Genomic DNA, 141320 nt, shown 5'->3' with positions numbered 1-141320 from the left:
GTGGTGTGTTAAAGCTGAAGAAAATGAAAACAAATTCATAAGAGCTAAAGTACCACCTTAATTAAGTATTGTTGGTGTTGTTCGGTGCTGTTGAGTCAACTGCAATGCACAGCGACCCTATAAACAATTGTCTGAACCTTGCCCTATCCCGTGCCATCCTCATCACCTCTGATGGAGTCGAGTCCATTGTTACAGTCCCTGTGTCAATCCATCTTGTTAAGGGTCATTCTTTCTCTCTTTTACTAACCCTCCACCTTTCCAAGCATGATGTCCCTCACCAAAGCCTGGCCCCTCCTGACAATATATTAACAATCTGTGAGATGAAACGTCACTATTCTTGTCTCTAAGGAGCATGCTGGTTGCACTTTCTCCAAAACAGGTTTGTTTGTTCTTTTGGCAGCCCATGGGCTATTCAGTATCTTCTCTAACACCATAGCTCAAAGGCATCAAATCTTCTGACATCCATATTCATTGACCAACTTTCAGAGCATAAGGAATACTGAAATGAGCATGGCCTGGATCAGGTGCAGCTTAGCCTTTGAGCTGACACTGGTGCTCTTCAGCACTTTGGAGAGGTCCTTGACAGCAGAATTTTCCCCAGCGCAACATCTCTTTTGATTTCTTGACTGCTGATACCAGGGATGTAGATTTTGGATCTTAGTAAGATGAAATCATTGATCATGTCAATCTTTTCTCTGTCATGATGTTGCCTATTGGTCCAGTGGTGAGGATTTTTGTTTCCCTGATATTGAGATGTAATCCATATTGTAGTCTTTGATCCTCTACAGCAAATGTTTCAAGTCCTTCTCACTTTCAGCAAGTTAAGGTTGTGCCATTTGCAGAACATAGACTGTTGTCTTCTTCTGATCCTGAAGCCACATTCTTCTTCATAAAGTCTAGCTTCTCAAATAATTTACTCAGTATAAAGGTAGTATGGGTATGGAGAAAGGATACAGCCCTGATACATACCTTTCTTGATTTTAAACCCTGCAGTGTCTGTCCCCTTGCTCTTTCTGAACAACAGCCTCTTGGTCTAGGTATAGGTTTTGCATGAACACAACTAATAGTCTGAGATTCTAATTCTTCTCAATTTTAGCCATAATTTCTTACGATCCATAGAGTCAAATGCCTTTCCATAGTCAATAAAACCCAAATAGACATCCTTTCAGTGTTCTCTGCTTTCAGCCAAGGTCCATTTGACATCAGCAATGACATCCCTGGTGCCACTGTCTTTTCTAAATGCAACATGAACTTCTGCCAGTTCTAGCCATTATTTTGTACTGTTCTAGCCGTTTTTAAATGATCTTCAGCAATATTTTGCTTGCATGTGATATTAATGATATTGTTTGATAATTTCTCTTTCTGCTGGATCATCTTTCTTGGGAATGGAAACAAATATGGATTTCTTCCAGCCAGTTAGTTGGTGGTTGTCTTCCAAATTTTTCTGCAAAGCCCGGTGAGCATGTCTATTGGTAACCTACCAATTCCTGGAGTCTTTTTTTTTCTTTTATTTTCTTGCATACTGTCAAATGAGATCTGACTGGCACAGGAGATGATTGCCCCTTCTTCTCCAGCAGAGGATCTGGTGGATTCAAACCATGTACCTTCAGGAGTGCAGCTTCTTGCCACTAGGGCCCCCAGAGCTCCCCACTCCCCACCACCCACCACCCATGCCTTCAGGGCAACTTTAATGTCTTTCTTCATTACCATTGTTTCTTACTCATATGCTACTTCCTGAAATGATTCCACGTCAGCCCGTTCAATATAGTAACTCTGTGTATTCCTTTCATCTTCTTTTGATGCTTCCTGGATCATTCCAGATGCAATACCGAACATCCTTCATACTGCAACTTAAGGCTTGAATTTGTTTTCCAGTTCTAGCAGCTTGAGAAACACTGCGCGAGTTCTTCCCTTTTTATTTTCTAACTCCAGCTCTTTCACATTTTATTACAATACTTTGCTTTGTCTTTTCAAACTGCCCTTTGAAATCTTGTATTTATCTTCTTCACTTTGGCATTTCTTCCCTTTGTTTTGGTTTCTTTTTTTTTCTTCTGAGTTACGATTTATTATTGATTATATGTATATATAATGTAGGTGTTCAAATGTTTTGGTTTCTTGACATGCTAGTACAATTTTCAGAGTCTATTCTATCCATCTAGATTTTTTTTCTCCCCCTCCTTGTCTTTATAATGACCTTTGGCTTGAGTATATCCCACCTGACATAATTTGATGCACTGATCACTAATGACTTGGGATGACAAAGATATCATACATGAGAAAAGGAAAAACGTCATTAAAAAGACAGGAAGGACCAAAATGGATATCAAAAGAGACTCTAAAACCTTCACTACATAGAGAAGGTTAAGTGAAAGGAAGAAACGATGATGTAAACAAGGTGACAGAGGATTTAAAAGGGCAGCATGAGAAAACAAAGAAAAGTGCAGAAACCTGGAATTAAAAACCAAAAGGAAAGAGAACATGTTTGGCAATTCTTAAGATGAAAGAACTAAAGAAAGAAAGAAAAAAACAAAACCTCAAGACTTGAATTCCAATATGGAAGGATTCTATGGGCAAAAATCCTGAATGATGCAAGAAACTTCTAGAGAAGATGGGAGGAATACAGAGTCACTGTAGCAGGAAGAGCTGATGGACACCAAACCGTCTGAAGAAGTCATATGTGACCGAGAACCAATGGTATCGAGAGAGGAAGTCTAGTGTAGGCCAGGCTATACTGAAGGCATTAGCAGAAAATAAGGCTTCAAGAATTGATCTGTTGTTAATTGCCATCGAGTCGAGCACAACTTATTATAACCCTATGAACAAAAGACCTGAAGCCTTTCTATAACTATCATCATTTATCAGCGTTCAGAGAGTTTACAGCGGCATGCTTTTTAGGATGTGGATGCCACTCCTGCTTTCAAAACAATTGATCTAGCACCATAAGTATTCTAAGGAACCCTGGTAGCAAAGGGATTAACCACCGGCTACTAACTGAAAAGTGAGTTGTTCATTGGCTGCTCAGCAAGAGAAAGAAGATTTCAACCACAGACGGGCAGCCTGAGCAGCACTCGGGTTCGAGGCAGAATGGATTCGCTGGTGGTGGGTTTTGCTTTGCATTGGAAATAGTTTAATTTTGAGATTCTGGTAACACATATGTGTTCACTTTGTAAAAATTAATTGAGCTGAGCATAATCTTGTCTATATATCACACTTCAATAAAACGTTCTTATAGAACAAAATGATGCCTCCGAGAGACTCATTAACTTGTGCACTGAGTCACACAGCTACTCATGGGAAGTTAAATCTTAGATTGCTATTTCTGCTTTATTCTTTACTCTGTTAAGCTCTGGACAAGGGCCTTTGCTTTCTGGGTCTCAGCTTCCCCATCTTCATGGAGTGGGGAGGAGGCCAGGGCAGGAGGAGGCACGGAGATCCCTTTGTTATAAAAGCTGGCAGGGAGGGAGCTCTGTCTGAAGTGTGAAAGGGAACAGGAAATGGAAGTGCTCTAGTTAAGAGCCTGGAGAAATCTGGGTTTCTGGAGACCACTCAGGAGAGAATCCCTGAGGAGATACAGGAACAAGGAGAGAGAGAGAGAGATAATGAGATAACAAGATGGCAGGAGGCCAGAGGCAGGTGAAAACAAGGCCGCGGGAAGGCAGCGCAACCAGGGGCGGTAAGGCCAGTGGTGTCTCAGGGCAACCAGGAGACAAAGATGGCGAAACCTCACCTCACATACTTTGGCCCATTTATCAGGGGGAGGCAGTCCTTTAAAAAGGTTTTTGGTTGTTTACTTGTGACTTAGACTTAACATGTTTCAGCAGTAGTCTCTATTAAAGGAGCTCTGCCTGTGCTGTGGTTAAGGCCTGAGTTATAACTGAAAGGTTAGTGGTTTGCGAATGACCTGGTGACCTGATCTCGTAAAGACTGCAGCTCTGAAACCCAAGGCAGTTCTACTCCATCCTACAGAGCCACTCTGAGTCAGTATCTGCCTGACGGCATTCAACACCACTCTTTACAGAAGCAGCGTGCCGGGCCAGCCTTCTCTGCTGTATTGCTGTGTGGCTTGGAACCATCAACCTTTTGTTTACCAATAAGTGCAAATCATTTGCACCACCAAGGAACCTCAAGCCCAGTGGTGTCTGATAATCAGTGATGAGTCGTTCACCTTTCTGAGGAGTTGAGTAGGCCTCCTTCATCACCTTTTCTCCTCAGGAATGATCCCCTACTCTCCCTGCCCTGGGAAAAGAGTATTTAGGAAGAAAGGAAAGGGGGGGGGGAGGGCTGTATTCCACACCTGATGTTTCCACTTCCTAGAACCACCTTAACAAAGTATCACAGACTGGCTGGCTTACAACGAAAGCTTATTCTCTCAGACTTCAGTTTGAAGCCTAAAGTGTGCCTGACCCAAGCCATGGTACCTTCCACCGCTTGCAGTGAATAAGATGATGAAGAATTGATGCCTCTGAGCTGTGATGGGGCAAAGAGTACTGAGTATCCCCCAGACTTCCAAAAGGGTAAACAAGTCTGCCATGGAGGAAGAGCAGGGAGGAGAGAGAGATGATCAAACTCGATCTCACATCCTTTGGCCAGAGGTGTTATGCTGAGAATGGTGGAGGGTCAGAGACTGAGAGGAAGATTCTCAGCAAGAGATTGGCACAGTCACTGTAACAATGGGCTTAGGCATCTCAGAGATGAGGAGGATGGTCCAGGACAAGATAAGGTGCAGATCTGTTGTTCCTAAGGTAGCTGTGAGCTGTAGTCAACCCAGCACCTACCAACAACAGAGTTCAGGAGGTTAGAAATCTCACCCAGAGAGTGTCAGGAAGACCAGACTGTTCTCTGAAGGTTCAAGGGAAAATCTCTCTGAGGCATCTAGTTCCTGATAGCCCAGGCGCTCTCTGCCTCTGTCTTCACAGGACCATCTGCATCTGCCTCACTCTCTTCTCTTTTTTTAAGCTCATTGGTCATATTGGATTAGTGCCCATCCTACTCCCGTATGACCTCATATGACCTGATAACGTCTTCACAGGTCCTATTTCCACACAAGCTCGTGTTCACAGGTCCCGAGGGTCAGGGCTCGACAGGTCATTCTGGGGATACATTAGATGCACAGCACCTGGGCTCACGGGCTGTTGAGAAAGCTCCACAGGTGAGATGCAGAGAGGAAGCAGAGCATTCTAAAAAAGCAGCAACTGGGGCGAGAGGAAAGAGAGCTGGAGAAGGACAATGTGCCCGGGACTTCAGCACTATGGGGAGGGGGACATGCTTCCCGCATGGGTGGGGCAGGGATCAAGCTGCTCTAGTATCTTGGGTTTTGTTTTCCTCCTAATTTGAAAGAAAGCCTGGAAATCTGGAGAAGTTAAGGCCCCAGGCGAATGGCCCTTAGGAGTCATGTAAAATGAGTAGAGGAATTGGATATTCAGCACTGGGAGGTGCTAATGGTTAATTGCTGGTCTGCTACTAAGAAAGGTTAGTCTGTGGAGTCTATTGTGAGGTACCCCAGAAGAATGGCCTGGTTATCTATTTCCCCAAGAAAACTGTTGTTGTTGTTGCTAGGTGCCTTAGTGTTGAACAGGCCTCACAGCACCCAGTGAACATCAGCTCTGAGCCTTGCCCTACCCTGTGCCCTCCTCGCGGGCCCTCCATGCAGACCCTCTTCACGGGCCCTCATCGCTGGCCCTCCTCACGGGCCCTCCACACCAGCCATCTTCACGATCTCTAAGATATTCCAGCCCACTGTTAGTCACTGTGCAGCAGCTCCACCTTCCTGTTTCCTCCTTAGCCGGCGACAACCCTGTGCAGCATGTACTCTGACACGTACGAGGCTGCTACAATGTGGAGTTGAATCAACTGCCACTAGTATATATAAGGACAGACTGGTTTGCTGGCCTTTCTCCAAGCCCCTTTTGTGCTGACCTTCCAGCCAGACCCCCCAGCACAGAAGCAAGGAGAATGTTAACTGACCAAATACTACAATGGATTGAAGAGGTCTCAGAGGTCCACTTCCCTAGCCTCTGGATTATCCTCTGTCCAATGTGTCTCCTTGAACGGAATAACACTGACCTGCAAGGAAACGATGGATATAAGGCAGGCGTCAGGTTCAGGAAGAAAGAGTCAGCCATCCTGAAGGGCTGAGAACCAAAGGTCCTTTTGTCTTGTAACTGGGGACAGCATAGTGGACTGGAGAGTGTAGGGCAGAGCGCTTCAGGTCCCGCAGGGCAAGTGGGAGGGAAGGGGACTTGGCCTCATGCGTCATTTATCCTCACGTTTGGAGACTGCCTCTCCCAAGCTCTGATTTCTGCTGAGCCGCCTCCTGCCCCAGGTGCCGGCCATCACACATTGCTCATCATGTCCCCTCTCACCGAGCTGTCCCTAGCATGATCCTGACTCATCTGCAGGACACCACTGCCTGTCACCATGAGATGAAGGATTTACATTTGCCCAGAGAAATGTGCCTGTGTCCTTAATTCCCTTAGTTCCTGAGAGATAGTCTCTAAAATGTTGGAATCTTCCCAATGGTCGAAACATCTTCAATGAGGACTCCAGACCTGAGGGCTTATGACTCATGTTGGTTGAGGGTTGACTATGTCAGAGAGACTCATCTACTGATATCAGCTGGTGCTACCAACCAAACTCATGGGAGAAGGTCTGGAGTTTGAATTATGTAAAGAGAGACCCATCAATAAAGACCTGGACATGGAACCTCCATGAGCTTTCTGGTTGGTGAAGGACGTCAATGTATGTGGGAAGGAAGTGAGTCCCTTTTGGGGACATGTTGCTATTATTAAGTGCAGTCAAGTCAACTACGACTCATAGCTACTCAGTAGACAACAGAGCCGAGGCGCATTGCCCTCTCCTGAGCTGTCCTCACCATCTCTGTTATTTGCTCCAGTCCGTTGTGTCCTTCTGTCTTGTTGAGGGTCTTCCTCTTTGTCTCTGAGCCTCCACCTTTCCTAGCATATCTTTTTCCAAGGACTGGCCTCTCTTGACAACATGCCCAAAGGATGTGACATGAAGTTTCACCGTCCTTGCCTTTAAGGAACAAGCTGGCCGCACTTCCTCCAAGATAAGACTTGTTTGTGATTTCAGCAGCCCATGGGGTATAGCATCTCTATACTGAGAAACTTTCTAGACTGCATCTTATTCATCTCATTTTCCTTTCTTCTTAACATAAAATTCTAATTGCAAGCATAGCACTTTATGTGAGTTCTGTGACTTGTTCTGGGGAATTATGGAACCTAAGAGATTAGTGGAAGCCAGCAGGTCAGATGGAAGGGTGCCTTTGGGATTCTCCAGGTGGTAGCTGACATCTGAGCCCTTGGGAAGACCTGACAGTCTGGAAGATTGTGACTTTTAATGTGTGATATCCGACCTCGCTCTGGGAGGTTAGCATCAGAGGAAGACACGCTGCATGGATCACTGGTGTTAGAAGACAGAACAGAATGGAGAGGAGATTGCACTAATTTCATCTTTGAGAACAAGGGTTTGAGATTCTCTAGAAGTAATGTTTTACTATCTCTACTTCACAAATACAGACATGGAGACTTTGAGAAGGCTCCAATACACATCTCAGATGCTCAGCTGGGAAGTCATAGTAGTGGTGATGCTTTGGGTAGGGGCCATGGAGAGCAGGCTGGCAGCTGGGTGACTGACAGGAAGACCAGGGGTGTGAGCTTTGCTGCTGATGCCCCAGGAGGCTCCAGGTCCAAACGACAGTGAGTGGTGGCAGGAGTGGAAAGAGATGGAAACTCTGAAGGAAGCTTCCACATCAATACCATTTCTCAATACCATCTCTTCCAGAGAGCCCTCCCAGATGCCCACCTCAAAGAAGCTTTCCCCACCCCCACCTCGTCAGCTACCTAGATTGTTAACTCACCCAGTACCCCACCCCCGATGTGGTACTTGCTCTGCTTGTTTGCCCACCTAAGGCAGACTAACATCTGGAGCGCTAGAGGCCCCGTGGGCTCCTCGGCGTTGCCCAGTGTCCAAGGTGCCTGGCATGGGCTTTGCACAGACTAGAGTCTCATCAGTACTTTTTTTGAGTCTGACAGTCTGGAGGGCTTTCAGAGAGAGGGTCCATAAAGAGGTGGGAGGGCCGTCCAGAAGGTGAAGTGAGAGAAAAGGGGGCTTTAGGCTTGGGAGGGTTGTTCAGCTCTCTGAATGTCAGATTTCCCTCAGCTACCCTGACTCAAGGGGGAACTCACTCTAGATAGTTTTCTGGGAACCCCCCAAAAGTACAAAAGAACTACCCTGATGGACACGAATAGGGGACCCTTCTCATCCTCCCTGCTCCCACACCCACCCTTGTCTGGCTACCGCCAGGGAAGCCTAGAGCCTGTGGTGGAATGGGGGCTTCTCAGGAGGGGGATGGGACAGCTTTCCTCACTGTCTGGGGGGCATTTGTGGGGAAGAGAGCGGCCAGCCATGTGGGGAAGGGAAGCAAGTGTTTACCTGTTTGGGAGGACCTTGGCTGCCATCTAAGTTTAGCTACTAAAACTATATTAGAGGAGGAAACGGGGTGGGGGGATGTTTAACCCCATGTTTCTGCCTGCAGGGGAAGGACAGAGGGCTCAGAGAAGGCCAAGGCCCCAGGCCCTAAACAATCTTGAAGAATCAACCAGTTCTCCTTGGCCGAGCACCCCTCCTCCTTCCAAGCCTTCCTCAGGTGGGTGGGTGCTTGGATTCCTGTCTTAACCTGCCTATGCAGAGATGACAGAGGAGGAGAGAAGGAGGCTGAGAGACAGAGGAGAGGCAGGAGCTGGGGGCATGAGTAGGATACTGAAATAGAAGAGAGGAACAGGAAGGCTGTTCCAGAAGGGACTCAAGAAAGGCCTGAAGAGGGGTGAACAAGGGCCTTCCAGCGGGCGGAGGGAGATTGAAGCAAAGAGCTGGGCCTCTGGACACCATGCAGAGAGAGGACTCTAGCTGCCTAGGGGGCCACCCCTGGCTCTCCAAGTGTCTCCATGAGTGATATGAGGGTGCTGCTCACCAGGGTTGACAAGGCCAGGGCAGCACCCCTACACTGTCAGGCTCTTTGATTATTTTTTCCTGTCGGCTTTGCCTCTAGGAATGGCCTCCCGCCCAGGATGTGAGGCAGGCAGCAGCTCGTCTGACCCAGCCTGGCCCTAGGGGAGCCCTGTTCTTGGGGGGCTGGATGATCTGCACTAGAGACACAAGAGAGGCTGCTCCCACCTCTGACCTGGGATCTAAGAGGCCTCCCCGCCCCCCAGCCTCCCCACCTCCTCTGAGACCCGAGGCAGGAGAGAAGCCCAGCCCGTTTGGGAGGCAGCCAGATTCTGGCCAGGAGCAGTGGGTGTGACTGCTACTGTTCTGCATCCCCACCCCGACCCTGGACAGCCAGCTCCTGCCTCCTCCAACTGTGTCCAGCGTCTGTCCATCCCAGTGTCACCAGAGTAATGCACACAGTGCAGGGCCTGACCCGAGGGCCCTGGCTCGGGGCCCAGCACAGGAACGTTGTCGTAAATATTTGGGGAGTGAAGGCTGCTCGCCTCTCCCCACACAGCCAGCGTTTTCCTGCAGTCCCTGGAAGCCTGCAGGAGAAGGGGGGCATGGTGACCACCCTCCTCCTTCTGGGTCACGCACATCAAGAATTTGGGGTCCAGACTACTGGGGTGTCAGTCAGGTTTGGCCACAGACATTTCCACACCCTCCCCGCCTCTCTGCCAGGCAGTATTTCCTCCCTGAGACCCAGGGCTTCTCTCCTGGATTCCTGGAGGATGGAATTTCTTAAATCTGACCTTTACCTTCCCGGGTCCCCCTTACTTCTTACTGGGAAGGACATGAACCCCACAGAAGGTGAACCGTGGTCCTCACTCTGCTCTACTGTGCCCTGTCCTTGAGAACAGGCCACTGTGTTTACACTGTTTCCAAGTGCTCAGCCACTCATCCAGCTGGCCATTCTGGGTTCCCCCCCCCCCACCCCGCTTCACCAGATAGAAGCTTTCTCCTCTTTACTGGTCCTTCTACCCTCCCCACCCCTTCCCAGATTAAGGCACAAATGATGGCTTTGAAGTAAATATCTGGATAATTTCCACCCCAGGCGGCTGGGAATTTGAGGTGACAAGCAGCTACCTGCCACAGGGAGGTGGCTGCAGTGGTCTCAAGGGGGCTCCCCCTCCTAGAGCCTTCAAGAGGCTGGACAGGCAGAGGGAGGACTGAGCCCAGCTGACTGTGGGTCAGGAGGGAGTCCCCCCAAGGGCTAGGGAGGACAGGCATTGTGCACTATCCAACCTGCCCCTTTGTTTAGATTTCTAACCTTATTTCCCTGAGCCCCACTTAATCGTTGCATATACTGGGCAAGGTATGGAAATGCCCCCCCTCCCATCCCCAGTGCCCACTCTTCCTCATCTGTAAAGCTGGGATGATAGTACCTACCTCACAGCATTGTTTAACAGATCAGAGCGGGTTAGGCATGCAAAGCACTTAACACAGGATAAAGACCATCTAAATCATTCAGACCACCTAGTGAGCGCACACCAAGTGCTAATCACCAGGACTGTCTGAGACACCAGTTTCCCTTCTTCAAGTTATCTCTCTCCAGAGCCCTGGCTGTGCTTCTCCTGAGCAAAAGAGGGGTGTTAGGAAGGGAATAATGTACCTGCAAAGCAGGCATGGGAGTCCTTAGTACTGCAAATAGTTAAATGCTTGGCTCCTGACTGAATGAGTTGGTGGTTTAAATCCATCCAGAGATGCCTCAGAAGAAACTCCTGGCAATCTACTACCTCCAAAAAAGTAAAAGTTAAAACCACTTATACCCTATGAAGCACACTTTTATTCTGCAGTACATAGGGTTGATCCAACAGAGTGTGGAAATTATCAAACAACATCATTAATATCACATGCAGGCAAGATTCGGCTGAAGATTATCCCAAAACGACTGCAACAGTACATCAACAGAGAAGTGCCAGAAATGCAGGCTGGGTTTAGAAGAGGCCGTGGTACTAGGGATATTGTAGCTATTGTTAGATGGATCTTGCCTGAAAGCAGGGAGTACCAGAGGAATGCCTATTTGTGTTTCATTGACTATGCAAAGGCGTTTGACTGTGTGGATCATAACAAACTGCAGCTAACTCTGGACTCCTGAGAACACTTGATCATGCTTATGCAAAACCTATACTTGGACCAGGAGGCAGCTGTCAGAATAGAGCAAGGAAACACTGCATGGTTCAAAATTGGGAAGGGTGTACAGCAGGGACGTGTCCAATCTCCAAACCTTTTCAATCTATATGCAGAATAGATTATTCAGGAGGCTGGGCTCTATTAGGAGAAATGTGACATCAGGATTGGAGGAAGACTCATCAACAATCTGCATTATGCAGATGACACAACCCTGCTTGCCGAAATTGAGACGGACCTGAAGAGCTTGCTGCAGAAGGTCAAGGACTGTAGCCTTCAATATGGATTGAAGCTCAGTATAAAAAAATAACGATTCTCACCACTGGGCTGATTGGCAGCATCCTGATAGATGGTGAAGAGATTGAGATTGTTAATAGCTTTCATTTTCTTGGCTCTACAATCAACACTCTTGGCACCAGCAGCCAGGAAATTAAAAGACATATTACAATGGGAAACTCTGCTGTCAGAGACCTCTCCAAAGTACTGAAAAGCAATAATGTCAGTCTGGAAACTAAGGTGTGCCATGGTCTTTGCAATCACCTGCTATGCATCAGAGAGCTGGACAATGACTAGGGGTGACAGAAGGAGAATTGTGATGCCTTTGAGCTGTGGCATTGGAGAAGAGTATTGCATTTATCATGGAATGCTAAGAGAATAAGTAGTTTTGTCCCCAAGAGGGTGAAACCAGGCTGCTCTTGGAGGCAAGGATTCTGAAGCTTTGTCTGACATACTTTGGACATGTTGTAAGGAGGAGAGACGTCATGCTTGGGAGGGTGGAGGGACAGTGCAGGAGAGCAAAACCCTCGATGAGATGGACTGATTCAGTGACTGGGGTAATGGGGGGCTGTTGAAGACAGTGAGATTGGCTCAGGCTGGGGCAGGGTTTGGGGCTATTGTACATAGGGGTGCTATGAGTTCCAGACAACTTGATGGCACATAAGAACAACAGCATATAAGGTTGAAATGAGTTAGACTCGACTCAATGGCAAATGGCCAGGGGGGGGTGTGTGTGTGTGTGTGCGCGCGCGCGCGCGTGCACGCGCGTTGGTGTTTGTTTTCTTTTCTTTTTAGACTTATTTTTAGAACTATTCCTAACTCCAGGCTGCCTGGGCCCTGAGCAGATCTTTGTGTTCCCAATCTACTGCCGACCTACCACCCCAGGTTCTCACGGGTCCAGATACTGTGCCTTGCTGCCCCCCCCCAGGTTTGCCAGGCTGGTGCCCATCCCACATCCCGGAAAAAGAACATAAATACAGCTGGAATTAGTGAGCGTCCCCAGCATCCTCTCCGGAAGTACCAAGACAGAGAGTTCCTGTCTTGGTCATGGAGAGTCTAGAAATTCCTAGGGCTTGAGTCAGGGAGCTGCGGGGTATGACCCCCTCCCCAGAGCCCAGGTCAGACCCATGACGACCTATTCGTCCCCACCACACCCATGACCTTGGCCTAACCCCCCCTCAGCTTCCCTCTGTCTGCCCTAGACTAGCCACCTTACTAGTACTCCTGACATTAGGCTCCCCTCCTCCCTTCCTTCTTTCCACCACATCTTCTCTAAGTACAGGCTGCTCCCTGGCTTAAACCTTCAATAGCTTCCCGCCGATTGCAGCCAAACTGTGATGTTTGAAAGATGTCTTGTTAGAGAGAGTTCTCTGAAGAAGATGGTACCAAGAACAATCAAGTTTGAGGAAATGCTTCCTACTCTAACCTCCTTCAGAAATTTGGAAACGCATGTTAGCATAGAAAATGTTCATGGTTTGTCTTGGGCTAGTAACCAAAAGGTAGCAACACCAGCTGAAGGAACAGGCCTGCACATCTTCTGTACAGATTGTTGTTGTCATGTACCATCATAACTGACTTTGCTATGTACTGTCAAGTCAGAAGTGACTGGAAATCACACAGGAGGAGACTGCTGCCCATTTGTCACCTCCGAGCAGCTGATGGATTTTTGAACCAAGTGCTTTAAGGTTGGTAGCCTAACTCCTTACCCCCAGAGCTCCCTTCGGAAAGGCTTACAGCTGAGAAAACCCTATGGAGCAGTTCTGTAATATATGGGATCTAGTCACACACCAAAAACCAAGTCATCAAAAAGCAATACAAAAAGCTCAGCAAGCAATGATTTTCACCGCCTTACTTGGGAGGGACTGGAGAGCAATTATGCTAAGTGAACTAACTCAATCCCATAAGGACAAATACTGTATAAGACCACTAGTATAGAAATAGAGAACTAGTAAAACGTGTATGAGGATCAAAGCGGGGAAAGGTGGGAGCAGAGGGGTGAGGACGGGTGGTGGGCATAGGGGTAATCATAGGGTCACACAATTTGATGGGTGGAGGGCGAGGCGGGTTAAGGGAATAGGAAAGAACTAGTGTGAAAAACAATGTATACAAACTATTGTAAGTGAAACCAGTATAAAATTTTTTAAAAAGTAAATAAAAAAGATTATACGAGGAAAAAACAGCTAATTTCAGAAAATTTTTGGTATTAAGCATCTTTGGTTAGTTACGTATGTTGATAAACAAAATAACAATTTAAAAAAAAGGCTAAAAAAAGGGGGCTCAGCCAAGTGCCAACGTATTTTAATCTAGCCTTTCTCAAACATATTTTTATTATATCTATATTTTATTATATTTTTATTTTGCTTATTTTCATTTTGGGGGTCAAAATATGCACAGCACAGATAGACCACCACAATGCCCAATATTTAGATTGGTGACATTTATGATAATCTTCTAAATTGTGCACTCATTCTCCTTTTTCAAAGTATTCCACAACCATTTTCATACTTCCTGCTCCCTCAGCTTCTCATCTACCCTTCTGAGGGACTGTTGTCCGTTTGATCCAACATAAAGAATTCTCTAGCAGAACATAATGCTCAAAGCTGGCTACTTTACTCAGTAGAAGAAACCTGTTTGGTTCAAAGATGAAGACAGAGAAAATTTTTTATTTGAGGTTAAAGGCTTAAAGCAAGCTGCTCGGATCCACAATCAACACTCTTAACACCAGCAGTCAGGAAATCAAAAGACACATTTCATTGGGAAAATCTGCTGTCATGGACCTCTCCATAGTGCTGAAAATCAACGATATCAGCCTGGATACAAAGGTGTGCCTAATCCAGGCCATGGTCTTCTCAATTACATTATGCTTCAGAGAGTTGAACAATGACTAGGGATGACAGAAGAAGAATAGATGCCTTCAAGTTGTGGTGCTAGAGAAGAGTCTTGACCGTAACATGGACTGCCAAGAAAACAAATAGGCCTGTCTTGGAGAGGGTGAAGCCAAGTCTTTCCTTGCAGGCTAGGATTTTGAAGCTCTTTGGAGCACTTACTTTGGGCACGTGGCCAGGAGAGATCAGTCCTTGGAGAAGGACATCATGCTCAGAAAGGTGGACGGACAGCGCAGAAGAGGGAGATCCAGGATAAGATGGATTGATACAGTAACTGGGGCGATGGGGGTTGGTGTGTAGGAGCAAGTGAGACTGGCTCAGGACAGGGAAGGGATTAGAGCTGCTGTGTATAGGGTCACTATACATCATAAGTGACTTAATGACATATAAAAATAATAACATACTATGACATGTTTGGAAGCAGGAGTGGCATCCACTTCCTAAATAACATGCCTCCAGAAACCCTATGAAATTTGATGTGTCGATAGTTGTAGATGGGCTTCAAGCCTTTTGTTCGGTGTCCCTATGAGTCATGCTTGACTCAAAGACAATCAACAACAACAAAGGCTCAAAGATTACCACAGGTAATAGTCTTGAGGGTTCATCCAGCCTCACTGTTCCATAGTCTGAATTCCAATGTGAATTTTAATGCTCTCTTACATTTCCCCCCTTTTGATAGATTCTGCCATAGAATCTTTAATTAGCAATTTGAGTAAAGAGAGTTGACACAATCCATTTCTTCTGCTCATGATAAAGAAGGCAGTTGTTGAAGGAGGAAACAAGACAAATATTCTATTTCCTCCTCTGATTCATGACTCTTTTCTTCTCTGCTGCTCTGGGTGGATAAAGATGAATGGTTGTATTGGGGATGGTTACTTGTAAGCTTTTAATATCTGAGTCACTGCATGCCAAACTGAGAGGTAGAGCAGAGGGAATGGAAAACAATACTAGGGCAACTGGCCTTGTTTTTTTCTGCCCCCTCCGCATTTATTAAGATGTAATCCACATGCATCTTAAAGGAAAAGGTGCCTCTTAAAAGTAGAATCTGCCTTCAAGTCCCAGATGGAGTAAGACTTTCACCCAGCAAAGGATCTTCCTAGCTGAGGTAGAAAGGTGCAAAATGAGGAGAAACAGCTATGAACATCTATTAATAAGTGGAATACAGAATGTACCTAGGTATATTGGAAGTTGTAAAAAAAATGAAACACATTAAAAATATTGACATTCTAAGCATCGGTGACCTGAGATTAATTATATTTACCACTTTTAATTATATGATCTGCTGGGCCAGTAATGGCAAATTGAAGAGGAATGGTGTTGCATTCATCATCAAAAAGAATACTTCAAGATCTGTCCTGAAGTACAATGGCTGTGAGCGACAGGTTGCTATCCATGTTTACCTATACTATGTATACAACAAGGAATATCTGCTAATATAACTATTACTCAAATATATATAACAATTCTAAAGCCAAAAAAAAAGAATGAAATTGAGGATTTCTACCAACTTTTGTAATCTGACATCGATTGAACACACAAATTAGTAGTGATTTGTGATTGGAAAGCAAAAGTTGGAAGCAAAGAAGAAGGATTGGGAGTTGGAAAATATGGCCTTGGTGAGAGAAATGAGGCCAGTCATCACATGATAGAATGTTGTACAATCAGTGATTTATCCTTCAGAAATACTTTTCTAACCTATAAATGGTAGTTACAGACATGGACTTTACATGATGAATGCACAGGAATCAGACCGATTATATCTGTGGAAAGACATAGTGGAGAGCTCAGAATTGGCACTCCAAACAAGGCCAGGCCTCTCCTCCACATATTCTTTCAAGGAAGAGGTCCATACATTTAGGGATGTAACTTTTTAATAAGAATACCTTTATTATCATACCTTAAAAAAGACAATAAAAATAAGGCCAGGGGCTCACTGTAGAACAGACCATCAATTACACACATGCAAGTTCAAATTAAAACAGAAGGAAATGAAAAAAATTCCATGAGAGTCAAAATATGATCTTGACTTTCTCTCACCTGAATTTAAAAGAAAAATCTCAAGAACAGATTTGTTGCACTGAACACTAGTGAATGAAGACTAGATGAACTGTGAGATGACATTAAGGACGTCATTCATAAAGAAATCAAAAGGTCATTAAGACAGAAAAGACTAAAGAGGAGACTCTGAAACTTGTTCTTCAATGTAAAAAAGCCAAATTAGATGGGGGAAAAAAATGATGAAGAGAGCTGAACAGATTTCAAAGGTCAGCCCAAAAAGACAAAGCAAAGTATTACAATGAAATGTGCAAAGACTTGGAGTTAGAAAACCAAAAAGAAAAAATATGCTCAGTATTTCTCAAGGTGAAAGAACTGAAGAACAAATTCAAGCCTTTAGCTGTAATATGAAAGGATTTTATGGGTAAAGTATTGAAGGATGCAGGAAGCATCCAAACCACAATCATTGTCATGAAAAGGATTGTTTGACGCAGAACCATTTCAGGAAATAGGATATTATCAAAACCCATTAATTTTGAAGGAAGAAGTCCAAGCTGAAGGCATTGGCAAAAAAATAACCCAAGAAATTCAGTCCATGACTGTTGAGTCAGAACTGACTCACAGCTCTAGTGGGTTTTCAAAAGCTGTAAGTTACACAAGAGGAGATTGTCCATCTTTCTCTCAAGGAAGAGCTGGTGAATTTGAACTGCTTGCCTTTGGGTTAGTGCAACTCATTACTCACCAGGATATCAGAGCTCCCTAGCGAAAAGAAAAATAAAAATAAGGCCCCAGAGAATGGCAGACCAATTGAGGTGTTTTAGCAAACAGATACAGCCCTAGATATGTGTACTAGTTTATGTCAAGAAATTTGGGAAATAGTTATCTGGCTAACCACTTAGAAGAGATCCATATGTGTTCCCATTTATTAAAGAAAAAAGTGATCCAAAAGAGTGAAGAAATTATCAAACAATATAATTAACATCACACACAAGTAAAATCCTGATGAAGATTGTCCCAAATTCAAGCTAGATTCAGAAGAGGCCATGGAATGAAGGATATCATTGCTGATGTCAGATGGATCTTGGCTGAAAGCAGAAAACATTAGAAAAATGTTTAGTTGCATTTTATTGACTGTTCAAAGGCAATGGACCGTCTGGATCATAATAAATAACAAATACTATTGAGAAGAATGGAAATCCCAAAAACATTTAATTGTGCTCATGTGAAACCTGTACATAAAATAAGAAGCAGTTATTCAAGTGGAACAAGGGAACACTGGATGGTTTAAAATCAGGAAAAGTATGTGCCAGAGTTGTATCCTGTTTCCAAACCTATTCAATTGGTACACTGAGTAAAGTCATTCAAGAAGCTGCAGTCTATGGAGACAAGGGCAGCAGGACTGGAGGAGGACTCATCAACAAGCTGTGTTATTCAGCTGACACAACTGTGCTTGCAGAAAGTGATGACTTGAAGCATTTACTAAAAAAGATAAAAAACTATGCAGGCATTACATCTCAACATTAAGGGGGGAAAATTTCCTCACCACAAAATCAGTTATGATAGATGGAGAAATGATTGAAGTTGGCAAGGTTTTTCTTTTACTTGGATCCACAATCAATACCCGTAGTACTAACAGTCAAGAAATCGAATGTGTATTGCACTAAGTAAGTCTGTTGTCACAATCTCTTTAAAGTGCTAGAGAGCAAAATATGCCAGTTTAAGTGTGCCAAGCCATGGTATTTTCAATTGTTTCTTTCGCATCTGAAAGTTGGACAATGAGTAAGGAAGGCTAAAGAGAATTGCTGCCTTTGGATTGTTGAACTGGAGAAGAGTACTGAATATACTACAGGCCCCCAAAGAATAAATAACTCTCTTTTGGAGGAAGTACATTCATGGAGGTTCTTAGTGGCAAGGACGGTGAAACCTGGTTTCCCATACTGTGAGCATGTTTTCACGAGAGGTCAGTGCTTCGAAAAATAGATCATGCTGAGAGAGGTAGAGAGTCAGCAAAGAGAAGACTCCCATTGAGACAGATCGACACAGAGACTACAACATTGGCCTTGAACATGACAGAGACCACAAGGACGATTCCAGTCTGTTGTTCATAAAGTGGTTGTGAGTCATAGTGGACTCTACAGCACATAACAATAGCAACAATCTGAATACCATACAACTCTCCCATTTAAAGTGTGTAACTCAGTTAAAAGGCGTATTGACATGGGAAAGTTTGCTGTTAGGAACCTCTCCAAAGTACTGAAGAGCAATGGTGTCTCTCTGGAGACTAAGGTGCGTCTGATACAGGCCATGGTCTTTGCAATCACTTGTTATGCATCAGAGTTGGACAATGACTAGAGAGGATAGAAGGAGAATTGATGCCTTTGAGCTGTGGTGCTGGTGAAGAGTATTGAGGGTACCCTGGACTGCTAGCAAAACAGATTTCATCCTGGAGAGGGTCAAACAGGGCTGCTCCTTGGAGGCAAGGACTCTGAGGCTCCGTCTAACATACTTTGGACATGTAAGGAGAGACCGGTCCTTGGAGAAGGACATCATGCTGGGGAGGGTGGAGGGACAGCACAGGAGGGGAAGGCCCTGTATGAGGTTGATTGATTCAGTGACTGAGATAATTGTGATGGGTGTGTCATTGGCACAGGACAGAGCAGTTTAGGGCTGTTGTACATAGGGTCGCTATGAGTCTCAATTGACTTGACGGCACATAACAACAACAACAACAACAACTCAGTGATTGCTTAGTATATTCACAGATTTGTGCAAGCATTACTACAATTAAAACCCTTCTATCAGCCCTGAAGAAACACTTAAGCATGCCTTAGTTGGGGCTGTCTTCACTATCTTCCCATACTCCTGTTACACGTACACAAAATGTACCCAGCTTTGCCTACTGAAATTCACTCATCCTCCCAAAGAATAAATACAATTTTTAATTTTTTTGAGATTTTGATGAAAGTTTATAAAGAACACGGATTTCCATTCATTCATTGTTGCACATTTTCCTCTCTTCCCACCCCTCCCTCCCCAGTTTCTTTCTTTTTGAAAAAAAAAATAATTCTTTCATTGTTATGTAGCTCTTATTCTAGACTGTTGTCATGCAAATAATATCTAATCATATATTCTGTTTAAGGAGTTCTCTCCCTCATCTGTTTCAATGAAGTGTGCATTATTTATCCCCTCTTCTATTAGTTTTTGCCCAACTCCAATGCCAGTCCTGTTTTATGAAAGTGGTATTATGCAGTATTTGTCCTTTTGTGACCGAAATATTTCCCTCAGCATAATGTCCTCCAGGGTCACTCAATTTGTATAATATTTCATGAGTTCTTTGTTTTTTGATGCAGCATAGTATTCCATTGTGTGAATACCATAGCTTCTCTATCCACTCATTTGTTGATGGGCACTTGGGTTGTTTCCAGCTCTTTGCTATTGTGAACAACACAGCAATAAACGTGGGTGTGCATATATCTGCTTGGGTGGCAGTTCTGGTTTCTTTAGGGTATATACGCAGTAGTGGAGTTGCTGGGTCAAATGGGATTTCTATTTCCAACTTTTTTTTTTATTTCCAACTTTTTAAGAAAGCACCATATTGCTTTCCAGAGTGGTTTCATTGTTTTACACTCCCACCAACAGTGGATAAGTGTCCCAGTTTCTCCACAACCTCGTCAGCATTTGTTGATTGCTGCTTTGCTGAATTTTGCCACTCTTACTGAGATGAGATGATATCTCATAGTTGTTTTGACAATTTTTAATCTTTTAATGTGAATTGAGCAATGACATCAAGCAACATGATGATGATGATGTTGACGATGAGGAGGAGGAAGAGGAGTAGGTGGTGGTGGTGGTGGTGGTAGTGCTGGTTATGTGCAGTTACACTGACTCACAGAGACTCCATGAGCAATAGCTCTGATCCTTGCCCTATCCTGAGCCAACCTCACTCTAACACGCTCAACCCTGTTGTCACAGTCACTGTGTCAGTCCATTTCATTCAGGGTCTATCTATCTTTCACTGACCTTCCCCCCTTCCAGGAATGATGTCCTTCTCCAAAGACTGGTCCCTCCTGACAACATGCCCAAAGTATGTGAGACAGAGCTTCAAAATCCAAATTCAACTTGGAGTTGTGATAGTAACAGATACAATGGGAAAAGTCTTGAATGATCCATGCAACATCAAAAGAAGATGGAGGGAGTACACAGAGTCATTGAAACAAAAAGAACTGTTAGACACTGAAATATTTTGGGAAGTAGCATATGATAAAGAGCCAGTGGTGATGAGGGGAAGAAATTCAAGATGAATTGAAGGAATTGGCAAAAATACAAGGCCCCAGGAATTGATGGGTACCAACTGACAAGTTTAAATTAATAGATGCATCTATGGACACGTTCACCAGTCTATGCCAGGAAATTTGAAGGACAGTTGTCTGGCAGCTCACTAGATGAGATCCATTCCCAAGAAAGGTGATCCAACAGAATGTGGAAATTATCAAACCATATCATTTATATCACATGTAAGCAAAATACTGTTGAAGATCACCTAAAAATGGTTAAAACAGTTCATTGACAGCAAACTGCCAGAAGGTCAAACTGTGTAAATAAGCCATGGCACCAGGGATGTCACTGTTGGGATCAGGTGGATCTTGGCTGACAAAGAATACCAAGAAAAGTCTATATTTTATTGACTACACAAAGGTATTTGACTCTATGATCCATAACTGTAGCTAACATTGAAAAGAAGGAATTCCAGAATATCTGTACGCTTTATGCTTATTTGAAATCTATACCTAGACCAAGAGGCTGGTGTTCGAACAGAAAAAGGTAACACTGCATGGTTTAAAATCAAGAAAGGAGTGCAACAGGCCTGTATCCTTTCTCCATTCCTATTCAATTTGTATGCTGGACAAATAACTTAAGAAACTGGACTTTAAGAAGAATATAGCAACAAAAATGGAGGAAGACTCATCAACAACCTGTGTTCTTCAAAGAACACAATCTTGCTTGCTGGAAGCAAGGTGAACTTCAGGCACTTGCTGCAGAAGGCCAAGGCCAATAGCCTTCAATATGGAGTGCATCTCAACATCAAGAAGACAAAATTCCTTATCACTGGGCCAATAGGCAACATCACGACAAATGGAGAAAAGAGTGGAATTGTCAATGATTTCATTTTACCTGGATCCATAATCAACAACACTCTTGGTACCAGCAGTAGGAGATTAGGAGACTTGCTGCACTGGAGAAAGTCCGTTGTCACGGATCTCTCAATAGAGTCCTGAAGAACAGTGATGTCAGTTTAAAGACTAAGGTATGCCTGATTCAAGCAATGGTTTTTTCAATCACTTGCTATCCATCTGCAATCTGGACGATGAATAAGGATGATAAAAGAAGAATCCTTGCCTTTGAGTTGTGGTTTTGGAGGAAAAAACTGAATATCCCATAGACTTCCAAAAGAACAAGGATGGTGCAGGATAGAGCAAAGTTCAGATCTGTCGTTCATGGGGTCGCTATGCCGTATGGAACTCCATGGCACATGATAATACGTGCCACTCAGTGCTACGGACTTCATTTGCATTATCTCATTTAATTCTTCCATTGACTTTGTGAGGCACACACTCCTATTATCCCCATTTTACAGATGAGAATGTCAGGGCTTAACAAGGTTAAGTTAACTTGCTCAAGGTTCCAGTTAGCAAAAGACAGAGAGAGAATTTGCCCTCAGGCCATCTGCCTCCAGAATCCCTGCTTTTGGCAAATCCTACTTCTCCTTCACCCTCTGCATACTTCTCACTGGCACTTTATCCAACCACTTCTGGACCAAAATGTATTTACTGAGCTCTACTATGTTTTTCACTGAAAAAAAAACCCAAGCTAGCAAGTGAGTTAAAGAGTTTATGGAACTGCACTGTCAGAGCTGGAAAGGACCCAAGCAGTAGTGTACATTCCAGAATCGCTCCTTGGTTTGATGGATGAGGAAAGGAGCCGCTTCCAGCTTATCCAGAGTCGCAAAGCATGGGATGAGGAGGTCTGTAGAGACCTGCTCTCTTCTCTCCTGCTCAGCTGTTTTGATGCCTCACTTCACTGCACCTCCACTGACCTCCTCCTCTGTGTCAGACCTCAAGCTGGGCTCTGACCCAAGACCCTATGAGGGTAATCACATTGTCCTCCTATTAGAGGATCCCTAGTGGTGCAGTGGCTAAAAGGCTCATCTGCAATCCAAAAGGTGATGGGTTCTAACCCACCAGCTGTTGTGAGGAACAAAGATTTATAGTCTTTGAAGCCCTAACAGTTGATTCTACTCTGTTGATTCTGATGAGTCAGAATTGAGTCAATGACAATGAGTTTAGGGTCCCCTTCCTGCCACCCTCCCCGTCCAGAGAATACAGGCAGAGGGGTTTGGCCATGGCAGGGCTCCCAGGCTAAGACCCTCAGGGAATTTCCCTCATGCATGGCCATCCCCTGGGCTTGGGCCCAGCTTTCTCTGTTCTTTGGAGGAAGCACCGGGAATAGGAGGTGGCAGCAGGCCCAGGGCACAGGGTGGGCCGGGAGGAAGGGCTCCAGGTCCGGTTCACTTCCTGGCACCCTTGTTTGCGCGTGCCCCTGGCTTCTGGTGGCTGTTTCCGCCCCACCCACAGCCTCCCTGGCCGAGTGGGCAGCTGGTCTGGAACTGGGATTCTCCCACCATCCTCTGCCCCAGCTGCCTCTCTGCAAAGCCCCCTCCTCTCAGCGAAGCCCCCTCCTCTCAGCAAAGCCCTCTTCTCTCAGCAAAGTCCCCTTCTGTCAGCGAAGCCCTCTTCCCTGAGCGAGGCACCCCTCTCAGTGACACCCCCCACTGACATCCTCCTCTTGTTGACAATCCCCTCATCGAAACTTCCTCTCAGCAAGAATCCCCCCTCCCAGGGAGGACCCCTTTCAATGAGGCCCCCTCACTTCAATGTCCTCCTCTCCTTGAGGTCTTTTTCTAAGAGCCCAGCAGACTTGGGTGAGAATCCTGATCCACCCATGAGCTAAGTGACCTTGAACATAGCACTTTTACTGTCTGAACCTTGTTTCCTCTTCTGTAAAAGGGACCAACATGACAGTCTTCACAGGTCACAAAGAATAAAGAGCAAAATGTCTATCTGGGGCCTGGCACAGTAAGACTCCTAATAAAACTTGTCCCCAGGAAGCCTGGGGGAAGGTGGATGCCATAGTCATGAAGGGAGGGAAGCTATCAATAAGCAGAGAGGAAGCCGGAGTGTTGTCAGAAGGAACAGACTGAGCCAAGACCTCGAGAAGGCCCAGCATCTGCAGATGGAGAGCAGCCTCGAGGCCTGGGGCTGCTGGGGAGGGTGGAGGCCAAGGGCCAGCAGGTGTTTGCAGGACCTCAAGCTCCAGGCAGAGGAGCTCGCTGTGGGCTTGGCTTAACCACCTCACGACTGGTTTCGAGGGGAAGCCAGGCAGGGGAAGAGGCCTGTCAGGGTCAGGTGAGGGGAAGGCAAGGGAAGGGCACAGCTGCTGGCCCGTTGCCAGGTGTTTCCCACTATGATGTCAGTGGACCTCTCAATAGTCCTGTGATCCGAGAATGGTCATTGCTTCATTGCAAATAAAGAAACTGAGGCTCAGAGATGACCAAAGTGACAGAAGGCTAGGTGGAGGACCTTACGCCCAGGCTGTTTTGCACATGGTGGCAAAAATCTTTGCACAAAGCTCAAGTCCTGTGTGGGGTCTGTGGAAACATATAGGAAGGAAGAATCAGCATGGGAAGAATGAAGTGGGGGACCAAGGAAGAAGAGGGAGCAAGGGTCACCTAAACAGATGGAATAAAAGGGGTTCAGAAGAAAGGAAAGACAAGCTGAGGGGCTGGAGTTCAGAACACAGATGAGGAGAAATCTGTGAGCTTTGCAGTTCCAGTGGACACAGAGCAAGTGATAGTGGCTTCCTGCATCGTGGCCTCAGCAAAGGAGCCAGGGCAGTGTGGCCCGAACACCATCAACGCCCAAGCTGATGCCCTGGGGGAAAAGGTTTCTAAGAATTCCCCTCTGCTGGTTGCTTTGTGGCCAGTACACACCATTTTTGGGTGCCCCCTGAGTTCTGGTCTCCCTGCTGGCCTCAGATTGCCAGGCAGGCCTGCCCTCTACTCCAGGAGGGCCCGAGGTCCCACTGCCTTACCAGTCACTCTTGCCCCTGCCTACACCCCTCCATTATCTCTGCATCCCATCTAGACTTTCTACAGGCCCATGCCCTGCACAGGGTGGCTGGCACAGGGTCGTCTCTATGAATGGGAGCAGATTCAAAGTCCCCTAACAAGAAGAGCATGAAGATTTCGGGATTGTTGTTTCACACAGGATCGTTCCCATGACATTCTTTTAGTGTTACTCTTTCACAATAGAATTTCTTTTTAAGCTCACAGAATTTGAACACCTGAAAAACAGCTACATAATACCACAAAGCTAAACACATTTCCTTTAGAACACTTAAATATAGTTCTATTTCAAGTATTGTGTCACCTCCATCTCTGTGCTGGTCTCGAAAAAAATCTCCTTGATCCTCAACCAGAGGAAGCCATGGAATCCACAGAGGGTGGCCACTCCCCGCCTCGCGTGAATCTCTCAGTGAAATTCCATGGGCGGCACACCCACCCAATTTCCCTGAGTGTGCCCCGTACCGCTAGCTGGACTGTTACAGCTGGACTCCCTTGGGATCTCACTGCTTCTCGTCCTTTCTCATGTGTCTGGCTGTCCCCATAGTTCCCTTCTCTGTAGTCAAGGTGGGCTATGTCCCAGCCCAGCCTGAGTTGTTCTTTCAAGACTGCTGTCCTGAGCAGTTCTGACATTCCACTCAGAGGAGTTCCTGGTACCTGGGGACAAGGTGGGAAAAGTGACCCTGGGGGAACTGTTTAAGTGGAAAGTGACTAACAGTACTGAGAGTTAGTCAGACAGTGCAGGCCTCTGTGTGAAAAGCCTGGAAACCTTCCCAGGCCTCCTGTACCGTAGGAATTATCTTGTGTCCAAGTCCACCCCCCAGCACCCCTGCTCTGGCCCTCTTGTACCTCTGCCCTCCTGGCTGGCTGACTCATTCATACCCTGGGGCCCTGAGCTCTGTGGGTGATGCTGTCACATCCTGCCAGGTCCCTCACAAGTGAGCCCACAGCTACTCTGCCAGGTAGGGCTGCCTGTACTTTCACCAAGGGACAAGGTCTCTGCCCCATGCAATGCTGCAAATCCTGTTCCATCTCCAGCATGGGCTGCACACCCTTGTGATCCACAGAGTTTTTATTACTGATATTTGAAAGGAAATTGCCAGACCTGTCTTCCTAGTCTTAGCCAAAAAGCTAAATCTTGTTCATCATCATAGCAACCCAACAAGCCTCCTCCACTGACAGACCAGTAGTAGTCGTGCATGAAGTGCACTGGCTCCCACATGGAAGGTGAGACTTCCACCACTGAGCCACCACTGCCCCCTTAAACCCATTCAAAGGTTGTCTGATGGTAAGAATTGCTAGGTTCATGGCAGGAATGGAGAGAGACACAGTGAAGAGAGGGAACTTGTGCAGTCTCTCAGATCAAACCCCATTAGGTACTGCCTGTCTTGATCATTAGACTGGGGGTGTCCTGAGGTCACAGACAGTGCCCTCTCCCCTGACTGATGGCACACTGAAGGTAGGAACAGCACTTCACTTAGGCTTGGGGTCCTGAAAGAAAAATGTGTGCCCCCCCCCTATTCCCTTAACCTGCCTCGCCCTCCACCCATCAATCTTTACCTCCAAAGAGCACTCTGACTACACTTTTTCAAGACAAACTGGTTTGTTCTTTTGACAGTCCTTGGGATATTCCGTACTCTTCTCTAGCACCACAACTCAAAGGCATCAATTCTTCTTCTGTCATTCTTATTCATATTCCAGCTCTCTGACGGAGATTCGTTGTCTCAAGTGATTGAGAAAATTATGACCTGAATCAGGTGCACCTTAATCTTCAAACTGACATCATTGCTCTTCAGCATTTTGAAGAGGTCCCTGACAGCAGACTTGTCAATATAATATGTCTCCTGATTTCCTGACTGCTGGTACTTGTAGGTAGGTGAGGCTATTGTGCTTGGAAACAGGGACATTGTGCTCGGAAAGATGGAGGGTCAGTGAAGGAGAGAAAAACCTCCAATGAGATGGATTGACACAGTGACTTCAGCAATGGGCTCTAGTGTATCAGGGATGCTGAGGACGGCACAGGAGAGGGCAGGGTTCAGGCTGGTACTTCATAGGGTTGCTATGAGTTGTTCGTACTCAACTCTACTGCACTTCAAACAACAATCCCTCCATCTACTCTGTGATGGCTAACTCCACAGCGTTGCTGAAACCTACTTGTAAACCTGGAAACGTTCCTAATTTCTCAATCCACAGACTGGCCAGGCCAGGCCCGAGGCGAGCAGTACTGCAGACAGCCACAGCGCAGGGCGGGAAGAGGCTGGTAGCTGTTTATCAGATTTGTTCACATACTCGTGAGGGGAAGCTTGTGACCACCCTGATCTGCCAGCTTCCCAAAGCAGCTCCACTGCCCTTCTGCTCTGACACCCCAGTAGGGGCTGGGGTCGGGGAGGCAGCTGGAATGGGGGCTAGGTCTGGGAGGGGTGTAACACAACCTGTGTTAGTCAGGACTTGCCCCATCTATCCCCATCCGGAGCAGGCGGGACCAGGAAGTGAGTCAGTGGGCACAGACGCTCATGCCTCTGACTTTCCTTTTCAACCCACTGAGCCAAGACGTTTGTCCCAACAGGATCCCGGGTGGGGGAGGGTACGGGGAGTGCGGATGTTAAAGGAACAGAGCTGGCCTCCTCCTTGCTTCCACTGGGGGGGGCATTTATGAGATCAGGTGGCCCATTGTATTTGGCTGGCCACGCAGAAGGGACTACGTGAGAAAGCCAGACATGATCAAAGTGACGTTACAACCATTACTCAATGGGCAACTCCTAGGTCCTAGTTGTGTTATTTTCCAACAAACCTGAGCTTGAGATATTTTGTCATTCTACAGGGGGGCAAAAAGACACCATGCTTGGAAAAGCAGAGGGTCAATGAACAAAAAGAAGACCCGTAACGAGAAGGACTGACCCAGTGATGACAACAACAGACCCGAGTGTGGTGGCTCTTGTGAGGATGGCGTGGGATAAGGCCTGCTGTGTCAGCCTGTTGTTCATAGGGTTGTTATGAACTGTGGTCAAGTCAAGGGCATCTAACAACATAGATGGTAGAACACAGGCTAGGAGAGGTGAAAGGACTTGTCATCATTCTTTCAGTCATAGTCCCGCCGGTCTGTAATCACACTGCAAGCCCAGGCTAGACATGGGTGCCAGGCCCAGGAAATCTGAGACTCCATGTGTGAAAAGACGTGTGTAAGTTCACAGGTGAAGGGGGAGAGGAGGTTTTACTCAGAAAGTGAAACTCAAAGAACGAGCGAGTTTCCAAATGAACAAGAGAAGTAAGGGGCCATCCAGGAAGAGGATCCGCATGTGAAAAGGCCCACAGGTAGGAATGGCTGGTGTGGTCATGGAATCCACTGGGAGTGGAGAAAAGGCACTGAGACAAGATGCTAAAGAACAGATCGTGGGACTAAAGGCTGCTGTGTGAGTTCATTCTGACCATGTACAGCCTGAGGAATCTGTGGATATCCATTTGGAGGTGGCCAGAGCCTGGACGAACCTGGGCAGGTGTCATTAGCCTGTTCTGTTGTATACCATCCAATCCACTCCAACTCCAGCAACCCTGTGCTTCCAAGGAGCACCCTGGCTGCATCTCTTCCAAGACAAACTGGATTGTTCTTTTGGCAGTCCACGGGATGTTCAGAGCTCTTCTCCAGCAGCACGACTCAAAAGCATCAATTCTCCTTCTGTCAGCCTTATTCACTGTCCAGATAGAACTGTCCTGAGGATTTCCCAGGCTCTAATCCTTACAGGTGCAGATCAGCTGGTCTTTTCTCCTTTGAAGCAGCTAGTGAGCTTGAGCCTCTAACCTTGTGGTTAGCAGCCAAGTGTTCCCTTCATCAAGTTGTTGTTGCTGCTGTGTAAGCTGTAGGGGAACATTAAAGCATAAGGGGTTTCCTGGGGGCACTGGGGAGGAAGAAGAGGAACAAGGGCTGTGCATAGTGGGCAGGGGAGTCTCAAAAGGGGAGAACAGGCTGGGAAGGGGCAGCCAGAGAGGAAGACCGGAAGGGGGGGAGGAGTTGTCATATAGGTGGAGAGGTCAACAGTCACTGCTGCCACTCTAGGGAGCTCAATGGGCAAAGGACCATATGACTATATTTGTCCATCAGAGGACACCAGTAGCCAAGGGGAGAGGAGATGAGGGGGCTGGAAGCAGGCGAGATGGTCATGGTGGAAGATAGGATGTGAGTCTGGAGTCAGACAGGCCCTGTGGGCTGGGGAGCGAGTCCATCCACAACAGGGGCCACATGACTTGCACCTTTTTCATCTTGGACTCTCAGTATGTTCTGTTTTAAGTAGAAGGGGCTTCATCTCATGTAACTAATAGAAGGTAACAAAATAAGGGCTAGGCACATAGTAGGTGCTCAATCAACTGTCTTTCCACATTCAAATATACATGTGAGTGCACAGAAAACATTGAGAGGTATGTAGTCATGTAGGCAACACGTATGAATGCATAAAGGGTCATATGTGCAGACACGTTTCTATCCATATCCATAAAGCAGTGCCACACAGCACCCCCAATCAACCTTGAAGTTTGTCTGGCAGCTAGTAAGAGCTGGGAGGGTAGAAGAGCCCTCTCACCCCATCCCACCCTCATCCAGATTTCTCGCAGGAGCACAGAATGCTGCCAGTCAAAAGGCATCTTCCTGTAAAAGGCCAGGCCCCTGGGGAAGGGTGACTCACTCCCTGATCCCCATAGCCAGAGCTGCCCCCACTCTTACAGGCCCCACGGCCTCCCAACTTCCAAGGCGCCCCAGGCTAGAGGTAGAGAATGTTTGTCTGCCAGAGCCCGTGTGTCAAAGCCAGAAGGGTGGGCATTCCAGGAGTGGGGCAGGCCTTGTCTTTTTTTTTTTTCTTTTTTTTTTTATATGGAACGCTTCACGAATTTGCGTATCATCCTTGCGCAGGGGCCATGCTAATCTTCTCTGTATCGTTCCAATTTTAGTATATGTGCTGCCGAAGCGAGCACGCAGGCCTTGTCTTGGGTGGCAGTGAGGGCACATGAGAGGCCGGGGGAAGCTGGGAGAGGTAGGCAGGGCAGTCCCTTGTGTGTGGAACCGGCTCACCACAACTGGTGGGCTGTCTGTCATTGTCCATTTATCCCCAGAAATCCCATTCATCTCCAACCGCCAGCATCTCTCGCTCCCATCCTGCGAGTCCAGGTCAAATGAGTGTCTGGACTTTTCTCCCTCCCTCCTCCTGCCTCTGCTCAGCTCACTTCATCCCAAGCCCAAATGATTATAATAGCTGCCTCCGCCTGAGCCACCCAGCCCTCAGACTTTCCTGGCAATGCCAATTCCATACTGCAGCCAGAGTGGTCTTCCTAACGTCCCCTCATCCCCAAAGCACCACACCTCAGACATAGTGCAGTATGGGCTTGTTGTATGCTGTCCAGTTGATTCTGACACACAGTGACACTGCAGGACAAAGTAGAACTGCTCCATATTCCTAAACTGAAATCTTTAGTGAGATCATCACATCCTTTGTCCCCAGGAGACACAGGTGGGTTCCAACTGCTGACCATTTGCATTCACTGGAAGATTCCTGGGCATACAGGAGATTGTCAGTGAATGTTTGAGGCTGACAGAGAGATCTCAAGCCAGTGGGCCAAGCTCTCTGGCCCCGCCCCTGCGGCTCTCTTCCACCCACATCTGGGTCACTGAAGAAAGGAAATCTGATAAACCCATTCACACTTCACCATTCCTCCTGCCCCTCCCAGAAATTTGCATTTTCAATTCAAAGATAGACTAGAGTCTTGGGACACACAATGCTGGAGCCAGTGAGAGAATGAAGGGCTTTTCTCTAGCCCTTTTCTTTCGCAGTTGGGGAAACCATGGTCCACAGCAGGAAAAATCTGTTGCCCAAGGTGAGAATCCAGAAGAGCTGTGCTCCATCCACATGGCACAATTCCACCCCATGGCTATTTCTACAGTTGGCCGGATGCTCACTGCTATGCTACCCCCAGTTGACCTTGCTGTGAAAGGTGAGAGGGAGCCAAGTGGTCCAGTCCAAGGCTCAGGGAAAGAAAGTAAGCTGGGGTTGGGGTGGAGGGCAGGCAACGGAAGGCCAGTTCGAACACAGCAAGCTCTAAATAAACAGAAAACTGCTGCTCTGGAACACTGATGTTGTTCTTCCCACTGGGAAAACTTCCCTCCAAACCCCACCACCCCTGACTTTCATCTTTCTTCTTTCAGGAGGGTCTGGCTTGCTAATCCTTCCTTTCTCCATCCTTTATCCACATATGACTCCTCAGAAAGCTGTGGTGACCTTCCTCAGACCTACACCAGCGTCCACAGCTTGCACGTTTTCCGGTGCCCTTTCTCTGTCTCTATTCCTGGTTGGACCCCTTCTCTATGAGGAAGAACAGGCAGATAAAGTCAATTGAGGGATGAGATGAGGCTGTGGGTGAGAAGGTCACCAAAGCCAGTGGTATTCAGACTTTTGTCGTGAACTTGGGATTTCTCTTTGTGCAGCTCTCTCAGCATCTCCCTCCACCCTCCAGCCAGCCCCCACATCTGCTTGCCACTCCTCCACATTCCTCACTCCTCATCCTCCCCCTCCCAGTCATTCCTGCTCCCACCCCCACATTCTCTCTGGCTACTCCAATGCATGGAAAAAGCAGTCCTCAACCCTTTCCTGCTCCCAGTCCTGAGATCGGACATTCCTGTATGGGATGGTCAAAGAGATAACACCTGGCACGGTGTCAGCCTAATGCCCCACGGCTCTCAGAGCTGCTGCAGGTGGGACTTCTGCTTACTTCTGGCCCTGGCTGCTCCTCTTTTCCAGGAAAGAGGTGGAAGACCAGCAACCTACCAGGAGGAGCGCAAAACGTACAGTTGGACTTCCATCCAGATCCACTTCCTGTCGCTTGAACTCAGATGTCCCCTAACCCCTGGAAGCCCTGAGGAACCCAAGGGAGACCATAAACGTGGCTGGGTGGCTCTGAAAAGCACAGCTTGGGAACCAAAGCTATCCAAAGGGCAGACAGGGACAAATGTCCTCTCCCCAAACATCACCCCAAAAACTGTTATCACAGCTGTTTTGGTTTAGGTGCATCTGGTCATCTGACCAACATCTGCCTACAGCTTGTCTCTTAAAGACACAGCTGTGCTTAGCAGCTTCTAGTCCCAGCTTTCTCTCCCGCGAGCTTCGTGAACTTGGCCATCCAGGTAAATTTCTTCACAAGTCCAGTGAGGACTCCTAACCTCATCCTTAGGAGGAGTCCAGTCCTAGCCTCACAGGGACGCTGGGATGCAGGTCAGAACATGATTCATAAACTGTCAAACTGGACTCTAGGCTTCATATCTAAGTTTGCATTTGTGATATATTTTTATCCTCTTCCTTAGAGCCTTTTGATTGTACAAGTTTCAGGCCTCACCAAACATGGATCTGCCCTAAGTGTTGCACAAATGTTAATTATTAGCATAAGTGGTTAAGAAGGAGGAACCGCATTCCTCCACATTTTCCTTCCAAGGTAGAAGGTCCGTCCCATCTTTGGAAAGTAACTTTCTAATAAATCTATTTTTACATTTTACAGTAAAAAAAGAGAGAGAGAGACAAGAAGAGCACAGGATTAGAACCCTAGTTCCACAGCCTTCACTGAGTTGCTTAACAGCTCTTGAAGGAAGTGCAACCAGGGTGCGCACCTTAGAGGCAAGGACTGTGGAATTTCATCTCATGTTTTGAGTATGTTGTCAGGAGGGACCTATCCTTGGAAAAAGACATCACGCTGGGAAAGGTAGAGGTTTAGACAAAGCCAGAAAGACCCTCCCTGAGCTGCACTGACACAGGGACCGTAACAATGGACTGGAGCCCATCAGAGATGCTGAGGATGGCATAGGATAGGACAAGGTTCAGATCTGTGGGTCATAGGGTCACCATGAGTCTAGTTCGCTCAACTGCATCCAACAAGAACGACAATGACATGTTTTCACAAGGAACTAATCCCTAATGAATGACTGTAGAATATCAGTAAAATTGAGGAAAATTCTCAGTAAGATTGACACAATGAGGGGAGCTCTGGTGACCTAGTGGCAAGAAGCTGCATTGCAATCCTGAAGGCATGTGGTTTGAACCCACCAGATGCTCTGGCTGGAGAAGGAGGGGCAATCTCCTCCTGTGCCAGTCGGATCTGATTTGATGAAGGTACACAAGGGGGGGGGATTGATACAGTGCCTGCAATAATGGACTCAAACGAAGCAAGGGCTGTAAGGATGCAGGACAGAGTGCTGTTTTGTTCTGTTGTACATGCTGGGCCACTATGAATTGAAAGTATTTGACAGCACCTAACATCACAAATGGAGATAACTTCAAGTGAGTTTGGGAAACTCAAGAGTCGTCGAGCCTGTGTTATGATCTGGGTCTAAAGGGGCCATCAGATTTCCTGTCTATCAGCCCAGAGCTTCTGCCACCACTGAAGGAAGTATTAGGAGGGAACTGACAAATTTATTTCTCTGGATTAATGATCTTGTTCTATGCAGTAGAAACTTTTTGATTGTCTTCTACAGATTATGGGTTATGCTCTGCAACTGGTTATATTTCCCAGCCTTTCTCCACATAGGTATGGTCACGTGATTCATCTGGCCAACCAGGTATAAGAGGAAGTGCAATTTCTGAATCACATCTTTTAAAAAGAAGCCGGTTGCCCTCCACCTCTCTTTCCCTCTTTTGCTGGCAGAAGAAATGACAATACTCCTGAGACTGGAGTGGTAGTTCAGGCAATGCTGCAATCCTGCAACTATCTAGGAGAAAACGAAAATCCTTTTTTTTAAAAAAATGGAGATAGCATTTCAAGGATCACTGTAAACCTTTAATTTCCTAACATTAAGTGAAAGCCCTTGACCTAGTCCCTTACTGCATAATCACTAATGAATAGTGTTTTTTTAATTATTGTAAACTTGGGGCTGGAAGCTGAACTTCCAGGGAGTGAGTCCTGAGGTCTGAGGTCCTGGACCAAAGTAAGATAGCACATTCAGCCAAGAGAAAAGTACGCTGTGAGAGATATGAGTCTTTGTTCCACAATAAGGGAAATCTGAGTTAGAGTCAAAAGTACACAATGTCCTACCGACGTTCCTTTCCGTTTGATCTAAGGGCGGATAACCAGACTTTTGGGTTACATCCATTTTTGCCTACCGAGCACCAACCATTACACACCTGTAGGGGCTCAGAGTCCCTGTCCAGCTTCCAGGGACTCGGCACAAGGTGGGATGGGAGGAGGGGATGCTGACGGGAGGTTGGGCGACGCAGGCGAACCAGAAATGGTGCAGTCTAGGCCAGGCTCCACGCCACACGAAGGAGAAAGAGCCGACAGCTTTACACGGAACATTAGGACGCAGCCTACTGGAGGCAATGCTATCTGGTTGCTAATTGGAATCTGGCAATTCGTGATGCTTGGTTGTCACTGTGGCTAGATATTTGTTTAGCTTTGCCGAAGGTCTTTTCCAGGTCGGATGAGGGTGAAGGGGTGAGCAGGAGAAAGAAATCTTCACACAGCGGGCGGGCCAGAGGCTAAGCGCGAGATGGAAAGCCAAGGGTCTGCCGGCCACCTCTCAGGCACTCCCGGCCACCTCTCAGGCACTCCCGGCCACCTCTCAGGCACTCCCGGCGCCCGCCGCTGTAGAGGAGTCCAGCCTCGAGGCAGGTACTCGCTGTTAGTTTCCAGCTGGGCTCACCCGCGGGTCCGCTAAAGGTGGCTGCGACAGAAATGACCTTTACAGCAGTTTTCCACAGCAAAGCCGCTGCACAAATCCCAACCCTCGCCCCGCCCGTCCAATCCTGCTAGCTCCAGAGGCGACGCTTCCCCCCCCACCTCCCGGCGCAGCAAAGGGCGGGGAGAGGAAATCCAAGCCTTTGGGGGCCCCTGGACAGGTGTTTGGAGGAGAAGGCGGAGTCAGGAAAGGGAGGATGAGGAGGGAGGGGCGGTGCTGCCCCTTTAAGAGGCGGTGGCCGAGCCGGGCCCTTTTCTCTTTCCCCGGAAGGAAAGCCGATCTGGGCTGGGCGCGCAAGGTGGGGAGGTGCAGGGTTGGGCGTGGGGAGGCGGGGCACACGCGGGGGTAGACCCCCTCCTTCGCGTCCTCCTTGCGGTTGGTCTACCAGTCCGCCAGCCCAGGATCTGCCGCCTGTAGGGATCGAAAGGGACCGCAAGGCCAAGGGGGCGCGGCTGAGAAAAGCTGAGGGCCAGGGAGCCAGGGGCCAGTAGTGACCTGATTTTGGGGGAGGTGAGAGACAGTACTGGTAGGTGGAGCAGGGAGACAGAGCCAGAGCTGGCGTGAAACTAACCAGGGCTGGGATCGAGAAAGAGATCAGCACTGCAGGACGCGACCGCGGAGGGCCAGAGTGCCCCGGGCTGCAGGTGGAACAGGTCCTCCCACCCAGCTCCGCGCTCTGCACTCTCACCCGGCCCCGTCTCCCGCTCGCAGCCATGGGCCCTGGCCCCAGCCACGCGCCGGGCACCCCACGCCCAGTGCTCTGTGCGCTGGCCTTGATGGTGGCCATAGGCAGCCGCATCGCCTCCGCCTTCAACCTGGACACCCGATTCCTGGTGGTGAAGGAGGCCGAGAACCCCGGCAGCCTCTTCGGTTACTCTGTCGCCCTCCATCGGCAGACAGAGGGGCAGAGGCGCTACCTGTAAGTGAGGTTGGGATGGGAGGCGGGTGAGTGGGAGGGTAAATGGCAATGTTGTGGGTGATGATTTGGAGCCGCGGCGCAGTCCTGGGCCCGCGGACTTCCAGACTTGTTACCACTGGCCTTTGGCAACAGAGGATTCAGGGACAAGGTAGCTACCGGGTAGCAGTCCTTGGTTGCTGGGGTTGAGCAGGGGGTAAATTGAGGGAGAACAGTAGTCACTGGCAAGTGTTGGCCCAACCAGAACATGCCTAGGTGAAGTCTCTCTGATTTTTAGACTTCTTCTGAGAGAAAAAGTGGGGTCTTGGTTGCTGAGTGCCCTCCAGTTTTGTGAATCAAGTGCACCAAGCACTAGCGTCTTTTTAGGCTGCTAGCAGAGCAAAGGTATGCTGAGCACCTGGTGTCACATGCCCTCCGCCCACCACACCTGGAGAGAACCTATAGACATATATTTAAGCCCGCCTCCCTTCTCCTGATACCTCCAATTTAGTCCGTGGCCACGCTGGCCACACCCTCTGCAGAGCCAGACTGGACAGTCGGCCTCCTCCTGGCGGTTGGAGGGTGAGTCTGGGCAGTTGCAACTGTCAAAGCGCTCATGCTGACCCCTTGAGGATGCGGAGAGTAGGAGAGAGGAGGGGCTGCCCACCTCTTCTCTTCAGTCTCCTAACCCCCTCCCCTCCTCAGCAGGGGCTGCCCTCCCCACCAGCTATCTTCCCCACATTCCACAGATTCATGTTGAATCTTCAACCCTGAGTGTGTTTGTTTTGGTTTGAAGAGGGAAATGGTGTTTTTCTTCTGGTCTCCTTCCCCAGCAAGAGGGAGAGGGAGGATCGGGGGCATAGGGAAGGAGGAGGAAAAGGACTGCCTGCCTCCAAGTGTTTGTCCCTTTCCCGGTTCCCAACACTTGTGCCTAGTAAGTGTCAAGGGCTTAGCGCACACTAAGGTTAGCAGATGGAGAAGAGGGAAATGAGATAGCCAGGGAGGGACAGTCCAGGCAGACCCCATCCATTTCTGTGAGCTGGTGGCCTAACAGGAATCTGCCCTTATCAGTATAAGCCTCAGACCTGACCCAGCTACAAGATGTGGTCAGATCTAGGATGCCTTGAAATAAATCCCTTCCAGTTTTGTTTGGAGCCTGCAGAAACTTGAAGAAGCTTGGAAATGTCCAAAGTCCAAGCTTTACCACAGCTTTCCCTCTGCCCTATAGGCCCAGCCCCTGCCCAGCCTGCTCCATCTAATTTCTGCAGGAGCTGTGGCCACCACACCCTTCCTAATTGGCCCCAGCAGCTGTGGTCTGGCCTTGACCACCACTTCATCTTTTGGAGACCCTAAGCTAACATCAGCAGAAGTTCTGTACCAGGGACTCTCTTTACTGTGGCCCAGAAAATGATTTGATTTGAATTAATGCTGAGAATCTGCATGATATTAAGGCCACACAGTGCAAAGAGATCGGACTAGGAAGCAAGACATGAGTGTGAATGCTTCTGTGCCCACCTGCCTTGAACAAGGTACTTCTCTTCTGGTTAGTCTTCTCCAAACAGGGCCTGGGCCTGGCTCAATAAGCTTCTTCCTACCTCTATTGTCTCAGGAGAGGCAATTTGGCTTTGTGGATGGAGAAGAGGTTCGGGGGTTCCACTGCCAGTGGCCTGTCTAGGGTCTATCACTGATAACCTAGCCTTAGTTTCCTTGTGTGTGTGTGTATGTGGAGGGGAGAGGGGCCATGCACCTCTCTCATGGGGTGATACCCACTGCCCTCAAGTTAGTTCTGACTCCTGACAACTCCAAGTTTGTTTAAAAGGTTTTCTTTTTATTATGATTTGAGAGATTTGCAAAGTAAAAAGCTCTTTCATTCAGCCATTCATATGCATTTTGTTTCCTAACATTATGATACTCATGGTGTAACCACACTCTTCCCACTTCCAAATCCTCCTGTCCATTACTCATTCTATCCTGCGCCTTTTTGCCTGCTGAGTTTATGCCTGGACAAACACTACCGTTTTAATCCTAGATGGCTGATTATTCTAAGGAGTGAGTGCCTCCCTGATATTATTGCTTACCTTATGTTGTCCAGAGGGTTTTTGGAGATTGTAAATAGAATGGGAGGAAATTGCTCATCTTTCTCTCACAGAGTGGCTGATGGATTCAAACCAGGTGCCTTTGGGTTGGCAGTACAATTAACTCTTTACCACTAGTCCACAGAGCTCCCTGTTTACCATATAGACCTGGCTGTTTGGATGCAAGTTTTTTTTTTTTTTTTTGGATGCAAGTTAAACCATCGAGATGAGTTTTGTTCTAAGTGATGGGGACAAAGGCCCACAGGCTTGGGGGCTATGTCTCTATAAGACCAGTAAAAGCCTGGCCACTTTTATGTTTTGGAGTTTTGTTCCATATTGGTATAGGGTTTTCAATGGCTGATATTTTGGAAATGGCTTGCCTGACTTTCATTCCAAAGAACCTATGGTTGGGTTGGAACTGCTAACCTTTCAGCCCAACACTTACTGTTCTTATGAGGTGATGTTATTTGTTGTTACCTGCCATCAAGTCAGTTGCAACTCACAACCACCTCATGTGACAAATTAGAGCTGCCCATGGGATTTTCTAGGCTGTAACCTTTATAGGAACAGACTGCTAAGTATTTCTTCCTCAGAGCCTCTGGGCAAGTTTGATCCACCAACCTCTCAGTCAGTAGCTAGAGGAGTAGTAGGTTTTCATGAGAAAAATAGGTGTAAAAGACTCCCATTCCAAAGGAGCAGCTGAAGGTTCTTTTGTCACAGCCAAGACCCTAATGTACTGCCACTGCTCATGGACCTCACCCAAGATGACTGAGCAGAGTTCTGCTTTCTTCTTGGAGGGCTAGATGGCTAGAGATGCCAAGCCCAGAAGGTTCTAAAGCGAATAGGTGGGACCTTCTGGCCCTCTGAGAGGCAGCCAGGCAGGTCTAGGGAGAGCTCTGACCACCTTGCCTTGGGTATCCTCAGGGTCTCCCAGGAGTGGTTCTATCTCTTGGCCCATCTCACTGAATTCTGCAGTGTATATAGCCTCTCGGGAGAGCCAGCTGGGCAGAGCTGGATTAATCTGCTGTCAGCTGTGTGGCCAGATGTGAGCAGCTGCTCAGAGGAACTAGTGACCCAGGCTGCGGCCTCGTCTTCTGACAGCCTCAAGCTTGGGGATGGGGTGGGGGGAGGGCTCCCTCAGGGTCCTGAGTAGGCTCTAGCCTGAGGCTCATAGGCCATTTTCTGGAGAGGCAAGGACACCTGAAAGTAGGTGCAAAGTCACACGTGTTGGTGTGTTCTTCCTGCAGTGGAGCGAGCCGAACTTTCCTCATCTCCTCTAAGACGGGCTCATTCCAGAAATAACTGGAACCTTTGTGTGGACCCTGTTTGCTGCCGACACCTTCACCTCTGACAAGGACTCCTTGCCTGTGACAGGGGAGGCTCTCCTCCACCCAGGCCTTATCCCAGGTCTCTGGGATTAAGGGGTGAGGTGCAGGGCTGATGACTAAGATGCTGTCATAGTGGGCTTCTGGGGGAAGAGATTGGAGGTCTCTGGGGAAGGAGCAGCACTGTGTCTCAGGACAGTGGTTACTGACCCCATCGCCAGCAGCTGCTTTGGGAATCCAGGTGTCCTGGTCTGACCTGGCCTTGTGGACTATGGGGGGGGGGGGGTACCTCTGCATGCATCTCCCTTTCTTTTTCTCTCCCTGTCTTCTTTGCCTGGAGTTCAAGGTGTCTTGAAAGCTTAGGGGTGGGGGTGGGGGTGGCTATAGCTTCTGTAAGATGAGGTCATTCCTGTGCTAGGCAGAAGCCAGGATTACTCGCTCGACTAAAACATGTTTCCCTAGGCAGGGCAGGCACCTGGCATCCTCCAAGGCTCGTGCCAGGCAGAAGCGGGCCCTGCAGTGATGACTGCCAGTCAGAGGCCTCCGTGTCCTGCTAACCCCTCTGACAAGTCCAGGCCATGGGTCTTAAATATGAGGTTTGGGAAATCGAAACTTTTAGAAAACAGTATGAGCGGATTTGGTCAAAACTCAACAAAACCAGAAGAGAAATGTCCATTGCAGCATGTGAGATTTAGGTTAGAAGACGAGAAATACTTTCTAAGTGTCAAGCTTGAGGGGTGGGGGAAAATAGGAACAATCTAATGAGAGAGAAAAATGAAAAGCACAGCCCTGTTCTGTTTTATGTTGGAGTCTCTCGGGTCGAGGCCTCGCTCCCGTTCTCTCTCATGGGCTCACTCCCTCCAGCTTGTTGAGGGCTGAGTCACCCTGGGGAGAGGGGGCTGGGTGGGCAAAGGAGCTGCATTGGGAGGACTGAGAAGGCAGTAGTTAGTCTCTCTCAGCTACCATAGGAGCAGTCCCTGGGGAGATGGCTAATTTGGGAAGCCGGATTTAGCTGGGATCTGGGCATTTGAGTGAAGACCTGGCCTCACTCCCTTGCAGCTCAGGGCTGGAGCAGATCCCCTCCCCCACCTGTTTTGACCTGGGTGGGAGGGGAACTTGGGGGGGGGGGGCTCAGGCAGGACCTGAGGAGTAAGGCTTGGACCGAACCCCAGGTTCTCTTTGGCCATCACCTTTACTTAAGCTGAGTTAATAGAAGTTCCTAGTTGGAACCACCCTAGTGCCTTGTCTTTGGGGTAAACCCACCCCGGGCCCTGAGCTCTCCTGGGCCCCATTCCTCAGCCTTCTCTAGATTTGGCTTATTTTTATTATGCTGTTCCATCAGTTTTTAACTGCCCTGGGAGGAGTGATCGCGCAGGGGTGAGGGCGGCTTTTCCGGAATCTGGAACTCTGAGGGCTCCCCAGGGGCCAGGAGTGGCTGTCTGGCCAGAGGAGAGGGTGAAGAGGCCACTTTTTGAAAGCCCTGGAAAGGTCATTTCACCCATCCCCTTGCCTCCAGGGGGGCTCCATGCTGTCAGCCCTGTGTCTCCCAACACAGGAGAAGGGTGACCCGTGACTTCACATCCTTGCACTCAGACCCAGCAAGCATCCGTCCCTCCAGCCTCACTGCACCTGGCAGAGGGCAGGGTAGGGCAGGGCAGGGCAGACTCAGTGGTCTGAGAAGGGTCAGCTTCTGTCTTTGATCTGAACCAGATCCCACAGCAGGCTGAAGAGGTATTTCTTCACATATTCTTTTACATGGTATTTGCACGGCAGTAGGGTCTCTCTCACACCTGACACCCTCTCCACACCCGCTTTCTCCCATCCACGCACAGTCCTCTGGCTGTAGACCCATTGGATGCCGGGATGGGAGCCAGAGGGCCTCAAAGGGCCTCTAAGCGGGCCAAGTTAGAGCTAAAAATACTCTAAGGGGGATGGAGGGGGGCTCCCTGTGGAATCTCTGGGGAGGGAGGAGTCTAGGATGGAGGATGGCAGGTCTTGCCCCACTCCCACCCCACTGCTCTAAGCAAAGCTAGTTTGGGGCTTAGGGAGGGTATAGGTAATGAGTTCCCACTTGCATCCAGCTCTGTCTGCTCCAGAAGGCTTATGGGGTAGGTGGGCAGGGAATTAGCCTTCTCCTGCCCCACAGCGGGAAGGTCTGCAGGCAGAGGGGCAGATGTATCCAGTGTCCTTAAATACAACATGGGTTCAAGTGCTTGGTCTAGACCCCTTCAACGTCACTGTAACAGCTCCCACCAGATATGAGAACTCCCCAAAACTAACCCTAAGTGGCAGTGGCCCCCAGTGCCAATCTCAGTGATAGCTTAGCTTTAGGGCAGGGAGCACCCTCCGCTCCCTGTAAACTTCCGAACTCATTTGTTCTGCTTCAGATTCTCTAACCTGGTGGGCAGGGGTTCCTGGGAGGGGTCAGGGACCTTGCTAGGGTTGGTGTTGGTCCCACAGGACAGCAGAGCCATGGTGCTCACGTTGGCCATGGGTGTGCAGCCCCCTTCATAATAAGATGGATTCATCTCCCAGCAGCCCCGGAAGTTGGTGGGAGGGCTGCCGTTCCATTTCATAGAGGAGGCACTCAAGGATCAGAGAGAAAAGGAAATTGCTTCTTGATGCAGAACAAAGCCTAGTGTGAGGTGTCCTTTTCCCATGCGCCCATGCTTCCTTCTTAGGAGTGTCGGGCGCACCAGGGGCCAATGTCCATAGGTGGCCAGTCACTCTCCACAGCCTAGATGGAGGGTGACTAAGTGGGCTCGGCTATTTGATGGCCTCCAGCCAGCCAGCCTACCTGAACAACACTCCTAACACTGCTCTGTTTGGAGAAGCTGCATGCTGCACCCAGAAACACTTCCCCCAGGCGGAGGACAGAGGTGCAGGCCGGGGCCCCGCCCCTTCCCAGCACCCCCAGGCAGTACATTCCTGACACCCAGTAGGTGGAGGCAGCTCAGGCCCCAGCATGCCCAGGTCCTGTCCTACCCACTCCCAGCAACCCTCACTCCCAGGGCCCAGGCGGGAGCTGCAGGCAGGCTGTGGCTGGGCCCTGCCCCCACTCTGGGAACAGGTCCAGAGGCCTTGATTCTGAACTGGGAGTCTCAGCATAATGGGGTTGCTGCAGCCAGGTAGAGGGACACCTGTAACAGGCTCCCAGGGTTACTGATCGGAGTGGGGTGGGGTTCCGAGGAGAGCCCTGAGAGGCTGCCAGGACGGCATAGGATGGTTAGTAAGTCCGGAGTCTTAAATTATGAGAGCACAGTATTTGGGAGGCTGTTAAATATACAGTTCCTAGTCAGTTCTGACTCAATGGCACACAACAACAGGTGATGGAAAGAGAGTTCTGGCAGCCTAGTGAATAGGGAATTGCACTGCCAATGCAAAGGTTCAAGGTTTGGATCCACCAGCTGCTCCTCTGAAGAAAGATCTCATGCTGTATGATTTACAGCCTCTGAAAACTTGCTGGAGGGTCAAGTCATGAGTCAAGTCCAACTCGATGGCAATGAGTTGAATGGGTGACGGAAAATGTGGCAAGTGGATGAGGTTGTATCATTGAATGGTGTATGTGAAAATGGTTGAAATGACAATGCTTCGTGACATATGTAATGACTAAATTTTTTTTTTAATTTTTATTTATTATTTGTGTGTGTGTGTGTGTGTGTGTACCATCAAATTGGATCTGACTGGTACAGGAGGAGATTGCCCCTCCTTCTCCAGCAGAGCATCTTGTGGATTCAATCTGCGTACCTCTGGGATTGCAGTGAAGCTAATTATTATAATTTTTAAAGAACACCTTAAAATATGTAGATCTCAAGGCTCTGCTCCCAGAACTCATCTATGGGCCGAGAAACTTGCCTTTTTAGCAAATATCCCAAGGATGTCTGATGCTGACAGTGCATCTTTTGAAATATTACTTCAAGGCTAGTCTTCTGCTTCTCCTCTTCATCTCTGGGATGAGATGGGTTGCCAGGGCAGTGAGGCTGCCTTCTGGAGCCAGAGCCCTTCGCATCCTTGTAGGGATCTGCCATCACTGTCCCCAGTGATGGGCACTGGGCCTTGTCCATCCCACCCTGTACCTGTGGTCCTGTCTCAAGGTTAAGGAGGAGAGTTAGCCATCACCCTGTACTGGGATTTGAACTCTATGCCAGAAGTCCTCCAAGCTTGCTCTCTCCCGGTCTACCTTCATCTCAGAGGCCAATGCATTCTTTCTCAAACCCAAATATGACCACGTCACTCTCTTGCTTAAAATTCCACTGTGGTTCCCCCAAGGCCCGCCCCCCATCCTGGCCTCTGTCCCTCCCTGATGTTCCCAGCTTCCAGCTATCCCCAGCACCTCGCTTCTCCATGAATCACCCTGCTTGCTCATGCTTCCTGGCTCCTGAATGTGCTGTACCATTGCCTTAAATGCCCTGCCTCACCTGGAGAGTCCTGTTTATCACCCTCAGACCAAGTCATCTCTTCTAGAGGTTTGCGCCCTGGCTGCTCCCCACTCCTGGTGCACATCTTGTGGTGCCTGTGTCTTTACCTGCCTCCCCCTCTACTGCACCCTGAGGTCCATCCATCCCCTCCATCGCCTCACCTCCAGAGCCTGACATGGAGCCAGGCGCAGAGCTGAAGCTCAGAAACACACACTGAACAGCACTTGTTTAGAAGGGACCATCCAGAGTCTGAACCCAGCCTTCCTGCCTCCCCACCACCCCCTCAGGCTCCTGGCTGGTGCCCCCCAGGACCTCGCTGTGCCTGATGGCTACACCAATCGGACGGGTGCCGTGTACCTGTGCCCACTCAGTGGCAACAAGGACGACTGTGAACGAATGAACATCAAGGAGAGAAGTGAGGGGAAGGGGCAGGGATCCGGGGTGGGTCAGGAGTAGGAGTTGGGGATGTGGGGGTATCACAGGCATAAAGACCAGAAGAGAGATCGGAGTGCCTCTCCAGTTTCTAGTCACCTTTTGTCCAACTAGGAAGGCGAGCCTGAGAGAAGAGTGGAACTGAGTGGCATTTATGGGATTTGTCGGACTTGGATGAATGTTGGGGCTGGGAAGGCGGGCAGGGAGGTCTGCTCTGCTTCAGTAAAAGGCCCTGCCCCTTAGTCCTTAGGGCACAGGGAGCTGGAGCAAGCTGCCCTAGCTCACGATTCCTTCCATGCACAGGTGACCCCAATCGTCACATCATTGAAGACATGTGGCTCGGGGTGACTGTGGCCAGCCAGGGCCCGGCAGGAAGAGTCCTGGTAAGTGGCTAGTGACTAATGGCTCCCCACTCCCACCCCCCCTTTCTCCTCTCCCAGGGGACAGTCAGGGTAGCAGAGGACCAGAGAAGAGACCTTGGTATGCGTGCTAGGCCTTGGTGGGTGTCCCTAGCTCCCTGTACTAGGAGTTGGGGAAGGGTGGGAGGCTGGCACTGTCACAGGGTGGGCCTGGCCTGGCTTCTATCTGAATCACCCACTTCCTCTCCACCCCCACCCTGGATGCTTACCCATCGTGGGAACAAACTGAGGGATCTGGGAGGAGGAAAGGGCAGAGAGAGCCTCAGGCACTCAGCTCTGGCCGGCTCTCCTTCCTGGGAGGCGGGCACGCGGGTGGGCAGACGGAAGAGACGCAGCCCTGCTGACCGTGGCTCACCCAGGTCTGCTGTGGAGGCCACTTCCTTGATGTCACTTGTCATCTCCTGCCCAAATCCTTCCATGCAGGCCCCAGGGCTCTCGATTTGAGTCCCAGAGAGACAATATGTAATCATTGATGTAAAATTTACTTATAGTAAAAATGCAGATTTTGTGTTAGTAAATGTTGAAAAATACATACGCCTATGTAAGCAACACTCGTTACAGACATGACACATCCACGTAGCTCTAGAACGCTCTCTTCCCCTTGATCACCCATCCCAGCAGCCCCCGCAGCTTTTAGGTCCAGATTCACATTGGCTCAACAACACCTTTTCTCACTCATTTCCAGGAAGTCAGAACCGACTCATAGCTGACCCTCTAGGGGGTTTGTCAGAGGTTATAAATTGCATGGGAAAAAGAAAATTGTAATAATAATTGCAAAGGAGGAGACTATCCATCTTTCTCCTGTGAAGCATAGTGGATTTGAACCACCTGCCTTTTCATTGCTAGTGTAATTTATCCACTAGGCCACCATAGCTCCTGATACCTTTCCTCGATCTCTGTTGTAGTCGATTGTGGGATAGCTGTGGATGCCATCTGAAGCTGGTTCCAGATCCTGGGCTCTTTAGGCAGCTCTCTGCTCATCCGTCCATTCCCTCACTCAACCAATACTTAGTGAGCCCCTACAGTGACCAAGCACTATGCTTGCTCTGGAGATAGCACAGTGGCTCAAGACAGGCTCAAAAAAGCAAGTAAGCCCGGCTCTGGGTTTTGCCTCAGCCTAGGTGGCCTAGAGGTAAGAAGCTGTGCTGCAATCCCAGAGGCATGCGGTTCAATTCCACCAGTTTCTCCAAAGGAAAAGGATGGGCAGTGTCCTCCCAGGTGATTTACTGCCTCTGAAAACCTGCTGGAAGCGGATTCCAACTTGATGGGAAACAATAACAGGCTATTTCCAAGTTAGTACAGCAGTTAAGGGCTGGGCTACTTACAGAATGATTCAAACTCATCAAGGGGAGAAGGAACGGCTGATCTGTTCCTGCACAGCTGACAGCGTGGGAAACTATGGGCAGTTCTGCTCTGTTCTGGGGGACTGTTGTGAGTGGGAAGCAACGCCATGGCACACAACCACAGGCAGGTACAGCTCTCGGTACTTATCTTTCCTTATCTCTTTCCTTGTCTGTTGAAAACAAACAGTTGCCATGGACTGGATTCTGACTCATGACCACCCACCCCATTGAGAGAGTATACCTATGCGCCACGGGGCTACCTAGAGTGGATTTTTTTTTTTTGACTCAGCTGCTAAAGCCTGAAGGCTAAGTGGTTTGAACCCACCCAGTGGCTCTGTGGAAAAAAAAGTTCTGAAAAACTGCTTCTGTGAAGATTGTTATTGTGGGTAGTGGAGTCAGAACTGACCCTCCAGCAGCTTTTCAGAGGCAGTAAATTGCACAGAAGGAGATTACCCATCTTTTTCCCACAGAGCAGCTGGTGGATTCAAACTGTGTGCCTTTGGGATTGTAGTGCAGCTTCCTACCACTAGGCCATCCAAGCTGTGAAGATTACAGCCAGGAAATCCTATGGAGCAGTTCCACTCGATCACACAGGGGAATGGGGGCCCACTCAAGGACAGCTAATGGCAACAGATTACCAGGCCATTCTTCCGAGGTGCCTTTGGATGTACTTAACCTTTGGGCTAACAGCTGATTGCATTTGCACCACCCAGAGCCTCCTCAAGCACAGAGGGGAGTGGAGTTCAGTAGTAGAGTTTCCCCCGTCCTGTGCTGGAGAACCAGGCCCATTCCTCAGTGCTGCACCCTACTGCCTCCCTACCAACCATGGGGGTGTCTCAAATCCAGGAGTCAGAGACGGCTGGGTGGCTGCTAACTACAGATGTGAGATGTTGGCCAGGCTCCTTGGTCACTGTGCCCTATAGCCTTTAAATGATAAAAATACTCCATCGGGTTGTTAGGAAGCTTGAGAGCCAACATGTGAAAAGAGCTTAGAGTTGTGCCTGGCATACTCCGTATCCTAATGCAGATAACATGCATATGTGTACCCCCACAGTGCACTTATTTCCTATACATGCTCTGCATGTTGTATGCATGTGCCCATTATTTACATGGGTGCACTGTTTGTGAAAATGCACTCAGGAGCACTCAGTAGATGTTAGCTGCTAGGACTATCATTATTATCACTATTCCTGATTCTTAATAGTCTTTTCATTAAGAAGACAAGAACATTAGGGAACAGAGAAGGTAATGCTCTGATCTGCTCTGTAACCAGTTCCTTTCAGATCCAATGAGCCTGAACCTTCATTCATTGCCAAAGTCTCTAAGCCACTCTCAATCCAATACTTCTTGACTTTCCAAAAGGTGTTTCCAACCTTCAGAACAAGTTTCTGAATTCTCATCACTGTGAGAAGGAGAAGCCAGCATCTTCTGACTGCTGTCCCGTGAAGCCAGAGGTGTACAAGGCAGAGGAGACAGCTGGCCCTGCTGCAGGCTCAGGCGGTGTCTTTTTTGGGGGTTCCCCAGGTCTGCGCTCACCGATACACCCAGGTGCTGTGGTCGGGGGTAGAAGACCAGCGGCGCATGGTGGGCAAGTGCTACATGCGAGGCAATGACCTTGAGCTGGACACCACGGATGACTGGCAGACCTACCACTACGAGATATGCAACAGCAACACTGACTACCTGCAGACGGGCATGTGCCAGATGGGCACCAGTGGTGGCTTCGCCCAGAACACTGTGTTCTTAGGGGCCCCTGGTGCCTACAACTGGAAAGGTAAGGGCCTTGGGGTGCAGGTGGGGAGAGGAGCAGAGAACACTCAGCTGTTGGGACAGCCAACCCACACCCTATACACTAAGAGGCAAAAGAGGCCGTTGATATAAAAATGAGGCCAATATACAAACTGCTACTACTATTTTAAAACACCTACTATGTGCCATGTCATTCCATGTATTACATTAATTCATCTTTATGGGGCAACTATTATTGTACCCACTTTACAGAAAAGAAAATTGAGTCTTTAACACATTGCCACACACTTTTAAATTGACGATCGTATTTTTTTTTTTTTGACGATCGTATTTAGAAACACATTTTTTTCCCGAAGTATTACCATCATTTGCGGCAATGTGTTAATGATAGAAATAGCAGTAAGTTATGAAACTTGAATTAAAAGTCCAGGTCCAACTGAATCCAGTTTAAACATTTAAGAATAGTTTATAAAATAAAAACATGTTACTGGTTTAACAACATATTGGTTCCCAGCGTTGTCATAACAAATGACCAAAAACTGGGTAACTTCAAACAACAGAAATGTATTCTTGTACAGTTCAGGAGGCCAGAAGTCCATAACCAGAGTATCAGCAGGCTCTCTCAGAACGCTCTAAGGCAGATTCTATTCCACGCCTCCCCCCTATCTGCCGGTGGTTGCAGGCAATCCTTGGCATTACCTGGCTTATAGCTGCATCATTCTAATCTCAGTCTCCATCATCACCTGGCCTTTTCTGCATGTCTCTGCCTTCTCTGTGTGTCTAAATCAATCTCCCTCTCTCTTCTCTTAGAAAGACACCAACCATTTCAGGGCCCAACTTACTCTAGTATGACCTCATTTTAATTTTATTACATCTGCAAATTATTTCCAAATAAGGTAGTATTTTGAGTTTCTACATGAACATGAAGGATTTTTTGGGGAGGAGGTGGACACTATTCAATAGACAACTAAATAATATAATAGGATTTGGTAAAATAAAAGTACCCCTCTTCTACCCATCCTCTTAGTTCCATTTCTCAATGAGTCCCTTCAGACATTTTTTAAAAGAATATGTAGTTATTTAGGTTTTACATCTAATATAAGCAGAATCATACTCAATATGCTATTCTGTTACTTTCTCTTTTCAATTATTATTATTAAGTCTTAGTCATATTTCATAACAATACATATATGGTGATCTTTTTAGGGTTTGCAATTATTTTGAAACCCATGCTTAGAGTTACCACACTGTACACTGGCCTGCAGGTGTCAGATGGCCCATGTACCATGGTATATGTGTCTCTGCCACACAGGTTGTAGCAACAAGGACCCTTAGCCCACAATTCTCCTCTTGACCAAAAAGTCAAGATCCTGGGTTCAGATACAGCCAAGTCTAACCATCTCTTCTGATCCTGCTCCCACCCCTAGTCTTTTAGATGTTTGAGGCGGCCACAGTCCTTCCTCAACTCTAGCCCTTGGAAGCAGGGGCCAGGTCGGCAACCCATTGTTCGAGGTAGGACCAAAAGGAGATGATGTAGAGTCTGACGCTAGTATCTCGAGAGTGGGGGGAATATCATCAAGTATAGAAAGTAGCTGGCTAGGAGGCTACACCACTGAGTCCACTCATAACTCCACAGTTAGCTTATGGGCAAGTCAGTTTCCCTCCCTGAACCTCAATTTCCTCATCTACAAAATGGGGATTATTCTATATCATAAATTGTTAAATTACTTGCACATGGCAAAATGCTCTCAAATAAAAAAGGGTCAGTAATATCCTCATCTGGGGGCATGGACTGGACATGGTGGAGGAAAGGGGTGGTGAGCTCAGTGGGCCTTTTCCTCTCTTTCTGCATCCTTGTGAAGGAAACAGCTACATAATTCAGCGGACAGATTGGGATTTATCAGATTACAGTTACAAGGAACCTGAAGACAAAGGAAACCGGTATATTGGTGAGTCAGGTTGGGGTGGCCATTTCCTAGCAGAGGGAAAAGAGGGGCTTATAATCCCTGGTACAGTGAGCCCCCTGCCTTCTGTGCCTGGTGCAAGACCAGTAGGTGAGGAGTGACTTAGGGACATTCAGATTAACAAGCACACATTGACTGAGCACCAGCTGTATACCAAGGCCTACCTGTCCTCAGCACCCAAAATGCAAAGTCTCTTCTCTCATGGAGCTCACAGTCCAGTGTGCAGATAAGACTCGAGATTGAGATGGAGTGATGGTACTGAGCACTCGGGGCCAAGACCTAGAAGAATAAAGGGCATTAGGGGAGAGGCCCAGGGGATTGGGATCCAGAGTAAAGAGGAACGACGTTTACTAGGTTCTTGACTGTCCTCCTTCTCCACACCCAGGGTACACAATGCAGGTGGGCAGTGCTATCCTGCACCCAACAGACATCACCATTGTGTCAGGTGCCCCTCGGCACGAACATGTGGGCGCCGTCTTCTTGTTGAGCCAGGAGGCAGGCGGAGACCTGCAGAAGAGGCAGGTGCTGGAGGGCACGCAGGTGGGCGCCTACTTTGGCAGCACCATTGCCCTGGCAGACCTGAACAATGATGGGTGAGAGTCCGGGAGGCCCTCTAGGGCCAGGGAGAGAGGTGGAGTGGTGGGACACTCACCCAGTCTGGGGCATAGACATTTACAAGCGTGCATTTGTTTACTTGCTGTTTGCAGGGATTGGCAAGTAAGTAAGCTTTGCATATTGACTTATAGTCAGATTTTATAGGATATTGGGTATTTGCATATAATTTGCATGACACTTGCGTTTGCTTGATTTTGTTCACCTTGGGCCTGGATAGAATGGATATAAGCTGTCTGGGTGTGATCTATGCTTACATGGCTTCCCATGATATGTGTTTTCTATACAATGGATCATCCATTTGGCACATCCATGTCCTTCTCATGACCAAGGGCCAAGGTGACATTTGCACAGCTGTGTGCCTGGCACAATCATGACTATTATTCAGAAGTTATGCTCTGTGTCAGGGGCCAACTTCACACTTTGATCCCCCTCTTCCTCCTCTCCTCTACAGGTGGCAGGACATTGTGGTCGGTGCTCCCTACTACTTCGAACGTAAAGAAGAGGTAGGGGGTGCCATCTACGTTTTCATGAACCAGGCAGGCACATCTTTCCCTGACCAGCCTTCTCTCCTTCTTCATGGCCCCAGTCACTCCACCTTTGGCTTTTCAGTGGCCAGCATCGGTGACATCAACCAGGATGGGTTCCAGGGTATGAACACCTCCCCCAGAATGCCTGCTGACTAGTGACAGCTGTGTGTCAGGCTTGATGACTCACAAAAGACACAGGATGGGGTCTCAGCCCTGAGATCCCACAGACATACCAGAGAGAGGACATGCAGAGAGAGTAAACAAAGGCAAACTTGGTGGACCTGAATGGACAGGCTGCTGGGCCTCAAAGACTGGGCTGAGTTTACACCGGAGAGGGACAGCAGGGTAACAGATTAGTGTGGATACAGACTGGTATGCTCAAATCTAGTGGCTGTAGTGTTCTCCTTGGAGATGAAGCTGGAAACATAATGTGGAGTGGAGGAGATAGAAGCTATGAAAGCCAAGCAGAAACAGGCTTTGTATTTTGGTAATGGAGGGGATGGTCCAGTAAATGTATTGGTACCGTGAAAGAAGATTCTAGAGAGTATGAGTCAGAGGTAAAGCCAGAGGCACTGAGGTCAAAAAGGCAATGCATCAGAACCGAGACAAGGTAGGAACCTGATACAGAGAATATCATCAGGACTCTGCAGGACGTGGGGAACAGCCAGGCCTGCAGTGTCAAGGAGACATATAGGTTAAGGGCTTGAGAATGGTAGTTATTAGTAGAGCACCTGACTTACAATTCACCTCACTGACAACCCTAGTTGACCAGCACACAGCCGAGAACTGAAAGGAAGGGAGAAGAGCCTCTGATGAACCAGTATAGGTGGCAGGGAGTTTACTTAACTGAGCCCAAGCACCTAATGATGGAAGAATCATTTGGCTTCTCCTCAAGACCTACTTATTCTATCTTTAGGGACTTTTCTAACAAGTGTGACCGTTCTGGTTACCTAGACCTTTTCTGATCCAAAGGCAGCTAACTAGCAGTTCAGTAAAGTGTAAGAAGATAGCAAAACATCTTGTGGAAATAATGCTTAGGAGAGAAAAATGTCTGATATTTGAACAAGCAAAGTTCACTATAGTGTTGTGATTAAAATCCCAGGTCATCATGTTTGACAGACATGGTCTCAAATAACCTTTCCTCTTTAGCTGTGTGATGCTGGGCTTTCTGATAGTTTTATCTTTAAAGTGGAGGCAACAGTACCCACAGTACTCTTTTTTTAAAAAAAAATTTTTATTTTATTATTTTCTCTGTGTGTGTACCGTCAAATTGGATCTGACTGGTACAGGAGGAGATTGCCCCTCCTTCTCCAGCACAGCATCTGGTGGATTTGAACCATGTACTTCTGGGATTGCAGTGCTTCTTGCCACTAGGCCACCAGAGCTCCCTTAGTACTCTTTCTAAGATGGAGTAAGATGCATGTTTGGTAATCACGAGGCACAGAGTGAGGACTCTCCTTTCCTGACCTGGCTGCTAAAGGAGACTTTAGCACTAGAAGAGCCAGAGATGTTTGGGCAAGGTTGATGGGAAGATGGAAGACACCATGATAAAATGCCAGGCTAGTGGTCAAGGGTCAGGGATTTAGCCTGGCATTAATATGTGACTTTGACTGGCTGCTTCCCTGCTCTAGGATCTCTTCCCCACCTAGAGAAGGAAGCAGTGGGGGCCCGATGGACCTGGTTTAATGCTGTGCCGAGAAGCACTGGTCCTCCCGTGCTCTCAGCACTGCCTCGCTCTGTTGCCATGCTGCACACTGGCTGGAACACAGGGCTGGGGAGGTGTGGACACAAGGTGACCCTGTCCCCCTCTCTTCCCCAGACATTGCTGTGGGGGCCCCATTTGAGGGCTTGGGCAAAGTGTACATCTACCACAGCAGCTCCAGGGGGCTCATCAAACAGCCCAAGCAGGTATGGATGGGGTGTGCATCAGTCCCCACCCACGAGGTGGACCTGCCTTTCTTACCTATGTGTCCTCCTTCTCTATTGTGCCTCGCTCCTTGGGCCCCACCCAGAGCCTTCCAGCACCACTCCCCTCTCTCTCCAGGTAATTGATGGAGAGAAGTTGGGGCTTCCTGGCTTGAATACCTTTGGCTACTCCCTCAGTGGGAAGATGGACGTGGATGAGAACCTCTACCCAGACCTGCTAGTGGGCAGCCTGTCAGACCGCATCGTGCTGCTGCGGTGAGCTGGGACCTGGTGGGCAGGGACTGTCTTACCTCCAGCCTCTTCTGGGTGGTTCCTCCTTTCTGTCTGTGCCTGGGCTGGGTTAGCCAGAAAGTACTGACAGCCGCTTGGCCTCTATTTTTGTGTGTGCAGAGCCCGGCCTGTCATCAACATCCTCCACAAGACAGTGGTGGCCCACCCATCTGAGCTGGACCCTGCAAAATGCACAAATGACTCTTGGTGAGCCTCAGCTCCACGCTGCCCTGTGCAGCCTCATGTATGGGGTGCAAACACAGGCTGCTAAATACCCTGCCACAACTCCGGAGAGCCCACCATTAGGGGTTTGCATCTTGGAGTAAGCTCCGCCTCCCTACCTGACCTCATTAACAAGCAGAATTCCTGGGGGTAGGTAATGTGTAAAGTAGTAGGGAAGTAGTTAAGGCAAGTGATTGACAGCAGAAGTTCTGGACTGCTGGGTTCAAATCCCAGCTCAGCCAGGGGAGCAGCAGGACAGAGTGCTGAGGAGTCTGGAGGAATAGGAAAAGGAATAGAAAAAGGGGAATAGGATGTGGGGAAAGAGAAGGGTCATCTTGGGCAAATTATTACTGTCTCTGAGGCTCAGATTCCTTACCTCTAAAGCCAAGCTAATAGTGTAACCAATTCAAAGGATCCTTGTGATAATTAAATGAGATAATGTAAAAACCCACTGGAGGGTCAGTTCCAACTCTGTGGTACATGGCAATAACAATGTTAAAAACTCCCTAGCAGTTCCCTGTGCCCTGTAAGTGCTCAATTGCTAATGTGGTGATAATAATGATAGTGATGTCCCCTTGGTGTGAGAGAGGAAACCAGGTCAGAAAGCAAAGGTAGACAGAGCTAGGAAGCAGGGGTCGGGGAGGCAGGAGATCTGGGTTGGGGGTTGGTAGACCCAGGTTCAAGAATGGACTTATCCACCAACTGATTGATGATATGAGGCAAATCTTTCTACTTTCGGGGTTTCCGTTTCTCCATTGGTGAAATGAGGGGCTGATCTCTAACCCAGTTTTCTATACTTCTTATAGGGACAGGGATGGATGGGATCGGGGTGCCGCAGATCAGTTGTGTGGACTCCTCTGTTTTAACCCTACCTTTCTCCTGAGACATCCTGCTTTCCCGTTATCTAGTCCAGGGGGCTGAAAGCTAGGGCCTGGATACCTGAATCTCCTGTAACCTCCCCTCTGTAAACTTCCCCAACAGTATGTATGTGGAGCTGTGCTTTGCTTACAACCAGAGTGCTGGGAACCCCAACTACAGGCGAAACATAAGTGAGTTCTGGGGTGCAGGGAGAGCAGGGTGGAGAGGCGGCTTATCTGGCCACTGGCTGACTACCCTGCCCACCTGCAGCCCTTGCCTACACCGTGGAGGTCGACAGGGACCGGCGGCCACCCCGGCTCCGCTTTGTTCAAAGCCAGTCAGCCACCTTCAATGGCTTCTTCTTCATGCCAGAGATGCGCTGTCAGAAGCTGGAGCTGCGTCTGATGGTGAGGGAAGGTCAGGGGCCAGGCAGGAGCTCCATCATCCCCCAGGGAAGGGGTCAGATACCCCAGGTCGAAGGTGAAGGACTGGGGTGTCCCAAGAGACAGAGGTGGGAAGTTGCAAGTGGTACAGGAGAGAGTGAGGACCTGGAGGGGGATAGAGCCAAGGGACCCATCACCTGAGACTGGGAGGTGGGGGACCTTTGTCTCTGCTCACTTCTAGGGGAGAAGGGCTCCTGAGTGGGAAGCAGGTTCAGCTCCTCTTGGAGCACAGGGTGGAAGGGAGAGCTTAATTCAGAAAGCCTAGGGTGAAGGGAGGAGGCTCAGCCTCCGTGGAGGGAACTCTGGGGATTTGGAGGTGCCAAAAAGCCTCGTGGGCTAGAGAGGAGGCAGCCAGACTGAAGGTTCTTTGACGTGGAGCCCCCTAAGCGCCAACCCGTGGGGATTCAACCTCGTGGGGTGTTGGAGCAGGCCGGGTTCAGCACGCCCTCCCTCCCCAGGACAACGTTCGCGACAAGCTCCGCCCCATCGTCATCTCCATGAACTACTCTTTATACCTGCGGATGCCCGATCGCCCCCGGCTGGGGCTGCGGTCTCTGGATGCTTACCCGGTTCTCAACGAGGCGCAGAGTGCGGAGAACCACACCGAGGTGGGGACAGCGGACAGCGGCGGCCCGCAGACGCTGTGGGGCGGAAGGGCGCTGGGGGTGGGCGGCCGCTCACGCCTCCAACCAATGGCCCCCAGGTCCACTTCAAGAAGGACTGCGGGCGCGACGGCAAGTGTGAGAGCAACTTGAAGATGCAGGCCGACTTCGTCACTGAGCAGATGGAGCCGCTGAAAAGGTGGACTCTGCCCCGGGTTGATTGGCCAAGGGGTGGAATTTTATTGGCCAAAGGTGTTTGAGAGGCGGGGCCCTGTTAGTTTGAGGGATCAGAGGGGCGGGGTAAAGTCTGAGGGGTGGGGCCTCACTGCCTAGGGGCGGAGCCTTAAAAGGCCTAATCTGAGAGACTCACTGGGTTTGGAGTTAGCCGTTCAACTAACGATCTGCAGACTAGGCCACTAGAGTTTCCTTAATCTGAGTGAAAGAGTTTAAAAAGTCAGCTATTGACGTGGAATCAGAAACAACTCATAGCTGACCTTCCAGCGAGTTTTCAGAGGAGATTGCCCATTGTTCTCCGACGGAGCAACTGATGGATTTGAATACCAGGTCTTTGTGTTGGCAGTGCAACTTCTTTCTCACCAAGCCACCAGAGCCCCCAAATAGCCAGGTAGGAGGTAGGTTGCCCTTCACAGAACAGAAAAGTATATATTATATACTTATACTGGGAGGTTTGGAAGCAGGAGTGGCATCCACTTCCCAAAAAGCTTGCCTCTGGAAACTATGAACTTGGAGAAAAGATGCAAGTTTTGTGTTCAAGACTTTCGTTCATAGGGTCGCTATGGGTCAGCTACAACTCTACGGCGCTTAACAACAACAACAACATTGGGGGTGTGTAAGAGAGGTGGTTCTGATAGCCTAAAGCTAAGGAGTTGTGCTGCCAAACAGAAGGCATGTGTTTCGAATCCACTAGCTGCATCGTGGGAGAAAGATGGGCAATCTCCTCCCATGGGACTTTCTACCTATGAGAACCTGCTGGAGAGTCAGTTATTGGTTGGTTCCACCCGGGTGGTACATAACAGCTGGTGTTGTAGACGAGGGGGAATTGTGCTGCTGACCCCAAAGTGGTAGCTCTCTGTTGGTTCGAATCCACCAAGTCCTCCAGAGAAAGACGGGCATTCTCCTCCAGTGTTTTTACAGACCCCCAAAACCTGTCGGACAGTCAACTAAGAGTTGATTCCAACTCAACAGCAATGAGTTTTGGGTTGTTTCTTCCACTAGTGAGACTTGAGGGCAGGATCTTGCTGCCAAAAAGAGAGTTTACTAATCCACTTAGACCCTAGGGCAAAGCCTCATGGATCTGCAGTATGTACTGGGGGCAGGGCTTCTGTCTTTTTTTTTTTTTTTTTCAAATTTTTTAATTTTATTTTATTATTTTTGTGTGTGTTTGTGTGTGTACCGTCAAATCAGATCTGACTGGTACAGGAGGAGATTGTCCCTCCTTCCCCGGCAGAGCATCTGGTGGATTCGAACCATTCACCTCTAGGACTACAGTGCAGCCTCTTGGCCGCTAGGCCACCAGAGCTCACCTAGGGCTTCTGTCTTAACCTTGCACTCCCCCCACCCCCAGGCTCAAGTACAGCCAGGACATCCGGAAACTGTTCCTGAGCATCAACGTGACCAATTTCCCCGGCTCAAAGCGAGCTGGGGAAGATGCCCATGAGACGCTGCTCACCATAGAGATGTCTCCCCGCATGCTGCTGTCCTCAGTGCGTCCGGTCAGTGCTCATTTGCAGGGCTCCCCGCTAACCAGGGTTCTGCAGGGCATTTGCATCAGTATGCATATATCATGTGTTGTCATCAAGGCGTACCCATATCCTCCCATGACCCTTCATCCTGCCCATCCCCTTCTTTGCAGAGGCCTGCATCAACTCTGCTGCTTGGGGAATGGGATTCTCAAACTTCCAGGGCTTCTGACCCTGTACTGCAGGGACAGAACTGGACATGCCAAGACCCTGACCTCATTTGTTTTCCTTTTTCAGCTCGGGGCCTGTCAAGCCAATGACACCATCCTTTGTGAGCTGGGCAACCCTTTCAAAAAGAACCAGCGGGTGAGCACCAGCCAGACACCTCTCCACACTCCATCCCACCTCTATCCCAGCTCTCCAGGGTCCCAGGCTGTTTCTCTGATGAGCTCCAAGTTCACCTTGCTTTAGCTGCCTGTTTGCTGAACACAGCCAGAGCAGGCAGGGGAACTATCATAGTAGAGGATGAGGAGAAGCCCAGAGACTGGGATTGGGGTGGAGAGGGGGCTGTGGACAAAGCTGGAACAGGTGAGGTAGAGACTAGTCAAGGCTGGAACCTGCTGTGTGCCAGGCCCTGAGTTCAACGCTTTGCTTCTTTCCTATAAGATAATTCTTAGGACTTTTTTTTTTTTAATTTATTAATGTTAATGAACATTTACAGAGATTTTGGATTTCCATTCATTCACTGTTGTTCTTAGGACTTTTAAGGAGATAGATGCTATTTTCCAGAAAAGAAAAGAAGATTTTAGTAAATTTTAGTAATGTGTTCGTTCATAGCTTAATGGTAGCAGAGTAGCCACCTGGTGGAGAAAACAGGGAGGGAAGGAGGGAGGGAGAGATGAATCTAAGAGGGTGAAACCGTGGAGATGAGTGGAGAGGTGGAGACTCCACACCAGAGTGGGAGGAAGAGGAAGCTGTGGGACCAACTCGCTAGCCTGGGGTCCAGCCCCACTTCACCTCAGCATCACCCCTGCCAGACCCCAAACCTCCCTCTCTCTTCCCCAACCCTCGTGGCAGATGGAGCTGCTTATTGTCTTCGAGGTCAGTCCACTGGCCCTGCAGACACGGGAACTCCAGGCGCAGCTACAACTGTCCACGTGAGTCACTTCCTGAGGCCAGGCCGGGACCAGGCTGAGGTGTCAGCCCCAGCTGACCACCGCATCTCCCCCCTGCATGCCCTCTCCAGGTCCAGTCACCAGGACAATCTACATGCAGTGGTCCTGCCTCTGCCATTGGACTACCTGCTCCAGACCTCATTCAGCCTGTGAGTCCTGCTCCGCCCCAGCCCCACAGCCTGACTGTCCCCGTTGTTGGCTCACCTACCTCCCTAGCACATCTCCCCTTTCCTTAACAACCATCATCGCTATTATCATGGCTATTGTTACTTCTCTTATAAAGGAAACTCTAGTGGCCTAGTGGTAAGAAACTGTGCACATGGTTCAAATCCACCAGCTGCTCCATGGGAGAAGGATGGACAGTCTCCTCTCATGTGGTTTACTGTCTCTGAAAACCAACTTGAGGGTCAGCTCTGGGTCAGTTCTGACTTGACAGCACACAGCAACAATAAAGCAAGTAGGAGTGGAGTTAGTCACCCTGTGGCTAAAGCTTTGGAGAGCTGCTTATGCTCCAGCCCTGTGGTGTAGCAATGATTATTAATCCCCTATTACAGATAAGAACACTGAGACTCAGAGAAGATAAAAAGTTTGCTTGAGGCTAGAGAGCTAGTAAGTGGCAGAGCTGGGCTTACACCAGGCCTGCCTGATGTCAAGGAGCTATGGTTAACTAGCTTCGTTTCCTTGGCACCTGTTCCCTATACCAGGGCCTGTGCCTCCCTTTCTCCCTGTGACTCCAGCGTCTTTCTTACCCCCAGGGTGAAAGGCCGACTACAGAGCTACTTTGGGGGCACGGTGATGGGTGAAGCTGGCATGAAAACTGTGGAAGATGTGGGAAGCCCCCTCAAGTATGAGTTTCAGGTAAGGGGACATTCAGGTTCCAAGAAGGGATGATCTTGATCTTCAGACCAGAAACCTCTGGAGGCAGTGGAATCAGGGTTTCTTTCTGGGTCTGATGTCAAGAGTAGGAGGGTCAGGCCTGGGGAGTTGGCACCGGTTCCAGGAGGCAGTGCTCACAATACCCCTTTCACCCACAGGTGGGCCCAATGAAGAGGCTGGAAACACTTGGGACCTTGGTCCTGGGACTGGAGTGGCCCTATGAAGTCGCCAATGGCAAGTGGCTGCTGTACCCCACGGAGATCACAGTTCGAGGCAATGAGTCCTGGCTCTGCCAGCCACCAGGAGACCTGGTCAACCCTCTCAACCTCACTTTCCCTGTGAAGACACCTCCGGAGGTATTTCATTTGCATTTCCTTTCCATTGCATGCTGCAGAACGGAAATGCCGGTGTCCCCTCATCCCGCCCTGTCTTCCTCTCTCCTCTGCTCCCACTTCTTCCTCCTCTGTCCTCAGGTCCCAGGGGATGGCCCACCATCTCAGCGCAGGCGACGAAGAGAGCTGGACCAGGAAAGAAACCAGGACTCTTTGCTTGCCCCTGTGATATCTCTGAACAGGGCCAAGCCTGTGACCACACTGGTGAGTGGGCAGGGGCAGTGAGGGTAGGACGGTACCCACCCAGTCAAGAATGTGTTGGCAGAAAAGAGCCCACAAAACAAGGTCTAATTCACCAGGAGATGCTAGTCAGCTGAGGTGATGTAGTCAGAGGGCGGAGGCCCAGCACCTGCCCTCAGAGGGTACTCTACTCTGACAGAGGAGGCACAGCCCTTGTTCTTGGGGGTATCTAATACCGGACGAGAAGGCATGAGCTCTATTCCAAAGAGCCTCAGCCTGTTGGGGTGATACCGCTGCTCAAAACCTTGGACATTAGGGATGAGGAATAGAGAAGGACAGAGGAAGTGCAGACCTCAGGAAGGAGGGAGCGATACAGGGCCTCCTTTGTTGGGAAGGGGAGAGGAACAGGCAAGTTGAAACCTGGCTGGGAGGAGAGGTGAGCAGTATTCTTCCGGGGCAGGAGCTGGTGAGGCAGGTGCTCGGGAGTGGTCTCCGTTTGCCTGAGCAGGGGCCTGACTTCACATTATCCATGTCACTGGCATCTCTACATGCTTGGCCAGAAGGGTGCATCTTAAAAACATGGGGATCAGGGAAATCTGTGTGAGTTATGGGGTAAGCCAGCCCCTTCAGTTCAGCCATGCTTGAGACACAGTGTGGGAAGGGTTTACGGTGAGGAGCAAATCACGCAGATCTGGAGACTTAGACTCTGTCTGTCCTGTATGTTCCCTGTGCATCCCAGAGCTGTAACAATGGTGGCGCCCGCTGTGTGTGGCTGGAGTGCCCCATTCCTGACACTCAGGTCATCACCAACGTGACCGTGCAGGCCCGGGTGTGGAACAGCACCTTCATTGAGGTCAGTGTCCACGTCTGGGGGTCTCTGTTACCCCTCACTGCATGGGAGAGCACCAGGGAGAGGTCAGGGTCACACTAGAGCCACTAGGATGCGAGTATGACAGTGACAGCAACTTGTTCTGCGCACAGTGGTGCAACTGTCACTGTGTGCACATCAGTGTGATGTCTGTGTAGATGTGGCCATCAAGCTTGTTTCTGGCCAGACTGGCCTTCTGTCATGTGTCCGTTACTTTGCCACATGTCTGTTACTCTGTCATGTGTCTGTCATCTGTCATGTACCTGTTACTTTATCCTGTGTCTGTTATTTTCCCACCTCTGTTCTTTCTCTTATGTTATTTCTTCCCCTTGAAGCATCTACTTCTCTCGCTGTTACCTCTGTCTATAATCTCCTATCAAGATTTCATGGTCTCCCTCAAATGCTTTACTCACAGAGCTTGCTCAAAAACTCCTTATGCAGGGAGCTCTGGTGGCCTAGTGACAAGAAGCTACACTGCAATCCCAGAGATACATGGTTCGAATCCACCAGATGCTTTGCTGGAGAAGGAGGGACAATCTCTACCTGTACCAGTCAGATCTGATTTGATGGTACACACAAAAAATAATAAGATAAAAATTTAAAACAAACAAACAAACAAAAACTCCTTATGCACTTGCCCTTTTTACTCTGGAGTGTAGTGACCGTACTGTGCCAGCTTCCCCCCGCTAGACCAGGGGCGGTGCATTTTTGTTTGTAAAGGGCCAGATAATAAATTTTTCCAGCATTACAGACCGCACAGTCTCTGTCACAGCTCCATAGCTCCGCCCTGTGTAGCATGAGCACAGCTGGGCAATATGTATGTCAGTGGGCACGGCCGTGTGCCAAAAAACTTGACAGAGTAGGCGGCAGGCCTGACCTAGCCCACGTGTGACCTTCGACTCTGCTCTCCCCAGCATCCAGCACAAGACCTGACACATAAATGAAAGAACAAATGAGTTAATGATGTGTATTTTTATGTGGAGAAGCAGCCTGGCTGTCTGAAACTTTGGGGTGTTATTTAAGGATGTGGCCTGGCAGGAGGGGACACAGGGGGCTTAAGGCCAGGAGGGAGAGCCAGAGATGCTAATGTTACTGCTTTTAACTTGCTTGTACTCCCCACCTCTAGGATTATAGGGACTTTGACCGAGTCACGGTACATAGTGAGGCCACGCTGTTCCTTCGAACCAGTGTTCCAACCATCAGTATGGAGAATAAAACCATACAGGTGAGTGAATGCTTACTTAATGCTAACTAACGAAGGCAGCAGTCTCTGGGCAAGGCACTAGTCCACAGTCAGTCATGACAACACATTAGAATCATCTGGAGAAATCCTGGTCTCTGGACCATAATACCCTAGAGTAATTATACTTGACTCTCCGAGGGCAGGACTTCTGTATTTGTATATTTAAAGGTTCCCCAGACATAGGCAAATTGAAATAAAGGTAGATACAGATGCATAGATAGGTGAGAACAGAGAGCTGTATGTGTGAATACAAATACATGGGCACATGCACATGTATTTACTAAAGACACAGATGTAGATATTCCTCAGACATAACTAAAGACCTTCTCACACTGATTTCTGGATCATACTCTTATGAAACAATTTAGTCAGCTGCATTACATAGTTCACAAAAGTCACCATCATAAAGAAATGATTAGTGTGTGGCTTCTTTAAAACTTGCAAGCTGTGAGCTCAGCACTCCTGGAACTGAACAGTAAGGAGGTAACCAGAAACTCAGGAAGAACAAAGTTACAAGAGCCACAATCTCATCTTCCCTGAGACCAGAAGAACTAGGCAGTACCCAGCTACCACCACTAACTGCTCTGACTGGCACCAGAATAGGGGATCTTTGACAGAATGGGGGGAAAAGAAACATGTGGAGAACTCAAATTCTTCTTATTTAAAAAAGAGGGGAACGGCAGACAAATTGGAATGGGGGGAGGGGGTTAGAGAACTCCCCTGAGACTATCACCCTGAAAAAGTCTTTAATCCTAGAACTGAGCCTAGCCTCTTGTGGTGAAATAGGACAGTGGCTCGCAAAGTTAAAGATATTATCCTAAAGGTTAGTGTTCTTTTTAAAAACCAGAAAATACAAGACCAGATGTCCAAGAATTTCTTAACTGCAAGGATGAGACAATAAAGTGTCAGAAAACAAGAGTGCTGAAAAGGAAACAGAGCACAGTTAAAGAGAACGTCAGCTCACTGCGTTAAATTGTAACTGGGGTCACTGAGCTCTTGTAGCTTAGCAGTAAGGAGTTGTGCTGTCAACCCAAAGGCATGTGGTTCGAGTCCACCAGCTGCTCTGTGGTAGAAAGATGGCCACTCTTCCCTGTGCCGTTTACTGCCTTTGAAAACCTACTGGAGGATCAGCTATGAGTTGACAGTACATAAAAACACTGCATAACTGGGGAGAGCTTGAGTAGCTTACCCTGTAGCAGCTTGCTCTTCTAACCCAAACGCTGATTATCTCTCATGGTTCAAATCCACTAGTAACTCTGAGAAAGAAAGATGGGCAGTCACCGTCTACCACAATTTATATCCTTAACCCGCTGGATGGTTGAATTGAAACAACCAGACAGCAGTGAGTTTTTTAATTAGTTAATGCCACCAAACAACTTGTGTACAAATTGGCAAGTGAGAATCTAGCTTGCTGGGTAGACTTTCATCAAAAGCTCAGTAAAACATTATTTAAAAATATAAAGTTCTTCAAATGATTCAAATGTGTAGTCAAGGTTGGGAGCCATTACTTTTGCTGATTTGAGCCACTCAACATCTCTAAGAGCAGGCCTGAGATTGTTGTATCTATTTTATGGCCCAAAGGCAGAGGCCCAGGGACACTGAGTGACCTGCCCAAAGTGACACAACTTACAGTGGGCTGGACCTGGACATCGGGCTGTCTCACCCGTTGTCATATGTACATGTGAACTGCTGGTCACAAGAAATAGAGAAACAGAATAATACACTGAAATAGAAGGTCTATCATGGGAACATGATTCTTATTTGCAGATGACACTCTTATCTACATATCAAAAAGGAGAAGCAACTAAAAACCTATTGGACCCAATAAAAAAAAATTCAGGAAGTTCATCAGCTCAAAAGGAAAACAAAAAATAGAAAAGCTCATTGTTTTCGCAATGGCTAATAAATATAGCACAGAGAACTGGGTGCTGGAGAGAAATATATATATTTGCCTATATTTGGGGAAGATAGATAAATATGAATGTAATATATACTGTTGTTGTTATGTGCCTGCAACTCATAGCGACCCTATGTACAACAGCCTTAAACTCTGTTCTATCCTGTGCCAATCTCACTGTCTCTGACACACCTACCCTGATTACCCCAGTTACTGAATCAGTCCACCTCATAGAGGGTTTCATCTCCTTCGCTGTCCCTCTACCCTCCTTGCAACATGTCCACAGTATGTCAGACAAAGTTTTGGTATCCTTGCCTCCAGTGAGCATTCTGATTTAACCTTCTCCAGGATGAACCTGTTCATTTTCTTAGCACTATGGTATATTCCATACTCTTCTCCAGCACCACAGCTCAAAGGCATCAATTCTCCTTGTATCCTTCCTAGTCATTGTCCTGCTCTCTGACACATAGCAAAGACTATTGTCTGTATCAGGTGCACCTTAGTCTCCAGAGTAACACCATTGCTCTTCAGTACTTTGGAGAGGTCCCTAAGAGCAGACTTTCCCATCAAAATATGTATTTTCATTTCCTGGCTGCTGATGCCAAGAGGGCTGACTGTGGAGCCAAGCAAACTAAAGCTGTTAACAATCTCAATCTGCCAATTGGTCCAGTGTTGAGAATCTTTGTCTTCTTGATATTGAGACTCAATCCATATTGAAGGCTGCAGTCCTTGACCCTCTGCAGCAAGTGCTTCGGGTCCTCCTCAGTTTCAGAAAGCATGGTTATGTCATCTGCATAATGCAGATTGTTGATGAATCTTCCACCAATCTTGATGCCACACTTCTCCTCATACAGCCCAGCCACCTGGATAATCTGTTCTGCATATAGGTTGAAAAGGTATGGACATAGGATACATCTTTGGCGTACACCCTTCCCGATTTTAAACCATGCAGTGTTTCCTTGTTCTGTTCTGACGACTGCCTCCTGGTCCAAGTATAGGTTTCGCCTTAGCACGATCAAGAGTTCTAGGATTCCCATTTTTCTCAGAGTCAGCCATAGTTTGTTATGATCCACACAACCAAACGCCTTTGCATAATCAATGAAACATAGACAGACATTCCTCTAGTACTCCCTGCTTTCAGCCAAGATCCATCTAACATTAGCTACAACATCCCTAGTACCACGACCCCTTCTAGCCTGCACTTCTGGCAGTCTCTGTTGATGTGCTGTTCTAGTCGTTTTTGGATAATCTTCAGCAAAATCTTGCTTGCATGTGATATCAATGATATTGTTCGATAATTTCCACACTATTGGATCACCTTTCTTTGGAATGGGAACACATATAGATCTCTTCCAGTCAGTTGGCCAAGTGGTTGTCCTCCAGATTTCTTGACACAACTTGGTGAACACATCTAGGGCAGCATCTGTTAGTTTAAATACATCGGTTGGTATACCATCAATTCCTGGGGCCTTATTTTTTTTTTGCCAATTCCTTCAAAGCAGCTTGAACTTCTTCCTTCATCACCATAGGCTCTTGCTTATATGTTGTTTCATCAAATTCTTCTGTGTCTGCCAATTCCTTTTGGTTCAGTGACTCAGTATATTCTTTCCATCTTCTTTTAATACTTCCTGGATCATTTCATATTCTGCCCAAAGCATCCTTAAACATAGCAACTTGAGGTTTGAATTTGATGACATTAATTGAAAAAAGAAGCAAGTTTCAAGATAGTTTGTGTAGTATGATCCTGTTTATATGGAAGGGAAAAAATATGAAGTTGAGCTCTGGTGGCCTAGAGGCAAGAAGTGGCACTGTAATCCCTAAGGTACATGGTTTGAGGCCATTAGCCACTCCACAGGAGAACAATGGGCAAACTCCTCCCATGCAATTAACTACCTCTAAAAATGCACTGGAGAGTTACCTGTGGGTCAGTTTCAGCTCTTGGTACACAACAACAACAATATATAAGCTAAATATTTTGGAAAGAGGTTTACCAAAACATTTTAGATAGTGCTTTTTAGGTAGCAAAGCTGCCGATTGTCTTTTATTTTCTTTATATCCCCTGAATTGTTTTTTTAAAACATTAATAGTCACATATACTAACTCATTGCCACGGAATTGGAACTAACTCAGAGCTGACCCTCCAGTGGGATTTGATTGCCCATCCTTCTCTCGTGGTTGTATCACCTGGACTTTAAAAAAATTAATAGTCACTGATTCTAACTAACTCGTTGCCATGGAGCTGGACCTGACTCGTAGCTGACCCTCCAGTGGGTTGTCAGGAGCTGGAAGTCACACAGGAGGCCACTGCCCATCTTTCTCCTTCGGAACAGCTAGTGGATTCAAACTGCCTGCTTTGGGGTTGGCAGTCCAGCTCTTACCCACTATGAGACACATGTAGTCAGGAAAAATGCTATCTATCAATTTAGATATATAAATATATATAATTTTTTTCAAGGGAAGAAAAAGAATGGTCCCATGTAACATGAATTCTTTATTTCTTGGTTAATAGCTATGACACGATGCTTGCTTTCTGTCCGTTTACCCATCCTCTTAAGCACATTTAATTCATCCCAACAACTTTTGAGGTGGGTTTTTTTTTACCATAATACCCATGTTACAGGGACTACAGTCTGCAGTATGGATTGAGACTCAATATCAAGAAAACAAAGATTCTCACCACTGGGCCAATGAACAACATCATAATGGATGGTGAAGAGACTGAGATTGTTCACAGTTTTGGTGTGCTTGGATCCACAGTCAACACTCTTGGCACCAGCAGCCAGGAAATTAAAAGATGAATTACGATGGGAAATTCTGTGGTTAGAGACCTCTCTAAAATGCTGAAGTGCAAAGATGTCAGTCTGGAAACTAATGTGTGCCTGATAGAGGCCATGGTCTTTGCAATCACTTACTTTGCATCAGAGAGCTGGACAATGACTAGGGAGGACCGAAGGAGAATTGATGCCTTTTAGCTGTGGTGTTGGAGAGGAGTATTGAATATACCATGGACTGCTAGGAAAACGAACAGGTTCGTCCTGGAGAGAGTAAAGCCGGGCTGCTCCTTGGAGGCAAGGATTCTGAAGCTTCATCTGACATACTTTGGGCATGTTGCAAAGAGGGACCAGCCCTTGGAAAAGGACATCATACTTGGGAGGGTGGAGGGATAGTGCAGGAGAGGAAGACCCTAGATGAGATGGATTGATTTGGTTTCTGGGATAATGGGTGTAGGTGTGTTGGAGATGGTGAGATTGGCACAGGATAGGGCAGAGTTTAGGGCTGTCATACGGTCAATATGAGTCACAGGCAACTTGAAGGCACATAACAACAACAGCAACAACAACCCATGTTACAGAAGAACAGCAGAAAGGTCGAGTAACTTACATCACCCAGCAAGCGAGTATATCGCTGGGACTCCAGCTCAGGCAGTGGCGCTCCAGAAGCCAGGCTCTCCACCCTGGTGGAGTCCAGCATGTGGGACTCCAGAAGTGGGATTACTTGTCCAGGGTCACACAGATCGTGAGGGTAGAGCTGTGTCCAAGCCGAGATCGTCAATCACATTCAGACTCCAGCCGCCTCTGAGGTCTGAGGCTGCTCCTCCGGGACCCAGTTTGCATGTTAAGAAGCAGGAGCCCCTGCTGATGTCAAACCTCATTTCTGTCTGGTTGGGACTGACTCGTAGCTGACCCGCCACTGGGGTTCCGAGCTGTAAACTGGATGGGAGGATGCTGTTCATCTTTCTCCGGAGGAGCTGACGGGAGATTCGAACTTTGGGAGACGCGTGGCATTTGGGTTAGCAGAGGCAGCTAGCTGCTCGTGGACCAGGCCCCCCAAGGTCACTCAATGGGGCAGGCAGGCAGGCACTTTTCCAGTTCCCCTTCGCCCCCTACTGGCAGCAAGTCAGATAGCAGGACCCAGAGCTCTGCAGAGAGGGGATCAGGTGAAGATGGAATGAGGAGGGCAGTCACCCACAGGGCTGAACCACCTCTGTCCCCCTCCAGTTCTTTGTGGACGTTGACTCTGACCTGGTGGAGGAGCTGCCGGCTGAGATCGAGCTGTGGATGGTGCTCGTGGCCGTGAGCGCCGGGCTTCTGCTGCTGGGGCTGATCATCCTTTTGTTGTGGAAGGTTAGGTGGCACCCCCTCCAGGATCCCCTCCCTAAACTCCTGCCAGCAGACTCCCCACCCGCTCTCCCTTCATGCCATGTCCCCCCATCTCATTCCTCATTTCCATCTCACCCTCACCCTTTCCCTATGCCCTCCCCTCCCTCGCCCCAGCCTCCAGTCCCACCCCTGCCCGGTCCTCAGTTTACCCGGGAGAGATGCTCCTGCCTCAGCCAACAGGGCTTGCTGCAGCTCGGAAAAGGGAATCCACCCCGGAGCTCTGGCTGCAGGGCACAGTGCCATGCTGGGGTCAAGACCCCAGCCCTAACGCCCAGTCCATAGCGCTGCTGGCAGGGACACCCCAGGCTCCCCCTGATGCCCCTCCCCACCTGCTCCCCTCCCGCAGTGTGGCTTCTTCAAGCGAGCCCGCACTCGGGCCCTGTACGAAGCCAAGAGGCAGAAGGCGGAGATGAAGAGCCAGCCGTCAGAGACAGAGAGGCTGACCGACGACTACTGAGGGGGGCTGTCCCCCACCCCCGGCCCACCTGGGTAACACGGCCTCAGGGCCCTCTTCCCCCAGCCCACAGCTGGCCGGGGCTCTGACTCTGTCCTGTCTGCTCCTCTTCCTTTTTGAGCCCACTCTGTACCCCACCCTGTCCCCAACAGCACCCTTCTACTGCCCTGGGGGAGCCTGGCTCTCGAACCAGCTCCTCAGAGACTTGCTACCCCATGAAGGAGCCATAATAAAACCTTCTCTTTGCTCTTTGGAAATTGAAAAGGGCGAGACTGCAGGTCATAAGGCGTCCCCACTGCAGGGAAGGTGGAGTCCCTCCCGCTGACCCAGGACACCCTTCCCAGAGTCCACCTCAGTGCCAACGTCAAGTCCAAGGAGGCACTCACCCTTCTGGTCATTCCCTTACCATGGCTGTCCGTCTGTCTCCATCTGCCTCTGCCTCTCCTCTCTACTTTCCTCAACACCTCTGGGGCCTGAGGGGTTGGATGTGTCTGAGTCAAAGGTGTGATTTTGAGGACCTCTGGGTAGGATGGAAGAAGACGGTGGGCACAAGGCCCCCCGCTGCCTGGAAAGCTGGTCTCTCATACTCTCTTTTTCCCCAACCACAGTGTGACTTCTTTAAGCGGACCCGCTATTACCAGATCATGCCCAAGTACCACGCAGTTCGGATCCGTGAAGAGGAGCGCTACCCGCCCCCCGGGAGCACTGTGTCCACCAAGAAGCACTGGGTGACCAGCTGGCAGACTTGGGACCGATACTACTGACGTGCTCCCTGGTCCCGACCCCCTCCCCCAGTGCCCTTTCCTTCCTATTTATCATAAATGATGCCCCCGAGAATCCATAGGGCCCACGGCTCAGGCACATGCACTTGCTGGCTGCACTCTCCCCTGCAGGAGGGGGGCTGGGGACTGGACATGCCAGTGCTGTGCCCCAGAGCCCTCTGCCCTGGACACCCGTGGGGCCTACTGCACTGTGACTTACACCCCAGGGGCTGGAGTGCCCCCTGACTCAGCCTGTGACAAAGCCAGGCCAGAGGGCCTCGTCAGAGCCAGGAGCAGGAGGCCCCCAACGCAGTGACACTGCTCCCCGTTCACACTGGATCCACCTTGAGCCATAGACACTGGATTGCTGCTTGTCCAGAAATTAAAACTACTGACCGGGAGAACCCACTGAGGCCCCAGAGACAGCTCCCTGGCACCAGGCCAGAGAACTGGGGGTCCTGCCTAAGGTTGTCCAGGGGACCGTTTGCTGGACCAGGGGAGCATTTGCTGGACCCAGCATTCTCAGACCCGAGAGCAAAATGAACTAGAAACAGGGTGTCTGGAATGGCTTTCAATCCTGAGTCTCTGTGAAAGCTCTCCTTTTGGCCATTGACTGAGTTAACATGTATACAGGCTGAAGAACTGGGCATGGAACCCTGGGCATCTGGACCAGCTGTGCCCGGGCCTCCCCAGGAGCACAGTGGAATCCTCGACAGAGAGGCTGGGACCAGCCCCAGCCCCAGGAGACAATGGAAGGCTACGGAAGACCTACTCCTGACCATCCTGGCCTCCTTAGGGCCTGGAGGGACGCCTCCAAGGTCACAGAGGGAGCGACACGTGAATGTAGAACAAGGAGGGAGCCCTGTCCCTGCCCCAAGCGGTCAGACCCATTCTGTCCCCACTGACCACGACCACGGCTGGGCGCCTAGAGGTGTTCTTGACTTTCAGAGCCAACATGGCTCTGCCCACCTCCCCCAGCCTATCTACCAAGGCCTGTTCTAGAGGTTGAGGTTGGTTCCGGAAAACCTCTGCCAATGCCCAGGCCCCTGGCCTGCCCCCACCCCCTCCCACGGTACTGTAGCAGGGACCTCCCTCCTCCTCGTGCCTTCTTTGTAGTTAGGCTTCTCACAGCAACCAATAAACAGCTCCATTTTGTACATGCTGCATCCGCTGCCTCCCCTCTCCGCCCGTCTCAGAACTAACTGTATTTGAATAGTTGGATAGATCCAGGTATCACCCAGGCCACTCCAGGTAAAAAAGTGTTACAAGGGGGACTTGCAAGATGTGGTGTGAGGAGACACGAGCTCTGCCTTCAGGGATACCCCAATATAAGGCAGAGTCACAGATAAGGGCAAAAGACTTAATTGGACTGAATGGAGTCAAGAATGGCTTCCTGGAGGAGGCTAACCGCACGCAGGCAGAGCAGAGAGGGATAGAGGTGTGCAGGGTGGAGTTCTCCGCTGCCATTGGTGGAAAATGCTGGGTGGGAAGGTAGAAGAGAATTCTTTCAGGATGAGTTGAGTAGAAGAGACTGAATTCAGGTAAGAATCTGCTTTCTGATTTCTCTTTCCCCATGTTCCTATCTGTGTGTGCTCAGTGATAAGTTAATAAGAGCCAAGGCTGGAAAAGCTGGCAGGTGGAGATATCCATGCCCCAGCCTCTGGAAGGGAGAACTTGGGACCTCAGCTCCTCTGAGTGTACAGTATAGCTTCACAATTCGGTGTTGCTAACACAGAGCTATCTCAAGTTGTTGTTAGGTGCCATTGAGTCAAGTACGACTCATAGCGACCCTGTGAACAAAAGAGCTGAACCCTGTTCTATCCTGTGTCCTCCTCACACTTCCTGACACACATGAGCTCAGTGCAGCAGTCACTGCAATCCACCTGGTTGAGGGTCTTCCTCTCTTTCACCGACCCTCAACCCTTCCCAGAATCATGTCCTTCTACAAGGAACAGTATCTTCTAGCAACATGCCCAAAGCAAGTGAGGTGAAGCCTCATCATTCTTGCCTCCAAAGAGCACTTCAGCTGCTCCCTGTCCAAGACATGTCTGCTTGTTCTCTTGGCCGTCTGTGGGATGTTCGGTGCTCTTCTCCAACACCACACACAGCTCACTCAAGTAGATGACTTTAGCAACAGAAACCTAGCCTCTATGCCCAGCTCTAGGAGATGTCGGTTCTGTCTGTGGGTTGTGGAGGAAAATCCTTGTTTTCCTCCTTGTCTGAAGGTGCAGTGTTCGCTGGGTCCCCATGGGCCTTGGCTTTCCCTGGCATCAAGGCACTTCCTCTTGGAGAGATCTGAGTCCAGAAGGATGTGCTCCACTCCTGGCAATTCTTTCTTGGTGGTACTGAGGTCCCCACTCTTGGCTCCTTTTCTCCCTCTTTAACTTTGTGAGATAAAAGGTATTAATAGGTCATCCTAGGGAAACTCCTCATATAGGATTAGGGCTGGCAATAGGATTAAAGGATGTCGCATTCTACTCTTAATCCTTTTATAACTACTTGGTTTATCAGATTAAGGGGGACTGTTACACAGCTTCCATAGTCTATCTTCACACACACACACACCACACCCCACAGGTATATTTGGAGGGCACAAGCACCCTGAGGCATCATCCACGTCACAGCAGGATGGGCCCCTCCCCACAGCACCTTTCCCTACAGGCTCTTGTCTTAGCTGGACAGCCCATAGCTTGGGGCTTGGATCAGGCCTTGCTTTGCTCTGGCCACTTCTGGGGTTCCTGTGGCTGCTTCCTCAGAATTAGCCAGGCTGCTCATCTGGTCACCTCCTTCCTGGTCCTGCATTCTTCCTGTGCCACAGCCCTTCTGTTTGACGCGCTGACTTTTGGGAAGACTTGGCTGAGGTCTGGAAATACCCTGGTTTCAGCCACTCTCAAGCCTCTCTTGGGGCCCCTGTTGGTAGAAGTATCCCTGTGCTGCCCAGCCTGCTTCTCAGCAAGGCCTACCTCCTGACAGAGCCCTTAGTCCAGTGCTCAGAACTCTCCCTCCCCATCTGCCCTCATTTTCTGTGCCCTTTCCCAGAACATCTGACCACTTTCTTCAGAAAAACCCCTGCTGAGTGGTCGGGAACCCAACGATGGGTGGACAGCCTTCCCAGAACTTAGGTGATTGATTCACTCCCTCAGACACACTTCATATCTCATATCCGAGTCCTCTAAGTACAATTTGGCCCTGCTCGTCCTTTTGCTTATAAATGTGGTAATACACACAAAACATTTGTCATTTCAACTTACTTGTACATGTATAATTTAGTGACAACTCGTTAAAAACACAACTATATATTTCCAAATTTTTCCATCATGCTTAACAAAATTAAATGTCCCCTAAGGAATAAGTCCTCCCTCTTGCTCCTTCCCACCTCTGGGATCCACTAGTAAGCTTTAATCACTATACCTTTGCCTATTCTAGATTATTTTATGGTTGTTGTTCTAGATTTTTTATGTACATGCAACCATGAACTATTTGTGGTTTTGTGCTGGCTTACTTCATGTAGCCTAATGTTTTCAAGGTATGATACATGCTGTGTAGCATGTATCAAGATTTTATTTCCTTTTATGGTTAAGTAATAATAGCGGGAGAGTTGATGACTTTGAGCTGTGGTGCTGGAGAAGAGTGTTGACTATACCATGGACTGCAAAGAGAACAAACAGGTTCATCCTGGAGAGGGTGAAACCAGGCTGCTCCTTGGTGGCAAGGATTCTGAAGCTTCATCTGACATACTTTGGACATGTTGCATGGAGGGACCAGTTCTTGGAGAAGGACGTCATGCTTGGGATGATAGAGGGACAGCGCAGGAGAGGAAGACTCTCCATGAGATGGATTGCTTCAGTGACTGTAGGTGTGTCAGAGACAATAAGATAGGCACCAGATAAAGCAGGGTTTAGGGCTGTTGTACATAGGGTCGTTATGAGTCACAGGTGACTGAGGGCACATAACAATAACAACATTTCATTGTTTGTATACACCACATTCTGATTATCTGTTCATTTTCTGATGAATATTTAGATTGTTTCCATCCTTAGGCTATTGTGAATAGTACTGCAGTGAACACTGGTGTATATAAATCCCTGCTTTCAATTCTTTGAATACTTAGAATTGAGATTGCTGGATCATAAGTAAATTCTATGTTTAACTTCTTGAGAAACTGCCAAGTTGTTAAGTGGTTATTCACAGATACTACTGAATGAAGCCTAAACCTGAGTTTTCTCATCTGTAAAATGAGCACAGCAGCAATGGGCTTGAGTGTGTCAGAGACTGTGATGGTATAGAATAGGACAAGGTTCAGATCTGTTGTCCATAGGCCATGATGGGTCCTAGTCACAGGACCTAACAACAACAGTACAATGGCAATGTCTTGAAAAATGAAATGAGACAGTGCTTGCAAACAGTGCCTGGAACACAGGTTATTATCTATTCAGCTAGGAGTGTCCTGTGAGGCTTTGTACACAGCTTTATGTTAGCTCTCAATACATTAGGTTGCAACTAGTCATTATGCAGCTTGAAAGAACATATAGTCTTTTTAAAACTTTTTATTTTGCTTTGAGTGAAAGTTTACAGAGAAAATGGATTTTTTCCCCCATTCAACAATTCATACATATTTTATCTTATGACATACCAGACCATGTGGCCAGTCCTTGTAGAAGGACATCATGCTTGGAAAAGTGAAGAATTAGGATTAAGAGGGGAAAACCCTCAAGAAGATGGATTCTAATAATAAGGCAGAGTTTCTAAGGATCATGTCTGCGAGTCAGGATTCCCGGTCCAGAGACAATGGCCCCTATGGAATGGAGCCAGAAGGTGTCATCGAGAGTAATTGGAATGAAATTGTTGACAGCTTTGATGACATGAACCTCTCCGAGTCCCTTCTCCGAGGCATCTATGCCTATGGTTTTGAAAAGCCTTCTGCCATACAGCAGCGAGCCATTCTTCCTTGTATCAAGGGTTATGATGTGATTGCTCAAGCCCAGTCTGGGACTGGGAAAACAGCCACTTTTGCCATATCAATTCTACAGCAGATAGAATTGGATCTGAAGGCCACCCAGGCTTTGGTCCTGGCTCCCACTCGAGAATTGGCCCAGCAGATACAGAAGGTGGTAATGGCATTAGGAGATTACATGGGTGCCTCCTGCCATGCCTGCATTGGGGGCACCAATGTACGTGCTGAAGTACAGAAACTGCAGATGGAGGCTCCGCACACCATCGTTGGTACCCCAGGCCGTGTATTTGATATGCTTAATCGAAGATACCTTTCTCCCAAATACATAAAAATGTTTGTGCTGGATGAAGCTGACGAAATGTTAAGCCGTGGGTTCAAGGACCAGATCTATGACATATTCCAGAAGCTCAACAGCAAAACCCAGGTAGTTTTGTTATCAGCTACAATGCCTTCTGATGTGCTTGAAGTGACCAAGAAGTTCATGAGGGACCCCATTCGGATTCTTGTCAAGAAGGAAGAACTGACCCTGGAGGGTATCTGCCAATTCTACATCAATGTGGAACGTGAGGAGTGGAAGCTGAACACACTGTGTGATTTGTACGAAACATTAACGATCACCCAGGCTGTCATCTTCATTAACACCCGAAGGAAGGTTGACTGGCTCACTGAAAAAATGCATGCCCGGGATTTCACCGTCTCTGCCATGCATGGAGATATGGACCAAAAGGAATGAGACATGATCATGAGGGAGTTCTGTTCTGGCTCCAGCAGAGTTCTCATCACTACTAACCTACTGGCCAGAGGCATTGATGTACATCAAGTTTCTTTAGTCATAAACTATGACTTTCTCACCAACAGGGAAAATTACATTCACAGAATTGGACGTGGTGGGCGCTTTGGCCGTAAGGGTGTGGCTATTAACATGGTGACAGAAGAAGACAAGAGGACCCTTCGAGACATTGAGACCTTCTATAACACCTCCAGGATTGAGGAAATGCCCCTCAATGTTGCTGACCTCATCTGAAAGGGGCCATCTGTCCTGCTATATAGCCCTGGCCCAGGGTTCAATCCTGGAGGGCTGGAGCAGGAGGGGGGAGGGAAGGGAGCCAAGGGATGGACATCTTGTCTTTTTTTTCCCCTCCCCCCCCCACTCTTTTGAATAAATGTCACGTTTTGAGGCAAAAGAAGGAACCGTGAACATTTTAGACACCTTTTTCTTTGGGGTAGGTTCTTGCCCCAGTCGCCGACTTTTCTTCCCCTCTTAAAAAAAAAAAGCAACAACAAGAAAAGAAATACTAATCCATTTCTCTAACCTAGTCACCTGCAGATCCATGAGGCTCTTCCCACCCCAGCCAGACTCCTTCAATACTCAAGGGGCTATGATGTCATTCAACCCCGTATGCTGGACCAAATCTGAAGGGACAGTGCTAGAGTGAGGTGGCCCAGGGTATTGTTCCTAGGTGGGGGGAGCAAGGGAGAGAAAATGGTAGCCATTGTTACATTGTTTTGTATAGTATTTATTGATTCAGGAAGCAAATTCAAAATTCTGAATAAAATTACTTGGAAACTGCCAAAAAAAAAAAGATAAGGCAATGTTCACATCCTTTGTTCTTAAGGTCCCTATGAGTTAGAGTCAACTGGAGGCCACAAATAACAACATTGTAACAACATGCTTACTGTTTCCTCCAGGTGATTCTCATTTGCTTCCATCCTTTAATCCTAGTCCTTCCTGCCTTCTGACCTTTATTTTAGGGTCAAGGCTATGTGGCTTATGTTATGGTTGGTTGAGAGCTCTGGTGGTCTAGCAAGTAAGCAGTTAGTTGCATTGCCAACTCTAAGGCCAGCTGTTTGAATCCTCCAGCTACTATGCAGAAGGAAGATGGGAAACTTCCTTTTGTACAATTTACAGTCCGAAAACCCTGCTGGAGGATCAGCTATGTGGAGGTGCCAACTCCACAGCAACTCACTGCATTGCATTTGCGTGCTTCCTCGACTGCAGGGAGCTCTCTATTCCACCAAGGCTTCCCAAGATAAAAATGAACCATCTCCTCTCATGTGATTTATAGCGTCTGAAAACCTGACTGAGAGTCAGGTGTGAGTTGATTCCAACTCAAGGTCAATTGGCTTGAGTTTTTTGATGGTTGGTTATTCCAAGGAATGGGTATCTTCACCTTACAGACCTGCCTATTGTTCGGCTGAAAATTGAGCCAAGGGGGTGAGTTCCAGGATTAAAGGGTAACTCAAGAGTCCTCCATAGTCTTGGGAATTCCGTCAGTTTTTATTAGACCAGTAAATCAGGCCTTTCCCCCTGCTTGTTAGTTTTGTTACATTTTTATCCCTGCCCAGGAACCTTTACTGTGACTTCTTTTAAAGCAAGAAATACAATCTGCGTTTCTTGTTCCAAGAAGAAAAAAAAAACCAGGCTGAGGGATCTATTCTGAATCATGACCACCTAGGAACGTCAGAATGGGAGTGTGCTCAGTAGGATTTTCAGTAGTTCCTGATAATAGATCGCCAGGCCATGTTTATCAAAGGATATACCAGGTTCGACCACAAGAGGGCGACGCACGTTCCTCACAGAGAGGCCCGAACGGCTCCCCGCCGCCCCCAGCACCCATTCCTTCCGGGGGCCTCTCCCTAAAAAACCCCGGAACGAGGAGAGTTGTTTTCTCAGCTAGACTTCCAAGAATTCTAGTTCCGTCATGAGCTAAAATGTTTTGAAAATTGCACAGGCAGAAGGACTGCCTCCACTGATCTGCCAGCCAAGGCTTTGACGCGATGTTGTTATTCAACTAGAAAAACAAAATGCCGTCCTTTTCTGAGTCGTTTGCATCTTTGTGGAATTGGATGGCCGGCGTGTCTATAGGACGGATTAAAGATAAACTTGGCTCTTGGCTTCAAATTTTGCAAATAATCACATCCCGAGTAACTGTTAAAGAAACTGTCCTGCAACACTAATTACAAAAGGATCAAGCAGAGACGGGGTCCCACCAGAGCTCCACAGGTGAAACAGGTGTAGATCAGAACAGATGAAACAAGTAGCTCTGAGAGGACAATGTTCAGCTGTAAACTACCCAGCTAATTCAGGGTAGGAAAGGATGAGAAAGAGCCAGCAAGTGGCAAAGGTCTGGGGAGGAAGCAAAATAAAGGAAGGAGGGGGGAAGAAGCATAAAAAGGGTCACCTCTGGGGAGAAAGGAGTTAATCCAGCCTTTGACTCTGGAAGGAAAGGGAGGAGCAGCTGGATCAAAAGCAGATTAGCTGAACCCCGCAACGAAAACAACAGGCCGTCGAGGCTAGAATAGGGTTAAGGAGGCGGGCCCAGAGGGAAGCCACGTGCCGGGGCGAAAGGTTATTGGTTCTCCCGTAGTTGTTTGTGCACGGCCATTGGCAGCGTCATGGCGCCGCGGCGAGTCGATTGGCTGGGGCGGGGGCGGGGGCGGGGGAGGTGGCACCGAGGGGCTGAGCCGGGCTGAGCAGGTCGGGCCGAGCTGGGCACGAGCGCGGCGCGTGCAGTGACGGAGCTCGAGCCCGAGCGGGGCCGCCGCCGCCATGCGCTGGGTCCGGGCGCTGCTGAAGAACGCCTCCCTGGCAGGGGCGCCCAAGTACATCGAGCACTTCAGCAAGTTCTCCCCGTCGCCGCTGTCCATGAAACAGTTTCTGGACTTCGGTACGAAGAGGGCGGGAGGCAGCTGGCAGCGGGGCTCCGCGAGGGGCGACTGGGAGGTGGTTGGGAATCGTGTGTGTGTGTGTGTGTGTGTGTGTGTGTGTGTGTGTGTGTGTGTGTGTCTGTCTGTCTGTGTGTCTGTGTCTGTCTGACAATGGAGGATTCACGGGGCGGAGAAGAGAGGCCCTGAGTGACGAAGATGGGTTTCCTGGAAGAGGACGGGCAGGAAAAGGTTAAGGAGTTGACAGGGAGCGGCGTCAGCCTGGAAGGGGTTAAGGGCGCCCGGCTGGAGGGAGAGTCTGGATTGGACTACTGATGGGAAAGGGGAGTCCAGGGTTTCTTCCCCGGCTTTGCTCATCAGGGGTCTTGGGGAGTAAGGACTCTGTGTGTGTTGGAGGGAAGGGGGCGTTATCAGGGCAGAAAAGGCAGTTGAGTGGGATCTTGGTGTTCCAGGGTAAATGGGGTTCTTCTAAGAATGAGGCTCCAAAGGAGATGGGGGCAGTAGTAACCAGGCAGAGTTGGGGAGGTGTAGCCATCTGGAACGAGGCCTGACTTCCTGGGCAGAGAGTGAGAGAAAATGAGGGGCCAGCGTGGCTAGGGGGCTCTCAGAAGATGCCAACCAGAGGGGACCCTTGATCAGTTTATGTCCACCCGTTTAAGGAGCTGGCCCCAACAGTCCCAGTGGGCAAGGACACTTGAAGATCAAAGCTGCCCCGGCCAGGCACCTTGAAGTAAAGCCTGGTACCTCGGACCCACCCTTGGCTGCCCCTGGGCTGGACCACCCACCACCAGTGTCTGGGATTACCTCTGGGCAGGAACAAGGCTGTGCCAGCGTGGCAGCTGAAGTAGGCATTGTATGGGCATTATGTGTCCAGAAATGGCATTTCTGCACTGCCAGCTGGAGGTTAGGAGGGGTATCCGGGATTCTGGAGGAGACCACATTGGTGGCAGTGTTTAAAACCCCTGACTACTAACCCTAAAGTCAGTGGTTTGAATCTACCATTTACTCTGAGAAAGAATAATGTGTAAGAATCTGCTTTCATAAAGGTTTACAGCCTCAGAAACCTTCTGGAGCAGTTCTACCTGGCCTGTAGGGTTCAGTGGCTGTAGCGTTTCTGACCCAGGTCTCTGCAAAGTTGAGTTGCTTTTCTCAGGTTACAGCTATGTCACTGGGGTGGGAGAGGATGGGGGGGTTGAGTGGGGTGGAAAGTGGCAGCCTGAACATAAGGGCACATTTGCCAGGACTTGTTTGCCCACCGCAGCCCTGGCTTCTCTTGCATCTTGAGCTTTACCCATATGAGAAGATGTCTTGGATCCCCTCATTTATCCAGCACAGCCTGGTCCCCAATTAGTAAATGTTACAGCTAAAATGGGCTCATAGTTGGGTTCAGCCCATTCTTAGTATGATGGAGACCGAGATAATGATATGTCCTGGATGATAAGGTTGGAAGCAGAGCCTGGACTAGAACCCAGGTCTTGTAACTCTGGGCCATGCCCTGGTCAGTTCTCTACACCCTTAATCTTGACAGTAGAAGGGACTTGGGCCACCATCCTTGGTCTCTGCGTGCCTTGCAGGTAGGTACTAAAGCAAGGGGCCAGTCTGCAGTGGGCATCAGGACCTGAGCAAGAATGAACCGGGCCAGAGACCACACTGGGACCCTGAGCCTCAGTGACCATGACTTAGCTCCCCACCCTGGAGAGAGTGAGATTTTCCAGATTCCTCTGCCCCCCACCCCCAGGAGCCCTGATGGCATAGTGTATAGTGTGTCAGGTCACTAGCCAAAAGGGCAGTGGTTTAAACCTACCAGTTGCTCCACGGGAGAGAAATGGGCAGACTCTTTCTAGAAAGATATCTAGTCTCCGAATCCCAAATGGAGGATAGCCATGAGTCAGAATCGGTCTCACAGCAGTGGCTTGAGTTTGATTTGGGTCTGCCCACCTGGATCAGTGCCACTAAATAAATGGCGGGGAGGGAAGGAAAGAGAAGAGTGCCATGACCTAGGCCAGAGGCAGCTCCAAGTGGGCCCAGGTAAGGCCCATCCTGGCTGAGGGGAAGGTCACCTGGAGGTGGAGAGGGGACACAGCCCCCAAGAGAGTCCAGCAGGATGTGAAGAGGTCTGAGCATGCAGAAGAGGCAGAAAGCTTGCTGTGTGTTCTTGGACGGGTTACTGCCTCTCACAGCCTCAGTACATGATGATCTTGTCCGACCCAGATGTTGCAATTTTGGGACTTACCCTGCTTTCCTCACACCAGGGTCCAGCAATGCCTGTGAGAAAACCTCATTCACCTTCCTCAGGCAGGAGTTGCCTGTGCGCCTGGCCAATATCATGAAAGAGATCAACTTGCTTCCTGACCGGGTGCTGAGCACACCCTCTGTGCAGCTGGTTCAGAGCTGGTAAGACCCCCTGGCCAGGGCCTGGCACCCTCGCACTCTAGCACCAAGCATCCCTGAGCTTGGGATACAGATTCCATGTTCCCAGCAGCCTTGAGTGGGTGGGAACACAACGGAATCACCAGGGCCCAGAAAAAGACAGGCAGTTGCCCAAGGTCACGAGGGAATCCTAGGCCAGAGGAGGGACTGAGAACAAGTTCCTGCCTGCCAGCCTATGGAACAGCCTTATATTTACCATCCTCTTTCCTGTGGAAACCAAGAATCCATAGTTTTAGTCAAACACCATTTCACTAAATCCTGAGAAATCAGGATTTTCACCACTAAATCCTCTCTTCAGAGTAATAACAGCCTTCACCATCAGCCCTGGGCAGGGAAGCTTGGCACCTGTTTTAGGTTTTGCCTTTGTTGGGTAATATTTATCTAGATTAGCTTTTTGAGAAACAAGAAGATGTAGCATGTAAACAGATGATACCATTCAAGCTGTAAATCACGGCTTTAGATGTTAGAATGCACTGTCTAGATGCAGGCATGGTGCACAGCCCACCTCAGCCAGCTTTGAAGGGCAAAGACCAAAGTTTATTGCGTGTAGCCGCAGAAGCAGAGGAAGAGCTTCAGACGAGTTCACATAAGAACTCTGTCCAACCAGAATAAACAAAAAATTTTTTAAAAACCGGAAGATTAAAAAAAATGTTATTTACTGTGAATAAATCATTGAATGCATAAAATTAAACAAATACATATAGTAGGATATTCAAAGAAAAAAAAGAACTCTGTCCAGAGTTGAGTAACGGAATGACATTAGCCAATGGCCAGTCCCATGGAGAATCCACGAGTTTGCTCCATGACGGGGCATGGAAATGTCTAACAACACTCAGTTGGTCTTGTGTGACAGCCATGCAGATCTCTTCTTGGACTTCTAGACGTGCGGGGTGGCCTGTGAGTGATTTCTCGTTGGATCTGAGTATTGAGACCTGCTTTTAACCCAGTGTCAAGCTGGGTCCAGGACAGCAGCAGCAGTTGCTCTTCAGAGAGCCCGTGTTCTCCAGAACCAACTTCTCATCAAGGCAGGGGAACCCCGTGCCCCCTACACAGGGTAGGAGTGAACTGTGGTGAAGTGTGGAAGCAGCAATGTTTTATATATTAAGAATGAAAGTAGTAACATTTGAAAACTAGAGAAGTCTAGATAGAGGAAAATGCCAACTGCTACCCTCCACCCCATAACCAAATAAGGTTCAGCTGAATCATCCCCTGGGGAAGTGTTCTCTCTGATCTAACTGTATTCCTTGCTGCTGTTGTCTGACATCACTTCCTGGCTTTGGGGGGATGATTGTTGGTATCCTTTCAGCATTTTCTCTCTGCATAGGTATGCGTGTTTATAAATGACTTCTTTTCCTTAGATGAAGTAAGGTATGTCACCTGTGGGGCCAAGTACATGCATGGTGAGTGTAAATAGATGTTGCGAATCAGGAGTTGTGGGAGAGTTGAAATGGCCACACACAGGTGACTTGTCACTGGGCCTTCCAGGGCCTGATGTGAGCCCAGACTGTGAAGGAAGTGAAGGACATTCCAGGCTAAAAGAACAGCATATGTGGAGATGTGGAGGCAGGAAAGGCCTGCTGGTGAGTCTGAGAACAGGCTTTGTGAGAATAATGTTGATACAAGCAGTAAAGGTGGGGTGGGGGACAGAGGGTTGAGCTTCACTTTTCACCAAGTCCAACCAGGTCACCCCTTGCTGGGCCCTGGGCCTCAGAGTTTTTGGACCTCTGAGCCAGTCAACAGTTCCCACCACAGGGCAGTGTGGAAGTCACGGGGCAGAGACAGAAGGTGCCATCTGTTTTCCCAGCCCTCCTCCGGCTCTGTCCGGCTGACTGACCTGGCCGCCTCTCTGGCGGGTTCCAGCCTCCAGGACAGGACTTCTCAGGCCCCTCCCTGGACACTGTGTTCCTGGGAGAGCTGAGGGTGGGGGTGGAGAACTGCTGACTGCCCACAGCTCCCCCAGGGCCTCTGCAGAGTTCCCTCCTGAAAATCATTGATACACTGGGGCTTGGCCAGACTTGGTCTTGCCTCAAGCTTGGAAGTGATGTCAGACAACAGCAGGAGGGAGTGAAGTTAGACAAGAGAGAATACTTCCCCAGGGGATGATTCAGCTTTGAGGAGAGCAGACCAAAGACTGCAGAATAATGGGCCTTCTAACACTGAAGAGACACCCTGCTGAGAGTGCTTCTAGAAAGAAAGGGCCTTGGCTACAGCAGGAGAAACTAAGGTTTGAGGACAGGAAGGACTTCCTGATGGGCACATGATGACTGTCTCCAGGAGAAACCCTTGCCAGCTTGGAGGATGGAGAGGTGGAGGTGGGTATGGTCTGCACAGGACTTGGGGATAGTGGGGGTGACTCACCAGGGCCCCTGGCAAGAGAGTCACTCCCCTGAGTGTGATGAACGGACAGGGGAGAGTCCTCTGCAAATGCCGTTGCTGGCAGTGGTGATAGTTAAGATGCGTAACAGGAGTGGAGTTTCCACTGAGCTGGGGAAGGTTCTCTGCAAGAGTCCCTGTGGACCAGTTGAGAACTCTTAGTCTAAACCTGATACATTATTTCAGCCACACACATTTGGTAAAGTAGGACCTCGAATTGCAAGGTAGAGTGAAAGTGCTGACCTTGACAACAGCTTGTTTGGTTGGCACCAGTTGATTTTGACTGTGTGTCAGAGTAGAACTGTACATCGTAGGGTTCTCAGAGACTAGTCTTTCTGAAGCAGATTGCAAGGGCTTTTCCTCTGAGGTGCCCTGGGTAGATTGGTCTTCAGCCTTTCACTTAGCAGGTGGATGCTTTAACCTTTTGCACCAATTTTGGCAAGCTTAATTGCCTCTCTGAGCCTTTGGTTCCTTGTCTGTGAAACGGGGACATGTTTCTAAAAGTCAGATGCCACTTCTTGATGGGAATGTGGATAGAGGTCTGTAGGCACAGGCAGTGTCCTTTGGTTCCTGGGCAGCGGTATCAGGCCAGCAGTGATGTGTTACTGCAGAGGTTCTGTCGGACAGTGTGGTGATTGTGATGACGATGTGTCAGGAGCTGGCCTGAGCGTTGGTACTAACACACCGTATGAAGTAGGCCTTGCTGTTATCTCTGCTTTAGAGATGAGGGGTATGACATGCAGAGGGTTAAGTGACTTATCTACATAAAATCATTTCAGTAAAGCCCAGGTCGTACAAACAGTTGAAATCCTCAGCTGATCACCAAAAAATTGGTGGCTTGAGTCTGTCCAGAGATGGCTCAGAAGAAAGGCATGGTGTGGTCATCTACTTCAAAGAAAGTAGCGAGGGACACAGGCATCTCATGCTCTGCTGGTGGGACTGTAAAATAGTGCAGCCACTATGGAAAGCAATCTGGTTCTTCCTTGAAAAGTTGGCAGTAGAAGTACCATTTGATCCAGCAATCCCACTATTAGGTCTATACCCAAAGAATTTCCAACACAAACCGACATGTACACGCCCATGTTAGTTACAGCATTATTTACAGTAACAGAGAAGTGCAAACAACTCAACTGTCCTTCAGCAGACAAATGGCTAAAGAAACTACAGTACATTTATACAAAGAGTGTCATGGTTCCCTGAAAAATTATGAATTCATGAAATGGTACACAACACAGATGAATCTCGAAGACATTATGCTGCATGACACTATGTCAGTCACAAAAGGACAGGTTTTTTTTTAATATAACCACTGTTACAAAAAGGGAGCTTCTAGTGGCAAGAAGCTGCTCTGCAGTCCCGAAGGTATGTGGTTCGAGGCCACCAGCTGCTCCAAGGGAACAGAATGGGCAGTGTCCCGTAGGACCCCTGGAAGGTCAGTTCACTCTTCAGTACACAATTTTAAAAAGCAAGAAACAGTTTACCCACAGATAGAATCAGTCTTAGAGGGAAAACGGGGACAGAAAGGAAGGGAGAGGGGAGTAAAAAAGAAACTTAAATACCAAAACTATGTGTAGAAAACTTTGGAATAAAATTAACTAAAATGTTAAATAAAATCTTAAAACCATCCCTGGGAGGAAAGAAAGTAAACAAAGAAAAATGGCTGCCTTGAGGGTTGGCCATGGGAACCTGGTGGTTCTCTCACACATGAGGTGACATTAGTTGGGCTCAGCACCACAGCATCTGGTTTAGGAATTGTTGGAGCTGGGATTTGCACTCAGGCAGTCTGATTGGAGACTGTATTCTTGAAGGGAAAAGGAGAGTGCTGTATCCTGGAATGGTGACATGGAGTCGGCTTCCTCCTGGAATGCGGGGGCCGGTGTGGTCCTAGCTGCTGAAATGACAGAGAAGTCTCTGACACCAGAGCGGAGCAGTGACCCAACTGGAGCTCCCAGCAGGTGCTGGCCTCCCAGGAGATCGAGGGGTTCAGCCCTTCCTTCCCCAGGCACATCCCCTCTGAGGTCACAGCATGAGCTGGTGGGGGAATAGGGTTCACTTTCTAGAAATGGGTGTTGCTGGAGTGCAGTTGACTCCTCACTGAAGGAGCCTGTGGAGTTGGGGTTTGCTTCTAGCAGGTGGAGAGTTAAGTGAGAGTTTCAGAGTAGAATCAAATGACAGTGAGTCACTGCTATCACTAAGGCTTTTGTGGGGGCTGTTGGGAAGGGGGTAGGAGCCGATATGACTGCTGTCACCTTTACATGAACCTTCCTTGCTGCCTTGGGGTTGTGTGTGTGTGTTGTGTGTATACACATCCAACCCCACCAGCATTAGGTATGTGAAGCCCATGGGAACCACCCCCATGTCCCACTAAGAACCAGCCCAAGTGCCGGCGAGGCTGGGGCTCTAGGTTCATGCCCTCTGCATGCACTCATTGACTCCCTCAGCCACTCTTCCCTCCACTGTAATAAGAGTAGGACTGGCTGCTTGTTGAGTGGACTGCACGTCCTCTCCCTCGGTCTTCTTCCTGATCCCCTGAGTGGTTAGGTTACTGCTACAGACCTCCCTTCTCAGAGGGGCTCCCTGAGCCTGTGAGTGGCCTCTTCGGGGCAGAGCCAGCAGCAGAATCCAGATCTGCCGGCCACCCGTCTGTCACATGTGCCACCTCATGCACGCCCCTTCCCCACAGTGGCTCTACACTCTGGTGGGGTTGTACGCATGTGTGCGCACCCACCCACTGGCACACATGCTGCTTCATTCATTCCGCCTGCATCTCTCTCACAACCTGCACACAGCCCCCACTCCACCACATGCTGATAGCAGCATCCCCAAACTTTCTGCCTCCCAAATCCAAGAGGCTGACTAGAAAAATGGCTAACTTCAGATAGAAAACCCCCCAAGGCAGATCTGGGTGGGCTTCCATGCAACCCTGGGTGGAGGTGAGGGAAGAACGCTAGGTCTTACTAGGGGATCTTTGAGCAATCCCATTTATTGCTTAGTGCTGAGCTCGCAGGCCTAGGGACCCCAGGGCTCTCTGGGGCTTGGTGTAGACTCCTGAGGACGCAGCCTGGCTGAGGTGAATAAACCTGGACAAGGTGAGCCTGCCCCTACACTGGGCTTCCGGCCTCCAGAGCTAACCTGTTTTGCTCTCACCCTCAAAGGGCGGGCGGTCTGGGAGCCAGCATTGCGTCATGCTCAGTATCTCTCAAGGACAAGAGCTGGTGTGCCAGGTTCCTGGAGGCTTAAGGGTGGGGTTGGGGCCAAAGGTCCTCTGGGAACATTGCACCCATAATGCCCTCTCTCCCTCCCAAGAGTGCCACATAGGACCAGGCCCCAGTGGGAGAATCAGGACAGGGATCCCAAACCCTGCTTCACGGACAGGAGCCAGGCATGGGCTTTGGGCTGGCCACTCGCCTGACACCTATGTTGGCAGGCTCTTCCCTTTGTTGATGGATTCTGGTGACCTTCGCTTCACATTAGTGCTTTATGACCAGGCCTCTGCCTCATTTCTGCCCTCTAGAGTTCATTAGCTAGCCTTGCAGGCAGGGGCTGGGGCACTGTCTGATCCCTGGATGCTGTGACACTGACCTTGCCCTCCTGCCAGCCTCCACCCTAGTGCCCACGCCCCTGCCTGCAGGCCTCTAGTCAGCCACATTCACCCTCCTAGACTCAACTTTTTCCCTCCTCATCCTCCACTCTTGGCAGGTGGGGGTATATCAGCATGAAATTTTATCCTAGGCATTGTTATGGAACAAGGGATTTGGAATCACACAGGTCTGGGATAAGGAATCCCAGCTGTACGCACCAACTTTCTCATCTCTGCAGCTGACCTAGCATAGCACCCACCTCCCAGAGTGACTGTAGAGAGTAGGGGCCAGCAGCCATGAAAAACAGAGAAACATCCTGGCCCAGGGCTGGTATCCAGGCAGTGCCAGCTTCCATCACTAGTGATGTCAGTGGCATCACCGCTGTTAGGACCAGTGTGGCCATGACATGTGGTATAGACTTAGAGTCGGGCAGATCTGGTTGAACCCCAGAGCTGCTGCTTACTGTGTAGCCGTGTGCATTTCACTTGATCTCTCTGAACTAGTTTGCATGTCTACATAAAGGGGATTTAATTACATACTAATCAAAGTTTTGCGACATGAGAGACCCTATGTAGGACTTTGGGCACAGGTGAGCATTAGTGATCACTTTCTAAGTATGGGCTGTTACTCCAAGGAGATCGGAGAGGATCGAGAAGGGCCATGCTGATTGTCAGGGCTGGGGAGAGGGTGGCCCTTCTGATGTGTAGGCTGGACTCTGGGGAGGAAGCTGATCTGTTTTGCTGCCTGGGCCTCACCTGCCCTGCACCTTAGTGATTAGGAGGCCTTGTCCACTATATGTCAGGTGCTATTCCTGTGCCAGGCATGGGGAGGCCACAGAGAGAGTCCTGGGGCTGAGACAAACCTGTAGCTGCTGTCACAAAGCCATGGGGGTGCTCTGTGTGATGTGTCAGATTAAAGCCCATGTGAGAACTGGAGCTAAGGAAAACAATGTCCATCACAATAGCTGATCACAAGATTAAATACTTGGGAGTAACCAGAAACACAAAGGATCTATTCAAAGAAAATTGCAAAATACTACTTACTGTTTTTGTTGTTATGTGCCATTGAGTCATTTGCGACTCATAGCGACCCTATGTACAAGTGCCCTAAACGCCGTTCTATCCTGTGCCAAATTCACCATCTCAAACACACTCATTCCCACCACTCCACTCACAGAATCGATCCATCTCATCAAGGGTCTTCCTCTCCTGCGCTGTCCCTCCACTCTCCCAAACATGATGTCCTTCTCCAAGGACCATTCCCTCTTTGCAACATGCCCAAAGTATGTCATACGAGGCTTCAGAATCCTTGACTCCAGGGAACATTCTGGCTTCACCCTCTCCAGGACAAACCTGTTTGTTCTCCTAGCAGTCCATGGTATATTCAACACTCTTCTCCAGCACCACAACTCAAAGGCATCAATTCTCTTTCTATCATCCCTATTCACTGTCCAACTCTCTGATGCATAGCACGTAATTGCAAAGACTATAGCGTGGATCAGGCACACCTTAGTCTCCAGCCTGACGTCGTTGCATTTCAGTACTCTTGAGAGGTCCCTCACAGCTGACTTTCCCAATGCAATTCATCTCCTGATTTCTTGGCTGCTGTTACCAAGAGTGTTGACTGTGGAGCCAAATAAATGAAAACTATTAACTATCTCAATTATTTCACCATCCATACTGATGCTCCAGTTGGCCCAGGGTGAGAATCTTTGTTTTCTTGATATTGAGCATCAATCCATATTGAAGACTGCATACTACTACAAAAAACAAAAAGGGAGACCTGGAGAAATGGAAGAATATACCTTGCTCATGGATAGGAAGACTCAATATTGTGAAAATGACAATACTACCAAAGGAAATTTACATGTTCAGTGCAATCCCAATACAAATACCAATTCCATTCTTCAAAGAGATGGAAAAGGCAATCTCCAATTTCATTTGGAAAGGAAAGAGACCCGAATAAGCAAAGCACTCCTTAAAAATAGAAACAAGGTAGGAGGCATCTCACTCCCAGATTTCAAATCCTACTACACTGCCGTGACAGTCAAGATAGGGTGGTACTGGTATAATGACAGACGCATAGATCAATGGAATAGAATTGAGAACCCAGAAATCAGCCATCTACCTATGGTCAAGTGATTTTTGACAAGGAGATGAAATCAGTTAAGTGCGAAAAGGACAGCATTTTAAACAAATGGTGTTGGCAGAATTGGAAAACTGTCTGCTGAAAACTCAAGCAAGACCCAAACCTCATACCATACACAAAACCCAACTCAAAGTGGATCATGGACGTAGGACTAAAACCAAGGACTAAAACTTCATCAGAGAAAAGCTTGGAAAAACTCTAGAAGCCCTTATCCACAATATGAACAGTCTTCCAACCATCCTGAAAAACCTACAACCAGGGAGGATAAAATAGATGAATGGGACCTTCTAAGAATCAAATCCCTATGCACATCCAAAAACTTTGCCAACAGGGTAAAAAGCGAAGCCACAGACTGGGGAAAAGTTATTTAGTAATGACATATTAGATAAGGGACTTACATCTAAAATTTATAAAATACTTGAGCACCACAACAAGATAAAGGTAATTAATCCAATTGAAAAATGGGCACAGGATATGAACAGACACTTCACCAAAGAAGACATTCAGATGGCTAACAAGCACATGAAGAAATGTTCAAAATCCCTAGCTCTAAGAGAGATGCAAATCAAAACAACTTTGAGATATCATCTCACCCCAGTCAGAATAGCAAAATTTAATGGAACGGCAAGCAGCAAATGCTGGTGAGGTTGTGGAGAAACTGGAACCCTTATTCACTGTTGGTGGAAGTGTAAAATAGTGCAACCACTGCGGAAGGCAGTATGGCGCTTTCTCAAAAAGTTGCAAATAGAAGTACCATTTGACCCAGCAGTTCCACTACTGGGAATATACCCCAAAGAGACCATAACTGACATCCAAGCAGATATATGCACACCCATGTTTATTGCAGCTTTGTTCACAGTAGCAAAGAGTTTGAAACAACACAAGTGCCCATCAACAAACGAAAGGATAGAGAAGCTGTGGTATAGTCACACAATGGAATACTACGCTGCAGTGAAAAACAAGGAACTCATGCAATATTATTCAAAATGGGTGACCCTGGAGGACATTATGCTTTTGTGAGTCACAAACAGACAAATACCGCATGGTGCCACTGTTGTAAAACAGAACTGACATCGGAGTTGGGGGGAGACTGAGAAAGATGGGTTTAATAACGTATACTGCATTGAAACAAATGAGGGAGAAAACTGTTTAAAGGGGATATATTATTAGGTATTTTTGTCATGACGGGAGTCCAGAGAGAAGGCTGCATAGTGGAGTGGACCTGGGGGCAGGGATTGTAAAACAATGAAAGAATGTTTCTTTTATTTTTCCAGGAGGTTAGTGTACTTGTGGGGAAGGTTGGGAGGGGAGAAAAGTGCAACAATGAATGAATGGAAATCCAAAGTCTCTGTAAATTTTCATTGAAATTAATAATATAAAAAATTTGTAAAACAAGAAAAAGGGATAAATAATATACACTACATTGACAGATGAGGGAGAAAACTGTTTAAAAGGGATATATGATTCGATATTATTTGCATGGCAAGAATCCAGAATAAGAGCGCTATAGTAAAGTGGACAGGGGAGTGGGGGTTATATAACAATGAAAAAAGGGTTTTTTTCTTTTCAAAGAGAAAAGCAAACTGGGGTGAGGGGCAGGCAGGGAGGAAAATGTGCAGCAATGAATGAATGGGGGAAAAATTAAAAGGTGATTTTTTTAAAAAGTGCTGTGTGATTCAGTGTCTGCTCCCAGGGCAGGCAGTGGAGAGTGTACTGCTGGGGACTCAGAGGACACTGGCCGTCAGGAGCACAGGAGCCAGTGTTTAGAATGAGATCAAGCACTTTGAGACACTCTCTCTGTAGCAGGTACTGTGCCAGCCATCACAGCTCATCTTCACCAAAGGGCAGTAAGTACACGGGGGTTGCGGATTCAGTTGCTGAAACTACCTCCAAACAATCCACCGCTATCAAGCTGATTCTGACTCATGGAGATCCTCCATTGGTTTCTGAGGCTGTAAAGCTTCATTTTTCTCCCTTAGAAGTTAGCAGTCCAACACAACCTCCAGCACCACCAGGACACCTTTGAAACAGCCACTTGTTGTCTGGCACTGTCAAGTGCATGCATTGTAACCCTATCAACAGCCAGCTTGAACCTGTGCCATCCTCATCATCTGACACACTTGAGCCCATTGCCAAAGTCACCCGGTCAGTCCAGCTTGTTGAGGGTCTTCTCTCATTTGCTGGCCCTCCGTTTTTCCAAGTATGTCCCTTTCCAAGGAATATTCACGCCTAGCTATATGTCCAAAATACGAATGACAAAGCTTTACCATTCTTTGCCTCAAAGAGGCACTCTGGTTGCACCTTCACCATGACCTGTTTGAAAAGAAAACCTACTGACTGAGAAAAACATTAGGCAATACCATTTTAGACAAGTGTCTGAGAGCAAAAGTTTACAGAATCCTACAGGGCCTCCATGAGAAAAAGACTGTTTACACAATTACAATTACAAGATGGGCAAAAGACATAGACCTTTCACAGAGGAAGACATTTGGATGGCCAACAAATGACAAAATGCTCAAAGTCATTGGCAATAAGAGAGATGCAAATCAAAACCACAATGAGATACCATCTCACTCCAGTAGCAGTGGCAAAGTTTTAACAGGACAGCAAGTAAATGTTGGAGAGGATGTGGTGAGATAGGAACACTTATACATTGTTGGTGGGATTGTAAAATGGTACAGCTACTCTGGAAGGCAGTTTGGCATTTTCTCAAAAAGCTGAACATAGAAATCTATTCCGAGAGAATTAGAACTGAGAAACAAACAGAGACTTGTACACCAGTGTTCACTGCAGCGTTATTCACCATCACAAGAACATAGAAACAGCCCAAATGTCCAACCATAATCAGATGGATTTAGAAATTAAGGTACATTCACAATGGAGTGCTACAGCACACAGGAGCAATGATTTTTCAAATTACAGGAGGAACTGGAGAACATTATGCTAAGTGAACTAAATCAATCCCATAAGGACAAATATTGTATAAGACCGTCATTGTGGAATGAGTATGAGGATCCAAGGGACAGGAGCAGAGGGCTGAGGATGCGTGGGGGCAGGGGTGGTTAATCATAGGATCGCACAATTTGATGGGTGGAGGGAGGGGTGGGTGAAGCACATGGGAAAGATCTGGTGTGGTAAACAATGTATACAAACCTTGTAAATAAACCAGTATAAAATAAGACCAGGCCATCTGTTCTCTTGGCAATCCATGGGATATTCAGTACTCTTCTTCTGTCATCCTTATTCATTGTCCAGAAACTGCTTAGATATAGTTCAGCTCCTCATGGGGTTAATTCTCTCCATTTGAAGCCTTCATGGTTCTGACCAGCTAATTGCTTTAAGGCTGGTTTTGAAGTGTCTGTTGAAGCACTGGTGGCTTAGTGGTAAGGAGTTGTGCTGCTAATCTGAAGGCACAAGGTTTGAATCTACCAACTGCTTTGCTGGAGAAAGATGGACATTTTCATCCCATGCGATTTACTGCCTCAGAAAACCCGCAGGAGGGTCAGCTCTGAGTCAGGTCCAACTTGACGGTACTTAACATCCAGCGAGTAGGGAGCTCTGCTGCCCCAGTGGTAGGAGCTGTGCTGCCAGCCCCGAGGCACGTCATTGAATCCACCAGCTGCTCCATGGGAGAAAGACGGGCAGTCCCCTTCCATGCTCTTTACTGGCTTGAAAACCCACTGAAGGGTCAGCTCTGAGTCAGTTCTGACTCGAGGGTTCATGACAGCAACAGTTTGGTGAGTAAGTAGTGCCTGTGGTCTTTAAAGCTTTCAAGAAGCCACCTGAGACAAAATTGGTATCTGTCTGTAGGAGCAGAAGAGTATGATCCAGGAACGTAAGAAGGAACTGGACTGTAGGTCTCCTGGCCTCCTTTGCCATGAGATCAGAACCGGATGGTGCCAGCTACCAGTACTGAGCATTTTGATCAAGGACTCAGTAGATGAATCCAAGGGGAAGGGATGTAAAGCAGAATTTAACATTTCTTAGAGAATCCATGCGCTTCCTGGACCCACTGGGAGCTGAAGGACTCTGAATCTATTACCCTGAAATTTTATTTTTCTCTCTGACATTATCCTCTAAATTGTCTTCAAAATAAGTTTCACTAAATGAGTCAGGATTATTTACTGTGAGCATTGAGCTCTTTTAAGGAATTGTCTTCAGCTTCAGGGGGTCGTGTGGGAGAGGGCAAGAATGGCAACACCATTAGCAGTGTAACCAATGCCACTGGGCTGTACCTGTAGTCATCGAGTGGATACTGATGCTGTGTAGGTTTTCACAGAAAGAAAATCTTCAAGAAGAACCAGAACACCCTCATTTTCCTGATGTGGAGACTCGGGCCCAGCGAGGTCTCCCCGCTTCCCCAGCTCGGCGTGGGAGTGGGCCTGGGCTGAGCCAGCTCCCGGCTGCTGCCGTCCCCTCACTGTTTAAGCAGCAGCATAGTCACAGCACCAGATGGTGACAGGAACACTAGAGCTGTCTGAGGCTTAACTGTACCACTTCCAGCTGTGGAACTACTTCGGCCCTCATCTGAGTACATTACAGCTTAGCCACTAGATACTGCAGTACCGGTTGCCATAGCCGATCTGACTCAGAGCAACCCCGTGTGGTAGATTGGCTTCTCTGTGCTGTGGAAAGGCTTCAGCAGCTCATTTGTGGGAAGTACGTAAATTGCCAGTCATTTCTCCTGAGGTGCCTCTGGGAGGACTTGACCCGCTGACTGCCCAGTTTGCAGCTGAGCTGTTAACCGTTGGCATTAGGGGCTCTACTGTCATTTCAGACTCCACAATCAGGCACTGCAAGGGAGGCCAGTAAATGAGCAGGTTTTTTACATAACTTACTGTCAGGGAGACTCATGTCCAAATGAAATGGGTTGAGAGGAACCAGACGCACCTTGTCAGTCAGTGCAGCTGCGTGGCACCACAGAGGGTCAGGACAAGAGTGAGGTGTGGCCGCGTGAACGGAGGGGAGACCTGGTTAGCCCAGAGGTGAGGTGGCTGGCTCCCCTTGTCTCCACGCACAGGTATGTGCAGAGTCTCCTGGACATCATGGAGTTCCTGGACAAGGACCCTGAGGACCACCACACTTTGAACCAGTGAGTGAGGTCACGGTGGGAGGGCAGATGTGAACAAAGGACATCTGGGTCACAGCCCCTCAGGAAGGGATTTAAAGGCAAAAAAAATTCCAACAGGACAGAGAAGATTACCCCTGTGCCAAGATAGATTCAAACTGAGCAGGGGGACAGACTCTGCATTAGGGGGCACCCAAGTTTATTGGGACCAACACTGCTCCCCTTCTTGGGGAGGCCTTGCCCTGTGTATTCACTGAGCCTCCTGGGAGAGATCCAGGCCTTAGTGGGCAGCTCCACCCTGAGGAACTGACAGCTCTAGGCCTTTGAGCAAAAGGCTGTCACTTAACTGGACACGCAGGGTGGGATTCTGGGAAGGATTTGCAGGGCACTGGATCGGAATGGGGTCTGGGCAGGGGGAGTGGGTGACCGTGCTGTGGACAGGACATGAGGACTAGAGGGACATTGGAAGGATGTCCCAAGAGCTGGGCAGTAGCAGACGTCTCCCTCCCAACCCAGGTTCACAGATGCCCTGGTCACCATCCGGAACCGGCACAATGACGTGGTGCCCACCATGGCACAGGGCGTGCTTGAGTACAAGGACGCCTACGGTGATGACCCTGTCTCCAATCAGAACATCCAGTACTTCCTGGACCGCTTCTACCTCAGCCGCATCTCCATCCGCATGCTCATCAACCAGCACAGTGAGTGGGGCTGCTGGGAGGGGGTCGGGGTCCCCCGGGCAGGCCACAGCGCACCTCCTCCTGGGGACACTCAGGCCTGGCGCTCTCCAAAACCTGAGCAGATGAGCCACTGGCTCCAAAATCAGGGACGACAACGGAAATTAATCGATACTTAAGTGTTTATAAAACGTGAAATCGTGTCACTTTTTTAGAAGGTGTGAAATTCACTATTCATAGCAACTCTCATTACATTCCAAGAGTTTGTTGGTTAGAATAAATACTGCAGTATTCACTATGAATGAAAAATCATAGCCCATCACAAATCTAATCAGTTCATCATTCTCAAATAATTTCCAAAGCAGGATGGCAAAAATTTAACTGTTGGAGCTAAAGAAATGTAATGTGGGATCTAGGTGTGTTTTAAGGGAGATGTGATTGGAGCAGAGGCTTCTGGAAAGAAGGAAGCTTCAGGCCCTTGGAGGTTCAGGGCTGGTTAGGGAAGGGCCAGGGCCCAGCAGGTGACGACAGGGGAGGGTGTGCATCTTGTGGAGCCCACAGAGGACTAAATGTAAGGGCAGCAGTCTGGAGAGGGCTAGGGGAAGAGAAAGCTCCAGGCTGCTCCGTGTCCTGGCCAACACCACCTTTTCTTCCCATCCCCAGCCCTGATCTTTGACGGCAGCACCAACCCAGCCCACCCCAAACACATCGGCAGCATCGACCCCAACTGCAATGTCTCTGATGTGGTGAAAGGTGAGTCATCTTCTCCATATCTGCCCACAGGGAGTTCTGGAGATCAGAAGGTGACCCATTCCCCAGTGGGTAGGCACCGCAGTAGGTAGGGCCATGCCCCCATGTGGTTAGTGGTGTGGAGCCCAGTGGCAAGGCCAAAGGACTGCCCTTTGCCCTGAATGGTTCCTCTCTTCTCTCAGATGCCTATGACATGGCCAAACTCCTGTGTGACAAGTATTACATGGCCTCACCTGACCTGGAGATTCAGGAGATCAATGGTGAGGATGGAATTTTGTGTTTGTACGTGTGTCTACAAGGCTGGTGACAAGAGAAAGGGAGGTGAGATCAGGGAATAAGGAACGTGGACTTTTTTTGACAAGGTAGAAGCAGAGCTTTTATAGCAGTATATTAATTAATTTGAGAAATTATTATTAAGTAAACAAGACAGGCAGGGTCCCTGTTCTCACAGAGCTTATATTCTAGATGCTGAGGAGGTTAGGGAATGGGATCTTGAAGTGATGAAGAGACAGATAAACAAGATAATGCCAACTGTGACAGTCATTGACAGGGAAGAGAAAACAGGGTGGCACAAGATAGGGTGTGTATGTAGTGGATGGGATAACCACTTGGCTGGCTTCCCAGAATCCAAGTAACAGTGACTTAATCAACAGAGACGTTTACCTCTCTGGCCCTGGGGTGGCATGGTTAGAGCTGGCTGCCTGCAGCCATGTTTGAGCTCCAGCCTGGAGGGAGAGGGGAGGAAGTGGAGGCAGGGCCTCGGAGGTGGACATATCACTTCCATGAATCACCTGGCTACATCCAGCTGTAAGGGAAGCCAAGAATTTAGAAAAGGACAGGATAGATCTGAGAGGATACCTACAGAGGTCCTGCACTGGGTAAGGCCCTATACTGGTCCTACCTGGGAGGCCCCACTGAGATGACAACAAAGAACCAGTGTGGGAGGGCTGTGAGGTTCTTGGGTTGTTTTTTTTTGGGGGGGGGGTAAAAAAATGAATTTATAACTAGCCAGCGGGACTCAGTTTAGATGATCCCAATTTTGTTGGCAAACATCCGAAGCATCATAGTCAGGATCAAGCTGACTTCTCTCCATCAGCCCTGATCAGGGTGTTGACCTTGGCAACATCAATGTCATCGAGCTTCTTTACAGCTTGATTTGGTGCTGCTTGACCTTGACAACCAGAGTGAACACAAGTGTGTTGTTAACTATCTTCTTCATGGCTGACTCAGTGGTCTGGGGAAACATGATGGCATAGTGGTCAAGCCTTTTTGTGCTGGGGACACTCTTCCGGGAGTATTTAGGCTGCTTTCAGAGTTTCAGCGTCTTAGGCCGCTGGAAGGTGGGTGACGTGCAGATCTTTTTTTTTTCCTCTTTTTTGTTTATTTTTTTGTGGCTGTGGATGCCCTTTAGGACTGCCATCTTGGCCTTTTAACACTTTTACTTTGGTTTCAGAGCAGCAGAGGCTTCCTTCTTCACTTTCAGTGCCATCTTCAGAGAAAGGCCAGGGCTAGGAGGTTAAAGGACAGTGAGTTGGAGAGAGAAACTGGGGCATGCAGGGATCAGGTACAAGAGTGGGCTTTAAAGCACAATGAGAAGCCTTTGGGGAGTTTGAAGCAAGGTGGCAGTGAGATCTAACATTTGAAAACTACTAATTGGAGGAAGAGGAAAAGGTCCCAAAAGACCTGTTAGGGAGTTACTGCAGGAATCCAGGCAAGGAGAGGTAGAGACACCAGAGAGGAAGAATGGGGTCAATTTGGTAACTGTCTTGGATGTCTTAAGTGTCAAGACTTAACTGATGAGAAGGGCAAAGAGGTAGGAACCTGGAAGTGCCCTCAGCCCTCTTTCCCTGCCTGCTTCTCAGTCACCTCCATGCCTGTGTGCCTGAGATGTTTTGGTACCTCTGTACTTGGAAGTTGCCCTGCCCACGTGCTAATCTTTCTTTAAGGCCCAGTTCTAGTCCAGCTTATCTAGACAGCTTTCCTGGGCCTCCCGGACAAGGTCATAAGTCGTCTCCTCTGCAAGTGTGCTTTTCTGCCTTACAGTTAATTACACAGTACGGGAGACTGGAGCGCAGAATGGGTCAGTATGCTCCAGGGTTCCCAGGGTCTAGCCCTGCATAGCACACAGTTCTCAGCATGGAGAGGCAGGTGGACAGATGCTGAAGGGTCACTGAATTGATGGATAGACGAGTGAACACATGCTAGATGAACAAGCAAGTTGTTGGGTAGTTGGGTACAGGTTGAATGGTAACCTCATGACAGTTTTCTGATCTTGACTTTCCTGCAGCGTCCAATGCCAAACAGCCAATCCACATGGTCTATGTCCCCTCCCACCTCTACCACATGCTTTTTGAGCTCTTCAAGGTGAGGCTGGGCCCTTGGGTGCCAAGAGGGTTGTTAGGATTAGCCTTTTTCTCCCTTATTTCTTACCTCACTTTCTCCATAGAATGCCATGCGGGCAACAGTGGAAAGCCATGAGTCCAGCCTTGTTCTCCCCCCTATCAAGGTCATGTTGGCCTTGGGAGAGGAAGACTTGTCCATCAAAGTATGTGATCCTTGATTCTGGGGACCAGGGACAGCGAGGGTAGGAGCTTCCACTTGCCCAAGATGGGCTCTCCTCTCCCTCTCTTCCCCTAGCCCACGTGGTGGGCTTAGATCCTGGGGTAAGGGTCAGAGGTGCCAGGGTGGAGCTGTGTGGGGAGCTCAGCTCTAATAAGACCCCAACATGTCCCGTCTTCCCCAGATGAGTGACCGAGGTGGGGGTGTCCCCTTGAGGAAGATTGAGCGACTCTTCAGCTACATGTATTCCACCGCACCCACCCCCCAGCCTGGCACTGGGGGGACCCCACTGGTGAGATAGCATCACTTCAGCCCCGTCTCTCACTTCCTTACCTCCTGTGGTCTCTCATTCTGTGGCTGGGTAGGGGGCCCAGAGGCCCCAGAGGCCCCACCTGTACCTGAGCCTCCCATCTCTCCCCAGCCTGCACTTGTCCAGCAGTCTGTCAAGTGGCTGTCTGTCTCTCACCTCCCCTCTGCCTATCTCCCTCTGCGTTACTGCCTTTTCTGTACATTGTTCAGTATACTAACACCTGTTAATTCCAGGGAGGAGGCTCACTCATTTTCTAGACTGGAAAATTGTGACTAGAGGCCTGTCCAGACTGGGACGCAGGGCTTCTGGTTGCTGGAGCAGAGCACCTCCACCTGCCTGATGATGTCCCTGCGCCCTCACATCCCCTCAGCCTTTCTCCCACCACCCAACTGATGCCCTACATCTCACCCATATCCTTAAAGCTTCCCCTTGCCTCCTCTCTACTCAGCTCCAGGAGCCCCTGCCCCCCGCCTGACCCCAGTTCAGAACTCTTTAGCCCACATCCTCCATCACTCCCATGCCATCCCTGCACGCCCAGGAAGCCAGGTGCCAGCCACCTCACCAGCCTGTGCCCTTCCTCCCCCTTGTAGGCTGGCTTTGGTTACGGGCTCCCCATCTCCCGCCTCTATGCCAAGTACTTCCAGGGGGACCTGCAGCTCTTCTCCATGGAGGGCTTTGGGACTGACGCCGTCATCTATCTCAAGGTCAGTCCCTGTCTGTGGAGTGGCTTGGGGGAGGGGTCTGCCAGGTGTTAGGGTTTACATCCTTCCCTCTGGGCTCCTCCTGGGCCCAGACTCTGGAATCGGAGCAGAGCTGCAGCTCCTCAGCCTGCAGTGCTCTCCCAGGCACCCACAGCTTTTCTGCTGTGCAGGGAATTCCAGGGTCCACAGTCAGAATTTAGACTGTGTTCAAGGACCTTGATGTTTGAGACCCAAGAGGAAGGGGAACCCAGGGATCCAGTCATCTGGCTCCTGGTGCTCAGACAGGGAAACCGAGGTTCAGAGTTGGGAACCTTGCTCAAGGTCCCACAGCTAGCTGCCTCCTCCTCCTCCCCTACCATCAGGCCGCTTTCTTGAATGGGCAGGCGCAGGACACAGAGGGCCAGGCCCTTTCCTGGGTCTCTCAGGACCCAAGGGCCTTGTCTCTGCAATGTCTGGTGTGTGAGCTTTGCTGACTCACACATGGATTGGGACATGGTGCCGGGATCAGAGACCACCACAGCCCACACAGGGGATGGGTGGTGTGCTAGGAGTTGGCATGGCTCAGGGACGTGGAGGGTGACGCTGATGCTCCCTAGGCCCTGTCCACGGACTCGGTGGAACGCCTGCCCGTCTACAACAAGTCAGCATGGCGCCACTACCAGACCATCCAGGAGGCCGGGGACTGGTGTGTGCCCAGTACGGAGCCCAAGAACACATCCACCTACCGGGTCAGCTAGGGCATCCTAGCTGATGCCCGAGAGGACATACTGCTGCCTCTGGGACCGGCCACCATGGTGACCTCCCTGCCCCCCAAGGTCTGGGGTAGGGAGTTTTCCCTGATGACCACCTTCAGTCTCTATGGAAATCACTGCAGTGACAGGTCTGTGGTGGCCCCCAAGTGCCAATCTCTGTCTCCATGGAGCTCCTTCTGTGGTCTCCTGGTTTCCAATCTTGGTAGGTGAAGCCTGAGAGTTGGGGAACATCTCCACCCTGATGGGGTGTCCCAGAGATGCTCTTCCATGACAGTCTTCCTCTCTGAGACTAGGCTATCACTCTTTCCTGGGGTCCCAGGTGGGTGCCCCTTCCTACCCTCCACAGCCCTGACCTTCATGTGAATGCCCCTGCTTGCCTTATTCTCCAGCCCTGGTCCTGGCCCCGTCAGTGTTAGGAAGGGACTGGGTACCTCTGGATCTGGAGTAGCGGGTGGAGAAAGCTCTGGTCAAGGACCAGGTCCTACACCCTCTTTCCACTCTGAACTCTTAAGTTCAAGGTTGTAGGGTAGCGAGGAGGCTCTCCTAGTGCCCTAAAGTAGAGGAACCCCAGGAGCCTAGGGGGGCAGCCTGCCTCACTGAGTTGCCTGTGGCCTTGCAGGTGCCTCAGCAGTGTTTTGCTCCCCCCCTGGCCCTTCCCAGCATGTACTCACATGCACACGCCCATCTGCCCATCTACCTGGTCCCCACCTAGGCCCTCGTCTCCTGCTGATCCTGGACACACAGGCTTGTGGTGGCTTATTCCCTAGAATCTTCTTATGTACATAGCTAGTTTTATAACCCTGAATGCTCTCCTACCCTTAGCACACGAGTTTAGGTTGTGTGCAATTCCTGCCAGTTACTGTGATGGTGACAGTGACAGCCACAGTAAAGAGGAGACTGAATGAGACTGTGGTCTGGCTGCCTTCCTGAGTCGGTCAGGGTGCAGGGACTTGGAGCACACACACCCACACAAACCCTGGCACTCTTTGATCAACACTTGACAGACTCGGCATCCCGCCCGGTTCAGTGTGGACCGCGAGTAGCAGTCTACAAAGCCATCCATTCAGAACGCCCGACGGCCCAGCAGCTGCAAACAGACTTACTGCCCACCACCCTCTGCCCAGCCCAGTCCCCTTACTCCACCCCACCCCCAGGTGGGGCAGACAGAAAAGTCACTGGCACATCATACGTGTTTATTGAAATAAGTTGAGAACCGTCTTCCCTCACATGCAGGTGGGCACCTACGCTAGTGCCTGACACCTTCAAGGACCCAGGTGCTTTCCCACTCTCCCAGCCCTCCAGCCCCAGATGGTGCTAATGTTTCCCTCTCTCGATCTCTTGAAGCCCTACTCCCTGCACAGATGGTCGGGAAGAAAAGGACTCAGTCCCAGGGGCTGGATCCTGTCCCCACCCAGGGTGACCCTGCAACTGAAGCCCCTAGACCTAGCAAGGCAGTGGCCCTCGGAGAGAGGGGCTCACCTGAACTCCCCACGGGAATGAGGGGAGTCAGCATGCACTCGTTTATCTGTCCACCCTTCCGGGCAGGTGGGAGGAGAGGGACAGGCCAGTCAGAGCCTAATTTATTGGCAGCTGTGACTTGGGCCCCAGCTGCAGGCTCCCTCTCAAACATTCCCTAACAAGGACACGTGCCTATCTCCCAGACTGCGGCTGTGATCGTTGGGATGGAGCTGGCCTCAGCCCCCACCCATCCTAGTAGCCCATGGAACGGACCCACCTGGCCCACCAGTTCTGGAGCCCACCAAGACTTTGATGAGGACCCAGGTTAATGAGGGTGTGCTGACAAACCCTCCCACGTTTTGGCCCTGCCCCACTGGGGTGACGAATCATGAGTTCCTCACTGCGTAGGCAGTGCTGGTGGCCTGTCCTTGTTCTCTGCCAGCTCCAGGTTTGCCCCACCCCCCAAAGAGGGCCCAGGTGCCTCTGAAGGTCCAGCAGAACAACTCCTGGCTTGGGGGATGGGTTGAAGGCCAGTCCTTGAACAGGCCCCAGGAAAGAACTATTGGATCTCATCTAATCCATTGTGGCCCAGAGGACAAAGAAGGAAAGAGAAGAGAGGGTCTTTAATCCTCCTGGAGTCCTTACAAAGATCCCACATGTCCCCATGCTGCTTCCTCTGCTCTCCTGCCAAGGAGTTTGGCTGGGAGTCTACCCTGAGTGCGACCTGTTGCAGCGCCTGCTGGCCTCCTGGGGGAGCAGCACAGAGCGCTCACAGCTTGCAACCACCACAGCAAAATGGGGAGGAATAACTGTGCCTGCTCCTGCAGAGAGGCTCAGTCCTGCCTCTGAGCCCTGAGACCCTCGCCCCTCTTGGGGGCCTCTGAAGGCAGCCAGGCAGGCAAGCATTCCAGCTTCCCTTCAGCCCCCAGCACCACCGGGGCCGGAGGGTAGAGGGCCAGCCTGACCCAGGCGCCTCAGCTCCCAGAGTGCTGCAGACTCTCTAGGCCTGCCTGCCTGCCTTTATCTGCCACCTCTCCCAGGAACTCTGTCCCAAACAAGTCCTTGAAACAATTTATTACTGGCCCTTTTTCCTGGGGTCTCCCTTTGCTGGGGGTCCAGATCCAGACAGGGTGGGAGAGGATGTGTGCCCCCTTAAGCATGGAGCCAGGTCATCCCAAGCTTGGTGCCCAGGTCCAGCTTCCCTGGTGAGGCTGTGCCTGCCAAGTGGTGCCTGGGTGCCAGCAGCTGCCCCCACTGCCTCTAGCTCCTCTTGGCCTCCTGCTCTCTGCGCCGGAGCTTCTCGCGCTGCCTCGCTGCTTTCTCCTGAGCTTTGCGCTCCTTCTCGGCAGCCGCTGCCAGCTCCTTCAGCTTCCGCTTCACTAGTGCCCGGTCATGCGCGTTGCTGAGCCCCAGGCTCTAGGGGAGGAAGCCTGGGGTGAGGGAAGGCATCCCAGAACCATCTGAGGTCCCAGCCCTCCTCTCGGGAGCTCGGTAAGCCCTTCCTGAGTGTAACTACCTCCTCCCTGACTAGGATTCTGATGGGCCACAACTTGGGATGGGAGACGAGAGGTGAAAAGTACCAGCCCAATCCCTGGTTCCCATCTTTGCAGGATTTCAGCCTTGGGATGACCCTGCCTGAGACCCTGATGCCTGAAGGTGGAGAGTGACTTGTCCAAGGTCACATGCGGTCAGTGGATGAGGTATACCACCACTGCCAGCATCTTTCCAGGCTGACAATCCAAGAGAGTTGACATGGACACTATGGCATTCATCTGGGGTCAAGGGTCAGATGATAGTCTTAAAGGGCAGCCCAGGTGGTCAAATCAAAGTGGACTTGTGTTCCAGACCAGACCAGGCACCCATGCTGGGGTACAAGGATTAGGCTGATATCCTTGCCTAGAGGTCAGAGGTCAGTGTAGCGGGCTTAGAGGGGGAGGTGAAGGTCACGTGTCAGGATGAGAAGAGCCTCAGACTCAGGCTGGGTTCATGGCCTTACCCCAGACCCACCTTCAGTTTGCTCCCATCCAGCTGCAGAAGCTGTGGCCCATCCACCTGACGGGCCGCAAACTCGGCGGCATACTGCTCGAGGTTGAGGCTGTGCAGCCACTGGCCCACCTGCTGACTGGTCCAGTGATGGACAGTGGGGAGGGGTTCATCCAGGAACTAGACAGAGACCAAGAAGAACGAGGAGCACAGGCTTGACCTGTGGCCTGCGTGGAATCAGAGGTCGGGGGTTGGTGACTGTGGGGCCAGCTTTGCTTACCTCATCTGAAGACTGGGACAGCGTGTGATAGGGGTAGGAGCACTTGGCCTCTTGCCGGGGGCCGCTCGACGTCTTAGGGCTGCTGCTGGGTGGGGTGGAGTCATCACTCAGGGTGGATTCCTGAACAGGAAAGGGGTGCTCATGGTGAGGAGAAAATTCACTCCTGTGTCCTCAATGCACTACCCCCATCCAGCTGGAACGTCCTGGACTGGACACCAGTCTTGCTCAGCCTCCCATGTGCACAAGCCCAGGGCTGGGCCAGTACACAGGACATGGTGCCTTTGAGGGAGCAGACAGCTGTCAGGGGCATGTGGGAATGCAACTGGTGGGCAGAATTGATGGAAAGAATGGAAGATGTCTCCAGTTAGGTATTGCTTCCTACAGGCAGCCTACAGTGCTTTCAGCAGGCAGTCATTATCCCTGCTATTGCCTCTGTGAGATCCTTAGAAGCAAGGATGGTGAGACTTTGTCTTGCATGCTTTGGACATATTATCAGAAGCTAGTCTCTAGAGTAGTCACTAGAGAAAAACAACATTCTTGGAAGAGTAAAGGGTTAAAGCGAGGAAGACCCTCCACAGACCGACTGACACAGTGGCTTCCGCAGCAGCGATGGCACAGGACCAGGTGGGGTTTCGTTCTGCTACATGCAGTTCTGTGAGCCAGAAGAGACTTGCTGGTGCCTGATAAACCACTGAGGGCTTAGGCTGTGTCTTGTTCACTGAGGCAGCTCCGGTCCAGCAAGGGAGGGAAAAAGGCCAGGATGGAGGAGGGCATGCAGAGAGAGAAGTCAGTCCACCTGAATTCCAAGCATTCTGGTTTCTCTTGCCCGCACAGCACGTAAGGAATCGACCACAGCAGGAACCCTGGCTCAGAGGTCGTAGGTGCCGTTGTGGCTGCCTGAACTCATTGCAGCCGTCAAGCACCGGCTGCTCCACGGCCTGTCCTGCACCATCCTCGCGATCTCAGGCCCCTTGTGAGTCACTGCTGTCAGTCCATCTTGTTGGGGTCGGTCTCTGACTTCTCCACGTTCCCGAGCACTGGTCCCTCCTGACGACAAACCCAAAGCATGTGAGATGAAGGTTTACCATCTTTGCCTCTAAGGAGCACTGTGGTGTGCTTCTTGCAAGACAGACAGATTGATTCTTTTTGGCAGACAAATTCAGTACTCTTCAACATCACAGCTCAAAGGCATCAATTCTTTGGAGTAAAAAAAAAAATTCTTTGGAGTCCTCATTGACTGCCCAACTTTCAGATGCAAAGCAAGTGACTGAAAAGACCACGGCTGCGGTGCTGTCAAGTTCGCTGTGACTCACAGTGACCCTGCGTACAGCACTGCCTGTGTGTGTGAGGTCCTCAACAGCAGTGCTGTGCTTGAGGCCACTGCTGCCGCCACATGTCGGTCCTTGGCACCGAAGGTCAGCCTCTTTCTCACTAACCTTCTACCGTGTATACTGTCTTCATAAGGGGATTAGCGCTTCTATGCCCCAAGTATGCCAGACAAAGTCTCAGCACCCTGCTTCTGTCTTCCCAGCCTGTTTCTAAGGAGCCTTCTCTTCAACTCAGCTTTGCTGGGTGTTTGGGCAGTCCGTGGTATATTCAATATACACCAGTGCCTTCATCCAAAAGCATCAATTCTTCGGTCTTCCTGATTCACTGTCCACTTTTCACCTGTATACGAGGTGACTGAAAACACCCTGATTTGGACTGGATCGCATGCACCTTCATCCTGGAAAATGGCCATCTTGCTCTTCAGCATTTTAAAGAAACAGAAATCCTTGACAGCAGCTTTGCCTTAGGTAATACAACATCTGATTTCCTGACTGCTCTTTGTGTGAGCCCCTGGGCAGGTCTCATCTCTGTGAACCTTCATTTCCATATCTGGATAATGGGTACAAACATGCTTGCTCTGCCTAGTTCACCAGGCTCTGGTGACCGTGAAGAAACACTTGTGTTTGGGGCTCGGTGACAGAATTCATAGTGAGTCACATTTATAACCCACAGGCTGCATGTCCCGGGCTGTGTGACTGACTCCACCAGTGGCTTTGGGAGGAAGATGACTAGTCAGTCCCCTCTAGTTGAGATCTTTAGCCTCAGAATCCCAAAGGAAGATAACTGAGTTAGAATCAACTTCAGAGGAGATGAAAAAGAGCTTTATGAACATGAGCAGACACTCTCTGTTGCTTCAGTTAGTTGGACTCACTTCTCCTACAAATCTGTGAGGTTCTGAAGCCTAGATGGGGTCATACTCACCCCCATGCCTTACCCACTCACACGCAAATTGGCCCAGTTCCTGACACAGTGACACGTGTTAAATGGATAAGGCACTGAATAAATCAGGAGTGAATGACGGAGAATATGAATGAGTAAGTGACTGAATGAACTCAGGATGATTGAAATAGTGGATCACTAACTGGCTCAATGAGTGCACAAATGGACTCAGGAATGCCTCAATCCCAGCCTGCGACACAGTGAAGGATGGTCTCATGTCACCTGTGTCTGGAGCCAAGCTGGAGCCAGACTGGGGACAAGAAGGCCATGGACTTACCTGAGAAGCTGACTTCTTAGGGCTGAAACCCTCATGTTTGGGGGAGCACGTGGGGGAAGTAGTGCTGCCAGAGGACGCTGAGCCCTTGCCACTGTCTGTGAACCAGGAGAAGGGCAGGAATGGGGAGCCCCCAGATCTGCCAGACCCCTCCACTGATTCCCTGTGGAGAGAGCACCCAGTGTGGGTACAGGCACAGAGAGGAAGGCCAGGGCCTCCAGGCTGGCATCATGGGTGGGCACTGTGGGTTCTTCCTACCTGCTGCCCATGGACAAGCGATTGCTGCCCTTCTCCTTCCGACTCTTGCCAGTGGATGCTCGGCGTAGGGTGACCCTGTGGGAAGGTCAGTGGAAATGGGGCAGTGCTACCTGCTAGACTCCCCTTACCCTGACAGCATCAAGCCCTGGCTTCCGGCCCCTTCACTCACCCCAGGTCCAAGAATTTTCGGCGGGTCTTCTTGTCCAGGCCAATGGTGGGGCTGGCAGGTTCAGGTGGGCTGGCATCCCGGCTGTCATCTTTAGGGGAAAAAAGGCGAGAAAACAGTCGGTGTGTGTGCTGGCTTGTTTCCTCCTCAGCTGCCAGTGTGGTGTGGAAGCAATTCCTAGACTCAAGTAACCTGGTTCTGATGCCCTTTACTGCTGGTGCCTGACCTGAGACAAGTCACTTCCCCTTTCTCAGCTACCTTCATCTCAGATACGGAAGTAACACCTATTTCATGGGGTCTACAAGATCATCAAGGAGCTCTGGTGGCATAATGCTTACGTGGCTGCTAACTGAAAATTCAATGGCTCAAACTGCCCAGCTGCTTTGCGGAAGACAGACATGGCAGTCTGCTCCTATAATGATTATAGCCTTGGAAAGTGTAGAAGCCATTTTCAAAGCGTGAAGCACTACAAAAAGGTGAATACAGCTACTATTCTATTGTTCATTTTATCCTGGGCATCTTCTAACCAGCTCTCCAATCCTGGTACAAATATTACTTCTTCCAAGAAGCCCCCAACTAGGTCAGACACTTAATCAAGTTCTCCTACCTCCATGTACTACTACAAATTTTTTTAACCGTCTTAAGCCAAACTTTTTCTTTCCCAAGTTGTGCCATAAATTTCTACTGAGTACCGATGGTCACTTGCCACACTCACACCAGACTGCCTGTGTAGCCAGCAGAGTCTGGCCATCAGCAGACCAGGCCAGAGAGGTGCACTGGGGTGGTTCAGCTTTGCTGCTGCTGCTGCTAACTTCTTACTTCAGTTCATCTACAGTGATCTTGCCCTCCAAGTCCCAGTTCTTGATACTGGGGCCTGTGTCAGCACAGAGCCAGCAGTGGTTAGGGCGGAAGCACAGGGCATTGCCGATGTCACCACCATCTAGAGTACAGAGATGCTTGCCTTCGTTGAGGTCCCATAGCATGGCCTGGCAGTCCTTGCCTCCAGAAGCACAGAGGGATCCATCTGAAGAAACAGTCACAGTGTTCAGGTAGCCTGTGTGGCCAGTGTCATTGGTTTTCAGCTTGCACTTTGCCAGGTCCCACACCTTGACCACCTTGTCCCAGACACAAGAGACAATGATGGGGTTGCTGCTGTTGGGTGAGAAGCAGACACAGACACCCACTCCGAGGGACTCTCATTCTGGACAGTGTACTTGCAGACATCCAGAGAATTCAACAGCTTGACGGTTTTATCTCTGGATCCTGAGACAATCTGCCGGTTGTCAGAGGAGGCCACACAGCACATCTTTTGTATGCCCTACAAATCAGCGCGTGGTAGTACCTGCTGTGAGATCCTGAAGGCGTGGAACCAGAAAGGGTAAAATGGCCATCAGAGGAGATGACCACATCACTAACAAGGTGGGGGTGACCACGCAGAGCACGCTGAGGAATGCCATAGTTGGTTTCATCTCTGTCAGCTTCCACATGATGACGGTCTTATCTCAAGAGGTGGACAGCATCATGTCTGGGAACTGCAGTGTGGTGGCAATTTGAGTCACCCAGCCGTTGTGGCCCTTGAGGGTGCCACAAAGGGTCATCTGTTCAGTTATGTCTAGGGCAGGTGCGAGGGTTGCCGCAGCGACGAGGATAGCAGTGGCTAACTCAGAGACACCAAGGGCACAGCCACTGCCACCACGGCTCCACTAAGAAAAACACCATGTACTTCTCAATATCATTAGCATCACATGCAAGTAAAATCCTGCTGAAGATTGTTTAAAATGACTGGAACAGTACATCAGCAAGGAAATGCCAGAAATTAAAGCTGCATTCAGAAGCAGTCATGGCACATGCTGATGTCAGATGCATCTTGGCTGAAAGCAGAGAATTCCAGAAAGATGTTTACTTCTGTTTTATTAATTATGCAAAGGCATCTGACTGTGTAGATCATAGCAAATTATGGATACCATTGAGAAAACAGGAATTCCAGAACCAAGAAATAGTTGTTTGAACAGAACAAGGAAGCACTGCATGGTCTAAAATCAGCACTTGTCTCCATACCTATTAAATCTGTATACTGAGAAAATAATTTGAGAAGCTGAACTACATGAAGAAGAATGTGGCATCAGGATTGGAGGAAGACTCAACAACCTTCATTATGCAGATAACACAACCTTGTCTGCAGAAAGTGAAGAGGACTTAAAGCACTAACTGAAAAAGATCAATATGGGTTTCATCTCAACATCAAGAAAACAGAAATCCTCACGAGACCAGTAGGAAACATCATAATAGATGGAGAAAAACTGAAGTTGTAATTTTTCTTTAAACCATATTCATCACCCATGGCAGCGGCAGTCAAGAAATGAAAATATGTACTAGAGAAGTCTGCTGCTAAGGACTTCTCTAAAGTGCTGAAGAGCAAGGATGTGAGAAAACGATGCAAGGTTAAGGCATTTCTAGTCTAAACCATGGGAATTCCAGTTGCTTGCTATGCATCTGAAAGCTGGGCCGTGAGTAAAGAAACTGAAGAATCAATGCCTTCAACTGAGGTACCATTGAAGAGTACTGAATATAGCCTGGACTGCCGAAATAAACCCGTCTTGAAGGAAGTCCTTAGTGGTAGGGAGGGCAAAACTTTGTTTCATATACTGGGCCATGTTTTGAGGAGGGACCAGTTATGGAAAAAGACATCATGGTAGGAAAGGTGGGAGGTCAAGAAAGAGAATGACTTTCAACAAGATGGACTGACACAGTGACTGTAACAGTGAGCTGAGGATGGCAGAGATGGAGAACACAGCACAGGATAGGGGAAGATCTGCTGTTCGTAGGTCACTCTGAGCCACAGTCCTCAGCCTACAACCACCACCGTGCACTCAGTGTTTATAATAATGCAATTAATGAGAGAATTACTAGATTGTTGCCTCCCTAACAATGTTTTTGCTGTTAACTGACCTCAGTGGATTCATGGTGACCCCTGAGATGCAGAGAAGTGTTTTCAAGTAGTATTTTCAAGGTCATGAGTTTTAGAAGCGGATTCTCAGGCATGTCCTCTAGGTGAGTTTGAACTGCCAACCTTTGGTTAGTAGTCCAGCACTTAACTGAGCTACCCTGGTTCTCCTCCTAACTTAAAATTTTATTATTTAGCTCCTAAATTACTGACCCTATCAAGACAAGGTCCACATCCTTTTGCTACTTTTATGTCCCAGAGCCCAACAATGTCTGACACTTAACGAGCACTCAGTAAATATCTGCTGAAAGACTGAAGGGTGGTCTTTACTCTCCTGCTTCCCACCCAAGACACCTGGGCCTGCACTGGGCCCTCTCAGCGCTTCATTCCCCTCGGGGACCTGTAGGGGATGCTGCTGTCCTCCCTGAACCCACCCAGCACTTAGCTGGCCCTAGGGGACCTACAGGGGACACTGCTGTCCTCCCTGGACCCACCCAGCACTTTGCTGGCCCTAGGGGGCCTACAGGGGACGCTACTGTCCTCCCTGGACCCTCCCAGCGCTTCTCTCCCCTTGGGGACCTGCAGGGGACGCTGCTGGCCTGCGGGGGCCGCTGTCTCCCGCTGCTCACCTTCGCTGTGTGGCTCTGCGCGCGGGTGGCGGCGCACGAAGCTGGGTGAGCTGTCCGAGGAAGGCGCCGAGCGAGGCGGCGAGCAGGAGGCGGCCAGGCCCTCGTGCGAGGCGGCGTTGTGCAGTGGCCGGTAACGTGTGAGCGGTGAAGGTGGCGGCTCGTCCTCGTCCAGGCTGCGCCGCAGGCCCGGAGGCTCCAGGCAGAACGAACCGCTGCCGGGGGACCCTGGGCCCGAGTGCAAGGGCGAGCGCAGCCGGTGCAGGGGGCTCCCGCAGCCATCGGTCACCTGGAGGAGGGTGTAGCCACTGAGTGTCCATTCTCCCCATTTCCTGGAGGGTGTAGGAGCCAGCTTCACCCCTTAAATCACACGGGAGGCCCCAGAGCGGGAACCTGGACTCCTGGGGCCATGAGGGGTGGGAAATGGGCACACAGGCTGGGGTTGAGTCCAGCCTCAGACATTATTGAGCAAACCTCTCAGGGCCTCAGTCTCCTTATCTGTAAGATGAGGATAATGCCTTCATTAAGAGGATGACATGAGAGGGAAATAAATGACTGCTAATAGTGTATTAGCGATATTATGCTACAAGTCTGGGGGACGTGGTTTCCCTGGAGGAGAGGGTTACTGGGCTTATTCAGGAGCAAAAAGGCTGGGTGGGTATTTGTGTGTTGGGGTGGATTGCCCCAACCTTGCCTCCAGGCCCGTCGGAGCCTTCACCATCCTCAGCAGAGCTGGCGCTGTCCCGAAGCCTCGAGCGGGAAGGCCGGTGTCTCCGGCCCTTGGCCAGCAGCTGGGCCCGGGCCTTGTGTAAACTGCTGTCCAGCCTGACGGTCTCTGGCACGGCCAAGTCCAAGTCTGCAAACCAGGGTGAGAAGATAGAGTCCAGCGACCTGAAGAAGGCAGTCCCAGAAGCCCACTTGAGGTCTCCTGCACCCAAACCCCTAACAGGGAACAAGTGTTCTGAGAACCAGTGCTATCCTGGGCCTAGGGAGGACAGACAAATGAAAATCAAGGTCCCTCACAGACATACAGCACCGTGTGGCAAACCCTCACGAAGGCACAGTGCAGAGGGACACAGGATGACTCTGTTTGAATGGGTCGGGAAAGGTGGGTCTTCAGGTCTAGGTGACAGTTGATAAGATATGAGGTAGAGAGCCCAGTGTGTGCAATTAGGCACATTTCACAGCTGGGGAACCTGAGGCTCAGAGAGGTTAAGTCTCTTGGTCAAAGGCAAGTTTGCAGTGGAGACCAAGATTTTGAGCCAGAGAAGTATGGCTCCAAGGAGCTAAAGTGATGTTATGGTTAAATGCTTGCCTGTTACCCAGCATGGAGGTATTTCAACCTTCCACTGCTCCACAGAAAATACTCCATGAAGACTGCCATCTTGGAGACTCTTTGAGGTAGTTCTACTCTGTCCTGCAGGGTTGCTGTGAACTGGGATCGACTGGATAGCAATGGGATTGGGTTTTGTTTGGGGTATTTTGTTTATTTGGCATTTCTTAAGACTTGCTCCAGGGACTGGCTTTCCCCTCTGTGGGCTGAGTTGCCTGTCTATCCAGAGCCCTGCTATGGGCACTGGCTTCCGGTGTCATGCTTAGGGTCAAGGTCACAACCAGAGACAGTGCTACGGAGCACATAGAGGACTCAAAGTTGAACTGGGGCAGAGGAATCCCACACAAACCAGGGAGTGCTCGTCAGGGAAGCAGTTGCTACAGGTGCTGATGGAACCTACAGTCCCCAAAAGCCTATCCCCTCAAGCCTGACCTCGTGGGCTTGGGCTACATCCTGGGTGGGAGGACAGAGGAAGAAGAGGCAAAGCCCCCTGGATCACCTGGAGAAACCCTTAAGCTCATGGCTCACTTTCCCTTCACTCACTCAGGGATGAAGTCCCACCTCATGGAGCCCCAACGATTGATTCTTTGGTCTCTAGACAGAAAACTAGTTTCCAGTTTGCAGGGTGGGCCACTTTCTTCCTCACCTCCCCCCAGAAGTCTCGAGGATCCCCCTCATCCTGTCATTCATTCACTCTGCCTTGCCTGCCCCTTTCTCTTGTCTGTAGACAACCCCCAAACAACCCCTAGCTTTTTTCCTGGCCTAACCAGTAATTTTTTTTAAAAGACTGCCGTCAAGTTGATTCCTATGCATGGTTACCTCACGGGTTTCAGGGTAGAATTATGCTCCACAGAGGAGAGCAGACTGCCAGCCCTTTGTTCCATGGAAACTCAGGATCAACTGGAACGTCCAACCTATTTGTTAACAACTGAGTGGCTGTTTATACCATCCACCTGCCTATTTCTAATCCTGACCTCCAAATCGAGGCTTGGCAGCACCAGCCACGGAGTTCTTACATCAAAGGTTCCCCGCACCTCAGATTTAACCATCAAAATGAGCACATCACCTGGCTTCAAACCTACATCTCTAATCCCTGGCTAAGTGAAAGGCCTCTTCATCCACCCAAGCACCTAAGTTTGGTAGCTCCACACCACCCTTTCCCCTCAGCCCCAGATTAGTTGGTAAATTATGTGTCCAGCTGCCCCCTCAGCATCTCCTCTTACATGTCCAGCCTGAGTCTTCAACTTACAGTCAAAGCTGAATTCCTGACCTCCATTCCCCAGCTGCCCCTCCCATCTCAGAGACAGCAGCTCCAATCCCTGGAGCCACCCTCGTCTCCTCGCTTTCCCTCTTACAAACCAATCCATCCACCATTCCTGTTAGCTCTACCTTTGAAATATATCTAGACATACTGAAATATTTATGGCCAAGTGAAATGTTTTGGATTAGGTTCAAAAACAATCCAGGGCAGAAGGGTGGCGTGTGGAAGAGGGGCTGCAACAAAACTGGCCATGAGTTGATAATTGTTAGGATTGGGTAATGGGTACATCGGGCCACTTAACAATTAAACACTGTTCCTGTTACTGTGAAGACAATATACAGCATACAAGCATGCATCATGGAGACAAAGAGGAATGGATGGAGGGGAGAGGGAGAACTCAGCCCCCCCCCCAGGTCACCCTCATCTCTTGTCTTGATTACGACACACAGCCTCCTAGCTGGCCTGCCCTCCTCTCCCCTTTCCCCGTTTGCAGTCTATTTTCAACACAGCAGGCAGACTTGATCCTGATAAAACATGTCAGATCATGTCACTTCTCTGCTTAAAACCCTCCGGTGACTTTCATTTCACGCAGAGTACGAGCCGGAGGTCTCTGAGTGGCCTTCCAGACCCACTCAGTCTGCATGCACCTTAAAACCAGGGATGGGGGAAAATCACACTAAAAAAAAATCCCAAACCTCAAACACACTTCCATCAAGTCGGAACCAACTCAGAGCTGAGCTCCCCAGCCAGTGGGTTTTCAGAGGCTGTAAATCACACTGGAGATTACTCATCTTTCTCCCAATGAGCCACTGCTGGATTCGAACCACTAGAGAGGGCACTGTCTTTGCGTTAGCACGGCAAGTCCCTATAGATTATGCCACCAGAGCAGTCTCCTTAACTTGGGATTTTGCACTTCTCTCCCTTTCTTCTTCTGCTCCTGCCACCCAGGTTCTGGATCCTTCCTCATATATGCCAGGCCTGCTCCCACCTGGAGGCCTTTACATTTCTTCTTTTACAAGGTTCGTGCTACATACAAATTTCTGTAACACTTGCCTTCTTCAAGTCTTTAATGTCGCTTCTCATTGCAGGCTTCCTCGACCCCCTATTTATAATTGCTCCATATCTACACACATTCTGTAACCCCCACCCACCCACCCCCTATGACAGCATTCTTTGCAACATTCTTCAACTTCTGGCATCCTATTTATTTTACTTACTGAGTTTACTCTGTCCACTTATTAACATGTCAAGTCCTTGAGGACAGATTTCCCCATTTTACTCACTTCTCTAACAGACGCATAGAATGGTGTATGACACAGTAGGTACTGTGGGGCAGCTGATAGATTTTAACTCTGGTTACCTAGTGGTAAGAAACTGCGCTGCAATCCCAAAGGCATGTGGTTTGAATCCACCAGCTGTTACGTGGGAAAAGGATGGGCAATCTCCTCCTTTTTTATTTACTGCCTTGAAAACCCACTGGAGAATCTGCTATGAGTTGGTTGTGACTCAACGGCACACAACCACCATCTCTGGGATGACAGCGCAACTCCTTACCACTGAGCCACCACAGTGCCCAAGCAGGGACTTAGGACATTAATGAAAGAATGACTTTCTGCTGATTGGCCTTCCTCACATTACAGATCCTGGCCTCTCCTCTCCCTCCCCCACCACTGCCCCAAGCCTTCATCAGCCGCCCTCAGCTCCATCTGACGATCCTAAAATATGGCCTCAGACTCTAATCTGGCCCTTTTGTTCCCTCTGCCTCTGCCACATGGCTAAGCAACTTTCTCAAGCACATTTCTAACTATGTCCCTTATCTCCTGCCTCTGAAGCCCTTGGGAGATGGATGGAGAGAAAAAAAAAACACCTCAACAACAAAAAGTCTGAGTCTCTCAGCCTGTCTGTCTGTTGCTCAAGGCGGCCAAGTTAGCCTGTGTTGTCCAGTGGTGAAGAGCGTTACGTTTTGGAGCCAGAAGGCTAGAGCTGGCTCCGGGTCTACTAAGTCACCCTGGGCAAATCATTTATGTTAAGATATCTGTAAAAACAGGGTCATCACAGCCACATCTTTCTTACAGAGTTGATAAATGAGCAGTAAGTAAACTAACCCACATCAAGTGCTTCACTGTGATGCCTGCAGCTTCGTAAACGCTCACCGAGCACTAGCTATTGATGGTGTTAGTGGCAGCAGTAACAAGTTGTGTATTCTGGTACCTACAGAATGGCCTCCAACTCTTCTTTCCCACCTCCATCCCACTGCTCTTCTCGCCCTCTGCCCAGGCACTCCTCACTCCTTGTCTGGCTAATCTGCTCTTAACATGTTACCTCCTCCTTCCCATCTTCAGCCCCCAGCACCATCTAAGGTTACGGATGACCGTCTCCCATGCGAATCTGCCCACTACTGAAAATGACACCCCCTGCTCTCCACCACGAATCCTGGCAGCCTGGTGCTGTGCCCTCCCAGAGGACAGATGCTCGGTCAGGGTTAGGTGAGCTGCATGAGAGCCATACTCCCACACCAGGCAGACTTTGGCAGAAATGGGTTTGCTGGTGCTGAGGCCCCACTTACAAACCCAAGTCCACATTCCATCCCATTCCACATTCTATTTTCAGCAGAGCGTTGTCCAACATCTTAGAGCTTCCTTGTTCATATATGTGAGTTTTAGTATCTGTCTCCCTACCAGTTGATGTATTATCGTTCAAGTTCCCTGAGGGCAGAAAACTCTGCCTGGCTGGTTCACTGCTGCTTCCTTATGTCCTAGGACAGTGTCGAGGATATATTAGGAATTCAATAAATATTTGTTGAGTGGATGAAAGAGATCGGGTATGATGGGGGCTGATTTAGTACTTTAGAGAGCTGAGCTGAGAAACTGCACGGAGCTGAGATCGTAGGAAGAACAAGACAAGAGGTTTCAAGTAGAGACATGACGTAGGCTTAGGCTAGACCCTGAGGAGCATCAGAGGGCCACTGCCATCTGCAAGGAGAGAGGAACACGGGGCTGGAGGGTAGAGACAGGATTCTGTTGCTATCCCCCACGGGGAGCAGGTGGAGGCTTGGAGGAAGGGAAAAGTTCTGTTAAAATGACTGCTATCGGGGAGCTCTGGTGGCCTAGAGGCAAGAAGCTGCACTGCAATCCCAGAGGCGCACGGTTCGAATCTACCAGATGCTCTGCCGGGGAAGGAGAGACAATCTCCTCCTGTACCAGTCAGATCTGATTTGGCGGTACACGCACACACAAAAATAATAATTTTAAAAAATGACTGGTATCTTGGACTCCCAGATTTGACAGTATTCCTCCCCTCTCTTGGCTGCCTCGTGACCCAACCCGTCTGATGTTTCTAGGCCTTAAGGCTGAGCTGGGAGAGGGAGTCCTCTGTCCCTTGCCCTCTGGCACAGATTCTCAAGGCACAGTCATGAAACAGCAAGGTTTGAGGGTGGAGCCACAGGATGATAAAAGCTAATATTTACTGAGTGTCCACTGTGCCCAGGCACTGTTCTAAGTGCTTTACAATTATTAACTCATTTAAGCCTTCCTCCAACCCAGTGAGCAAGTCACTCCAGGCATCCTGAAGGCAGCCAAACAACAAAGAGGAGGGCCAGGGTTAAAAGCTGGCAGGCTGGCTCTAGAACTAGATTTGTAACCAGCCATATGCTACTCTCTCAGGCAGAGACGGGTTAGGTCGAGTCAATCCAACTTCCTCTTTTATGGAGAAATGGAGGCTCAGGTAAGGTTTGGCTAAGGGCACAGAGCAAAAGGAGTTAAGGACAGGATCACGTCCTCTCCTCCTCACTCCTTGGCAAGGGCTCTGGATGCTCTCCCTGGGACTTGCCAGCATCCTCAGGCCCACAGCTAGTACCCAGCCAACCTAGACCAGAGAGGGGGCTTTTTGTTCTGCCCTGTGGGCTCCATCAGGACCTCAGTCATCTGACATGGGAGCGTCTGGAGAGCAAAGAGGCTTTTAAGAGGACCACAGATTTTGAGGCAGGGTGAGACATCTAGTCTCTCTGCTCCATCCTGACCTGCTTCTACTATCTCATCCCAGTATGCACACCAGCATTCTCTCTCTTTTCTCCCCCAGGGAGAAGGCCAGTCCTGGGCAGTGGGATGTCATGAATATTTCATAGTCTCAAATCAGGAAGCAGGCAAGGCAGGGCCCAGCTACCTCAGCAAATCTGTTGCTGCTCTTGGGGTCTGGGTGGGGAAAACAGAGGCAGAAGAGTCTGGAGAGGGGAGCTCATGCCAGTCAGGATAAGGGTTAGGCTGGGTGTGGGTAGAGACAGAGCGGCTCCAAGGCTCAGGCCCAGCAGGCTGGAGTCGTGGGGAGTTTCAAAAACAAATCTTCCACTCCAGAGACCCTAGGGAGGCTGCAGGAGGAAGCAACCTTCTCCAGAAGGCAGGAGGCAATAGTTCCTGGCATTGCCTGAGTGAGTATGAGAGAGAGAGGGGAGTACGGGGAGGGGACGAGGAAGGCAGGGAGAGGTGTTCCCAGCACAGGAGTCCCCTTGAGGCAGTACACACAGATGAGAGGCTATGAAGGCCATAGCGTCAAAGATTCAAGCTTCTTCTGTGGTATATTCGCACAATGGAATACTATGCTGCATTTAAAAACAAGGAACTCATGCAATATTATTCAAAATGGTTTACTCTGGAGAACATTATGCTGAGTGAAATATCCCAGTCACAAAAGGACAAATATTACATGATGCCACTGTTGTAGAATGGGACTGTCCTTGGGGCTGGGGAGAGACTGAGTAAGATGGGTTCAATAATGTATACTGCACTGAAACAGAGGAGGGAGAGAACTGTTTAAAAGAGAGATATAACTGGGTATTTCTGTCATCACAGGAGACTAGAGCGAGGGCTACATGGTGGAGGGGACCTGGGGGAGGGTTTGTAAAACAATAAAAGAATCTTTTCTTTTACTTTTCCATAATTTTTGGACTCATGTACTTATAACTTGTTAGTCAAATTTGTGTCTTCTAGGTTGCAACACCCCCATGATACATCTTCAAGGATATGAACATGTACAGCCAAGCACAATCAATAAGAGTGCATCTAAATTCCAAAATCAATCTCCATAATAGTCTATGTGTTTCCTACTGCCAAAGGGGCCCTTTAGAGTAGTGAGAGAAGATCTTCACCCTGAAACCCACAGCGTCCCTTTTCAGCAGGAAGTAGCTAAGAGAATACGCCATCCCCTTTTCCTTATGACTCAGGGTGAAGTCTCTCTCAGGGAGGAGTGATAGGGAATGGCAAAGGACACACTGACAAAGAAGATTAATCAGAACTGGCTTTGACAAGCACTGTGGCATTTGGACAAGAACAAACTGGGAGGAGGGTAGAGAGAACAGTGCAACAATGAATGAGTGGAAGCCCCAAATCTCTGTAAGTGTTTATGAAAATTAATAAAATATAATTATAGGAAAAAAAGAAATTAAAAATAAACAACCTAAATTTAAAAAAAAACAAAGATTCAAGCTTCTTTTCCTGCCTCCATGCTTTTCCTCTCCTTCCATGCTCCTCTGCTCACTGTCTCCTCCATATGAATCCATCCTGGAAATAGCCTTTCCACCCCACAGTCTGCTGGGAACGCTGCCCTGAGGGAGGGGTCTCTTTCTCCAAGGCTCACAACAGCTAAACTGCAGGGGGTGAATGATGGTGTGGGCTGGTGTGTGCCTGTGCCCATGTGAACCTGACACACAGGCACGTGTATGGTGTGGGGGAGGGGGCAGGGGAAGGCCTGGCCACTGAGACAATGTACATGTGTCATGCATTTGATTTTGGTACATGTACAAGCAGCATGCAGTGATGTCCCATACATTTACGTGACAAGGACGTAATGTGGATCATCTGTGCCAGGTGCACAGATCTGTAACGCAGCAACTGGAAGCAGGAGGCAAGCCGACTTGAATTCTAGTACTAGCTCTATCCTAATTTATCATGTGATCTTTAAAGCATACACGACAGCATTCTGTGCCTAGATTCTTCTATAAAATGGGCAACTTCTGGGCATTACAGAAAGCAACAGTAGAATGCATATGAAATCTAGGTGTTTACCTGCCATGAGACACATATAGAATAAAGGGGGGGGACCCTTACCATCTCTGCTGTTGTACTTGACAAGTCTACTAGGATAACTCAAAAATTCATTGCCATTGAGTCGAGACCTGCCTATAGCTGGCCCTCCAGTGGGTTTCTGAGGATGTAAACACATGGGAGGAGAATGCCTATCTTTCTCTGGAGGAGCTGCTAGTGGATTCAAACTACCAGAGAAACTTTTGAGTTAGCAGGGAAACTCCCTACAGACTAAGCCACCAAAGTTCACTATTAGTAGGATATTGTTATGTTCTGTCGAGGTGGAAGCGACCCATAGCTGACCATCCAGTGGGTTTTCAGAGGCATTTAATCACACGGGAGGAGAATGCCCATCCCTCTCCCGCATTACCAGGATAGTAGTGACAAAATAAAACAGACCGTAAAGCTACAATACATGGACATATTCAGGCCTTCAAGGCCCCTCCCCAATGCTGGGTGGTCTTGGAAGAAATAAGTACTCTACAACTGTGTCTAATGACTAGAGAGAGTTTCATAGAACTTACCAAAAACCTCATCCACGGGTTCTCGAAGCTTTGAAGAAGCCATGACTCAAGAGAGCTGAAAAGGATAAGAAAGGAGAGAGAGAACGGAGTCTGAGTAAGAGGGTCAGATTGGTTAAGACAGGGGAATTGCTTGCCCATCAACAAATGAATGGATAGAGAAGCTCTGGTATATTCACACAATGGAGTACTATGCAGCACTGAAAACCAAGGAACTCATAAAAAAAATCACAAAATGGGTGACCCTGGAGGACATTATGCTGAGTGAAATATCTCAGTCACAAAAGGACAAATACTGCATAATGCCACTGTTATAAAACAGGACTGACATGGGGGTTGGGGGGAAACTAAGGAAAGAGGGGATAAATAATGAAACATTGAAACAGATGAGGGAAATAATTGTTTAAAAGGAATATATGATTAGGTATTGTTTGCATGACAACAGTCCAGAATAAGAGGTGTATAGCAAAGTGAACTAGGGTTTGGGGAGAGGGAGGAAAATATGCAACAATGAAAGAATCTTTTTAAAGAGAAAAGGAACTGAGGGCTTAGGGAGGGAAATGTGCAACAATGAATGGAAACCCAAGTTTTCTGTAAACTTTGATTAAAGCATTAATAAACAATTTTAAAAAATCAATTCAATTTTTTTAAGACAGGGGAACTGCAAATGGCAATTTGCTCATAGTCATCTAGCCCCTCACCTTCCCTAGAATTATTCCTCAAATGGGGTGGGGGGCGGTATGTGTCATGGCCTAGCTGGGGGTTGGGGCAGGAGGCAGAAGCAGATGGGCAGAGGCAGATGTAAATCCGGGAAATAGACATGCATTGAGTCCTGCAGTCTTGGATCCAGTGAATGCACTGTGTTCCTTCACACAGGCTACTGAGTTTCGCCCCTTCACTATGCTGAGTCTTTCCATCATTGTCACTGTTAGGTGCCATCGACTCAGAACTAGCCAGTTCCGCACCATCCTTACAGTCCTTGCTATGTGAATCCATCTTAAAGGTCTCCTTTTTTTTTTTTGCTAACACTCTAGTTTACAAAGTATGATGTCCTTCAAAGCCTGGTGCCTCCTGATAACATGTCTGAAGTGCCTAAGACCAATGATCACCATTCTTGCTTCTAAGGAACATTCTAGCCCTACACATTTTTTTCCCTCTCTCTACACATTCTGAGACAAGTTTGTTCTCCTGGCAGTCCATGCTATATTTAGTACTGTCTGTCAATATCATAATGTAAAGGCATCAGTTCCTCAGTCTTCCTTATTTGTTAGCTAGCATTCTCCCATGTATTAAACTACACTCAAACTCACTGCCCTTGAGTCAATTCCAACTGATAGTGACCTTCTCTGGGGGGTCTAAGGCTACAAAACTTAATGTGAGGAGACTGTCCATCTTTTTCCCATTGAGCTACAGTGGGTTCTGCCTCATAAAATGCTCAGCCTTTTGATTATCAGCATAACACACACAAAACACAGACTATGCCACAATTCATATTGTTGATTATGTGCCGACTTATAGCTGTCCCTCTAGTGGGTTTATAGAGGCTGTAAATCACACAGGAGGGGACTGTCCATCTTTCTTTCAAGAAGCAGAGGCAGATTCTAATACATGCCTTTGGATATGCCCACTAGGCCACCAGAGCTTCTTTTTTTCCCCCCAGAGCTTCTTGATAGCCAAGGTATACTGCTGTTGTTCTATACCATCAAGTTTGACTCATAGCTGACTCCCCAATGAGTTTTCAGATGCAGCAAATTGCATAAGAATGTGTATCATTATTCTTTGGAGAAGCTGTTGAATTCAAACTTGTACCTTTGGGTTGGCAACACAAATCCTGACCCATTAGGCCACCACAGATCCCTCATGTATATTAGTGATTCTTAAAATTTTTTTAATCATCATGAATTGTACATCAACTCTAAGAGAAAACCTGGAAATCATTAAATTCAGTCCTCTTGTTTTACAATGGAAAACAGACCCCCCCCCAAAAAATGGGGAGAATAGCTCAAGATTAAGCTAATGGCAAAATTAAGATGAGAACGCACATTTTTCCATCCATTTCCCTACATATTGGTCCATGCATCTATGTGTCCGTCTGTCCGTCCATCCGTCCATCCATCCATCCACCCATTCACTCCCATTCATCCGTCTATCCATCCATGTACTCATCCATTCACTCAATCATCTTCTCCATCAATCTACTCTATCATCAGTCCTGTCCCCTCCCCCCATCACCAGTGTCCTCACCATCCTTGCCTCTCTGAACATGAGCTGTTCAAGAAGCTGGCACCAGCAGCAGGCCCACTTTTCCAAACAAACTCACAGTTCTCATTGTTTTTGACAGATTCACAGATGGATGAATCCTCAGAAAGGTATGAGGAGTACTCAACAGCAGAACACTAGACAGACAAATCTCTATGATGCATTAAATACATTCTAGGGGCATCAAGTATGTTCTGGGTAAAAGTATGGATAGGTTAGGAGTCTTGGGGTTTTGTGGGAAGTAAGAAGGGAGGGAAAGTAGGAAAGCAGGACACATGTAGCTAAGCAATGTGGGCAGATGTACGATTCCTACCAGATGTATGATTCCAGCAGCCCTTGAACTAAGGCTTGGGTGTCAGGAAGGCAGAAAAATGTTAGATGAGAGAGTGCGGAAGCTCAGGGCCACAGATGGTTGGAGCATTAGGCTCGACTATGCATTTGAGAGGTGTGGAAAATCTGGACTACATGCCTGCTGGAGACTTATCCAGTAGAGAGAGTGATGGCAGGGAGGCTACAGGGGACTCCCCTTTTCTGTTATTACATAGGCATCATTTCACTGTGAGCTGGCCAGGCTTGGGACTTTTAGTAACCATGCCTTAGAGATAAGCTAACATACAGGGGAGAAGAGGCTGAACTCAACATGGGCTTTCCATCACCTGCCCTGCAACCCGATCCCAGGTGATGATCTGTAGTGTTTGGGGTACTCTCAAGGAAAAAGAGGTTGATCAGTGGTAGAGGGAGAGGAGTGGTCCCTATTGGCTACAGCTGGGATAAGCATTAAAACATCTCTATCTGTTGTTATGTGCTGTCGTGTCACTTGTGACTCATAGCGACCCTATATACAACAGCTCTGAAACCTGCTCTATCCTGTGCCAACCTTAGTGTCTCTAACATACCTCCCCCATTACCCTCATCACTGAATCAATCTGTCTCATCAACAGTCTTCCTCTCCAATCTGTCTCATCAACAGTCTTCCTCTCCTGTTCTGTCTCTCTACCCTCCCAAGCATGATATCCCTCTCCAAGGCCTGGTCAGTCCCTCCTTGCAACATGACCAAAGTACCTCTACCTAGGCTCCATAAATGTATGGAGTGAAGCTGAAAGCAAAAGAGGAAATGTGGCAATGCGAATGTGGGGGACACGGACCAACCCATCGGAATCACTTCTGTCATTCTTGGGACCTTGGGGGGAAGGGAGCTGGGGATTACTGTCAAAGAAGTTCCAGAACATCCTCTCAGTCCCTAGGAACCAGATGGATGGGAGGCTGCCCTAAAAAAGAAACCAAATTCCCTCATTCAATCAAAAAGCTTGACCAGCATAGGGCCCAGCTACCACCTTCTCCAGAAAGTGGTCTTAGAAAGCCTTTTCTCCTCTCAGTTGTCTATAAAGCACACAACCAGACCCACTGCCATGGAATTGATTCTAACTCATGGCAACCATCCATCAGGTTTCAGAGGCAGTAGATCCTTGCAGGAGGAGACTACCTGCTTATTGTTCTTGCCCAGAGGGGCTTGAGGATTTGAACCGCTGACCTTTTGGTTAGCAGCCAAACATGCAATGTACTAAATGCCACATAATTTCCCCAACTACTGGAAAATGGGAAATTTTTTTATACTTCACTGAGCCCCTCTATCTCACATCCAAGGCAGTTCACTGGGGAGAGCAATTATCCATGTATTTCCTATCAGACTAGGGACTGTCTAAGCAAGATAGGAAGTGCCTTCCCATCAGAATGAGGCTTCTCTGAGGTCAGAGGCTGTGTTTCCTCTTAGACTGTCCTTTAATGGTGATTTCTGGCCTTTATTCAAGGCCTCTGTCTAGGTAGATTTCCTCTTATGGATGGATGCCTCTTTGAGGTTGAAGTAGACTGAGGCTTCCAACTCAACATGCTCTCCCAGTCATCCTGATTCAGCACAAACTTGCTTTTTCTTCTCTTTGACAGCTAACCTCCGGGGGTGCCTGTACTGAAGAGACACCTCTACACCTGTATGAAGGGGAATGCTGGGGGGAGGAAGCTGAGGGAAAAGCAAGCTTTCCAGGGGATCACCAGACCCCTCCCATTTCCAAATCCCCCACTTTCAAAACTGAGCCTTGGGAATTTATTTATCAACACCCTCCCCCAACACACACACACACACACACACACACACACACACACACACACACACACACAGGTGAAAGCCACTAGAAGAGAAATAAACCTGCTGTTCCATCTCGACCCAGTCTAGGCTCTGGGGCTATCAGGCCACTTGCTCCCCAAAAGCTTCTAATTACCAAAGCGCTCTATTAATATGACTTCTGACCTTTCTCGGAGATAAAAAAAGGCAGGTGAACCCCAAGTTTCCTGGGACCAAGGGGATAAAAGAAAGGTCGATAAAGCCAGAACCAGCCTTGAGGAAGAAGTGGAGAGAGTGGAGACTCACGGCAGCTTCCAGGGCTGCTGAGGATGTACGCGAGATTAGGGTGGGCAGGGAAAGCTGTGGAGGGAATGGAGGGGACCCCCGCTCTGAATGAGCCCCAACGGTAGGGTAGGAAGGAGCGGGGAGTATCCAGTGCAGGAGGGGAACGCCCCACAGAGGAGCAGGTTAAGGAGACGGGGCCCCAAAGGGAAGAAAGAGACCTAAAGAGAAGTATAACTGGGGGTGGGAAAAAAACGGGGAAAGGGAGAGGAAGCCCAGGTGGCGGGCGGCCGATCTGCAGCACGAGAAGGCAGTGCCCCCTCCCCACGAGGCCCCAGCTCGGGGCACCCGGTGCGTCTCCACGCCACCTCGGGGCGCTTTTGATGGGGGGACTTGCACCTCCTCTGCTCCCACGATCGCTACCCCCTGGGTGGCCACTTTCTCAACCCATCAACCCAACTCCCCGCCGCGCAGGAAGGAGTTAAGCCCTCTCCCCTCCCCCACGCCAGTTTTTATTAATTTCTCCAGGCGGCGGGCGGGCGAGAGGGGATTAGGGGAGCAAATCCTATCTCCGCCCCATCCCTCGCCCGCCAGCACCCCAGTCCCGTGCGACCCCCCTCGGGATAGGGGAAGAAAGATTCTTGCCGCTTTGCCCCATCCATCCCACTCCGAGCCCTCCCGCGAGCCCCCGGCCCGGCGTTCCCGCCCACCCCCGAGGCGCGGGGGTCCCGGCCCCCTCACCTCCAGCATCGGGCATCTTCATCGGCCGCTGCCTCGGGAGCCCCTCGGGCCCATGGTGCTCGCGGCGGCGGGGAGCCAAGCGGGAGAGGGGCGGGGGCCTTCACCCCGGCCGCGGGGGGCTGCGGGCGGGCTCGCTCGGCTCCATGCCGGGTGGGGGTGGGGGTCGGCGGGCAGGGTCCCGGGCTCGAGCGTGGGGAGAGAGGAGGAGGCTTGCGGGAAGCAGGCGGCGGGGCGGGGCTGGGTTGGGAGCCCTGCCGGGAGGCTGCTCGGCGTGTGCGTGTGAGTGTGTGCGCGTGTGTGCGCGCGTGTGTGTCGGTGTGTCCGTGTGTGAGCGGGAGAGCGCGCGCGCCAGCACCAGCGCCCCGCCCCCGCCCGCGGGACCCCGCCCCCCAGGCCGAGCCGCGCGCTGCCGCGTCAGCGGGGGTCCGCCGGGGTCCCCCGGGAAGGGGCGGTGCGGGGGGCGCGTGGCGGGGGGCCGGGGAGACAAAGAGCGGGCCCGAGCGGGAGGAGGGGCTCGGCGGGGAGGGCGGGGCGGCCCCCCGCGCGCCGCCGCTGGGGCTGGGGAACCCGAGTTGCCGCTACTTGGTTGCCTCGGGAGAGCGCCAGGCCGGGAAACAAGCGGGAGGCAGCCCTCCGGGAGCCCCGGGGCTCCCTCCTCCTCCTCCTCTCGAGGCCTGCGGGGGCTCCTGCATTTATTCAGCACACAGCCCCTAAATAGTGATGTGTCCGGCCTGGGCCCAGCCGTCGGGGCTCGGGGTCTAGTCATGGGGGTCAACATAAGCAGTACTTCTACACCTGGCTTCTGGCGGCACCCAGAGAGCCCCCAGGAGGGCGCCTGGTCCGACCTGGCCTGAGGGTGATCAGGGAAGATCCCGCAAGTGAGGTGATGACTGTTAGCTGCAGGTCAGGCTAGTTAAAGCGTGTCAGTGAGGCGTGGGATGCGTGGAGAGGAGGGGAAGCTGGGAGGTAGGGTGCCAGCAGGGCGTACTCTTTATCTTAAAATCATAGCGGGGGCGGGAGGGGGCCTAACAGGAGAGAGGGGCATGGCTTTGCCTTTGATGAAGAACCTTCTAGTTCCTTTATGGAGAAGGGATTGGAGAGGCTAGGAAGCCTGACACCGTTCATGAAAAGGTTAAGATGATGACAGTGAGCATGAAGATTCAAGATCTGAGAGCTGTTCAGGATGTAGAACTAAAGAGATTGACAGGACCTGGGCACTGACTGGACTTGTAGATTGAGGGAAGAGGGAAGAAGCTGGGAGCCCTGGAGGTGGAGCACGTTGGAGGTGGGGATGGATGAGATCAGAGTTGGACCTGATGAGCTGGAGGTAGTGGTGGCGGGCCAGCTAGGGAGCAAACAACCAGAAGAGGAGGGCTTAGGATGTGCCAGGCGCTGTAGTAAGCCCTATTCCTGGAATATTTCATGCCATCCTCACAGTAAATCTATGAGACAGGTGTTTCTATTACCTACTTTTTAAGCGGAGAAAACAGTGAATTGGCTTGCTTAAGAACAAATAGTAAACCTGGTTAAGTGATTCCAGAACTCAGGGGTGAGACAGAGAGGTCTAAGAAATCCCTCATAACCCATTGGAGTCTGTCATTCTGCAGGGCTGTGGAAGGTCGTATGTCCAGCCACATGGTTTTATGGCTGTGGGTATTGTGTGCCATCATTTCTGGCTTATGACAACCCTACGGGACAGATTAGAACTGAACCATCGTGATTTTTGGCTGTCATTTTTCCCAGAGCAGATCACAATGTACTTCCTCCCGTGGATCTGCTGGTTCAAGCCTCCAACGTTTTTAGCACCCGAGTGTTTAAACACTGAACCACCAAGCCTATGGATGAGGACAGAATTAATAGCTTTTAGGGGCTTAGTAGATCCAAGGAAGACCTGTAGCATTGTTTTCAGAATCTACACACAGCCATTGAGGGCTGACTTGAATGGAGAGCTGAGGAGAAAACAGTGTCCAGGAGTAACAGACTGTGGTGTCTGAGTCTTTAAAGAGAGTTATCACATAGGAAGTTCTGGTGGCCTAGTGGCAACACGCTGCTCTGTAATCCCTGAGGTATGCAGTTCAAATCCACCAGATGCTTTGCTGGAGAAGGAGGGACAATCTCCTCCTGTACCAATCAGATCTGATTTGACGGTACACACACAAACAATAAATGTTAAAAAAAGTTATCACAAAAAGAAAAAAAAGTTATCACAGTGCATAAGGGTGTGATATTCATACATTTGATACCTGGGTGATAGGCTGGGGTGGAGGGATAAAGCTTTTGCAGATCCCAAGGGGCTGGGAAATTAATAAGTGCTGGGGAGGTGTCTAAGAGAAGTTCTTTTAGACTAGGAGCAGGAAGGACCTCCTTTTCCTAGTGATACTTAATTATCTGGAAGTTAAGGAAAACTCCTGCATCTGATTTCCTTCCTTCATGGGCGGGGCATATCAGGACTGCCCATAGCCTATTCAAACAGCTCCAAACATGAACCTAGTTCATGAGGATTTCTATCTTAGGCCTGAGAAACTCACAGCAAAGCCACACATATCACCTTTGACATGCAGCACATCTAGGTTTAAACATGAAAGCCCACTTGGCCCACTTTCTGGAAAATACTAGGCACACACATTTCCTATTCAGGTCCCCCTCTTCCTACTAGACGGGACAGAGAGGGGCAGCAGGGCTCCACCCTGCATGCTTTAGCTCCGGGCAGATCAGCAAAAGCCTTTACCACAACCCCATGTCTCCTCACCCAGGAGTGTCCAACAAATTCACTTATACTTCTTGGCTGGGTTTCTGAAATAGGACTGACAAGCTTACATCTTTGACTTTGGCCTCAGTGGCCCTGGAGTTCAGTGAACTCCAATTCTGGAGCAATGGCTTATAACCGATTTTGTGATGGGTGATCACTGATCTTGGAAGTTAGCCACCTGATCTCTCTTCAGCTTTACAACCCCTGGTGTTCCAATTCCTAGGATTCTGGAAAGGTCCTAACAATTGCCCTAAAGTATAGAAGTTGGACTTTTCAATGGAAGTTATGGGGAGCCAGAGTTTGACTTGACATGAACAAGACCTCTGTTAAGAGAACCATTCCCAAAGGAGCCTTAGGAGAAGAGCTATCACTGAGAATTCTGACAGAACCCACTTATCTCAGATATTGCCACTCATCAAGATGACTTTTAAGGATCTTGATGTTGAGACATGCATTTCTTATAGCAAAAGGGGAAGGTGAGGGTTTCTTTATGGGCCAGGCTCCTAGTTTGGGCTTGTTCTCTCACACACACACCCACACCCAACTGCCCCTCCCCTCCCACTCCTGCACCCACTCCCCCCACTGGCTCTCCCCTTTATAACCAAAGCTTGTCCCCGAATTTCTGGAGTTCCAGACCTATTAGTATTAGAGCCAGCAACCAGACCTGCTGGCAAGGGACAGGTTACAAGGGATTAAAGGACTCCCAGGTCTACTGAGAAAGGGACAAATATGAGGTTTTAGGATCCTGGGGACAAAACTGTACTCCATCTCATTTTCCATTCCCAGCTGGCATCACCAGGAAACCTTTAACTCTGCAGGTATCTCACAGAGGATGCTTCATCAAGAGGAGGGGCTGGAAAGCTCCACCATTTCACATGGCGTAGAATTCCTCTTGCCACCTCTAACCCATCCTCTGAATTCTTCCGGACATCCAGAGACAGGACTATGATGGGCAGGAGGAACTTTTTGAAACTTCAGTCCTATCTATGAAAATTAAGTCAAAAGGGACATTTTCCTGCACACAGACTGACAACCCTAATGCCTTCCCCCCCTCATCCCATCCCCTCGCCAGCAAATCAAGAAACCAGGCAGCGAGGCTCTGGGGGCTGCTTTTATGGGGACGACCTGACAGAGGGCATGGTCCGTACAAAACCGGGAACAATACATACATATATATATTATATACAGAGACGCGCGGGTCCCTCGGAGGGCGGGGCAGGGGCGCCTCCTGGCCCGAGACCGGAAGCGCCCTTGGCCCCGCCCTCCTAGCCCCGCCCCCTCCATCGGCAGGGATGAAGGTGAAGTGCAGGGGTGGGGCGGGGGCGGGCACTGAGACAGCCAGCTCTTCAGGGGGTGGGGAGTACATCAGGGGCAAGAAGTGGGGCTGGGGAGGAGCAAGAAATACTGATCAATGGATGGTCTATTTACAGGGGTCAGGGACGTCAGAACAGATGAGATGGGAATTGTCTGTTTTTAAAAAAACGAACAAAATTCCAGGCTTGAGGCAGGAGGATGGGGTAAAATGAGATATTTTAGAGGGGAGGGAACCTGGGGGAAGGGTCTCACCTCCCTTGGTCCAAGCCCCAATTTGGGGTTAAAATGGGTGAAAAGAGTGGAGTTCACTTAGAAAGCAGGCTGTCAACAGGGCAGCCCTGGTCTCCAAAAATGTGAGTAGTAAAATTTCACTCTCCAGTCAAACATTGGAAAACAGGTCAGGTGGGAATGGGGGGTGAGGCTGAATCTCTGCCATGTTAGTACAAGGTTTCCAGGTGTCTCCCTTGGCAAGGCAGAAACTGGCTCTCCAGTGAGAAAAGGTCCCCTTGCTAAGACCAGTGTCCCTGCAGCCAGGCCCCCAAGCTGACCCCTCTTCTCCCTGGCATTTCCAGGGCTGGTCAGGGAACCTGGACCTGAGAGAGGCCACAGAACAATTCCAGAATGAGGTTATGGCTATTTGGCACCTGGGGAGGGGAGGCACAAGGGCTACAGCCCCAGGAAAGGGGGAGCTGCGAACCAGGTGGCCTGGACTCTCCCTTTTTTCCTACTCTCACTCTCCTGTCCCTGAAGGATAAGTGAGAAATCAGTGCAGGGCCCAGGCCCAGCCTCCTGGCTCTGAGGTGGACCTATGCCCTCCTAGGAGGGGGAATAGAGACAAGAGGGGGTGTTGAGGCCACCCCCCCAAGCAGAAGGGTCAGAATGCAATCGAGACAGCACAATGATGGGGTGAGGGGACGGCCAAGAAGGTAGAGTCTCAAGTCAAGAGGCCCAGGAGCCCAGTGGGCAGGGAGCAGCCTCCAGTTGTCAAGATGCTGGAAAAGTCCCCAGCCCCATTCCAGTCCAGAGACAAAAGGCTGGAGGTTGTAAAATCTGGCAGTTTGGTTCTGCAGGTTCTTGTGTCCATCTACCACCCAGGCCAACCCTCAGGATCCCACAGCCTCTGGTGCCTCAGCCCCATGTGGCAGGGGAGGCTGCCCTTCCAGCCACCTCTGTCTGCCCAAACCACCTTAAGGGGACCTGTGGTGTAGGTCCTCTGGTCCCTGAAGCTGGAGGAGGTGGGGTGGAGGGGTTGGGAGTTGGGGCACCTGTCCCCAGGCTGGTAGGGGGCGGGGCAGAGTATTGAGGACAGGGGAGAGAGGACATGGGAAAAGGATTAATTATTGTCCAGTCAGGGAATGATTCCTGTTAAGTAGAATTGGAATTCCTCAGTGTTTGCAGGTTTCCTTCCAGTTCTGAGATCTGGAAAACAAGAGAGGGAGGGGGTCAGGTCTGGGCCTAGATGCACTCTTATCCCTCTCCACCCGGGGGTGACATGACCCTCTTGAGCTCTAAGCCTGTAGCATGGCTCTTCCCTTCCCCCTCCAGGACCCACAAGGTGAGTGAGTGATGGGGCTGACCTGCTGCCCTTCCATAGGGCCCTGCCCTCTAGGGGAGCCCTGGGCCTACCTTGTCCAGGAGCTTGTCCATCTCCTCCTTCCTAGCCAACTCTGACTCCTCTAGAACCCGACGCTGTGCAGTCTCCTTTTTCAGGAACTCGATCTCCCTGTAGACAGACAGTGGGTAGGGTATGTGCGTGGCCTCTGGCTTCAGCCCTATCCTTAGCTTCATCCACAGATAGTTTTGTTCCTTTTTCTATTCTCAGGTCAGGAGTCGGCAGGTCTTCCCAAAGCCTTTGGGATCTTGGGCTTGACCTTGTGCTGGTTCTAGGGCCCAAGTCATCCAGGCCTTATGCATCCCCCACCATGGAGACTTCCAGATTCCATGCTCTTTGCCTCTCTGGTTAAAGGGTATGGAAGGGCTGCCACCCACACGCCCTCCCTGCCACCTCCCCTGGCTGCGTACTTCTGCTGGTAGTCCTTGATGAGGCGCTTGGCCTTGCTGTACTTGCGCTCCAGGGCCTGATACTGAGCCTGGGTCTCCCGCAGGTGCTCATCCACAGCCTGGCACAGGCTCTGGGCCTCCCCCCAGTAGCCCTCCAGCTTCTCCATGCGCTCCTTGTTCTCTTCCACACTCTGCTCCAGCTGGGCCTTCTCCAGCCGCCACCTCCCCTTCTCCTGCTCGAGACTCTGCAGCTGAGGGAGGAAGGGGCAGCCTTGGGTTGGTGGGGTCAGGGAGGGCCAAGGGACACCTCCATACTGACACTAGGGCCAAAGTCTCTGGGGGACTCATGCGGATATGAAGCACTCCAAAGGAGCCTGGGAACTGAGGCCCTGAAATGAAGGAGATAGCACCTGAGGGCGAGAACTGACAGCCGGGGTGTCCTGCATCCCATTTCCAGGGAGGCGGGAGGTCCTGTGACTAGCACCGGGACTCTGGCTTAGGCCTTAATCATTCCATCTGTGAAAAGAGATCGGGCTTAAGAGCCAAACTTTCCATTAAGTCTTAATCTTTCCATCTGTAAAAAGGGAGTGATAAGTCAAGCTCACAGGGCAGCTGAGAGTCACCATTGTTCTCTGTCCTCTTGGACTAGTCCTTCCACCTGTGCCTTTCTGAGTAATCCTGGCTCCTGCCCCATCTCTTGGGCCACCCCAGTGTAGCCTTCTGTACCCCAACAGTGCAGATCTGGGTTCTCTCCCAGTACTCACTGCCCTGGGGTGGGATCCTAACTCTCACACCACCTCCATGCACTCTGAGTAAATCATGAGCTCTGGCCCAACCTCACGCCCATTCCAGCTATGTCCCATGACTTCTCAGGACCACTACACCCCAGACTGGACCTTGCAGCCTCATAAACTCATGCCTCCATTCCTGATCTCCCCTCTGTTAAAAGGTACCATCACCACCTCCAGTCATCATGGTCCTCTGCTCTAGGAGCTTAGGAACCCTTCCTCTCCTACAAACGCCTATCTCTGTTTGTAACAACAGACCCACTGGGTTCACAGACTAGAGGGACTAAACTGCTCTTGCCCACCACAGTACCTGGAACAACGTCAGGCACTCAGAAGGGTCCCAACAGTTGTTTATAAATTGATTGCATGAAGCAACCTTGGACTTGTCCCTCATCTTCATGCTCTAGATGCATCAAAAAAACATGACTTGTCAAGTTGCCCTCTGACATGCAGCTCTTACACACCCTTGCATTCCACATCCTCTGTACTCTGGATAGTCCTGGGCCATCTCTGCCAGGGCACTGCCTGGGCCACCACCTTGCCTCCAAGTCCTGCCCACCCTCAAGTCCCTTCTACCTTCCAGGCAATGACTTTGAAAACACCTAACCACACAGCCCCATGCAGACCACAGAATCAAGGTCTGAATTCTCCATGACAGGATCTTTCAAGCCACAGCCCCTCTGGCAGTCAGTGCTGCCTCCCACATGTCCGCCTCCTCACTACTTACACCTAGTCTCTAAGCTGGAGTTCACCTTCCTGCTAGGAGCCACCTTTCCTTCTGCCTCAGTCGTCCAGGCCTTCCGTGCTCTCCAAGGCCCAGCTGCACTTTCCTCTGTCCACATGTGGTCAGTGTATATCCACGAGTAGGGTGTATAACACACATGCACATTGGGGCACTGGGTCCAGATGGTTCTGTGTAACCTTGGCCTTTCTCTCTCAACCCACTAGGAGCTCTATGTCCAGTGCTCAGACCCTAGCAGTGGCCGAATTCAAGATTTTTGTATGAAGTCTGTGCATCTCCATGTCTCTGAGCTCGTTGGCACACTGTGTGGGTGTCTGTGCATGACACATATGGATATTTGTGTATGTCACGTATGTGTCACCATCTGGCGGTATCAGCATGAGCATGTCTGTTGTTTGTACAGGTGACAATATGTATGTCCCATGACACTCTTCCTGACTGAAGAGTGGGTCTGGGATCCAGACTGACCCATTTTGTGTACTATTACTTGATTATGGCTTTGCAGAGCTGTAGGTTCTGGGTGAAGGTGTATGTTTTATGTCTGTGCTTCATACTAGAGTGGTTGGTGTGTGTGTCTCTGGGTAGCTTTCATTTATTACAGACACACGTAGAGGGCATCTGTGGAACAGCATGAACTCATACACGTCGAGAGTATGCGTGACATCAGCAGAGTAGCTAACAGCTCAACTTATACTATGCTAAGCACTCTGCCTGTTTTATCTCATTTCATCTTCACAAGGATTCCATGGTGTCAGTACTATGACTTCCCCATTTTTCAGATGAGGAGACTGAGGCACAGATCAGCCAGTGAGTGCCAAAGTACTCTACATCTGGAGCGTGAGGTCTTGACTCTGCATTCCCTTCCCTTGGAGTGGCCTGGCCTCTCCGTGGTGAGGGGTGGTATAAGAATGCTGACACGTGCGGGTGTGAGAAATGAGGAAATCTACCCACAATCAGGAGAGAATAAAATAAATGAACGGGACCCTCTAAGAATCAAATCTCTATGCATATAAAAAAATTTATCCGTCAAGGTAAAATGGAAAGTCACAGACTGGGAAAAAATATTTGGTAATGTCATATCTGATAAGGGATTCATATCTAAAATTTATAGAATACTCTTAACAGCTCAACAAGAAAAAGATAACTCAGTCACAAAATGGGTACAGGATATGAACAAACTCTTCACCACAGAAGATATTCAGATGGCAAACACACGCATGAAGAAATGTTCAAAATCCCTAGCTCTCAAAGAAATGGAAATCAAGACAACTACGAGATATCATCTCACTTCAGTTAACAATAGTAAAGTTCAACAAAGCAGCAAACAACAAATGTTGGAGAATGGAACCCTTATTCACTGCTGGTGGGAGAGCAAAATGGTACAACCAATATGGAAGGTGGTATAGCACCTCCTCAAAAAGTCAAAAATACAAATACCATTTTTATTCCTACTAGGAATAAACCCTAAAGAAACCAGAACTACTACCCAAACAGACATATACACACTCATGTTTATTGCTGCGTTATTCACAATAGCAAAGAGATGGAAGCAACCCAACTATCCATCAACAAATTAATGGAGAGAAAAACTGTAATATATTCACACAAAGGAAAACTAAACAGCACTAAAAAACAAGAAACTCATAAAATATTATATAACATGGGTGACCCTGGAAGACATTATGTTGAATGAAATATCTCAGTCACAAAAGGACAAATACTGTATAACACCGCTGTTACAAAACAGGACTGTCATAGGGGTTGGGGAAAACCAAGAAAAGAGGGAATAAATAATGAATACTGCTTTGGAACAGATGTGGAACAGATAAAGGAAAGTACTGTTTAAAAGAAACATATGATTAGGCATTATTTGTATGACAATAGTACAGAATAAGAGGTGTACAGCAAGATGAACTGTGAGGGGGAGGAAGTTATGCAACAATGAATGAATTTTTTTTAACTTATTCTTTTTTTTAAAGTGAACTGAGCAGGGAGAGAAGAAAATGTGCAACAATGAATGAATGAAAATCCAACTTTTCTGTAAACTGCAGTTAAAATCACTATTTTTTAAAAAAAATCCCATCAATAAATGAATGGATAGAGCAGCTCTGGTATATTCACACAATGGAATACTATGCAGCATTGAAAAACAAGGAACTCATGAAATATTATGCAAAACTGATGACCATAGACAACATTATTCTGAGTGAAATATCTCAGTCACAAAAGGACAAATACTGCATAGGGCCACTGTTATGAAACGGGACTGACATCAGGGTTGAGGGAAGACAGAAGACGAGGGGGTGAATGATGTATATTGCATTGAAACAGATGAGGGAGAGAACTGTTAAAAAGGGATACATGAATGGGTATTCTTGTCATTACAGAAGTCCAGAGTGAAGGCTGCATAGTGGAGTGGACTTGGCGGGGAGGGATTGCATTAACAATGAAAGAGTTTTTCTTTCTTTTCAAGAAGAGTGAATTGGGGAGGAGGGGATAGGTAGGGAGAAAAGTGCAACAATGAATGACTGGAAACCCTAAGTCTCTGTACACTTTCATTAAAATTAATTAAAAAAAAAAAAAGAAGGTGGATGAACAGGGGTGGGAAGCTATAAGCAGTAATCTTAAAAAAAAGAGGAAATCTCATCTCTCTAGCCTTAGAGCCCATTCCGTGTCTCACACACACTCACATTCTCACCTTTCTTTTCAGTTGCTGGATCTCTGCCTCCGTCACAGCATGTTTGATCTGGAGCTGTGGGGACAGGACAGGCACTCAGTTCCAGCTGGGGCAGGCTGTCCTGTAGGTCTGCCCCTGTCTTTCACACCCCAGGGAGCCCCCTTGTCCCACCTCCTTGAACTTGTGCACCAGCTTCTCAGGCTCCATGTCCACAGGGGACAGTGCATCCTCGTTCTCCGCTAGCTCGAACACCTCGATGGCCATCTCACCACCCGGGAACGTGGGACTCAGCTCCTCATCCTCATCTGTGGCATACTCTCCCGTCTGTGTAGGAAGGTAGAGGGCTGTGGACCTGGCCCACCCTGGCCTCCTCCCCTGTCATGACCCAGACTTAGACCAGCAGCAGTCTGCTCTTGTCAGATTGTAGCTACACAGGGGTATGGTTCATGCTTCTCCCATCGGTCTAAGCAGAGCCCTGGTTTGTGCTTCCCTAGTCCGTGGAGTTTACCCAAAGGGCAGTCATTTCCCTTAGCACTGGGGAAATGCACTTGTTTCCTCACTTAAGGGGTCCTCTGATGTCTGGAGCTGTCTCTCCTCAGACTGAGTTCTCTGAGATCTGGGGTTGTGTGTTCCCCTCAGAGCAGAGTGGCTTTGAGGGAACTGTCCTTTCCTTATAGGACAAATAAGACCTATAAGGATGTGAGTGCTCTCCAAAAGTCTCTGGCTTGTGTGAGGGAAAGATCTTCCCTCATAGTGGGGGCTTCTGTTTCTCTGACAGAGGTTATTTAAGGCTTCTTGGGCTGGGACATGTCACAGTGGCTGCAATGCCTCAACTAGCCACCAGGGGGAAATGACACCTCCAGCAGGTCAGGAGCCCTACCTCCTCGTCATCCTCCCCGTACTGGGAATATCTCTGCTCCATCATCTCCCGCTGCCATCGCTCCTGTTCCAGGGTCTGCTGAATTAGCTGGGCCACTTCACTCTGCTCTCCGGGTCGCTCCCGGCCAATCATAAACCTGCAGGGACACCAACATCATTAGCCTGCCCCCCGCCACCACACTCCCAGCTGGTGCTCTTCTCCTAACCCAGCTCCTCCCAAATCCACTGCTATTTCAGAGGCCACTTTGACTCCTAGCAACGCTACAGCACAGAACAGAACTGCCTCACATGGTCGCTAAGGCTGTCCATCTTTATGGGAGGAGATGGCACCTCTTTCTCCTGTGGAAGTAGCTCGTCGATTCTAACCACCAACCTTCTGGTGAACGCTTTAACCACTGCCTACCAGGTCTCACCACTGCCAGGTCTTATCCCTGGCCCTGGCCAAAACAAAAAACTAAATCCACAGGCATCAACTCAAAGCAACCCTGTAGGATAAAGAAGAACTGTCCCCAGGATTTCACTGTGCGTGGTGTTGCTATGAACTGGTAGCAACAAGGTGGTACCTAACAACGACAACAACCACCAATCTAGTTTAGTGATTTAACCACAGTGCCATCAGGACTTGCTCCCAGGGGAGGAGAAATGAAAGGGCTGAGTCCAGAGGCTGCAGGCCGTTAATAATGGATGGGGAAGCAGGCCCTTATTGGGTTTCCTTCCCAGGGGAGGCAGGAAGGCCCATCAAACCTCCTGGCCAGTTTGGGGCAAAGATAACATTATCTAAACTTCAAGCCAGGCTGCAGAAGACATAACTGAGGAACATCTCAGGTAACAGAGCTCATTTTCCAACCCCCCACCCCCCAATGCAGGGGAAGGGCCGAGGGAACCCACCCTGTGGGGCTGGGCTGTGGAGGTGTGTCTTGGGTATGTTCCAGGACTGAGCTTCAGGAAGGGGCGGGATGATGTAGATTGGAGATTAGGATGGAGAGGAAACAGTGGAACTTCCAGGCACCAGCCCCTCCTCCTTGTGGCCACCCACATCCTGTTTCTCTCCACCTCCCTTTCCTGGGGGCAATACTCCTCTTTGAGGGCTGAGTGAGGAGTGACCCCTGAATATTATGCCAGAAATGGAGGAGAGCTTGTAACCCAGTCCCCTCATTACAGGCCCTAGGAGTTTTCCCAGGATTACACAAGACCGGTGAGGAAGGAGGAATGACGTTCAGGGGGAAGGGGTCCTCAATGTGGATGGCCATCTGCCTGCACACCTCAAATCCTTTAACAGTGAGCCAGAGACAGGCAGGGGGAAAAGAGGAACGTTATCATCACATACAGAATAGCCTAAGTGGATTGTTTTGAGGGGGCAGTGGATGGTGGGCCTGTCTTGATACCAGAAGACTAGTGGTCAGCAGTAGTCAGAAAATATTTGACTGCGAAGGCAGGCCTGGGCAAAGGGAGTATAGAACAGCAATTCCTTCAGACTGGGAGTCAGTGGAACCTCTTCTCCAAAAGTGGAGGCACCTAGAACCTTGACTGGACATGCACAGGTCAGCAGAATGGCCAACGGGGCTAAGCCTCCTGCCTGCTCCCTTTTCCCTCCTGCCCCCAAGCCTCACCGAACCCGGCCCTTGGTGTTCCTAAGCACGGAAGCTGCAAAGCTCTGAGTCACTCCCACCAGACTCGTCCCATCCACCTCTACCAAGAGGTCGTTCACCTGGATCCTAAAGGAGATAAAGGTGATTAAAGGGTAAAAAGAGAAACCATGGAATTAGGGTAAGGTAGCACCCATCCAATCAGAAAGAAGAGGCTTGGTCCCCATAGGGATCTGGTACTTTGTCCATCTGTGCAAAATACAGGTCAGGGGACCAGGGGTCAGCCAGGCCCACCCATGTGGGCACTGAAACCCAGGCAAGAAAAGAGGACTCAAATACCCAGGACCGGAGCAGTGGCAGACACACGTCCTGTCACCATCACCTTGTTCCTTCCTGTATCATGCTGGACGGGAGGACCACAGACCTCATCTCTGCCTATGCACACCTGGGATGGTCCTCGTACACGTAATTCAACAAACAACTGAATCCACAACCATCCCTCCAGATGCCTGTGATGTCTGCCACACACTCTCACGTTCACTGTCCCTCCCATGACTTCACATTCTAGTTCACATGCCCCATGACGCTCCAGGTGAAGCTCTTGTCCACACGGGGAGAGAAACTGGGGTCACCCAGTCTGGCCAGCAGAGGAGACTGCAGGAGGCTGTCAGGGGGCCCTGGCCATCTCCTTCCATCCCTCGCCCTTTGAGCCCTTAGTTCACTTGCAGGACTCTCCACAAATGGAGGAAATGCCCTATTGTAAACAGCAAACCCATACTCCCATGTGGGCACGATCTCATGAACAAAACATCACACATTGAAAGTGACATATGCCCACATACTCCCTTTATCTGCCAGCAAACCACAATGGGAAAGGTTCTGGAAAGTTTAAACTTGAGGCTCTATGGGGGGCTAAGCGAAAGGCTCTCACGCGTCTCTTTTTTTTGACAACAGTCAGAAGGCCCCCAAATGAGTCAACTCCACTTCTCACAACACAACCCCAAAGCCGTCCAGACTTCAGAGACACCCATGTACCTCTGTGAGGTGCACACAGTCTAGATTTGAACAGTACACTTGATGTTAACCTTTAACTCACAACAATCCCAGGGAATGCCCTAAAGCCTGTCCTCATCCTTTCCTATGCGCACGCGAAACACACCCCCACCCACTCCCACCCACCCACCCCTACCTACCTACCTACCTACCTACCTCACATAGGACTAAAGTCAACAAAGTGACCACTGAGCTGCCTAGGAGTCCAGCTTGTCCTCCCTGCAGTCTGACCCACAGCACTCACCTGCTTCTGGCCAACGGTGCCAAACACAGACACGGTGCCAAACACAGACACTTACACCAAGAGGAAACCCTCTCAGAGCACACTCCACCCGCTTTCTAAACACCTCACACACCTGGATCCCTGCTCTCTCGGCTCCAGTCATCTCACCTGCTTTTGGCTTCCATCTTAGAACCTCTTCCCCATCCTACTCCTTCAGTGAGTGAGGCTCACTCACTCCTGCTCATGCTTCAATTTTAGCTCAAAGGTCACTTCCTCCAGGAAGCCTTCCCTGACACCAACACAGGCCAAATCCACCTGTTATACAGCCCCAAGGCATCCTGCATTTTTCCTCCACGTTACTGTTTTGTGACCACCTTGTTAAATGAGAAAATTGCTCAACTGTATGTCACCAGGCATGCAATCTCTACTCTGCCCCTCTTCCAACACTCAAAGCCAAGACACACAGCATCCACATATTCACTGTCACCAATCACATTCTTTCAGAATGCAAGAGCCGTGAGGGCAGGCTCTGGTTCCTTCTAAGCTGTACCCCTGGCTCGGGCTAGGACAGCAGCAGCCACAGCAGCACTCCATGAATACCTGAACTCCATGCGCAGAGCGCACATGCCTCCTAGGTGATGGCCCATCCCCAGGCTCAGTGACACATCCCATAGATGACAGCGGGTGTGAGGAGGGGTAGGGAGTGGGAAAGGGACCAGAGCAGGACAGCAGAAGGTGGTACCTGCCATCCCGGTGGGCCGCACCACCCTCGGTCACAGTCTTGACGAAGATGCCCAGCTTCTCCAGACCCATGTCTGCCCCGGCCCCCATGCCGATGATGCTGATGCCCAGGCCCTCGGAGTCTGCAGAGCAGAGTGATGGTCAGATCCATGGGTGTTAGGGGAGAGGAGCGGAGGAGCCCCCGGCCAAGGCTAGCAGGGGAAGGAAGGAGAGATTCCCCAGGCCACACCCCTCACTCTAAGCCATGGGCTAATATCAGCAAGTGGCGTCATGTTAAAGGGGACCTCACAGATGGGAAAGGAAAAGGTTCTGTTCACTCCCTCTTTGCAAAGTCAACTACGACAGCTGTGGAGTCACTTGCTGTCCTTTGTCTGACCCAAAACCTAATGGACGGCAGTAATAAAAAGATTTTAAAAAAGAAACAAAATCTAATGGGCAGCAGGGTCTGCTGAGAGTGCGGGGGACCAGTGGCTGTGGTGTGTACAGGTGACGATGTGGATTGGGACGGAGCTGGATGGTCATGAGGGGATGGGGTGATGGTGGCTGTTTTGTGGGTGCTTGTGCCCATAATGGAGTGGTGGGTGATGGAAGCCATGAGAAGGAGGTAGGCTGTGTGGCTGGGATGGGGTGACCATGATGGGGGGAAGTGACATGTGGCTGTGTTGGCGATGAGGTGGCAGAGCTGTGAGAAGGGCAGTGGGCTATGAGATGATGATGGGGTTGTAGCCGCTCTGATGGGCCTTGGTCCTTAGCCTCGCCCCCCCCCCCTTACCATCCTAAGCAGCCTCCTTCACACCCACAGCTTCAATGACCAAAGCCCCCGGATTTTCCCAACACACCTGCCCCTGGCTGGGTAGCTCACAGCATCTGCTGTCCAAACTCGTGCTCCTCCCCAACACTTCTGCAGTCTGGACAGCATCACCGGAATTCCTCAGCCCCCTCACAGGCTTTAAGCCAGATCATCACTGGACCCTGTCAATTCTCCATCTGTGTCTCTCTGGTTCTCCAACCTCCCACACGGCCATCACCTTATCCACACCACAATGATCTCTCTGACCATTTGTGCCCCCCACATAGCTTAAGTGCTCTTTCTAGAATACCTTTCTGCTAAAAATGGTAGGAGCCATAGGCTGTTGTATATACAGGTGAATGCAGCACTGGGATGGAGTTAGTGGGTTGTGGTTGTGAGGGGAATGGAGTAGCATGATGGGGAAGGGGTGACAGCGGTCCTTGAAGGGGTAGTGGGCTGTGGGGCTGTGATGAGGTGGAGTGGCAGCCACATCTCCTAACAACCTCTGGTCCATCTCCAGAAAAAGACAATGTCTCTCACATGATCCATACCATTCTCTTCCTCTCCCTGTTAGGACACGAGGCATCCCACATCTCCGTCTACAGAACCTGGCTAAATGTACTTTCTTGCACACAGGCCTCTCTATTCCACCTATCCTCCAATTCCTCTTCTTCAAATATCAACCACTTTCTGGGGATTCCTCACTCCCACTCCAGTTATGCCTCTTGTCAAATATCTTTACAGTGGCGCTGCTTTCCCGTGCCAGCACCTGTCAGAGTGTAAGGATGGAGTGATAAGGGACGTTCCATCAATGTCTGCTTCTCCCATCAGTCTCCCTGAGGGCAGAAACCATGCCTATTTTGCCCATCACTGGATCTCCACAACATAGTCCAACACAAAAGGCATAAATGTTCCAAAGACATTTGCTAATTAAATGAGCAAAGAATGTTCCATGACAGGGTTGGTGGCAGGTGTGAGCTTGTGATGGGCTCGAGACCAAAGTGTGGCTGTGAGGCTCTGTAAAGGGAGGGGTGGCAGTAGGGTGCCAAGGGGCTGGGCCAGAGGTAGACGCCACAGATTTGTGTGGACGTCCCTACGGAAACTGGGCAAAGCTGGCCCCAGAAAGGAGGCCTGGGTCCACCCCATCTTGTGCCCACCCTCCTGGCCTTGGTCACTCACCTTTCTCCAGCTCCACAGGGAATAGCTCCAACCTCTCCACCCGCTTCTCTAGCTCATACTCAGCAGAGGCTGCCATGGGATCCACATCCTCATTGCGACGATCATAATCCTCATTGGAGTAGGTGCTGAACACCTGCGTATATAGAGGGGCTTAGTGCCTCTCAGAGAGGCCAGGCTACTCAACTGATTCCCTCCTCCATGTGCCTCCCTGCCCAGCCCAAAGAGGCGGGAGAGAAGTCCTCATGATGACCCCAGCTCTGTGATCCTGGGCCAAGTGCTGCTGCCCCCAGGCCTCAGCGAAAGTCTTTCTAATTCTGGAGACAGAGGGCAAGAGAGAAAAGGAGCCAGCCTTGCCTGATCTACACTTGTGAGATGACATTCTCTTGTGAGCCATGACCAGCAAGAATATAGTCTGTGTAAACAGGGAGGAAGGAGGAACCTGGAGAAACAGTCAGACTCAGGTGCCCAGAGTAGAGAGACTGGCACAGAATAGCAGAGAGAACGTGAGAGGTGGGGGCCCAGAGAGCCTAGCCGACATGACCTGGACATAAGAGACACAGGTAGTGGTGGCCAACAGCAGGAGAAAGGAAGGAACAGACTGAGCAGAAGTGGGGAAGAGGAGGAGGGAGAAAGGACAGAGAAGATGCTAGAGGATGCCAGATGGGGAGGGAGGGGGGAGTTGGTGTGAGAAGCAGGGAGGCGGGCCAGGACACAGGGACAGAAGAGGCAGAGAAGCAGCCAGGACCCTAGCCTTGAAGTGAAGTCAGGTGTAGGGTAGAAAGGCATTAAGGACCAACTCCACCTCCACGAAGAAGGGCAGACCCTGCACCCCTAAGTGCCCTTCAGGTGGCAATACTGAGGGAGCATGCCAGGCCCCTAAGATTCCCTGCAGCCTCCCCTGGGCTATGCCCTCATCCCTCGGTGTACCACAGCCCCGGAGAGAGCAAGTCAGGGAGATGGCAGTCTCTCCGAACCTGTCCACAGCTGACTCCGACCTTCTGCTTCCAGTCCCTGTTTTTCTACAGAAAGGGGGATTCCTCCATTCCCATCCTCCCCTGAACTGCAAAGAGGCGAGGGTAAGACAGGAGCATGATGGGAGTGACTAATTCTAGGCCTGGGCTGGGGTACCCCATTGGGCGTCTAATGAGCACTGTTTAGACACCATGATACGATCATGCTTCACTGCCTGCAGCGACAGGTTGGCACCGCTTGGAACCAAGCAGGGGCAAGGAGGTGTGGGGAACAGTTAGTTCAGATGTGAGGCCCAAGGGGACACCAGGCTCCGTAGTGTAGTTGGATATTGCTGCCCTCGGGGCCCGTATCCAGCATCCCCTCTCTTCCGGGAGCAGGTCCCTGGGCACCCCTGTCAGCAGGAGCCCTCGGCGCCCAAGCCCTTGTTTGGATCTACTCTGTTAGCATCCTATCACCTCCCTCCCCCTTCCCACCAGCAGAGACTCTTGGAATTAGAAGCATGGCTGGGAAGGGCCTCTGGTCACCGGGCTCAATGCTCTTGATTTCACAGCATGAGAGCAACTCTGGCTTAGGCCCTTAAAGCTCACTGTCAGTCCAAGAGTGCTCCTGACATGTGACCAGTGGCCCTCTGGCCTGCTTGCTCTCAGAGCCGCTGGCAGATGGGACTTCAGAGATGCCAAGTCTATTGCCCAAGGTCACACAGGCTAGATGAGTCTGTACCAAGATGAGTTCTGGAAGGTGGGTCACTAGTGACTTGTCCATGCACATATGACATCTGTGCCCCAGGCCCCGTGACAGGCCCTGTGAGCCTGGACCCCCTAACCTGGCCCCAGCCTACTTTACATCTGAGTCCCCT

The 141320-nt window shown here is 49.5% G+C and overlaps 4 protein-coding genes and 2 pseudogenes across 5 annotated transcripts in view; 3 read left to right on the top strand and 3 right to left on the bottom strand.

The window, feature by feature from the left end:
* Positions 1-34872: 34872 nt before the first annotated feature.
* ITGA3 (integrin, alpha 3 (antigen CD49C, alpha 3 subunit of VLA-3 receptor)) lies at positions 34873-67199 on the top strand. The gene is made up of 25 exons (XM_006889305.1): positions 34873-35087; positions 43169-43296; positions 43617-43696; positions 46600-46849; positions 48687-48773; positions 49174-49381; positions 49855-50051; positions 51750-51838; positions 51975-52111; positions 52247-52333; positions 53330-53397; positions 53477-53613; positions 54108-54257; positions 54353-54450; positions 55837-55984; positions 56249-56317; positions 57029-57108; positions 57198-57275; positions 57882-57984; positions 58161-58340; positions 58476-58598; positions 59314-59427; positions 60569-60667; positions 66581-66706; positions 67089-67199. The coding sequence occupies exons 1-25, from the start codon at positions 34882-34884 to the stop codon at positions 67197-67199; spliced, it is 3153 nt and encodes a 1050-aa protein (XP_006889367.1). The 5' UTR covers positions 34873-34881.
* Positions 67200-72711: 5512 nt separating this feature from the next.
* Positions 72712-73935, top strand: LOC102865523 (annotated as a pseudogene). The gene has a single exon (XR_438914.1). The product of XR_438914.1 is annotated as a eukaryotic translation initiation factor 4A1 pseudogene (transcript).
* A 2453-nt stretch (positions 73936-76388) lies between these two features.
* On the top strand, positions 76389-98355 carry PDK2 (pyruvate dehydrogenase kinase, isozyme 2). Its single transcript, XM_006889304.1, has 11 exons — positions 76389-76579; positions 78830-78971; positions 92130-92201; positions 92694-92878; positions 93518-93607; positions 93787-93864; positions 95892-95968; positions 96051-96149; positions 96348-96455; positions 97064-97177; positions 97771-98355. The coding sequence occupies exons 1-11, from the start codon at positions 76462-76464 to the stop codon at positions 97909-97911; spliced, it is 1224 nt and encodes a 407-aa protein (XP_006889366.1). The 5' UTR covers positions 76389-76461; the 3' UTR covers positions 97912-98355.
* Positions 98356-100474: 2119 nt separating this feature from the next.
* On the bottom strand, positions 100475-123051 carry SAMD14 (sterile alpha motif domain containing 14). The gene is made up of 10 exons (XM_006889303.1): positions 122771-123051; positions 117376-117430; positions 108873-109039; positions 108187-108472; positions 104617-104704; positions 104448-104522; positions 104193-104352; positions 101648-101767; positions 101392-101547; positions 100475-100800 (listed from the first exon to the last, which is right to left on the bottom strand). The coding sequence occupies exons 2-10, from the start codon at positions 117416-117418 to the stop codon at positions 100645-100647; spliced, it is 1251 nt and encodes a 416-aa protein (XP_006889365.1). The 5' UTR covers positions 117419-117430; positions 122771-123051; the 3' UTR covers positions 100475-100644.
* On the bottom strand, positions 105295-106274 carry LOC102864317 (annotated as a pseudogene).
* A 3566-nt stretch (positions 123052-126617) lies between the features above and the next one.
* Positions 126618-141320, bottom strand: part of PPP1R9B (protein phosphatase 1, regulatory subunit 9B) — an 18288-nt gene continuing 3585 nt past the window's right edge. The window contains exons 2-10 of the mRNA XM_006889302.1: positions 139493-139625; positions 137525-137645; positions 135531-135635; positions 133922-134057; positions 133213-133365; positions 133063-133116; positions 128856-129085; positions 128460-128556; positions 126618-128252 (exon numbers count right to left, since the gene is read on the bottom strand). Coding sequence (XP_006889364.1) covers positions 128199-128252; positions 128460-128556; positions 128856-129085; positions 133063-133116; positions 133213-133365; positions 133922-134057; positions 135531-135635; positions 137525-137645; positions 139493-139625 — 1083 coding nt within the window. The 3' untranslated portion in view covers positions 126618-128198. The remainder of the gene's footprint in view (positions 128253-128459; positions 128557-128855; positions 129086-133062; positions 133117-133212; positions 133366-133921; positions 134058-135530; positions 135636-137524; positions 137646-139492; positions 139626-141320) is intronic.

This window comes from Elephantulus edwardii, unplaced genomic scaffold (assembly GCF_000299155.1).
Source record: "Elephantulus edwardii isolate Elephantulus edwardi_28Jun2011 unplaced genomic scaffold, EleEdw1.0 scaffold00077, whole genome shotgun sequence".
NCBI classification, from domain to species: Eukaryota; Metazoa; Chordata; class Mammalia; order Macroscelidea; family Macroscelididae; genus Elephantulus; species Elephantulus edwardii.
Note: the sequence above shows the minus strand (reverse complement) of the source record. Positions and strands in the feature narration are given on the sequence as shown.

What these genes read in the sequence shown, in the direction of transcription:
- ITGA3 (XM_006889305.1), top strand. Translation starts at nt 34,882, where the DNA reads ATGGGCCCTGGCCCCAGCCACGCGCCGGGCACCCCACGCCCAGTGCTC. An exon ending in AATGAACATCAAGGAGAGAA is followed by an intron (nt 43,297 to 43,616) that starts GTGAGGGGAAGG and finishes TTCCATGCACAG; the next exon opens with GTGACCCCAATCGTCACATC. An exon ending in CTCCAGACCTCATTCAGCCT is followed by an intron (nt 57,276 to 57,881) that starts GTGAGTCCTGCT and finishes TCTTACCCCCAG; the next exon opens with GGTGAAAGGCCGACTACAGA.
- SAMD14 (XM_006889303.1), bottom strand. Translation starts at nt 117,418, where the DNA reads ATGGCTTCTTCAAAGCTTCGAGAACCCGTGGATGAGGTTTTTG. An exon ending in CGCTTGTCCATGGGCAGCAG is followed by an intron (nt 104,353 to 104,447) that starts GTAGGAAGAACC and finishes CTCTCTCCACAG; the next exon opens with GGAATCAGTGGAGGGGTCTG. An exon ending in CTAAGAAGTCAGCTTCTCAG is followed by an intron (nt 101,768 to 104,192) that starts GTAAGTCCATGG and finishes TTTCCTGTTCAG; the next exon opens with GAATCCACCCTGAGTGATGA.
- PDK2 (XM_006889304.1), top strand. Translation starts at nt 76,462, where the DNA reads ATGCGCTGGGTCCGGGCGCTGCTGAAGAACGCCTCCCTGGCAGGGGCG. An exon ending in GGAGATTCAGGAGATCAATG is followed by an intron (nt 93,865 to 95,891) that starts GTGAGGATGGAA and finishes ACTTTCCTGCAG; the next exon opens with CGTCCAATGCCAAACAGCCA. An exon ending in TGCTTTTTGAGCTCTTCAAG is followed by an intron (nt 95,969 to 96,050) that starts GTGAGGCTGGGC and finishes CTTTCTCCATAG; the next exon opens with AATGCCATGCGGGCAACAGT.